General features: G+C 37.5%; 1 protein-coding gene across 4 annotated transcripts; it reads left to right on the top strand.

Annotated features, from left to right (window-relative positions):
• The first annotated feature begins 41,686 nt into the window (after nucleotides 1–41,686).
• On the top strand, nucleotides 41,687–121,584 carry TTC21B (tetratricopeptide repeat domain 21B). 4 transcript variants are annotated; one of them, XM_055380250.2, is made up of 30 exons: nucleotides 41,687–42,189; nucleotides 46,131–46,260; nucleotides 46,351–46,461; nucleotides 50,161–50,327; nucleotides 52,508–52,630; nucleotides 54,666–54,823; nucleotides 62,769–62,853; nucleotides 63,970–64,068; nucleotides 65,450–65,642; nucleotides 66,074–66,171; nucleotides 66,494–66,694; nucleotides 70,872–71,001; nucleotides 76,085–76,242; nucleotides 78,042–78,266; nucleotides 80,088–80,326; nucleotides 81,903–81,975; nucleotides 82,937–83,047; nucleotides 84,102–84,240; nucleotides 87,788–87,894; nucleotides 93,654–93,842; nucleotides 95,696–95,806; nucleotides 96,811–96,892; nucleotides 99,180–99,305; nucleotides 104,593–104,743; nucleotides 104,944–105,105; nucleotides 107,106–107,301; nucleotides 111,576–111,800; nucleotides 114,801–114,921; nucleotides 119,341–119,408; nucleotides 120,743–121,584. In XM_055380250.2, the coding sequence occupies exons 1-30, from the start codon at nucleotides 42,169–42,171 to the stop codon at nucleotides 120,818–120,820; spliced, it is 4,077 nt and encodes a 1,358-aa protein (XP_055236225.1). In that variant the 5' UTR covers nucleotides 41,687–42,168; the 3' UTR covers nucleotides 120,821–121,584. The 4 variants fall into 4 exon arrangements, with proteins under 4 accessions (XP_055236225.1, XP_004032773.2, XP_063551025.1 ...); XM_004032725.4 differs by lacking the exon at nucleotides 99,180–99,305; XM_063694955.1 differs by lacking the exons at nucleotides 99,180–99,305; nucleotides 119,341–119,408; nucleotides 120,743–121,584 and having other exon boundaries at nucleotides 114,801–119,322.
• Nucleotides 121,585–144,179: the final 22,595 nt, after the last annotated feature.

The following is a 144,179-nucleotide window of genomic DNA, read 5'->3' as shown; positions in this document are numbered from 1 at the left end:
TCTACCTTCAAAATTAGATCTACTGTTGGTAATTAATTCAATGTATACTGGTTTTTTAACTACTATTCTCATTTCCTAGCAGTAATCTTCCTGAAAAGTCACAGAAATGATTACATTCCTTGTTCTTCATAATAATCACTGTTTAATTAAAATAAGAATATTTTAGAAAAGATCTGCGGCATAGTGGTTAAGACCCCAGTATTTGATGCTAAACAGATCTGATTTGGATAACAGAAGGTGGCACTTTGCTGTTTAAGCTGGGGACCAGACACTGTGGGTATAAATAGTAATTCCAAACACAGCTCCACAGAGCAGCACCCTTATGACAAGGTTTTCATGTGTCTATAGTTAAGCCAGAAAATTAAGAATAATGCCATAAATATTTATAAAGCTGAACATATCCAAGTTAAAGACCTTTATCCTGAAATTGTGTCTTTTAGATTATTTTCTAAAGACTAATACCATTTAATGTTTAAATATTCTTTTGAAATGATGGTGAGAATACGTGATAATGGGTTATTGGTTTTAATATTTTATTTAGCCAAGTGGAAAACTGGCAACCTGGTGTCGGTCCTCCCATTTGTATTTTACTGGTGCATGAAATCCAAAAGTCTAGTAACCATTGGGACAGACAACTCTACTGCATAAGTTTGTATGTTTGTATATCTGTATCACAAAGCCCAGACACTCGAACTATATAAACTTGTTGCACTAAAGACAGCAAATACGTCTGGTAATTGCATATTCTTCATGTGTGCACTGGAATTTCTTATTATATAAGAAAATAAATGTGTTTCTAAACCACCATGAATTGGGTACAGCTGATAGTACTATTCTTCCTGGCACATGGAAATATCCCACTGAGGTTGTCAATCAATATTGATTTAATCAGTGTGGCAGCAAAGGCACTAGAGGAGGAAAATACTCTAGACAATCAAGTATAGATGGGAAAATTGCATCACCAAGAAATTCTTAAAATCACAAGTGGATAATTTGCAATATCAATTGATTTTACTCAACTGCTTGAGTCCTTTATCATTCCGTTAGAACACTCCTCATATTTGCAGATAACTCAGCCCCTCACCTCAGCAACAAACAAGAGGACATCATTATAAACTTCCTCAATTTCTTTCCTATCCAGTGAAAAATACCTAAGTCCCTTTTCCCTTCCCTTTTCCTTCCCTTCCCTTCCATTCTCTTCCTTTTTCCTTCCTTTTTCTTACTTTACCTCCCCCTCCTACCTTTCCCTTTCTCCCTTCCTCCCTCTCTCCCTTCCTTCCTCTCTCCCTCTCCTTCCTTCCTTCCTTCAATCCGTACTTTTATATCTTTTCAGAGATCAATTTTTCCCATTCATTTCTACATTCTCAGATACCTTGCTCCATGACTTGTTCTACTTCTCTTCTATCTTTATTCTTTCCCTCTTGACTGATCCTTTTTGTCTGCCTTTGCATTTTCAAAATCAGTTTTTCTAATCTTAAAAAATAACTTTGCTCAACCCTGATGCATCTTTATTCACTGTGTCATTATCTCATTATTTTTAAAGGTTAGTTTCTAAAGCCAGGGCTCTATACTCACTACCTTCACTCTTGGTTAAAATTAAAAGAAATATAGGTCCCAGTGATATTTATGGGAAAATTTGACTGTGAATAATCTTGTTGATATAAACACTTTGGGTTTTCAAAATGTTATGCTAGCTGTTAACTTTTCCAGTAACATTATGAGGGAAGGGCTGGAAAATACAAAAGGTAGATACAGGAACCGAGAACATCACCCCTATGGAGCCAAGCTGTACATACTCTGTCTCTGGTTATCATAAATACATCTCCTATATTCAATGCTTGCTTAGAAAGGCATGATGTCCACGGAGCAATTCAATTGTTCACTGTGATGGGGTTTTTTTGTTTTCTCCTCATGGAATGCAACTTTTATTTATGAGAATATGGAGACCAGAAAGTCCCTAAAATAAATTTGTAAAAAAAAAATTTTAAGGATAAATTCATCATGAAAAAAGTATTGTTATAGAAAGTTTAATTTTTCCCCTAAGTTGCTATGAACTGACTACCCCTGTGTTAATTAAACTTGCCATTATGCATGTGTATATTTTGTTGGAAACCATTGAGATACAAGTCTTATTTTTCTTCTTCAAGCTGTTTGAAATAAATTGTGACTCGAACAAATTCAAATACCAGCCCAATGCTGAATCTTATTCTTCCAGAGCACCTTCTCTCTCTCCTTCATGGTCTCAAACCTGGCTCCTACTTTTACCACTCTAAATTAGCTAAATTTGATCTTTATTCAGGCTTCATCGTATCTGGCAGATTTTTAGAATTCAATGGTGATGATGATCATCACCTCCTCCCTCTTTAAATTGCATCTTACTGTGTCTTCCATAAAACTAGAGTACCTTAGGCCTCTTAGTGTATCTTTGATTCTTTTTCTTTTCTTTCTTTCTTCTTTTTTGTGTTGTTGTTGTTGTTGAGATGTAGTCTCACTCTGTCGCCAGGCAGTGGCACAACCTCCTCTCACTGCGACCTCCACCTCCCTGGTTCAAGCGATTCCCCTGCCTCAGCCTCCTGAGTAGCTGGGACTACAGGTTCACGCCACCACACCCAGCTAATTTTTTGTATTTTTTAATAGAAACGGGGTTTCACCATTTTGGCCAGGATGGTCTCGATCTCCTGACCTCGTGATCCACCCACCCCGCCTCCCAAACTACTGGGATTACAGGCGTTAAGTCACTGCGCCTGGCCTGTATCTTTGATTCTTTGCCTTTACTCTCTATCAATATTTTCTCTCCTTTTAGATTTGTACTGCAGCAGCAGCCTTTGTGCTGAGTTGGTGCTGCATCTCCACACGTCTGTTGGACTTTTGTACTTGCGTATTCAGCTATCATCTTCAACTTAATATGTCCAAAACTAGTCCCTTTATAGTCTATCCCTATCAGCCATCAACAAAACTAGCCAGAAGTCAACCAGCTTTCCCCATATCTGTTATTGTTCAAGTTATCTTTCTAATTCGGCAAAAGAAATAAGTACAATTACAGGATATATTGAAGAACAAATGAGTAATGCTATGTGAGGATACAGGGAAAGGTTATATAATAGGAAAACTTTTTTTTTTTTTTTTTTTTTTTGAAACAGTTTCCCTCTGTCACCCAGGCTGGAGTGCAGTGGCGCAATCTCGGGTCACTGCAGCTTCCACTCCCCGGGTTCAAGCGATTCTCCTGCCTCAGTCTCCCAAGTAGCTGGGATTACAGGCGCCCACAACCGCACCTGGCCAATTTTTGTGTTTTTGGTGGAGACGGGGTTTCACCATGTAGGCCAGGTGGCCTCGAACTCCTGACCTCAAGTAATCCGCCCGCCTTGGCCCCCCAAAGTGCTGGGATTACAGGCATAAGCCACCACGCCGAGCCTATAATGGGATAACTTCTGATCTGGGTTTTGAAGAATAAGGGGGGTAGGACAGCCAGGACAGCAAAAATATCAGACCAATGGCCAAAACCACAGGTTCTAGAGTCATATTGCCTGGATTCAAATATCAGCTATACTGATATTACAAAAGTTTCTTAGCCTCTCATTGCCTCAATTTCATCATCTGTAAAAATGGTAATAATAATTCTTATGAGGACTAAATGAGTTAACGGAACTAAAGCTTTCAGATCAACAGTTCCAGGCATATAATTACTACATAAGTCTTTGTTCTAATGATGACAATCAAAGACACATATGAAAATGAGAAACACAAGGACAGTTCAGAGCATTTTTAAGAGTTCACTGTTGCTAATGTGAAAAAGGAGCAATGACAGTGACTGAGAGACAAGCAGGACTCAGATGATAAAGGGCTTTAAATGCAGGGTGGGGGCCTTGGCGATGAAGACCCATTTAGAAATTTGTAAAAGAAGCAAAAGTCGGTGAGAGTAGATTTTGACTTCAAGACAAAGGAAACATTCAATGTGAATTTTATAATTGTTTTGTCTAATTCTAGGAAAAATGACATTGGTAAAAAAATAATAAATGTTGGTGAGGTACAGTGAAAAGGAAAGGCTTATACACTGTTGGTGGGAAAGTAAATTAGTACAATTTATGTACTATTTATGTACCATTTATGTTTCCTCTTTGGAAAACAGTATGGAGATTTCTCAAAGAACTAAAAGAGATCTAACATTCTATCTAGCAATCCCCCTACTGGGTATCTACTTAAAGGAAAATAAGTTATTATATCAAAAAGACACTGTATTTGCAGGTTTATCACAGCCCAGTTCACAATTGCAAAGATATGGAATCTACATAAGTGTCCATCAACTGCTAAGAGTGGATAAAGAAAATCAGGGGTGTCCAAGGTAGACAATACAGTCATGGGTTCTTAGTTTCTATTTCTGATTGGGTCAGTAAAGCCCCTTGCTCATCTCCCTCTTCTGCTTATCACTAGGGACAGAAACTAAAAGTCATGGCTTCAGGTTGCTAAAGTCTAAAACAAAACAAAACAGAACAACAAGAACAATAAAGTTAGGCGGGACAAGCTTGAAGACTAAACAGTAGTTATTTATGGCAGAATACTACTCAGCCATAAAAATGAATGAAACATGTTTTGCAGCAACTAGGATGGAACTGGTCATTATCCTAAGCGAAGTAACTCAGGAATAGAAAACCAAATACCATATGTTCTCCCTTACAAGTGGGAGCTAAGCCATGGGTATGCAAAGCCATAAAGAGTGTTATAATGGACACTGGAGATTCAGAAGTAGGGAGGGGGAGAGGGAGATGAGGAATAAAAAATCACCTATTGGGTACAGTGTACACTATTCATCTCTACATCACTACACTAAAAGCTCAGACTTCACCACTATACAGTTCACCCATGCAACAACAACAAAAAAACCTTGTACCACTAAAGCAATGGAAATAATAAATAAATAAAATAAATAACAGCAACTGCTGAAAACAAAAAGACAAAAGAAACAGAAATCAGGGACAAAGTTTAGGAAGCTACTGGGAAAACACAAACAATGATGAGACATAAGCCTTGAATATCTTCTTTCTTTCTACCCAGTGAAAGCAAGCCCATTCTTCAGGATTCGGAGACAGCTTCTTTGTTTCTTATTACTGGAAAAGAATTTTTTCTCCTATGAATCTCTGTGGGATTCATTCAAAAGTGTCAGGGTTTGGACATGTACCCAGATACTCAAACCCAAACACTTTTGAGAGTGAAAGAGGACAATATTAATAATCGTGCTAAAACAGGCACAATCCAGGACTCTTATAAGGCACAGTCCAGGACTCTTACAGGCACATCAGGACAGAGGGTTACTAATCCACCATTATGTGTATTTGGGAATGTAGGTTTCTCCCTTTTATCACCCTTACTTCTACGCTGCCACAAGAAAATATATACCATCTGCCTGATAGGCAGAAATGAACTTCTATAGTGCTTGGCATACACAAAATGATGAGTAAGTATTTAGTAAATGAGCAATTGAATTAAATTTTAGTATTGCTTTAGTTTTTTTTTAAGTTTTTACGCCTCTAAAATCTTTTTTCTTTACTTATACAGAATATCAGAGGGCTTCCATTATATAGAAGATACATAAAAGAATAAGATATCACAAAACTTACAAATGAAAGTTGACCTTGGTATATAACAGTAATATTGGATACATATGACTCATATTTAAAAGAGCATATGTTACATGCATAAGAGTGCATACCATACCTGTTACCTATAAAGAAATAGTCACAGATGTAGATAAGTATAGATATGTTTATACACAAATATTTTCAAGAAACAAGTACATAAATTGATTTTAAACTCTTCAGAATTTAAGGGTTATATAGTACTCACCTCATTTTTTGTTAGGGTAAAATTATTGAGCTTGCCATTTTAAATCTGCTTATTCTTATCTTCTAAAAGGAAGTAGTGCTACTGGACCTTGTTTTCTCTTCAACATTACTTGGCCTGATTTCTATCTGCATTATTAATGTTCATCTTTCATCAAGGATGATGAAGAAATGTCTTGTTCAGCAGTATTTCTTGCAGACATGGAAAAGAAAAATTTCTAAAGGCAAACAAATTGTGCCTTTGATCAGACTTAGTCATAAGTGCAGCCATTTGCCCTACCTAAGGGAAACGTCTATTGAGTTATACTGATTGATAACCTGAGACAGGTGAAATGCTAGAGCAAAATGTAGTAACCATAAGATTGTGAATGTATAAATATGTAAGAAGGTGGATAATAGGATTTATGGGGAATGGTTAAAGTATCTAGGAATATTTCTCTCAGAGAAGAGAATGAGGAATGACATTATTACGGCAGAGCTTCTTCTATTTATTATATGTTATGATTTGCTAGAATAAAATTCATTAGGCATTAATAGTATTAAATTTAGTATGAAACTAGTCAGGTTCGTCTTAGAATTTTATGACATTCCCTTTTCACAGTAATGTAGACTTTTTTATAGCATGCACCTTAAAACTCTTCCAGCCTCCTTCACCCATTACCCAGTTCCAACACTGCTTCCACATTTTTAGGTATTTATTATAACAGCACTCCCACTTTTTGGTATCAATTTCTGCCTTAGTTCATTCAGATTGCTACGACAAATACCATAGACTGGGTGGCTTAAAAACAACAGAAATTTATTTCTCAAAGTTCTGGAGGCTGGAAGTACATGATCAAGGCCACAGGAGATTTGATGTCTCGAGAAGGCCTATTTCCTTGTTTGTAGACAATGGTCTTCTTACTGAGTCCGCACATGACAGAAGGAGTGAGGGAGATGTCTGGGAACTTTTATAGGGACACTAATCTTAGTCATGAGGGCTCTGCTATCATACCTAATCACCTCCCTAAGATCCACCCTCAGATACCATCATATGGGAGGTTAGGATTTCAATATATGAATTCGGGGGAGATATAAACATTCAGTCTATAGAATATGGCAAATGCTATTAGCAATAAACATTCAGCCTATAGCATATGGCAAACACTATTAGCATATTTGATGTTACTCAATTCTTTCTTATCATTTGAATTAATAAATAAAAAACATTAATTATCTCTGAACAATTATAGTTAAAAGAAGTTAATCTTATTAAGCAGTAGAGGTTTTATTTTAAAACATTCAAAGAGATTGCAAAAGATATTTCTGAAATAGAAATTAGTCTTGATTGTTGTAACAAAACAAGACTATGAAATTTACATAGTAGGAAATGAGAAGCCCAAAGATAAACACTACTAAAACTTAGTTCATATTTTTTCATGAGTTGTAAGTATATGTAAAACTAGATCAAAAACATTTACTTAATTTTTCAAACTTCCTAAGCTACTGTTTCTCAATCACTCTTTCAGAAAACCAGAAATACTGTTAGTCTAATAAAATTGCTAAGACCTTGAGCTAATTATTTAACTTTGTTGAACACTGAATTCTCATTTACAAAATGAAGAATTTGAAAGATAAAATCTTTCACGGGCCATTTTTGTTTTGAAACATTATTTTTCAGAGAGTAAAAACGATTTCTAGTGGCATAAAACAATTATCATAACTAACATAGTGAATCAAGTAAACCTCATTAATTTTATAGACTTTTAAGACAATATACAAAGGGTTTCTCCTGACAAGGTATAACTTCCGTCTATGCAGTGATTTTGGTATTATAACTATGAGAGGAAAAAGGATACCAATATTATAGAAGAGCATCCAATTCTTAGGAATTTGTGGAAGATGATAGGAACCTGGAAAGGTGATTTTCCTCTACTCTGCCCTTCAAGGCTGTGCGTATGTCATCAGGAAGCTCACGTTTCAGCCTCTAATTAAACTCTAAAATAGGATCTAACTCTAGATTATCCTGACAAATATAGACTCCTTGATACTGTCTGAATAACAATTTGGAAATAAATTACTGAATTTTAAGGCCTGCCATATTCAAGTACACATCTTTTTTCTTTATATATAATAGCTGTACCTATTTTAATCATACATGTAACAATTTGCTACACTCATATAACCAAATCAGGATAACTGAGATACCCTTCATCTTAAATGTTTACCTTTCTTTATTCTAGGGCATTCAAATTATTTCTTTTTAGCTGTTTTAAAATATGCATTCTATTAATGTTAACTATAGTCAACCTACTGATCTATTGAACATCAGGTCTTATTTCTTCTATCTAATAGTACATATGGACTCATGAATCAACCTCTCTTCATTCCCTACTTCCCTCTACACTTCTAGCATCTGGTAACCACCAATCTACTCCCTACCCCATGAGACCCACTTTTTCAACTCCCACATATGAGTAAGAACATGCAATATTTCTTTCTGTTCTTTGCTCATTTCACTTAGTATGATGATCTCCAGATCCATTTTCTTTATCCATTCATCTGTCGACAGAGACTTAGGTTGATTCCATACTTTGGCTATTGTGAATAGTGCTGAAATAAACAGGGTTGCAGATATTTTTTGATACATTTATTTCCTTTCTTTTGGATATATACTCAATGGTGGTATCAATGAATCATATGGTAGTTCCACTTGTAGTTTCTTCAAGAACTTCCATCCTGTTTTCCATAATGGCTATACTGATTTACATTCCCACCAATGGTATAAAAGGTTCTTTCTCCACTTCTCACCAGCATCTATTATTCCCTATCTTTTTTATAAAAGCCATTCTAACAGGCATGTGCCATGGTGGTTTGCTGCACCCATCAACCCATCATCTAGGTTTTAAGCCCCACGTGCCTTAGGTATTTGTCCTAATGCTCTCCCTCCCCTTGTTCCCAACCCCCCAACAGGCCCCGGTGTGTGAGGTTCCCCTCCCTGATAAGTGGGAGTTCTCATTGTTCAACTCCCACTTATCAGTGAGAACATGTGGTGGTTGGTCTTCTGTTCCTGTGTTAATTTGCTGAGAATGATGGTTTCCAGCTTCATCCATGTCCCTGCAAAGGACATGAACTCATTCTTTTTTATGGCTATATAGTATTCCATGGAGTTTATGTGCCATATTTTCTTTATCCAGTCTATCATTGATGGACATTTGGGTTGGTTCCAAGTCTTTGCTATTGTGAATAGTGCTGCAATAAACATATGTGTGCATGTGTCTTTATACTAGAATGATTTATAATCCTTTGGGTATATACCCAGTCATGGGATTTCTGGGTCAAATGGTATTTCTGGTTCTAGATCCTTGAGGAATCACCACACTGTCTTCCACAACGCTTGAACCAATTTACACTCCCACCAACAGTGTAAAAGCATTCCTATTTCTCCACATCCTCTCCAGCATCTGTTGTTTCCTGACTTTTTAATGATTGCCATTCTAACTGGTGTGAGATGGTATCTCATTGTGGTTTTGATTTGCACTTCTCTAATGACCAGTGATGATGAGCTTTTATGTTTGTTGGCCACATAAATGTCTTCTTTCAAGAAGTGTCTGTTCATATACTTCGCCCACCTTTTCATGGGGTTGTTTTTTTCTTGTAAATTTGTTTAAGTTCTTAGTAGATTCTGGATATTACACCTTTGTAAGATGTATAGATTGAATTTTCTCCCATTCTGTAGGTTGCTTGTTCACTATAATGACAGTTTCTTTTACTGTGCAGAAGCTCTTTAGTTTAATTAGATACTATTTGTCAATTTTGGCTTTTGTTGCCATTGCTTTTGGTGTTTTAGTCATGAAGTCTTTGTCCATGCCTATGTCCTGAATGGTATTGCCTAGGTTTTCTTCTAGGGTTTTTATGGTTTTAGGATTTATGTTGAAATCTCTAATCCATCTCTAGTTAATTTTTGTACAAGTTGTAAGGAAGGGATCTGGTTTCAGTTTTCTGCATATGGCTAGCCAGTTTTCCCAGCATCACTGATTAAATAGGGAATCCTTTCCCCATTGCTGGTTTCTGTCAGGTTTGTCAAAGATTAGATGGCTGTAGATGTGTGGTGTTTCTGAGGGCTCTGTTCTGTTCCACTGGTCTATATTTCTGTTTTGTTTTCAGTACCATGCAGTTTTGGTTACTGTAGCCTTGTAGTATAGTTTGAATTCAGGTAGCATGATGCCTCCAGCTTTGTTCTTTTTGCTTAGGATTGTCCTGGCTATATGGGCTCTTTTTTGGTTCCATGTGAAATTTAAAGTAGTTTTTTCTAGTTCTATGAAGAAAATCAATCGTAGCTTGATGGGAATAGCATTGTAACTATAAATCACTTTGGGCAGTATGACCATTTCATGATACTGATTCTTCCTAGCCATCAGTATAGAATGTTTTTCCAGTTTTTTTGAGCCCTCTCTTATTTCCTTGAGCAGTGGTTTGTAGTTCTCCTTGAAGAGGTTTTTCACGTCCCTTGTAATATGTATTCCTAGGTATTTTATTTTCTTTGTAGCAGTTGTGAATGGGAGTTCACTCATGATTTGGCTCTCTGTCTTGTCTATTATTGGTGTATAGGAATGCTTGTGATTTTTGCACATTGATTTTGTATCCTGAAACTTTGCTGAAGTTGTTTATCAGCTTAAGGAGTCCTTGGGCTGAGAAGATGGGGTTTTCTAAATATATAATCATGTCATCTGCAAACAGAGACGATTTGACTTCCTCTCTTCCTATTTGAATACCCTTTATTTCTTTCTCTTGCCTGATAGCCATGGCCAGAAATTCAATACTACGGTGAATAGGGGTGGTAAGATAGGGCATCCTTGTCTTGTGCTGGTTTTTTTTTTTAATTATACTTTAAGTTTTAGGGTACATGTGCACATTGTGCAGGTTAGTTACATATGTATACATGTGCCATGCTGGTGTGCTGCACCCACTAACTTGTCATCTAGCATTAGGTATATCTCCCGATGCTATCCCTCCCCCGTCCCCCCACCCCACAACAGTCCCCAGAGTGTGATATTCCCCTTCCTGTGTCCATGTGACCTCATTGTTCAATTCCCACCTATGAGTGAGAATATGTGGTGTTTGGTTTTTTGTTCTTGCGATAGTTTACTGAGAATGATGATTTCCAATTTCATCCATGTCCCTACAAAGGACATGAACTCATCATTTTTTATGGCTGCATAGTATTCCATGGTGTATATGTGCCACATTTTCTTAATCCAGTCTATCATTGTTGGACATTTGGGTTGGTTCCAAGTCTTTGCTATTGTGAATAATGCCGCAATAAACATACATGTGCATGTGTCTTTATAGCAGCATGATTTATAGTCCTTTGGGTATATACCCAGTAATGGGATGGCTGGGTCAAATGGTATTTCTAGTTCTAGATCCCTGAGGAATCGCCACACTGACTTCCACAATGGTTGAACTAGTTTACAGTCCCACCAACAGTGTAAAAGTGTTCCTATTTCTCCACATCCTCTCCAGCACCTGTTGTTTCCTGACTTTTTAATGATTGCCATTCTAACTGGTGTGAGATGGTATCTCATTGTGGTTTTGATTTGCATTTCTCTGATGGCCAGTGATGATGAGCATTTTTTCATGTGTTTTTTGGCTGCATAAATGTCTTCTTTTGAGAAGTGTCTGTTCATGTCCTTCGCCCACTTTTTGATGGGGTTGTTTGTTTTTTTCTTGTAAATTTGTTTGAGTTCATTGTAGATTCTGGATATTAGCCCTTTGTCAGATAAGTAGGTTGCAAAAATTTTCTCCCATTTTGTAGGTTGCCTGTTCACTCTGATGGTAGTTTCTTTTGCTGTGCAGAAGCTCTTTAGTTTAATTAGATCGCATTTGTCAATTTTGGCTTTTGTTGCCATTGCTTTTGGTGTTTTAGACATGAAGTCCTTGCCCATGCCTATGTCCTGAATGGTAATGCCCAGGTTTTCTTCTAGGGTTTTTATGATTTTAGGTCTAACGTTTAAGTCTTTAATCCATCTTGAATTGATCTTTGTATAAGGTGTAAGGAAGGGATCCAGTTTCAGCTTTCTACATATGGCTAGCCAGTTTTCCCAGCACCATTTATTAAATAGGGAATCCTTTCCCCATTGCTTGTTTTTCTCAGGTTTGTCAAAGATCAGATAGTTGTAGATATGCGGCGTTATTTCTGAGGGCTCTGTTCTGTTCCTTTGATCTATATCTCTGTTTTGGTACCAGTACCATGCTGTTTTTGTTACTGTAGCCTTGTAGTATAGTTTGAAGTCAGGTAGTGTGACGCCTCCAGCTTTGTTCTTTTGGCTTAGGATTGACTTAGCGATGCGGGCTCTTTTTTGGTTCCATATGAACTTTAAAGTAGTTTTTTCCAATTCTGTGAAGAAAGTCATTGGTAGCTTGATGGGGATGGCATTGAATCTGTAAATTACCTTGGGTAGTATGGCCATTTTCACGATATTGATTCTTCCTACCCATGAGCATGAAATGTTCTTCCATTTGTTTTTATCCTCTTTTATTTCCTTGAGCAGTGGCTTGTAGTTCTCCTTGAAGAGGTCCTTCACATCCCTTGTAAGTTGGATTCCTAGGTATTTTATTCCCTTTGAAGCAATTGTGAATGGGAGTTCACTCATGATTTGGCTCTCTGTTTGTCTGTTGTTGGTGTATAAGAATGCTTGTGATTTTTGTACATTGATTTTGTATCCTGAGACTTTGCTGAAGTTGCCCATCAGCTTAAGGAGATTTTGGGCTGAGACAATGGGGTTTTCTAGATATACAATCATGTCGTCTGCAAACAGGGACAATTTGACTTCCTCTTTTCCTAACTGAATACCCTTTATTTCCTTCTCCTGCCTAATTGCCCTGGCCAGAACTTCCAACACTATGTTGAATAGGAGTGGTGAGAAAGGGCATCCCTGTCTTGTGCCCGTTTTCAAAGGGAATGCTTCCAGTTTTTGCCCATTCAGTATGATATTGGCTGTGGGTTTGTCATAGACAGCTCTTATTATTTTGAAATACGTCCCATCAATACCTAATTTATTGAGAGTTTTTAGCATGAAGGGTTGTTGAATTTTGTCAAAGGCTTTTTCTGCATCTATTGAGATAATCATGTGGTTTTTGTCTTTGGCTCTGTTTATATGCTGGATTACATTTATTGATTTCTGTATGTTGAACCAGCCTTGCATCCCAGGGATGAAGCCCACTTGATCATGGTGGATAACCTTTTTGATGTGCTGCTGGATTCGTTTTGCCAGTATTTTATTGAGGATTTTTGCATCAATGTTCATCAAGGATATTGGTCTAAAATTCTCTTTTTTGGTTGTGTCTCTGCCTGGCTTTGGTATCAGAATGATGCTGGCCTCATAAAATGAGTTAGGGAGGATTCCCTCTTTTTCTCTTGATTGGAATAGTTTCAGAAGGAATGGTACCAGTTCCTCCTTGTACCTCTGGTAGAATTCAGCTGTGAATCCATCTGGTCCTGGACTCTTTTTGGTTGGTAAGCTATTGATTATTGCCACAATTTCAGCTCCTGTTATTGGTCTATTCAGAGATTCAACTTCTTCCTGGTTTAGTCTTGGGAGAGTGTATGTATCCAGGAATTTATCCATTTCTTCTAGATTTTCTAATTTATTTGTGTAGAGGTGTTTGTAGTATTCTCTGATGGTAGTTTGTATTTCTGTGGGATCGGTGGTGATATCCCCTTTATCATTTTTTATTGTGTCTATTTGATTCTTCTCTCTTTTTTTCTTTATTAGTCTTGCTAGCGGTCTATCAATTTTGTTGATCCTTTCAAAAAACCAGCTCCTGGATTCATTAATTTTTTGAAGGGCTTTTTGTGTCTCTATTTCCTTCAGTTCTGCTCTGATTTTAGTTATTTCTTGCCTTCTGCTAGCTTTTGAATGTGTTTGCTCTTGCTTTTCTAGTTCTTTTAATTATGATGTTAGGGTGTCAATTTTGGATCTTTCCTGCTTTCTCTTGTGGGCATTTAGTGCTATAAATTTCCCTCTACACACTGCTTTGAATGCGCCCCAGAGATTCTGGTATGCTGTGTCTTTGTTCTCGTTGGTTTCAAACAACATCTTTATTTCTGCCTTCATTTCGTTATGTACCCAGTAGTCATTCAGGAGCACGTTGTTCAGTTTCCATGTAGTTGAGTGGTTTTGGGTGAGATTCTTAATCCTGAGTTCTAGTTTGATTGCACTGTGGTCTGAGAGATAGTTTGTTATAATTTCTGTTCTTTTACATTTGCTGAGGAGAGCTTTACTTCCCAGTATGTGGTCAAGTTTGGAATAGGTGTGGTGTGGTGCTGAAAAAAATGTATATTCTGTTGATTTGGGGTGGAGAGTTCTGTAGATGTCTATTAGGTCCGCTTGGTGCAGAGCTGAGTTCAATTCCTGGGTATCTTTGTTGACTTTCTGTCTCGTTGATCTGTCTAATGTTGAGAGTGGGGTGTTAAAGTCTCCCATTATTAATGTGTGGGAGTCTAAGTCTCTTTGTAGGTCACTCAGGACTTGCTTTATGAATCTGGGGGCTCCTGTATTGGGTGCATATATATTTAGGATACTTAGCTCTTCTTGTTGAATTGATGCCTTTACCATTATGTAATGGCCTTCTTTGTCTCTTTTGATCTTTGTTGGTTTAAAGTCTGTTTTATCAGAGACTAGGATTGCAACCCCTGCCTTTTTTTGTTTTCCATTTGCTTGGTAGATCTTCCTCCATCCTTTTATTTTGAGCCTATGTGTGTCTCTGCACGTGAGATGGGTTTCCTGAATACAGTACACTGATGGGTCTTCACTCTTTATCCAATTTGCCAGTCTATGTCTTTTAATTGCAGCATTTAGTCCATTTACATTTAAAGTTAATATTGTTATGTGTGAATTTGATCCTGTCATTATGATGTTAGCTGGTTATTTTGCTCGTTAGTTGATGCAGTTTCTTCCTAGTCTCGATGGTCTTTACATTTTGGCATGATTTTGCAGCAGCTGGTACCGGTTGTTCCTTTCCATGTTTAGTGCTTCCTTCAGGAGCTCTTGTGAGGCAGGCCTGGTGGTGACAAAATCTCTCAGCATTTGCTTGTCTGTAAAGTATTTTATTTCTCCTTCACTTATGAAGCTTAGTTTGGCTGGATATGAAATTCTGGGTTGAAAATTCTTTTCTTTAAGAATGTTGAATATTGGCCCCCACTCTCTTCTGGCTTGTATGGTTTCTGCCGAGAGATCCGCTGTTAGTCTGATGGGCTTCCCTTTGAGGGTAACCCGACCTTTCTCTCTGGCTAACCTTAACATTTTTTCCTTCATTTCAACTTTGGTGAATCTGACAATTATGTGTCTTGGAGTTGCTCTTCTCGATGAGTATCTTTGTGGCGTTCTCTGTATTTCCTGAATCTGAACGTTGGCCTGCCTTGCTAGATTGGGGAAGTTCTCCTGGATAATATCCTGCAGAGTGTTTTTCAACTTGGTTCCATTCTCCCCATCACTTTCAGGTACACCAATCAGATGTAGATTTGGTCTTTTCACATAGTCCCATATTTCTTGGAGGCTTTGCTCATTTCTTTTTATTCTTTTTTCTCTAAACTTCCCTTCTCGCTTCATTTCATTCATTTCATCTTCCATTGCTGATACCCTTTCTTCCAGTTGATCGCATCGGCTCCTGAGGCTTCTGCATTCTTCACGTAGTTCTCGAGCCTTGGTTTTCAGCTCCATCAGCTCCTTTAAGCACTTCTCTGTATTGGTTATTCTAGTTATACATTCTTCTAAATTTTTTTCAAAGTTTTCAACTTCTTTGCCTTTGGATTGAATGTCCTCCCGTAGCTCAGAGTAATTTGATCGTCTGAAGCCTTCCTCTCTCAACTCATCAAAGTCATTCTCCATCCAGCTTTGTTCCGTTGCTGGTGAGGAACTGCGTTCCTTTGGAGGAGGAGAGGTGCTCTGCTTTTTAGAGTTTCCAGTTTTTCTGTTCTGTCTTTTCCCCATCTTTGTGGTTTTATCTACTTTTGGTCTTTGATGATGGTGATGTCCAGATGGGTTTTTGGTGTGGATGTCCTTTCTGTTTGTTAGTTTTCCTTCTAACAGACAGGACCCTCAGCTGCAGGTCTGTTGGAGTACCCTGCCGTGTGAGGTGTCAGTGTGCCCCTGCCAGGCGGTGCCTCCCAGTTAGGCTGCTTGGGGGTCAGGGGTCAGGGACCCACTTGAGGAGGCAGTCTGCCCGTTCTCAGATCTCCAGCTGCGTGCTGGGAGAACCACTGCTCTCTTCAAAGCTGTCAGACAGGGACATTTAAGTCTGCAGAGGTTACTGCTGTCTTTTTGTTTGTCTGTGCCCTGCCCCCAGAGGTGGAGCCTATAGAGGCAGGCAGGCTTCCTTGAGCTGTGGTGGGCTCCACCCAGTTCGAGCTTCCCAGCTGCTTTGTTTACCTAAGCAAGCCTGGGCAATGGCGGGCCCCCCTCCCCCAGCCTCGCTGCCGCCTTGCAGTTTGATCTCAGACTGCTGTGCTAGCAATCAGCGAGACTCCGTGGGCGTAGGACCCTGCGAGCCAGGTGCGGGATATAATCTCGTGGTGCGCCGTTTTTTAAGCCCGTCGGAAAAGAGCAGTATTCGGGTGGGAGTGATCCGATTTTCCAGGTGCCGTCAGTCACCCCTTTCTTTGACTCAGAAAGGGAACTCCCTGACCCCTTGAGCTTCCCGAGTGAGGCAATGCCTCACCCTGCTTCGGCTCGCGCACGGTGCGCGCATCCACTGACCTGCGCCCACTGTCTGGCACTCCCTAGTGAGATGAACCCGGGACCTCAGATGGAAATGCAGAAATCACCCATCTTCTGCGTCACTCATGCTGGGAGCTGTAGACCGGAGCTGTTCCTATTCGGCCATCTTGGCTCCTCCCCAGACCTTTTGTGCTTGTTTTCAAAGGGAATGTTTTCAGCTTTTGCCCATTCAGTATGATATTGGCTATGAAGGTTTTTCATAAATAGCTCTTATTATTTTGAGATACGTTCCATCAATAGCTAGTTTATTGTTTTTAGCATAAAGCGGTGTTGAATTTTATCAAAGGCCTTTTCTGCATCTATTGAGATAATCATGTGGTTTTTGTCATTGGTTCTGTTTATATGATGGATTACGTTTATTGATTTGCGTATGTTGAACCAGCCTTGTATCCCAGGGATGAAGCCGACTTGATCGTGGCAGATAAGCTTTTTGATGTGCTGCTGGATTCGGTTTGCCAGTATTTTATCAAGGATTTTCACACTGATGTTCATAAGGGATATTGCCTGAAATTTTCTTTTTTTGTTGTGTCTCTGCCAGGTTGGTATCAGGATGATGCTGGCCTCATAAAATGAATTAGGGAGGAGTCCTTCTTTTTCTATTGTTTGGAATACTTTCAGAAGGAATGGTACCAGCTTCTCTTAGTACCTCTGGTAGAATTTGGCTGGGAATCAATCTGGTCCTTGGCTTTTTTTTTTTTTTTTTTTTTTTGGTTGGTAGGCTATTAATTACTGCCTCAATTTCAGAATTTGTTATTGGTCTATTCAGGGATTCATTCAACGTCTTCCCGGTTTAGTCTTGGGAGGGTATATGTGTCTAGGAACTTATCCATTTCTTCTAGATTTTCTAGTTTATTTGCGTAGAGGTGTTTATAGTATTCTCTGATGGTAGTCTGTATTTCTGTGGGATCAGCGGTGATATCCCCTTTATCAATTTTTATTGTGACTATTTGATTCTTCTCTCTTTTCTTCTTTATTAGTCTGGCTAATGGCCTATTTTGTTAATCTTTTCAAAAAACTACCTCCTGGATTCACTGATGTTTTTTGAAGGGTTTTTTGTGTCTTTATCTCCTTCAGTTCTGCTCTGATCTTAGTTATTTCTTGTCTTCTGCTGGCTTTTTAATTTGTTTGGTCTTGCTTCTCTAGTTCTTTTAAGTGTGATGTTAGGGTGTCGATTTTAGATCTTTTCCACTTTCTGATGTGCTATAAATTTAGTGCTATATTTATATTTATATATATTATGTATATCTATATTTATATATTTAATGTGCTATAAATTTCACTCTTAACACTGTTTTAGCTGTGTCCCAGAGATTCTGGTACATTGTCTTTGTTTTCATTGGTTTCAAAGAATTTATTTATTTCTGCTTTAATTTTGTTATTTACCCAGTAGTCATCCAGGAGCAGGCTGTTCCGTTTCCATGTAGTTGTGCCGTTGTGAGTGAGTTTCTTAATCCTGATGTCTAATTTGATTGCAATGCAGTCTGAGAAACACTTCGTTATGATTTCCGTTTTTTGCATTTGCTGAGAGTGTTTTACCTCCAACTATGTGGTCTATTTTAGAATAAGTGCCATGTGCTGGGAAGAATGTATAATCCATTGATTTGGGGTGGAAAGTTCTGTAGATGTCTATTAGGTCCACTTGGTCCAGATATGAGTTCAAGTCCTGAATATAGTTGTTAATTTCCTGTCTTGTTGATCTGTCTAATATTGATAGTGGGCTGTTAAAGTCTCTCGCTATTATTGTTTGGGGGTCTAAGTCTCTTTGTAGATCTCTGAGAACTTGTTTTATGAATCTGGGTGCTCCTGTATTGGGTGAATATACATTTAGGATAGTTAGCTCTTCTTGTTGCATTGATCTCTTTACCATTATGTAACGCTCTTGTCTTTTTTGATCTTCGTTGGTTTAAAGTCTGTTTTATCAGAGACTAGGACTGCAACCCCTGCTTTTTTTTTTTTCTTTCCATTTGCTTGGTAAATATTCCTCCATCCCTTTATTTTGAGCCTATGTGTGTCTTTGCAAGTGAGATGGGTCTCCTGATGCACGTGAGATGGGTCAAGACAGATGGGCCTTGACTCTATCCAAATTGCCTATCCGTGTCCTTTAATTGGGCCATTTAGCCCATTTACATTTAAGGTTAATATTGTTATGTGTAAATTTAATCGTGTCATCATGATGCTATCTGTTTATTTTGCATATTTGTTCGTGCAGTTTCTTCATAGTGTTGTTGGTTTTTATATTTTGGTATGTTTTTCCAGTGGCTGGTACCGGTTTTCCCTTTCCATATTTAGTGCTTCCTTCAGGAGCTCTTGTAAGGCAGGCCTGGTGGTGACAAAATCTCTCAGCATTTGCTTGTCTGTAAGTGATTTTATTTCTCCTTCACTTATGAAGCTTAGTTTGGCTGGATATGAAATTCTGGGTTGAAAATTCTTTTAAGAATGTTGAATATTGGCCCCCACTCTCTTCTGGCTTGTACGGTTTCTGCAGAGAGATTCGCTGTTACTCTGATGGGCTTCCCTTTGGAGGTAACCTGACCTTTTTCTCTAGCTGCCCTTAACGTTATTTCCTTCATTTCAACCTTGGAGAATCTGACAATTATGTATCTTGGGGTTTCTCTTCTTGAGGAGTATCTTAGTGGTGTTCTGTGTATTTCCTGAATTTGAATGTTGGCCTGTCTTGTTAGGTTGGGGACGTTCTCCTGGACGATATCTTGAAGTGTGTTTTCCAAGTTGGTTCCATTCTCCCTGTCACTTTCAGGTACACTAATCAGTCGTAGGTTTGGTCTTTTCACATAGTCCCATATTCCTTGGAGGCTCTGTTCACTTCTTTCCATTGTTTTTTCTCTAATCTTGTCTTCACGCTTTATTTCATAAAGTTGATCTTCCATCTCTGATATCTTTTCTTCCACTTGATCAATTTGGCTATTGACACTTGTGTATGCTTCAAGAAGTTCTCATGCTGTTTTTCAACTCCATCAGGTCATTTATGTTCTTCTCTAAACCGGTTATTCTAGTTTAGCAGTTCCTGTAACCTTTTATCAAGGTTCTCAGCTTCCTTGCATTGGGTTAGAACATGCTCCTTTAGCTCCGAGTAGTTTCTTATTACCCACCTTCTGAAGCCTACTTCTGTCAACTTGTCAAATTCATTCTCCATCCAGTTTTGTGTCCTCACTGGAGAGGAGTTGTGATCATTTGGAGGAGAAGAGGTGTTCTGGTTTTGGGAATTTCCAGCATTTTGGGGCTGGTTTTTCCTCATCTAGTGGATTTATCTACCTTTGATCTTTGGTGCTGATCTTTTTTTTTTTTTTTTTTTTTTTGATGTTGATGTTATTGCTTTCTGATTGTTAGTTTTCCTTTTAACAGTCAGGCCCGTCTTCTACAGGTCTGCTGGAGTTTGCTGGAGGTCCACTCCAGACCCTGTTTGCCTGGGTATCACCGGTAGAGGCTGCAGAACAGCAAAGATTGCTGCCTGCTCCTTCCTCTGGAAGCTTCATCCCAGAGAGAGGGGCACCTGCCTGATGCCAACAGGACCTATCCTGTATGAAGTGTCTGTCAACCCCTCCTGGGAGGTCCCTCTCAATCAGGAGCCACAGGGGTCAGGGACCCACTTGAGGAGGCAGTCTGTCCCTTAGCAGAGCTTGAGCACTGTGCTGGGAGATCTGCTGTTCTCTTCAGAGCCAGCAGGCAGGAATGTGTAAGCCTGCTGAAGCTGTGCCCACAGCCATTCCTTCCCCTAGGTGCCTTGTCCCAGGGAGATAGGAGTTTTATCTATAAGCTCCTGACTGAGGCTGCTGCCTTTCTTTCAGAGATTCATTCCCTGCCCAATGAGGAGGAATCTAGACAGGCAGTTTGGCCCCAGGCACTTTGCTGCGCTGTAGTGAGTTTCATACAGTCTGAACTTCCCACAGTGCGAACTTCCCAGTGGCTTCTTTAACAGTGTGAGGGGAAAACTGCCTACACAAGCCTCAGTAATGACAGACGTCCCTGCCACCACCAAGCTCTATCATCCCAGGTCAACTATAGACTGCTGTGCTGGCAGTGAGAGCTGGGCTCCATGGGAGTGGGACCCGCTGAGTGAGACCACTTGGCTCCCTAGCTTCAGCCCCCTTTCCAGGGGAGTGAACAGTCCTATCATGCTGGAGTTCCAGGTGCCACTGGGGTATGAAAAAAAAACTCCTGCAGCTAGCTCAGTGTCTGCCTAAACAGCTGCCCAGTTTTGTGCTTGAAACCCCGGGCCCTGGTGGTGTAGGCACACAAGGGAATATCCTGGTCTCTGGGTTGCAAAAACCAATGGAAAAGCATAGTATCTGGGCTGGATAGTACAGTCCCTCAGGGCTTCCCTTGGCTACTAGAAGGAGTTCCCCGGCCCCTTGCCCTTCCCAGGTGAGGCGATGTCCCACCCTGCTTCTGCTCTCCCTCCATGGGCTGCACCCCACTGTCTAACCAGTCCCAGTGAGATGAACTGGGTACCTCAGTTGGAAATGCAGAAATCAACCGCCTTCTGTGTTGGTCTCGCCAGGAGCTGCAGACTGGAGCTGTTCCTATTCGGCCATCATGCCAGCTACCCTGTGTAATATTCTCTATCTTGCTTTTCATTTTTTTTTTCCTTGTGATTTCATATAGCCTGTCTTTTAGTTCACTGATTCTTTCCTCTGCTTAATCCATTCAGCTGTTGAGAGCCTGCAGTGAATTTTTCAGCTCAGCAGATATATTTCTCAGTTCCAAGATTTCTGCTGGCGTTTTTTTTTATTTCAACCTCCATGTTTAATTTCTCTGATAAATTTCTGAGTTCCCTTTCTGTGTTATCTTAGATACCAGTGAGTTTCCTTAAAACTATTATTTTGAAGTCTTGGTCAGGTATTTGATGTACTGTCATCTCATTAAGGTCAATCAGCGGTTCTTTACATTGTCCATTTGTGTTGTTCATGGTTTCCTGTTTCCTGTTGTTTCTTGTGGATGTATATTTACGTCTTTGCATTAAAGGATTATTGTAGTCTTCTCTGTCTGGCTTGTTTTGGTTTTAATTGGGGATGGGATGTTAACTTAGAGATTCTTCTTAAATTACCTGTTCAATATCTTATACTTTTTTCTCACTTGGTCACTTCTTCCTTTCAGGACTAGATGGCACCTTAAACTCAGGTTTGCCTTTGCACTAGCAAACAATCAGAGCACTGCCCATCTGCAATGGGAGATTTGAAAGGGGGTATCCTGGTCGTATAAAAAGGCTGGCTGGGGATTTGTGCTCAGGGGACCTGTGACATGTACCTCCTACAGCATGGTGCTGGTGAGCAGCCACTGTAATTTGGCATCTCCTTCGGCCTAAGTACAGAGTAGAGTTTCAAGCACTAAGAATGGTAGTTCCACCTTCTCTCCTTGTCTCTGGCTGTTCTCTCCATCCAGACACTCACAATATTTGCTGTGGATTGAGGCATGAATAGATCTCCTGCCAGGGAACCCAAGATGGTAGGAAAGCTGGTTGTTCATCTTGATCTCACCTTATCCAGTGCAGAAACTGTGAATCAAGGGACATTTTCTGCAAATTGGTGCGGGGCAGATATTAGGAAGGGGCATTTCGGATATGAAAATTTGATTCTCTTACGATCTGCTCAGAAATTTTTTACTTCTGTATGTCCTCCGGAACTGATTTATCCTCACATTTGAATTTATGGAAGTCACTGGTGAAATCTCAGGGCTGTATATTTCTTTTGGTTTGTGGGGTGGGGGGAATGAAGAGTGAAGGAAACCTGTGTCTACACAAACATTTTGGAACAGGAAGTCTCCCAGGTACACACCTTGAGAGGTTTTCCTATACCAATATTTTGGGGACTAGGCTCTGTCTAAACCTAAGCTAATTTAGTCTCAGAAGCAGTTCTGTTTTTTGATCTTGCACATCATTGCTGTGCCCCATCCACTGTACACCTTCTCTTTAACTATATAGAAACTATAACCTTGTATAATGCTCTATAGCACTATTGCCATCTAAAAATAGAATAATTGCACACATTCTTCTTATGCCAGATAAAGGCCACCTATCAGTACATCCAGACTGTTCTTTGTGTTCATTATAATATTCTCATGGTGAAGTAAGTTTGATCAATAAATAGTCTTAATACTATATTTTTAAAGTTTTACTAAAGCAGTGGCTTTCAAAGTGTGGTCCCCAGACCAACAGCAACAGCATCACATGGGAACTTGTTAAAAATTTATATTTTTGTCTCCTTCCCAGCATCTCCACTGAATTAGAACCTCTACAGGTAGGGGTCCAGCAGTCTGTGTTTTAACAAGTCTTTCAAGTGATTTTTTTAAATGTTCATTATCTTTATTATTTTATTTAATTTTTAACTTGACATATAAAATTATGTGTATTTACCATGTACGACATATTGTTTTCAAGTGTATATACATTGTGGAATTAATAGATCTAGTAATTAACATATGCATTACCTCACATACTTTTCATTTTTGTCGTGAGAACAATTTATTCTACAACAAGGTAACTGTAGTTAACAGTAAATCATAGTCTTGAAAAATGCTAAGAGACTAGATGAAATGTCCTCCAAGTCATTCTGATGTATGCTCATCATGTTTGAGAACCACTGCTTCAAAATCTTCTTTGTCTTTTGTATGAGGGAACAATGTCCCCCAGTGGCCACAAATATGTACATTACCTTTTTATGTAAATACGTTTGTACACTGTGTTGAAAATAATTTCCAAAGATAACTTTTATTATGTTTTTAAGTGGGCTTGAAACTCAGTTGCCAAATTTCTTCTCTTTATTCATGATTAAATCCCAAACGGACACTAGACTGCCTAGAAACTAATTCTTACTCAGTATCATGATATCTTTCTCTCTAGAAATCAACCATATCCACAGGCTTACTTGGTGTATTAGTTCACTTTCACACTGCTGATAAAGAAATACCTGAAACTGGGAACAAAAAGAGGTTTGATTGGACTTACAGTTCCACATGGCTGAGGAGGCCTTAGAATCATGGTGGGAGGTGAAAGGCACTTCTTACATGGTGGTGGAAAGAGAAAAATGAGGAAGAAGCAAAAGCAAAGCCCCCTGATAAACCCATCAGATCTTGTGAGATTTATTCACTATCACGAGAATAGCACAGGAAACACTGGCCCCCATGATTCAATTACCTCCCCCTGGGTCCCTCCCAAAACATGAGAGAATTCTGCAGATAAAATTCAAGTTCAGATTTGGGTGGGGACACAGCCAAACCATATCTTTCTACCCCTGGCCCATCAGATCTCATGTCCTCACATTTCAAAACCAATTATGCCTTCCCAACAGTCCCCCAAAGTCTTAACTCATTTCAGCATTAACTCAAAAGTCCACAATCCAAAGTCTCGTCTGAGACAAGGCAAATCCCTTCCACCTATGAGCCTGTAAAATCAAAAGCAAGTTAGTTACTTCCTAGATACAATGGGAGTACAGGTATTGGGTAAATACAGCCATTCCAAATAAGAGAGACTGGCCAAAAGAAGGGGGTTACAGGGCCCAAGCAAGGCCGAAATCCAGCCGGGCAGTCAAATTTTAAAGCTCCAAATGATCTCCTTTAACTCTAGGTCTCATATCCAGGTCACGCTGATTCAAGAGGTGGGTTCCCATGGCCTTGGGTAGCTCTGTCCCTGTGGCTTTGCAGGGTACAGCCTCCCTCCCGGCTGCTGTCATGGGCTGGTGTTGAGTGTCTGTGGCTTTTCCAGGTTCATGGTGCAAGCTGTTGGTGGATCTAACATTCCAGGGTCTGGATGACAGTGGCTCTCTTCTCACACCTTCACTAGGCAGTGCCCCAGTAGGAACTCTGTGTGGGGCCTACGACCCCACATTTCCCTTCTGCATTGCTCTGGCAGAGGTTCTCCATGAGAGCCCTGCCCCTGCAGCAAACTTTTGCCTGGGTATCCAGGTATTTCCATGCATCTTCTGAAATCTAAGCAGAGGTTCCCAAACCTCAATTCTTGACTTCTGTGTAGCCGCAGACTCAACACCACATGGAAGCTGCCAAGGATTGGGGCTTCTAACCACTGTAGCCATAGCCTGAGCTCTACATTGACCCCTTTCAGCCATGGCTGGAATGGTTGGGACACAGGGCTCCAAGTCCCTAGGCTGCACACATATGGGGACCCTGGGCCCGGCCCACAAAACCACTTTTTCCTCCTGGACCTCCAGGCCTCTGATGAGAGGGGCTGCTGTGAAGGTCTCTGCTATGGCCTGGAGACATTTTCCCCGTGGTCTTGGGGATTAACATTAGGCTCCTGGCTACTTATGCAAATTTCTACAGCTGGCTTGAATTTCTTCTCAGAAAATGGGTTTTTCTTTTCTACTGCATTCGTCAGGCTACAACTTTTATGCTCTGTTTCCCTTTTAAAATGAAATGCTTTTAACAGCACTGAAGTTACCTTTTGAATGCTTTGCTGATTAGAAGTTTCTTCTTCCAGATACCCTAAATCATCTCTCTCAAGTTCAAAGTTCCGCAAATCTCTAGGGCAGGGGCAAAATGCCACCAATCTCTTTGCTGAAACATAACAAGAGTCATCTTTGCTTCAGTTCCCAAGAAGTTTCTCATCTCCATCTGAGACCACCCCTGGACCTTATTGTCCATGTTGCCGTCAGGTTTTTGGTCAATGCCATTCAACAAGTCTTTAGGGAGTTCCAAACTTCCCCACATTTTCCCGTCTTCTTCTGAGCCTTCCAAACTGTTCCAACCTCTGCCTGTTACCCAGTTGCAAAGTCACTTCCACATTTTTGGGTATCTTTTCAGCTGCACCTCACTCTACTAGTACCAATTTACTGTATTAGTCCGTTTTCACACTGCTGATAAAGACATACCCAAAACTGGGAACAAAAAGAGATTTAATTGGACTTACAGTTCCACATGGCTGGGGAGGCCTCAGAATCATGGCAGGAGGTGAAAGGTACTTCTTACATGGTGGCAGCAAGAGAAAAATGAGGAAGAAGCAGAAGCAGAAATCCCTGATGCTCACGCCTGTAGTCCCAGCACTTTGGGAGGCTGAGGTGGGCGGATCACAAGGTCAGGAGATTGAGACCATCCTGGCTAACACGGTGAGACCCCGTCTCTTTCTTTAAAACTCTTTCTTTAAAACTACAAAAAAATCAGCCAGGTATGGTGGCAGATGCCTGTAGTCCCAGCTGCTCCGGAGGCTGAGGCAGGAGAATGGCATGAACCCCGGAGGCGGAGCTTGCAGTGAGCCCAGATCACGCCACTGCACTCCAGCCTGGGCGACAGAGTGAGACTCCGTCTCAAAAAAAAAAAAAAGGAAAAAAAAAAAAGAAATCCCAGATGAATCCATCAAATCCTCTGAGACTTATTCACTATCACGAGAATAGCATAGGAAAGACTGGCCTCCATGATTCAATTATCTCACCCTGGGTCCCTCTCACAACACAGGGGAATTCTGGGAGATACAATTCAAGTTGAGATTTGGGTGGGGACACAGCCAAGCCATATCACTCAGTGCTCAGAAAATGGGATAAATTTCTTGACCTTTCCTTCTATTAGAGCCTCTAGTGGACTCCCTACTGCCAAATTAAAGTGGACCCTTGAGGTTTGTGTCCTAGATTCAGCTCTCCTGGGCATACCACACAACCATTTATCTGAGATTTTGTCTTCTCTGGGTGCACTGCTACAGACGAGCAGCTGGATCCCTAAAAATTACAGGACCTATCAGCTTTTACCCCTTTCCCAGTTGTGGAAACTGCTCCTCCCTCTCTTGCTTCAGAAGTACTCCTCTATCTTTTCCTGCCCTCCAAGAAACGCAGATTTATTTCTTTAACAAATTTAGTCTTTTATAAAAGACCTAAATGTCTTTTAAAGTGGTGTCCAGTAGAACTTCCTAAGAGGATAAAAATGCTATATACCTATATTGTCCAATTCAGCAACCACTAGCCACATGTGCCCACTGAGCATTTAAAATGTGGGTAGTGCAACAAATCAGTTTTTAATTACATCTAATTTTAATGTAAATTTAAACAGCCTCATGTGACCAGTGGCTACCTTATTGGGCTGCACAGTTTTAAAGCACAGCAGGCTTTTTCTTTTATCCTACTGTAAAAATACAAATAGCCTGGCTATCTACTTGAAACAGAGAATGAAAAATATAAAGAGCAATACAAAATAGCATTTCTAAAATGTCATCCGGTGATGAGCATGAGGCATTCGTTATACTCTGCTTCAATTTTTCTGTATGTTTGAATATTCTCAAAATAAACATTTGGGGAAAGAAACATACTGCCACAAATTAAAGCACAGCTATAAATAAATTTCTGAAGAGGGATCCTGAGGCGTGAGCTCCAGCTGTTTTCATTTTGCTAATTCCGACAAGTGGATGGGCTGATTAGGAAGGCCCAGTGTATGAGAAAGCAACAGTTGGATAAAAAGCAAGAGCCTGGGCAGGGCGCGGTGGCTCACGCCTGTAATCCCAGCATTTTGGGAGGCCGAGGCGGGCAGATCACGAGGTCAGGAGATTGAGACCATCCTGGCTAACATGGTGAAACTCCGTCTCCACTAAAAATACAAAAAAAAATTAGCCAGGCGTGGTGGCGGGCACCTGTAGTCCCAGCTAGTCGGGAGGCTGAGGCAGGAGAATGGCGTGAACCCGGGAGGCGGAGCTTGCAGTGAGCAGAGATCGCACCACTGCACTCCAGCCTGAGCGATGGAGCCAGACTCCATCTCAAAAAAAAAAAAGCAAGAGCCTGGACACCATGGAGGGGGGCGGGGGGCGGGGCGTAACAAATAACCCTTCTCAGCTGGTAGGAGGAAACATAACCTCTGCCTCCAAGCATTACTCTGAGTGGAAGGGATTCTCTTCCTGAGAAAGATGGAGTCTGGATGCTGTCATGAGGACAGAGGAATGCTGCATCAGTGTGAAGTGATACTTGGATGAGCTTCTGGCCTCTTTTCTTATATAAACAGATGTCTTAACTGGCGGAAGAAGAAGTATCTAGGGCAAGCGAGTTGAAACAACAAGCTGATCAGATGCAGGAAGGGTGGCACACTGTGCCACCCCAAAATATACCACTTTGGCATAGTATTATTACTGAGCTAACGAATTTGAAAAGCAGTAGATGCAAAAGGGCATGGTAGTCTCCCCTTTTCTTCCTGAAAACAGGAGATTAAAAACTTTCATGTGAACGATGTCCTCCTTGTACCCAGAGAAAAGCAGCATTCTTCAGCAGGGAGTGATAGCCAAGAGAATTCAGTATAAACAGACCTTTGAAAAATAGTTCTTATCTTCCATTTAGCCTCTCCACATAAGTTAATTACTATTCTATAATTGTCTCCCTTTGTTAAACCTCATATAAAAGCATTTAGCTTTTGCTACTTCTTGGGGTCTTCATTTGCTTATGAAGGCTCCCATGTCACATGAAACTTATATTAAACACTTTGCATGCTTCTCTCTTGTTAATGTCTTACACTAAATTCATTCTCAGGATCAGCCAAAGTACCTAAGAGGGTAGAGGTAAAGTTTTTACTCTCCTACAGTTAATTCAGTGAAGCAGCGGCATTATGTATTGGCTACTAATAAACAGATGCTGAAATGGATGCAGGGAAGAGAGAAACCAATGAAAAAGTCAGGGAAAGGAAGATCAGTGAGAAAAATCAGATACAATGTATCCAAAGAAGGTCACATATAGAGCATTAACAGAATCCACAACCTCCATTCTACTGAAGTCTCTGTCTACTCCTTTATTGTTGCAGAGGAAACATTTGGCATTAGCATGTGTTTCCTCTAAAGAGTTTGATGACTACTGGGAAACACTGCTATAAACAAAGTTATCAAGAATCAAATATCAATACCCTATTTTTTCTCAAACTTAAGACAAAAATTAGAATGGAGCATTGGTTTTCTCACATTCAAAAGGAATATGTCGTGAATTTGACATTGGATAAGATTTTTCAGATGTGAATTTGGACTTCAGACAGTAAAATCTAAAATATTGTACTGTTTATCTGAATGTCACACCAGGCAGAGGGAGGAGTTATCACTATTTCTTATTCTTATTCTATCAATTAGAAAAAATGATTATTTAAAGAAGTAGAAGGAAAAACAGATGGCATCTTGTCTGAAGACATTTTGTATATCACAGTTGTAAACACTTAAATAATTCATTATTTCTATTTCGAAAGAACAGACTCTTAAATGTATCTTTCTGTGTCTTCTCTCTCCTACTTTTGCTTAGATAAAATGTCAATATCTAGCCAAGAAAATCAAGAAAAAAATAACTCTCCTGGTAAGTTGCCGTCATGATATTTGAGTAGAAACATTCCCAACATCTGATAATGCAGGTAAGCAGGAAGTAAATGTATGGCTATCAGAAATTCTTAGTCATCAGGTATGTGAGCTGCTGGAGTGTTTTTAAAGAAAAACAAAGTATCATACAATAGTCTAAAAGAAGTCAATTGAAGAAATTCAGTCAAAGAATTTCCTGGACTGTAACAAATGAGGTGAATTTCGCTTAAACCCTAAAGCTCGGCAGAGACCACACACCTTAGGCTCTTGATGACTGCAGCTTTGAAAACAGTTATTAAACCTGTCATAACTTGTAATTTATTGTAATTTACTCATTCCCTTTGTTAAGATCTGTTTAATGTTTATTTACCTTTATTAGACTTTAAGCTCCAGGATGGTAGGTACAAAAAATTTGTTCTCTGCCATAGGAACTCATTAATTGTTTAATGAATAAATGAACAAATGATTAAACAATACATTGTTAGAACTCAGATTACATCCCCAAGTTTCATCATAGTGAGTGCCACTTAGCAAAGGAACTGTAAACAGCAAATGACTGACCATTATCTTCTTCTCCATAATTTAAATGAATAAATTTAAAGAATTTTAAAGGGATAGATTATGACAAGCATCTTATTTTTTTCATTAGCAGCTACTATACTTCATAACACTATTCAAAAATGTAATACATTTGTACTATTTTATTTGCAAAATAAAAGAGCCATATATGGTATATGCTAGGATCCCAACCTCAGAGTGGTCAGATGGCTTGCCCCATACTTAAACAGCTGGTTAAGAAGCTTTCCTATGTCTGTGCTATGAAGCTTTCCTGTAAATGTGTGTGAACTTTTACATAGGGCTTTTCAATTTTTGAAATACTTTCATATACTATCATTTAGTCTAAACATTGACAAAGCACATATTACAATTCCTATGTCCAATTATCCATTACACATATATAAACTAAAGCAGAGAAAAGTTAATGACTTGACTTCCAGTAATAAAATGGCTGCATAGAAGCAAGATGGCTTTAGTCACCCGTCTCCCACAGAAAATAAAAAACAAACATACAGTGCCCAGAACTCAAATATGAAGATGAGACAGTTCCTGGAGCCACCAAGAAGTGAAAAAAAATATAGAAGGTAACAAAATCAGACTTCCACATCTCTGATGCTCCTCCCTCCATTCTGCCCAGTACCAAACAAATGGAAAAATTTTCCCCAACTCATAGTTTCCACACTAGAAAAAGTGAGACTGAGATACACAACCAGTTCTCCACCATGCTGGGTTCCCAGGCAAAAGATCTGTCCCTGCCTTAACCAGTGGGAAGCATCCCAAGTGCCTGAAGGGAGAAATATCTCTGAGGACAGGTAAAGACACAGGGGAGGCAGGACTACCATCTCAGCCCTGGAAACTGCTCTGTAATGCAAAGGAAACACCAAATCAAAGTAGCCGCTCAGTAGGACCACACTATAGGAGGTTTGTTCCACAGGTCTCCTGGGCACAAAGCCCTATTCAGCCTACCCATACTGCCAGGATATCCCCTTTGGTGCCTCCTCTATTTGGAAAGGAAGCACTGAGATTGTTTAGTAGAGTCAAGGCAAACCTGGGCTTAACGTGCCAAAGGCAGCTGAAAAGGAGGCAGTAGCCTAGTGGTAAAGAACCTTTAAGCAAATATATCCAATAAAAACCCAAACAAGCCAGACAAAGAAGACTGAAATAAATAATAAATCATTCAATGCAAAGACATAGATGTACATCCACAAAAAACAACAGCAAAGAGGGAACCATGATTTCCCCAAAGCAAGGAACCTAACAACATAGTGATAATGTGAGCTCTCTGACCAACAATTTAAAATAGCCTCTTGAAGAAAGCTCAATGATCTCCAAGTTAACACAGAAAAGGAGCTCAGAAATTTATCAGATAAATTAAACACAGAGATTAGAATAATTTTTTAAAAATAAAACAGAAATATCGAAACTGTGAAATATATTTGCTGAATGTCAAAATTCATTAGAGGCTGTCAACAGCAGAATGGATCAAGCAGGGGAAAGAATCTGTAATCTTGAAGACAGGCTGCGGGATAATGCAGTCAGAAGAATAAAAAAAAAAGAATGAAAAGCATGAAGAACACTTACAAGATATAGAATATTACCTGAAAAAGTAAAATCTAAGAATTATTGGTGTTCAAGAGTGAATGGAGCAAGAGCAAGAAGTAGAAAGCTTATTTAAAGAAATAATAACAGATAACTTCACAAAACTTCAAAAGAAACATTTGGGTATAGGAAGGTCAGAGAACACCAAACAGATCTGACCCAAATAACACTACCCCAAGGAATATAATAATCAGATTCTCAAAGGTGAAGGACAAAGTGAGAATTCTAAAAGCAGCAAGAGAAAAGAAGTAAATAACTTATAAAGGATCCCCAATTCCTTTGGCAACAGATTGTTTTTTCAATGGAAATGACACAGGAAAGGAAAGAGTGCACCAACATTTTCAGAGTGTTGAAAGAAAAAAACTGTCATTCAAGAACACTTTAATTAGCAAAGTTATCTTTCAAATATGAAGGAGAGATAAAGTCTTCCCCAAACAAGAGCTAAGAGAATTGACCACCACCAGACCCATTTTTAAAGAAATGCTAAAGGGAGTTCTATAATCTGAAAGGAAAACAACAAAAAAATTGAAGATATAAAACCTACCAGTAAAATGAAGCACATAGACAAACCCAGATTACTGTAATACTGCATGGTGTGCAATTCACTGATTCCTCTAACACAAAACCCAAAAGAAAAATCTATCAAAAGCAGTAATAGCTACAGCAACTTGTTAAGAGAGAGAGATAATATAAGAATATGTAAATTGAGACGATTAAAAGTCAAAAAGTGGGGGAATAGGGTTAAAGTGTAGATTTTTTTTTATTTCTTTCTATCCTATTCTTTTTGATGTAAGTAAGGTAAGTTGTCTTCTCTTTAAAATAACTTACATCTATGTTTTTTGCAAGTCTCATGATAACCACAATGCAAAAACCAATAATTCACTAAATATGAAAATCAATGAATTAAAGCATTCTACCAGAGAAAAATTACTTAACCACAAAGGAAGAAAGTAAGAAGGGAGGAAAGGAAGAATGAGTTATGAAACAACCAGAAAACAAGCAACAAAATGTCAGTAGTCTTTACTTATTAACAGCATTCAATGTAAATGGACTCAATTCTCTAATTAAAAGACATACAGTGGCTGAATAAACAGCCAAGACCCAACTATGTGCTGCCTATAGAAAAAAACACTTCACCTATAAATATACTGCCTGAAAATGAAGAGATGGAAAAAGATATTACATGCAATTGGAAACCAAAGAAAAAGCAGGAGTGGCTACACTTATATGAGATAAAATAGCCTACGTATCAAAGACTGTAAAAGGAGACAAAAGGTCACTATATAATGATAAAGGAGTCAAGTCAGCAAGAAAATATAACAATTATAAATATCTGTGCACCAAACACTGGAACATCCAAGTATATTCAGCAAACATTAATAGATCTTAAGGGAGAGATAGATTGTAATACAATAATAGTAGGGGACTTTATCACCCCACTCTTAAAAATGAAGACATCATTAAGAGAGAAAATCAAAAAGGAAATAACGGAGATAAACTACATACTGAAAGGCCTAACTAACATTTACAGAACATTTCATCCAACTGCTACAGAATAACATTGTTTCTTCTCATTAATACATAGAACATTCACCAGAATAAACAATATCTTAAGTCACAAAACAGGTTCCAACCAATTCAAATTGTAGAAACAACGAAGCCTGATAGCTTGTGCCTGTAGTCCTAGTTACTTAGGAGGCCAAAGCAGAAGAAGAGAATTGGTTGAGCCCAGGAATTCGAGGTAACAGTGAACTACAATTGCATGATTGTACTCCAGCCTGGGTGGCAGAGTGAGACCTTGTCTCCAAAATAAATAAATAAATAAAATAAAACAAAATGTAGAAATTCTATGAAGTATCTTTTCTGACCACAGTAGAATAAAAGTAGAAATCAATTAGAGAACCTCAGAAGCTTCATGAAATTACACAGCATGGAAATTAAACAGCATGCTCCAGAACAAACAATGGGTAAATGTAGAAATTAAGAAGAAAATTAGAAAATTTATTGAAATAAATGAAAATGGAAATATAACATACCAAAATCTATGGAATACAGCAAAAGCAGCTCTAAGAGGGAAATTTACCACAATAAATGTCTACATCAGAAAAGTAGAGAGACTTCAAATAAACAAACTAATGATGCACCACAAGAAACAAGGAAAGCAAGAACAAATCAAACCCAAAATTAGTTGACAAAAAGAAATAATAAGGACCAGAGCAGGAAAAAATACAATTCAGACTATAAAAACATAAAGAAGATCAACAAAATGAAAAGTTTTTTTTTAAAAGATAAAAATCCAATAAACCTTTAGCTAGACTAGAAAAAAAAGAGAAAAACCTAAATAAATAAAAAATGAAAAATGGAACATAACAACTGAAACCACAGAAATACAAGGAATCATTACAGACTGTCATGAAGAACTATACGCCAACCTATTGGAAAATTTAAAAGAAATAGATAAATTCCTGGACACATACAACCTAGTAAGATTAAACTATGAAGAAATACAAAACTTCAACAAACCAGTATCGAGTAATGAGATAAAAGCCATAATGAAACGTCTCTCATCAAAGAAAAACCTAGGGCCTGATGGCTTCACTGCTGAATGCTACCAAACATTTAAAGAAAATGTAATATCAATTTTACTCAAACTCTTCAAAAAAAATTGACGACGAGGGAATACTGTGGAACTCATTCTACAAGGCCAGCATTATACTGCTACCAAAAGCAAGAAGGATACAACAAAAAAAGAAAAACATAGGATAATATCACTGATGAACATAGAGGCAAACATCCTCAGCAGTATAGTAGTAAACTGAATTTAACCACACATTAAAAGGACCATTCACCATAATCAACTGGGATTTGCCCCAGGGATCCAAGTATGATTCAACATATGCAAACACGATACATCCCATTAACTCGATCAAGAACAAAATCCATGTGATCACTTCAACAGATGCAAAAAAAGGCATTGGACTAAAAATAGAAAAAATTAGCCGGGCGTGGTGGTGGGCACCTGTAATCCTAGCTACTCAGGAGGCTGAGACAGGAGAATCGCTTGAACCCGGGAGGCCGAGGTTGCAGTGAGCCAAGATCGTGCCACTGCACTCCAGCCTGGGCGACAGGGTGAGACTCTGCCTCAGAAAAAAAAAAAAAAAAAAAAAAATCGACATCTCTTTATGATAAAAACCCTCAACAAATTGGGTATGGAAGGAACATTCCTCAAAATCATAAAGGCCATATATGACAAATCCACGGCTAACACTGTTCTGAAAAGGGAAAAATTGAAGGCCTTTCCTCTAAGATTTAAAATAAGACACGGATGCCTACTTTTTTGGGGGGGGGACAGAGTCTTGCTCTGTCGCCCAGGCTGGAATGCAGGGGCACTATCTCGGCTCACTCCAAGCTCCACCTCCCGGGTTCACACCATTCTCCTACCTCAGCCTCCCAAGTAGCTGGGACTACAGGCGCCCGCTACCACGCCTGGCTAATTTTTTGTATTTTTAGTAGAGGCGGGGTTTCACCGTGTTAGCCAGGATGGTCTCGATCTTCTGACCTCATGATCCGCCCACCTCAGCCTCCCAAAGTGCTGGGATTACACGCGTGAACCACCGCGCCCAGCCAGATGCCTACTTTCACCACTTTAACATAATACTGGAACTCCTGGCTAGAGCAATTAGGCAAGATAAAGAAATAAAGGGCATCCATATTTAAAAGGAAGAGTCAAATTAGCCCTGAACACAGATGATATGATCTTAAATTTAGAAAATCCTGGACTCCATCAAAAAAACTGTTAGAACTGACAAATGAATTCAGTAAAGTTGCAAGATACAAAATCAATACACAAAAATCAGTAGCATTTATATATGCCAACAGCAAACAATATGAAAAGGAAATCAAGAAGCAATCACATTTACAATAGCTAAAAAAACATAAAATACCTAGAAGTCAATTTAACCAAAGATGTGAAAGATCTTCATAAGGAAAATGGTAAAACGCTGATGAACGAAACTGGAGAGGACACACAAATAAATGGAAGGATATTCCATGCTCATAGATTGGAAGAATAATATTGTTAAAATGGCAATCCTATTCAAAGCAATTTACAGATTCAATGCAATCCTTATCAAAATAAGAATAAAATTCTTCATAGAAATTGAAAAAAATAATCTTAAAACTTATCTAGAACCACAAAAGACCCCTAATAGACAAAACAATCCTGAACAAAAAGAACAAAGCTAGAAGCATCACATTATCTCACTTCAAAATTTATGACAAAGCTATAGTACCAAAACAGCATTGTGTGGGCATAGACCATACAATGTGTACAGGACAGACACATAGACCAATGGACCAGAACAAAGAACCCAGATGTAAAGCCATGCCTTTACAGTCAACCTATTTTTGACAAAGGCTCCAAGAACACCATGGGGAAAGGATAGTCTCTTCAATAAAGGGTGCTGGGAAAACTGTGTAACCGAATGTAGAAGAATGAAACTAGGCCCCAAATTCCCACCATATACAAAAATCAAATCAAAATAGAGACTTTAAGACCTGAAACTTTGAAACTACTAGAAGAAAACATTGAGGAAATGCTCCAGGACATTGATACAGGAAAAAATTGTATGTGTCAGACCTCAACAGCATAGGCAATCAAAGCAAAAACAGATAAATGGGATTACATCAAGCTAAATAGCCTCTGGACAGCAAAGGAAACAATCATCACAGTGAAGAGATAACCCATAGAATAGGAGAAAATATTTATAAGCTCTCCATCTGAGAAGAGATTAAAAACCAGAATACATAAGGAGCTCAAACCACTCAATAGGAAAAAAATATATGATTTAAAAATGAACATAAGATCTCAACACACTTTTCTCAAAAGAAGACATACACATGCCTAACAGGGATAGGAAAATTGCTCATCAATAATAATCAGAGAAATGAAAATCAAAACTATAATGAGATATCATCTCACACCGGTTAAAATGGCTTTTGATCAACAAGACAGTCAATAACGGATGCTGGTGAGGATGTGGAGACAGGGGAACCCTCATACACTGTTGGTGGAAATATAAATTAGTACAGCCATTATGGATAACAGGATGGAGCTTCCTCAAGAAATTAAAAATAGAACTACCATATGATCCACCAATTCCATGGAGTATATATTCAAGAGAAAGAAAATCAGTATACTGAAAAAGATCTGCACTTCCATGTTTATTGCAACACTATTCACAAGAGCCAAAATATGGAATCAACCTAAGTGCCCATCAGTGAATGAATGGATAAAGAAAATTTAGTATATATACACGATGTGATATTGTTCAGCCACAACAATGAAGTCTTGTCATTTACAGCAACACGGATGGATTTGGACGTCAGTATATTAAAGTGAAATAAGCCAAGCACAGAAAGACAAATATTGTGTGTTCTCACTGACATGTCGGAGCTAAAAAATCAATCTCATGAAAATAGGGAGTAGACTGGTAGTTGCCAGAGGACATGAAGGGTATGGAAGTAGCAGAAAGAAGAGAAATTGATTAATGTGTATAAACATATAGTTGACAAAAGAAATAAGACCTAGTGTGAGACAGATCAGTAGGGTAAGTTTACAATATTCTTTTGTGCTTTTCAAAATAGTTAGAATAATTTGAATGTTTCTAGCATAAAGGACATATAATTAAAGTGATGAGATCCCAAGCACACTGATTAGATCTTTATAAAGTATGAATCTATATTATCACATGTAACTGAAATAATAAATATCTATTATGCATCAATAAAATACATTTTTTTTTTTAGACAGAGTCTCACTCTGTTGCCCAGGCTAAAGTGCAGTGGTGTGATTTCAGCTCACTGCAACCTCCACCTCCCAGGTTCAAGTGATTCTCCTGCCTCAGCCTCTGGAGGAGCTGGGATTACATGCACCTGCCACCACGCCCAGCAAATTTTGTATTTTTAGTAGAGATGGGGTTTCACCATGTTGGCCAGGCTGTTCTCGAACTCCTGACCTCAAGTGATCTGCCCACCTCACCCTCCCAAAGTGCTGAGATTACAGGCATGAGTCACTGTGTCCAGCCTAAAGTAATTTCTTTTAAAAAAGTTAATGACTTACCCAAAGTTGTGAAGTTATTGAGGGACAGAACTCTAACAACTCAGCAATTCTGATTTCAGTTAACCTAACTGTTCCATGGTGTTGCCTCTGAGACTGAATTATGTGCTAGTTAGTTTGGATTTCATACATTTTTAACTTCTATATATAATTTCAATTTTATAGTAATAATGTTAAAAGAACACTTTGAGACAAATTTAGCAGAGTTTATTTGAGCAAAAAAATGATTCATGAATTGGGCAGCACTTGGAACCAGTCAAGGTTCAGAGAGGTCTACCCAGCAACTTCTTTAGGTAGTATCTACAGACAGAAAAAGGAAGGCACATACAGAAACAGCCTGATTGGTTATAGTTTGGTATTTGCCTTATTAGAACATGTCGGAGCAGTTTGCGACTTGTTATTGGCTGATATGATTGGCCAAAACTTGGCTGTTTAAAAAACATACTCTTAGTTACATTTCAGTCTGTTTACGTATAGCTTATGGTGCAGTATGTATGAAGGTTTCTTTAGGCCAAATTTAATTTAATTTAACAAGCCTTAAAAAGAAAGAAAAGGCAAACACTCTTCTTATTCACAATTGTTGTGCAGGCTAGATTGGATGGTGGAAAACTATTGGTCTTAGCTTTGGGCTTCATCTTACTCTTCCATAAAATGAAACTGTTCAAGCTGCTAACATTATTTTCACCTCCCAAATTTAATGATGACATATACTTACCTCTGTTTTATTTTTAGTGTATTTACTTTTACTTTGTTTGTTACCAAAACTCCCTAGTTTTCCTAAGTGTTTTTCTTTAATTTGAATATATAAAATAATACAGCTACACGTGGATCAGTATAAGAATTGGAGGAGGAGCAAATCAAACACAGATATGACTAAAAAAACTATCAGTGCTGTAAAACTTTCTAAATACTTATGTGATCAATACTGTACTCTGGAGTAGTTGGGAGTACAAGTGATTATAGGTAACAGTAATTCCGTACGTACCATACCCCTAATAGTGCTCTGTACTTTAAGTATTATTTAGTCTTTCTCAACAATTTTCTGAGGTGTTAGTCTGATATTACAGCTGAAGTACACAGAGAAGTTAAATAACTTTTTCCAACTGAATAGCTAGTGAATAGTAGTATTAATGAGAGGTGACAACCTGCTAGCAGCACTCACTCGCTCTTGGCGTCTCCTCGGCCTCGGCGTCCACTCTGGCAGTGCTTGAGGAGCCCTTCAGCCCGCCGCTGCACTGTGGGAGCCTGTCTCTGGGCTGGCCAAGGCCAGAGCCGGCTCCCTCTGCTTGCGGGGAGGTGTGGAGGAAGAGGCGCGGGCGGGAACCGGGGCTGCGCTTGGCGCTGGCGGGCCCGCGCGAGTTCCAGGTGGGCGCGGGCTCCGCCCGCCCCGCACTTGGAGCAGCGGGTCGGCACCGCTGGCCCGAGGCAGTGAGGGGCTTAGCACCCGAGCCAGCAGCTGCGGAGAGTGCACCGGATCCCCCAGCACTGCCAGCCTGCCCCTGCTGCGCTCGAATTCTCACGCGGCCTCAGCCGCCTCCCGCGCGGCAGGGCTCGGGACCTGCAGCCCGTCATGCCATGCGTGAGCCCTCCCCTCTCCCGGTGGACTCGTGCGCAGCCCGAGCTTCCTCCAAGGGCGCCGCCCCCTGCTCCACGGCGCCCCGTCCCATCCACTGCCCAAAGGCTGAGGAGTGCGGGCGCGTGGCGCGGGACTGGCGGGCAGCTCCGCTGCAGTCTCGGCTGGCCGGGAACCACTAGGTGAAGCCAGCTGGGCTCCTGAGTCAGGTGGGGACTTGGAGAACTTTTATGTCTAGCTAAAGGTTTGTAAATGCACCAGTCAGCACTCTGTGTCTAGCTCAAGGTTTGTAAACGCACCAGTCAGCATCCTGTGTCTTGCTCAAGGTTTGTAAAGGTACCAATCAGTGCTCTGTGTCTAGCTAATCTGGTGGGGACTTGAAGAACTTTTGTGTCTAGCTAAAGGATTGTAAATTTACCAATCAGCACTCTGTGTCTAGCTCAAGGTTTGTAAACACACCAATCAGCACCCTGTCAAAACGGACCAATCAGCTCTCTGTAGAACAGCCCAATTAGCTCTCTGTAAAGCAGACCAATCAGTAGGATGTGGGTGGGGCTGGATAAGGGAATAAATGCAGGCCACCTGAGCTGGCAGGGGCACTCTACTGGGGTCCTCTTCCACTCTGTGGAAGGTTTGTTCTTTTGCTGTTTGCAATAAATCTTGTTGCTGCTCACTCTTTGGGTCTGCGTGCGTTTATGAACTGTGACACTCACCGCGAGGGTCCGCGGCTTTATTCTTGAAGTCAGCAAGACCAAGAACCCACCAATTCTGGACACATTAAGGTCTGAACGCCAATGAAGTATTTCTGGAGATGAAGATGTTAACTGCTACATTATATTATCTAGCTTTATAGTGCACATCATCTGGTAGAGAACATTAAACAAAAATGCACTATAACTATAATACAAGGACTATGCAAGTGTAGTAAGTCTTATAGAGCAGGGGTCCCCAATCTGAGGACTGCAAACCAGTGCTACACAGCAGGATGGGGTATACAGCAGGACGGGGTACACCGCAGGAGGTGAGCTGCGGGGCAGGAAAGGGAGCATTACCCCAAGCTCCACCTCCTTGTCAGATCAGCGAGGCATTAAATTCTCATATGAATGCAAACCCCATTATAAACTGTGCATGTGAAGGATCTAGGCTGCATGCTCCTTAGACAAGAATCTGATGATCTGAGGTGGAATAGTTTCATCCCGAAACCATCTCCTCTACCCCTGTCCATGGAAAATTTATCTTCTGTGAATTGTCTTCCACCAAACTGGTCCCTGGTGCCAAAATGATTGGGGACCACTGCTATAGAGCCCTACGTGTTTAATGGAAACTATTGGTTATACAATGCCTATTATGTGTCAGGAAGTTTTAATATGTCTGTAAGGCATTTAGTTTCTTTAGTAAATAAGGAAAATGAGGCTTAGGGAAATTACTTCCCCAAGTCACAAAAGTAGCTAGCGTAATAGGAGCTCCACCTCAGATGCAGAAGAGGGTATTCTTGCCACTACACTGTGATATTTTTATACCCATCCAGTTATGGTGATCCTTAAAGACTTCATGAAATTTGAAATGAACTCAGAAGAAGGAGATTTTCTCAGGTGAAGAAAGAGCTCAAAACAAAGTAGGGGAAAGCATTACCAGAAGAAGGAATATTTGTCCCACTGAGCGGAATAAAGGCTCCTTGAAGGGGAGGTAGAAGATAAGGCTTGAAAAGACGATGAGGTGAAGGGTCATGGATATCAGACTCAAAAGTTTGTAGCTAGTAAAAGTGAGCAGATAAAAATGTTACTGCTAAGGAACACATCGATTTTTCAGGAAAGACAAGAGTTTTTCCTGGCCTGAGATCCAAAATAAATTTCTTACATGAGATCTAATCAGGGCACAGGGCACACCAAGTCACCGTGAGTGTCAAAGCAAATCTCAGAGTACTTTTAATCCAACAAACATTTATGAAACATCAGGCTTGGTGTTTTGTGCTAAATAATTCAACCTTAGAACAGAATTCAGTGAAGAGAATACGAGGCTAAATTAATATGACTTTGAAGATCTCCAAAAGGTAGGTTGATCATCTGTTCTGTTAACCATGATCCTGAGATATTTCCTTACAGATGAACTTTTCTCTTATAACCAAAGGTTTACAGTTCAAGATTATACACTTCATTGAGCACCCTGGTCCTGTGGTATTCTTTGCTGTATACCAAGTGCGGATTAATCCGCAGCTTTGAAAATCAAACAGATATCACCAGTTGTTCATCACCACAGACATTTAGCTGGACTATGAATATTGGAAAGAAAAAAAAGTTGCTCGTGAAAATATGTGGTGAATTCCTTTAAAGAGAAACCAGTGAGAAATATTGCTTCACCTTAAAGCCTAGGATAGTAGCTACCTTTTTTCTCAAGACTGTCCTTACATAACCTATTGGCATGGGGAAAAAGTCAATGTTTATAAACTCCTTAAGAAACTTAAAATCTGGAAAAGGCAACTACGTATTATGTCAACTAAAGTAAGATAATTAACACTAGGATCAAAATTTGGAATCCACGTGAAAGATTCTGCAAAGATCACTTAAATCTCAGACCTTATGCACTATTTTAAATATTTATTTAAGCAGAAATAGAAAATCTTAGTCTATTATATTTCCATTTAATTTCCTGGACTTAAGAAATCTGTGTGACTGAGTTGCCTAATGGATGCAAACATAAAAATTTGCATTGGGATTCATTTTATTCTCAGTTTAAAATCAGTAGTATCATTTGAAAACAAGACACTAATTTTCTGGAAGTTTAATTTATTTGTCCCTCTTATTATCGGGGCTGGTAAAAACGGGCTAATTGAACACACATTCTAACAAAGATTGCAGCAACGCCTGCAAAGACCGGCCCAAGCGCACCGCATTTCTGTTAAGAACGTGTGATTTTTTTTTTTCTGCGCCACCTTGTGGCCGTAAAACAACTTGCCCACGTGAAAGTTGACCGCTTTTTCCCGCGCCGGCAGAGCCTTGCTGAGAGCCGCACTGCGGGAATCGGCCTCCAGACAAACGTGCAGAAAATGGTGTCTTCCTTTACAACCAGTGACAGGAAACAGACTTCCCCTTCTTCATACTCCGTTTCCTTTATTCCTTAATTCCATTTCCTCGGCCCGCCCACCCACTGTCCTCAGACAGCCGTTTCCCAGTGTGACCTCCTTTTCCAGCTGCACTATCCGGCGGAGGCCCTTTTCCCAGCCCGGACCCTCCCGGACGGCCCTCGCAGCCCTCCCTCCGGGTCCCCGCCGCGCCTGCTCCATTACAGCACGATCCCCGCCACACAGGCCCGCCCCTCCCTCCGACAGCCAATGGCGGCGCGACCCCGCCCCTCCCGCTGGGTCACGGGGCGCCAGCGCCCCGGGAGGCTGGGGGAGCTGAATTCTGCGTCTTCCTTTAGGCTGCGGCGAGACAATCCCCAGAGCCCCGCGGCCCGGCCTCGGGGCAGCCATGGACTCGCAGGAATTGAAGGTGAGCGGGTGAGCGGGTGAACGGGTGAACGGGTGAGCGGGCGAGCGGGCGGGCGGGCGGGCGGAGTTCCTTTGCGGCCTTTTGGCCCGGGGGCGCGGAGGGAGCTCGGGTGGCTTCGCTAGGCTGCTGTTTCCCTGCGGTGCCCCGGCTGCTCGGGTTGCAGGGTGGGCCTGCAGCCTCTGCTCACGGCCGGTCTCCGCGGGCCCTGCTGGGGAAGCCCAGGTCTGGGCAGCCCGCCCGCTCGGTGTTTCTGAATTGCTGGTCCCCATGCTGTTGGTTGTGTTTACTTTTGTATCATGTTTACTAGGAAAGCTTGGGTTACCTATGACACTGCGCCTCCGGGTGCGATTTTTAAGGACTTAAGGCAAACTAGTGTCAGCTCCCACACTGGACAGTAAAAAGAGCCCAGAAAGATTATATGAAACCCATTAAAGACGTAAGACTTAAAAGTGGAGGGGTCGTTATTTTAGGGTGATGGTCTTCTCTGTTTATCACTGACTCATTCATTCAGCAAATATTAATGACGGTCAACTTAAGAAAGGCTGATATAAAACAGTTAAAGACATGAGGCTTGAAAATAAAATAACTTTTCGGATGTTGGTCTTCTCTATTCATTTGTTCACTGAATCACTCGTTCAGCAAATATTTATGAAAGGTTACTGTATGTCCATTAGAAGCTGGAGATAGCAGTGAGTAAAACTGAACAGTTTCTGCCTTCTCAGATTTTACAGGCTAATTAATGCTGGGGAAAAACCCTAATTCAGTTGACTCAACAAATATTTATTGAATGCCTCCTATGTGTCTAGCACTGTTCTAAGCACTGAAATAATAAAACCAAGAAAAACTCTTCCAATCTTGGAGCTTACATTTGAGTAGGAGGAGTCAGACAAGTAGGGAAATGAAATGTGTATTCTGTGAGATGGTAATAAGTGGATGGAGGACAATTTGGCGGTGTGGGAGGTTAGGGAATGCTGAAATGTCTTGTTTTTCTGCCTGAAGTTTTACATTATCCTCTGTTCTAGCTATCCCCCTATATCCTTACATTTTTTTATTCCCTTAAATGTATTATTTGCACTGCCACGCAAATGAACTTTTTAATAAAAACACTTTAATGTAAAAATGGGCCTCCTCATTACTTAGACTTAAGGTTCAAGTCCAAGTACTTAATATGAGGCTTTTCACCCCACCTTCGTCTCCAACCTCATCATCCAATACTCTCTGTCTCACTTAAGCCTCCAGAGCAGGGAATGGCAAACTTTCTCAACAAAGGGCCAGATAGTACACATTTTAGACTTTATGGACCATATGGTCTATCACATCTAATTGGCCATTGTTCAAAACAGCCATAGACAATACTTAAATGAGCATGGCTGTGTTTCAATAAAACTTTATTTATGAACACTGAAATTTGACTTTCATGTAATTTTCACGTTATGAAATATTTCTTTTTTTTCCTTGACAGCTGGAAAATATAAAAACCATTCTTAGTTCACTGGCTGTACAGCCAGCCAGCCAGATATGGCCCACAGACTGTGGTTTGCCGAACCCTGCTCTAGAGTATGGACTGGCTTTTAGTCATCTTCATCACCACTGCCATCCCAATGTACCATTGATGATTTGTTATCTGTGTTGTTGCAGTTGCTCTTCCTAACTCCTATACCTTCCTCAAGAATCATGAAAAGGAAATAGGAAGAGTGTGTATGTGTGTGGAGGGAGAATGAGGGGTTTGCAATTCAAGAGTCAGCTCTGAAATCCTCCCCAATAATCTTTCCCTTGATTTTAGTCATCCATCCTCCCCTCACACCACATTCCGTTTTCAATGCTGTCAAAATGTTGCTATCCCACATTCCCAAAGGAGTTTATAAGCTCTTTTCTTACATTTACTACATTATATTTCAGTTAGTCTTCAGATTACAGTCTCATCTGAAAAATGTAGGTTTTTCGGGGGGACAGGAACCATGTCTTACTCATTTTTCTATTCATAATACCTAGCCCAGTGCCTGGGTACTAGTAGGCAGTCAGTAAATGTTTTGGATTGAACAACCTAACCTGAACCAAGGCAGTAGCATTAGGTATGTTTAGTGGGAGGTAGACTAGAGAAATAGAAGAACCTACTAAGTGGTTAGACTTAGAGAGACTGGGCAAATAGGAAGGGAGGATTCATGAGTAGCAGGGTAGCAGGTGGAAAATGGAAATATGAATCTGGAACATAGACAAGAGGTCTTGGCGCAGGACACATTTTTTTATTCCATTAACATGGGATGCAGAGGAACTTATTTTTTTCAGAATAGAACTCTTATACTATGATATCTTAATTAATTCTCACAGTGACCTGTACATTTGCATTACTAACTGCATTTTATAAATGAGTAGACTGAGGCATTGCAAGAAGGACCAGAGATTCTTTTTGCCTTTAAATTCGTGTCCTTTTTATGGTGCTATGCCACTGCCTTTCAGGAGGATTATAGATGCTTAGTGATAGTGTGCAGAAGTCAAGTAAGGTATTAAACGTGTCCTTAGTTGTGGCAAAGTAAGAAGTCATTCTGCAACTTTAGGGAATGGAGTATTGGAGGAAAACTGCGCTTCACTGAAGTGTGTTGTGGGGGTCTGGAGATGGGGTATGGAGCACACTTTTAAGAAACATGGCTAAAAAGGAGGTTAGGGAGCAGTGATCACAAGGAGGGAGGCAGAGTAAAATTACAGAGAACAGTCGCCTAACTGATCTGGAGAAGTACATGGACTATAGCCCTCCAGAAGCAAGAGACTATATAAAACAGAGCTGTCGGACGGGCGTGGTGGCTCACGCCTGTAATCTCAGCACTTTGGGAGGCCCAGGTGGGCGGATCACTTGAAGTCAAGAGTTCAAGACCAGCCTGGCCAACATGGGGAGCCCCATCTCTACTTAAAAATACAAAAATTAGCCAGGTGCGGTGGTGTGTGCCTATAGTCCCAGATCGGGAGGCTGAGGCAGTAGAATCGCTTAAACCTAGGGGGCAGAGATTGCAGTGAGCAGAGATTGTGCCACTGCACTCCAGCCTGAGTGACAGAATCTCAAAAACAAAACAAAACAAGACAAACAAACCAGAGCTGTCTAGACACCCTTAGATTTCAATCCTGTCACTTAGTCACCTGTATTTCTCACTGCTACTGAACAAGCTGTAGAGTCCAGGTAGGTAGGTATGGGGTGGCCCAAACTGCTTTCTGGTGAATCAGGTGTATCCTAGTGATGGCGGGAAAGTGTGGTTTCTGTCTTTGATGAGGTTAGCAACCAAGCCTTAGACATAATCGTAGGAAAAATTGTAGACAGCACAGGCCCATTTTTTATTCAGAAGTTAGTAGGTCCTGATAGTAGTTTTGTCTTGTATATGGAAATAATATAACTTTGGAAAAAGCTTAAAGACAACCATTTTCATTGAAAAATAGTTTATTTATTCTTAACTGACAATTTATTTGTTGCAGAACTCAAAGCCGAGTAAGATAACATTTGATGATATGTTGAATAATTAAATTTGTCATTACTTTGTAATGCTGTAATAAAATACTGGATATTTTAAAAAGAAGATTTTTTTTTAAAGAAACCTATGGTCTGGCAATGGAAGCCTCTTGTCTTTTTTTTTTTTTTTTTTTTTTTAGTTCCTGTTTATTGTCTGCCTTTCTGTTTTCTAAAACGTTCAAGAATTTCTGTGCTGTTAACAAAAACTTAGGAAAAATAATTTAAATTATTAGAAAACATTGAATTATTTCAGTAATTTTATGATCATTCAGTTCTGCAATCCTTAGCATTGAGTTCTAGCCATTAACAGTATTTTAAGAAACTTGGAAGAAAAAAGTCACATTGCCTGAATTTTACATTATTCTAGATGTTAGATTATTATCTGCTTCTTAGAGTATTTCAGAGCACCAGAATTCCTTTATAACATTTTTTCATTATTTCCATTTAGACTTTGATTAATTACTATTGTCAAGAGAGATATTTCCATCATGTGTTACTGGTTGCCAGTGAAGGAATTAAGAGGTATGGAAGTGATCCAGTCTTCAGGTTTTATCATGCCTATGGCACATTAATGGAAGGTACGTGTTAATCATTAAACATGTTCCATCAGTTTTAAATTCTTGCTTTGCACTAAGAACAGTTTTTCATATCATAATCTTGATTTTCAGGTAAAACTCAAGAAGCTCTTCGAGAATTTGAGGCTATTAAAAATAAACAAGAGGTGTCACTTTGTTCTCTACTTGCACTGATATATGCCCATAAAATGAGTCCTAATCCAGGTATGGTATTTAAATACAATGCTTAGGACATTTTTTCCTATTCAGTTTATTTTGATTTTTATCAGTTACCAAGTCATTCAGTCTGATCACACTATATTATGTATTTTCTGTAGGTACAATTTATACATATGTTTATCTTCCTGACAAGGGTGTAAATTCATCAGGCACAAGAAATGTGTCTTATACTATTTTCGTGTTCCTTATATCCTCTGGCAGAGGTTTCATTAGTACATAGAGATTTTTTTAGATAAAAGGGAATGTATATTAGTAATTGTTATACAAAAAAAGGACAGCCAAAGAAACAGGTACCGTATATATACATAAATTGCCCTGCAGCAGCCAAGTTCACAACTTTTGTGCAAATATACAGCCAATGCAGTTTATTTCTGTATATTAAGCTTATTGAGAGCCTTAAAACCCTTTATGAGGGCTAGCTCTTGGGAGATATTCAGCAAGTTTTTATGCAGTAGTAGGTTGACTAGATTCTGACTAGATTATAGAAGGAAATTTATACATAAACCAGCAATTATAGTTGTGTAAACTGGCAGGCGCAGTGGCTCAAGCCAGTAATCCCAGCAACTTGAGAGACTGAGGTGAAGGATTACTTGAGCCCAGGAGTTCGAGGCCAGCCTGGGCAGCATAGTTAGACCTCCATCTCTAAAAAAACAGAAATAAAAAATAAAGTTATGTGAACTGTCTTAATGTATAGTTAATGGCGAAGGCAGAAGAGTATCCAAATTGTATGTAATAAAGAAGAAGTAGTGTTATATTCTTCCATATATATATATCCAGTAACAGCTAATAGGATTGTAAATATAGATTGTAAATATAGATTGTAAATATAGATTACATAATAAACAAAGGTCACAGACTGGTTCCTTGAATATTAGACGAGACTTTTTTCTAAAGCCAAGTATGACATACCTCCTTCATACATATGCAAATCAATACAAAGTTATTTAAAACATGTAAATATGTGCTTAATTTCTTCAAGAAACTGTGCCTAATACAGTTACAAGCTACCAAAGAATTGTAATAAGTGGTTCATGTCATCAAGCTGGTAATCTAGTGGAGAAAACAAAATGTAAAAAACACAAAGATTAAATTCCAATGTTTCTATTAAATAATACAAAATGAAACAAATGAGTTTATAATTAATTGAAGTTGGTATGCACTATTCAGCTGTAAGAGTAGGCTGAGAAGGCTTTTGAAATTTTGGAACTTAATCTGATCTTTGAAGGACTGGTAGAATTTGAATATGAAGAGTATTGGCCAGAGAGGAGAAATGGATGGGCAAATACATGGAAGTGGTTCAGGATTAGGCTCTTCTGTGGATCCCCTTTCTCCGTACTCCAGTGGGAGTGTGTTTAGCTAGAGCAGAAAATTTTCATGGGAGAGCTGTAGTTAGTATAGATTAAAGAAATTAGTACAAAATAATTTATTATTAGAATCAAGTTTTTATTTAATTGGTTATTCTTACCAGTGTTGATTCTGTTGGATACTGTGATTTGCAGGACACTGAAATGACAGAATCAGAAATACTGTTCAGAGGAACCTGAGTGCTAACTCTGCTTTGCACCAAGGATGATGCTGAATGGACTTGAGCTCTAGTAGGGGCCCAGATGTCTGTAAATACTGCCGAGGAAAGTCCTAGATTGTTAGTATACATTCCTTCCAGGATGCTGATGTAAACCCTGCTTATAAAAAGGCTGAGCTCTTTCAACAGCTTTGTGCAGACGGTGTTAGAGCTGATTGATACCTCATTAGGGACGTGATGGAAATCTGAGTAGGAAAGATTTCCTGTACAATGCCTGCTTCTGCCTGGTGGTTGTTTTTTTTGTTTGTTTGTTTTCTTATTTCTGTTTCTGTATCATGGCTGTTTAATGAACACTTCTGAAGGGGTTGTAGGGGTGGGGAGTGGGGAGAGGAGAAAAGGATCTTCTTGCTAAGCAATCTGTAGACTTACAGAAACAGTTTTGTTTCCTTAACTCATTAGATTGTACCTTGTTAATTTCACATTTAAATTTGTATCATTAGAGTTGAAAAGAAGAGTCACATACCTTTCTCTTGGTAGCCATTCCAGAAAGAGAACTGTTGGAATCACAGGCCGCAACTTACATTTCTTCTTCCTCATTGCATGGCTGATTCTGATTCTGATTCCATCCAGGGTTTGGGTGTAATTGACTTCTGTGTCCTAAGCAGATACTAATATATATATATATATATGGGGGAGGGGAGAGAGAGAGAGAGTGTATAGACTTAATGTAAATGAATAGAGTTATCTATTTAAGGGAGCAGTCAGTATTAAACTATAACAGCAATTATGCCATCTTTTTACTGACCCATAACAGTAGCTGGCATGTTTATATATTTTAGAATTGTATTTAAGAATTATTAATACTTTGAGTACCAGTACTGGACCTGTTCCTAATAATTGTGGTTAGAACCATTATACATTTTTACAAGTCTTATTATTAAAAAATATTAGTATATACAGCCTTTCTATTTTGGGAATGATGTAAACTCTATAGCTATATTGTGCATTACAGTGATCCTTAACCATATACCTCCTCTGTTGCCCAGGCTGGAGTGCAGTGGTGCAATCTAGGCTCACTGCAACCTCTGCCTCCTGGGTTCAAGCAATTCTCCCTGCCTCAGCCTCCCAAGTAGCTGGGATTACAGGCACCCACCACCGCGCCCATCTATTTTTGTTTTTTATTTTTAGATGGAGTTTCTCCATGTTGGCCAGGCTGGTCTCAAACTCTTGACCTCAGGTGATCCACCCACCTCGGCCTCCCAAAGTGCTGGGATTACAGGTGTAAGCCACCATGTCTGGCCATATACAGCTTTTTTACCAAGTTTCAGGAACTGAATTTGAAATTTTATTTAATTCTAATTAATTTACTTTTTAAACTTAAAAATGATACTTGATTCAGTTATTAGAAAACTTATTTAGGAATAACTTGAGTCTAGAAATCTGCTTTTCAGCCGTAAGTTTTATGAAAACTACAAATCAAGTATTTTTAAATAAAATTTAACTTTTTGTTTTTGTTTTTGAGTCGGTGTCTTGCTCTGTCACCCAGGCTGGAGTGCAATGGCGCAATCTCTGCTCACTGCAAGCTCCGCCTCCCGAGTTCACGCCATTCTCCTGCCTCAGCCTCCCCAGCAGCTGGGACTACAGGTGCACGCTATCACGCCCGGCTAATTTTTTTTTTTTTTTTTTTGTATCTTTAGTAGAGACAGGGTTTCACCGTGCTAGCCAGGATGGTCTCGATCTCCTGACCTCGTGATCCGCCCGCCTTGGCCTCCCAAAGTGCTGGGATTGCAGGCGTGAACCACTGCGCCCAGCCAAAATTTAGCATCTTAATTGTGATGTGCTGTTATTATGAAATACCAGATTTCACAGTTAGTAAGGAAAAAGCATGCAAAATATCTCATTAATTTTTATGTCAATGATGCATTGAAATTATATCTTAGATATATTGGGCTAAATAAAACATTAAGATTAATTTTAATTGTTTCTATTTCTTTGATAGTGCTACTAGAAAATTTTAAGTTACATATATGGCTTGCATTTTATTTCTATTAGACAGTACCACTATAGAGAGAAGTAAATTTTTTGCCTTGTTAATTATCTGACCTATTATAAATACCTGATCCAGAATTTAATTTTTATTTAATATCATTTTCCCCTACCAGATAGAGAAGCTATTCTGGAATCAGATGCCAGAGTGAAGGAACAACGTAAAGGAGCTGGAGAGAAAGCCTTATACCATGCAGGCTTATTTTTATGGCACATTGGTCGCCATGATAAAGCAAGGGAATATATTGACAGAATGATCAAAATATCAGATGGTAGTAAACAGGTAGCCATTTTTCTGAGTTTAAAATAATAACATTAAAAAATGCTTATGTTATTAATATATCCAGTAGTATCTGTGGTTTAGCTCTTTATTATTGTTCACTCTGTTGCCACTTTGTAAATAACAGCTTTATTTTAACCCATTTATGGTTATCAATGTGGTTAATAGTGTATTGTAGAATAGGAATTCTCTAAGGTTAGTTTTATGCTACTGAGTCTTCAAAGATCCCTGCCTGGTTCCTTCTCTCTGTTTTTCTCTTTCTTTTTCTCTACCTTTTTTTCCTTCCCTCCATATTTTGTCCTTTCCTTTCTCCCTCTCTCCTTATTGAACAGCTCTAGATACAAGGCACCATTATTTGTACTGTTAATAATGCAAAGGAAAATAATACATAAACTTTGCTTTCATGAATGAATGACCCAGTAGTGCATAGAGCACATCCCCAGCTAATACTGTGAGAAAAATGATAGATGATATGAGAGATATGTGATTAAAGTATGCAAGAAAATAATAGCTAACATTTATTGCTTGCTTACTTTGTGCTAGGCACTGTTTTAAATTAAGGAGAGATCACACGCTTAAGTGTTAAGAGAATGTGAAAGAATTTTTTTGAAGGAACTAGCATTTGAGCTAAAACCTGAAAGATGGATACAATTTCAACAGGCAAAGATTATGGGGAAGGGAAGTAGGTACTCCCAAGGTGAGAAATAATAGATGGAAATGAGACATGTTACTTGAGAGTACACTAAGATACTCATATTTGATGGAACACAGGATACGTTGATAACGAGAAGGGAAGAAAAGCTTGGAGAGGTAACTTGAGACAAATTGAAGGATCTTGACTGCTAGTTAAAAATATTTGTATCTGATTGACATGCATTGAGAGGCTATTGAAGACTTTTAACTATGGTAGTGATTTTATTAGAGTGCAAATCCAGAAGATTAATTAGACAGTGGTTTCTTGGATGAAGTGGCTTGAGAATAAACTGAAATGCAGCGAAAAGAAAAAGATAGTACTTCCTTGCAGAAGGTTTTGAGGCAGTACACTAAAATATTGTACAGTGAATACAAAGTTCAAAATTTTTAAATACCCACGGGACCTGTGAACTAATAATAGTTTAGAAAGATAACAAGTTGTCACGTATTAGGATGTCTTTGAGGCTTTAAGCCTAAAAAAATTAGAGACCAGTTAGCATAAATAGAAAATACATTGGCATAAGAAACTAATCTTAAAGGGAAGTGATCTATTTGTCTTAAGACATGCTGTATTTCTGGTACTGGCAGAACAGTAAGATGGAGATAGCAGATGAATTTCTGGAAAAAGAAAAATTTAGAAGAGGTTTTCGCCTAGAAATATAGGTTGGGAATCATCCACACAGAGACAATAGTTAAAACCATTCAATGATGGCACTGATTAGCACATAGCATTGGTTAAGATCCTTATTTGTATTTTCAGGTGAAATACAGGGAGGTAAATATAGTCTTAGTTAAAGGTTTATAAATTTGTCAGTTAACCTAGATTTTTTTAATAGAAAAAGCACATTTCACAGTTTTTTATTTGACCTTAAAGAGAAAAATACCAGTTTTCATCTTGTTTTCAATCCCATATGTCTTACAACCCATCGGCCCACTAACATGTGTAGAGATAAATATCCATGAGTTCTTCAGTTTATAATTTCTCAGGCCATCCACCTGTCATTTGAAATTCAATGGACTAATCAAAGAGGTTAAGAAGATTGTTGCCAGATTATCTGAATCTTTAAGATATGTGAAGCAAGGCTTCTTCTGTTATTTCATCTTAGTTCATTTAGACCGTTTGTCCAAAAAGAGACAACAAATTCTCATCTATATATTGAATTTCATGTTTAAGTGTTATTAATCGTCAATTACTAGCATAGTCTCAGAGAAAATAATGGTTTTAACACTAATGGAATATTTGATAAGCTTCTTAATTTTAATATTGAGCTTAATAGTAATGTTAAAGGCTGAAATTTGTAGTATAGTTCCCAAGACACTAGGTTGGCAAGGGTTCAAAAGTGATTTCACTAACAGAATTTTATTGTTCATAACATATTTGATAGAGTCCTTTTTGTTATTAATTGCCAGAAAAATGACATTAGGCTCTTTCATTAACATTTATTTCTTTCATTTCTAAAAAAGTAAAAATAGAATTATTCATTTTACAGGGACACGTTTTGAAAGCATGGCTTGATATTACAAGAGGAAAAGAGCCTTACACTAAAAAAGCACTGAAGTATTTTGAAGAGGGACTCCAAGATGGGAATGATACTTTTGCTCTGCTGGGTAAGGTGAGTTGGAGTTAGGGTAAATAAATCATGTTTCAAAATATATTCATAATATATTTGAAACCTGACAAAACCAAGTAGCTCAAAAAAGTTGATAATTTTCATGATACTGTTGTCAGCTCACAGCTGTAAGGTGGACTGGCATTTGTGTAGGACAATGAGCAATACACTAGAGAAATGTATTCCCTGCCAAAGTTCCTGAATCCTGGATCAGCTGTAACTGTTAATTGTTGTTGTTGTTTTGGTTCACACATTCTTTCCTCAGCATTTATTATGTGTCTTATGTATGTGAGGCATCCCTCAAGATACTAGAAACCCTCAGCAAGAGAAAACCTCTTGTTTTTATGGAGCTTATATCCTACTGATGGAGGAAGACAATAAACAAAATAAGTAAGTTATATGGTATATTAGAAGGTGATAAGTATAATGGAAAATACAGCTGGAAAAGCTAGGGCATGAACTTCCAGTTTTACATGAAGTGGTCGGAGAAAGTGACATTTGAGCAAACACATTTATGGAGGTGAGGGTTAAAGCCCTGCAGGCATCTGGGGAAAGTATTTCAAATAGAGGAGATGATGAGTTCAGGTACCCTAAGGTGTATTCAGGGCTAGCAAGGAGGCCAAAGTGGGTTGAGTAAAGAGAACAGCAGTGAAGGCCTGAGGAAGAAAGGTGGGATGGGGGTGAGGAGGAGTGGTGGGCCTGGCCTGTTCTGTAAGGCCTTTGGCTTCTACCTTCAATTAGAGAGACAGGCAGCCAATACAAAGTTTTGAGCAGAGAAATAACATGATCGGACATAACATTTTGAGGGATGAGCAATTGAAGGAGTCATTAGAACTTACTGATGGGTGGAAATATTTAAGTAGGACCCTTTCTTCAATCCCCATTGATGCTATCTAAATGCCTTAATGTTTTTTTTGACTCAGCAAAAAGAAATTATATGTTGGGAACAAGTCTGTTAGATAAGCAGTAATTTGGAGGGATAAAAAAGAAGGGGAGAGGATTCATGTCTTGACTTTTGTTAATGTCTCCACATCACTTTTCCTGTCACTTTGTGTGGACAGTAAGCCTGTTGAACATCTTGTGTTCAGGCTCACTACCCTCAAGTTTTACCTGATAGCACTGCTGAAGAAATTGGCCGTATACTTTTCTTGATCATTTTCCTTCTCTTAAAGAAAAGCTAGTTGATAAAAATTTGCCTCATCATCTCTTTTTAATGTACTAACTATATTTATAGCTTTATTTTTTCTATGAGATATATGAACATAGTAAAACTTTTTTTCAGAAAATACAATAACATCTGAATGAGAAAATGAGCATCACCATTGGAAATAACCAGTTAAACTATTATATATAATATCTCCTCATGTCAGTAAATCTACGTCTACAAATTTATATCATCATTTTTAATGATTACTTAACATTTTATTAAATTAGATATACTATAATTTTCTCCTGTAGGTACATTTGGGATTATTTTATACATAAACAATTCTGCCATAAATATCATCTATATACTTCCTTGTGGTCTTGTCCAATTATTTCCGTCAGATAATTCATAGAAGTGAAAAATGTTGAAGTAGAGGGATTTGTTTGAACTGTATTTTGCTTGTTCTTTAAAATCATATATTCTTTAACCTGAAAATAATTTCTTAAAAAAGATGCAAAATTTCTAAAATTTCTTAAAATTTTAGATGCTACTTGAAAATTTCCTGGAAACATTTTAATCTAAAAAGATAATTTTCCTGTTTTAAATGGAAACATTATTTTATGGTATTTCCGAGAACATTTTAAAAAATTTTATCCTTTAATCATGTTTTTCAGCCATTTAAAAGTAAATTTTAAAACACAATAGCTTATATAACGTATTTGTATTATTCTGTGATGTTTTAAAATTTTGTTTTGACAAAAACTTAAAAAGTGATAACTGCTCCTCACAGAAAAGTAAGTATTAAACGCTCATACTCTGCCTGCTCTGCGTTATGAGAACTTTGATACGAAAGATCACAGTTTGGATATCACTTTTTTTCCCTTCCATTAGGCACAATGCCTTGAGATGCGCCAGAATTATTCAGGTGCCCTGGAGACTGTGAACCAGATAATCGTGAACTTTCCGAGCTTCCTTCCTGCTTTTGTTAAGAAAATGAAATTACAACTAGCCTTGCAGGATTGGGACCAGACAGTTGAGACAGCACAAAGGTTAAGTAATAAAAGATGACACAAGTCTCTTTGGATTTGGTTATAATTTTGAGAAAAAGCGACATCTATGTGAATTTTTTTCATAAGAGTTTTTAAATTTGATTTTTTTCAAACAGCGTGGAACCGAGGAAATACTTAAAATCATACTGCTTTTAAACATTGAATTTATTGATTTACATAAATATTTGATTCCTGGTTTAAGACAGACACTCTTTAGGCAAACAGGCCAATATCCCTGTGGTCATGAAGCTTATATTTAAGTGAAAGGAACCATATACTAAGCACACCAAATAAATTTATAGTGTAGTATGTTAGAAAGTATAAGTGCTATGGGGAAAAGATAAACCAAGAAAGAGATGGGGAGTGTTGAGGGGTTCAATCTTATGGGATGGTCATGGAAGGCTGAGACCTTTGAGCCATCTTCTAAAGAAGGTAAGGGAGTAAGCCATGCAGATATTTGAGAGAAGACTTTGCATAAAGAAGGAAAAGCAAATGCAGAGTCCCCGAGGTGGGAGCACATGTCATATGTTTGAGGAGTGGGAAGGAGTAAGAGAGGTGAGTAAGGTGTGAGGTCTGAGACAAAGGGTGGGAGTGAGCCCATGCTAGATGGTGAAGGGTCTTGTCAGCCATATAAGGATTTGGGGTTTTCTTCTGAAGCATGAGGTTACTGGAGGGTTTTGAGCAGTGGAGTGCCATCATCTAAATTCTGTTTTAAAAGAATCACTCTGCCATGTGCAAAACAGACTGTGGGCGAGCAGGCAAAGGCAGAAGCAGGGAGAACCTTTTGAAAGCTGTTGCCATCATTGAGAAATGGTCGGGGCAGGCCCAGTATAGTTGTGGTGGAAGTGCTTTGAGAAGTGATTGGAATCTGGACCTGTAGCATTTTGTTTAGGAGTAAGAGAAAGAATAGTTTAAGGTGATTCCAAGGTTTTGGACCTGAACTACCAGAATAACAACAACAATGATGATAATGAACTGTTGTGAAGTGTTCAGAATGCCTGGCTCATAGGAAGTGCTATTTATTCCTGGGGTAACCCTAAGAGGAAGGTACTATTAGTATTTCTGTTTTACAACTGAAGGGACTAAGGTACAAACAGGTTAAGAAGTTTCTCCAGAGCCACACAGTTACTTAGTGGTGGAGTCAGGATTCAAATCCAGAGCACTCTAGTCCCAGAGTCTGTGCTCTTACCCACTACTTGTACTAGAGGATAGAGTTTGCTTCAGCTGGACAGGGTGATTATGGAAAAAGAAGGTTTCAGGGCAGGTAAGGAGTTTAGCTTTCAACATTGTAAGTTGGAAATGCCTATGAGAAGTCAAAGTAGAGATGGATGTATGGGCAGGCAGCTGGATGTCTGAATCTGGAGTTCTTGTGAGAGGTCTAGGCTATAGCTAGTATTTTGGAGTCACTGACACATAGGTATGATTTATGTGTCAGTGACTTTAAAGCCATGAGATCAAGAATAAATACATTTGAGTCACAGATCAATACTTTCTAACAGATGAATTCATGTCACTTAATACTGAAATTACAGAAAAGTAAATTTCATAGGTAATACAAATATACCTTTAAAATCAGAAAGTCTTAATAGAACTTCTCATGCAAACAATAGGCAAGATACTTTCAAGATACAAATGAAGTATAAATTGCATAGAAAGTCACCTTTACTTCAGTTTGGATTAAGGTTTATAGTCTTAGAATCTTGAGAATAAGTGACTTGCAAGCATGTCTAACTTTTATTCATATCTGACAAAATATTAATGGCTATCTCAGGGCCGAACATCTTGGTAACATCTTTGCTAAGATCGTCTATCATTTATTATGGAGAATTTCAGATTTATGTAAAAGCAGACAGAAAAACATCATGAGGTACTCTTTATCTCTTTCCTGCCCCTAGCTACCGTCACCACATGACTAAACTCCCGTTTGCTTCTTGGCTTTAATTTTCAGTTTGAAGCAAATTCAAAACTCTGCATCATTTCATTTGTAAATATCATAAGATGTGTTGAAAAAATAGGATAATTCTTTTCCCTCTACAACATAATGACAATATCATTATCACATATAAAAAATTAAAAATAGCTTTTTAATATCAATTATCCAATGTTCAAATTACCAATAGTCTCAAATATTGTGTTTTTTAAATAAATTATTTTTTAATCAGGATCCAAATAAGTCCACATATTGTGATTGGTTTATATCTTTAAAGTCTCTAGGCTCTCTCCCTGTCTCTGTGAGTTCTTTCTCACTCTTTCTTTCTCTCTCCCTTCCTTTCTCCTTCCCCTCTTCCCTCTCCCTTCCTCCTTCCTGCCTTTTCTATTTCCCTGTTTCCCTTCTCTTTTTCTTCTTGCCATTTTTTTAAGTTGAAGAAACCAGTGTTTTGTCCTGTAGCATTTTCCATTATCTAGATTTTGTTGTTTGTCTGCCATGGTGTAGTACAACTTGTTGCTTTATCCTCTGTATCCTCTGTAAGTTGGTAGTTGGATCTAGAGGTTTGGTTAAATTCACATTCAATTTTGTTGTTTTGGCAATTACTTCATGAGTGGTACTATTGTCTTTCATCACAGTGACAGAATGTCTGCTTGTCTGTCTCTTTTCGTGATATCAGCAGTTATTCATGCTCAATAACTAGGTGCTTGATTCATAAGGATTATAGTAGGGTTACATTTGAATTCTGTCATTCTTTCTTTGTTTCTTAGCTAGCATACCTATAAAGAAAAACTTCTCATCTCCTGGTTAGTTACTGAGTGGTATGGTTCATATAAGAAAAGTAGGATAAGATGCTGAAGTCTTTTCCGTTATTTCCAGGTTTAAAAAAAAAATGCCAAGAATTCCTTAGCATCCTTCATTGGTAATTGATTAGTGGCTCAGGTTTGTTTGTTTTACATACCATGGATTTAGATGAGTGCTTCTGGACATTTCAGTCATTATAATTGCACAGTCTTTTCTCTGACTATTAGGAGCTTCTTCAAGTTGTTCTTAAGTCCTTTTGACATGATCCTAGTAGTCTTTGATAGTTACTTTGCTATTTGGTACGACAAGCTGTCCAAGCTCATTTTGTGTAGTACTTCCCCAGGTAGGTATCAGTCATTTGTCCAGGGCATCTAATCTCTTTTAGTGTGAAATGATATTTGAAGGCCACAATTTGGGTACTAGTAATTTTTTGATGTATATATCTTTCAAGATTTTTTTTCTAGGCACTGTGTGTGTGTGTGTGTGTGTGTGTATGGTTTCTATATATTTTAAAAATATGTATATTTTGAGGGTGTTTTAAAAATAATAAATAGACTCATAATGTACTTTTAAACTTGTTTTTCTCTTTAAGAGGGTATTTCATAGATATCATTTTATACCTATTCACATAGATACACCAAACTGTTTTTTTAATAGACAGTATTTTTAGGGTAGTTTTAGGTTCACAGCAAAATTAAACAGAAGGTACAGAGATTTCCCATATATTCCTTGCCTCCACACATAGATAGTCTGCCCAGTTATCAATATCTCCCACCAGAGTGGTACATTTGTTACAGTGGATGAACTTACACCATAGTCGCCCAAAGTTCGTCATTTATATTACAGTTCACTTTTGGTGTTGTACATTCTAGTGGTTTGGACAAATGTGTAATCACATGTATCCACCATTATAGTATCATACAGAATATTTCTACTGCCCTAAAAATTATCTTTATTGTGTATCCGCTATATATCCCTCCATCTCCCCGACTCTTTGCAACCACTGCTCTTTTTACTGCCTTTATAGTTTTGCCTCTTCCAGAATGTCCTGTAATATGGAATAATACAAGATGTAGCCTTTTCAGCTTGGCTTCTTTCATTTAGTATTATGCATTTAACTTTCTTCCATGTCTTTTCATGACTTGATACCTCATTTATTTTTAGTACTGAATAATATTTCATTGTTTCGATGTACCACAGTTTTATCCATTGAAGGACATCTTGATTGCTTCCAAATTGTGGCATTTATGAATAAAGCTACTATAACCTTGTGCAGGTTTTTGTATGGACATCAGTTTTCAACTGCTTTGGATCAAATGCCAAGGAACATAATTCCTGAATCATATGGTAGGAGTATATTTAGTTTTCTAAGAAACTGCCAAACTGTCTTCCAAAAATGTTATACCATATTATATTCCCACCAGCAATGAGTGAGAGTTTCTCTTGCTTTAAAACATCTTCATCAGCATTTGATGTTGCCAGTGTTCTGGATTTTGGCCATTCTAATAGGTTTGTAGTGGTATCTCATTGTTATTTTAATTTTAATTTGCGTTTCCCTGATGACATGATGTGGAGCATTTTTAAATATGCTTATTTGCAGTCTGTGTATCTTGCTTGTTATGTGTCTGTTAAGGTCTTTGGCCCATCTTTTAATTGATTGATTGTTTTCTTATTGTTGGGTTTGAAGAGTTCTCTGTATATTTTGTAAAACAGTCCTTTATCAGATATATCTATATCTGATAAATATTTTCTCCCAGTCTGTGGCTTGTCGTTCACAGAGCAGAAATTTTTAATTTTAATGAAGTCCAGCTTATCAACTCTTTCTTTCATGAATTATGCCTTTTGTGTATTATCTAAAATGTCATCATCAAACCATAGGCCATCAGATTTTCTCCTGTATTATCTTCTAGGAATTGTATAGTTTTATGTTTTACATTTAGCTCTGTGATCTATTTCAGATTAATTTTTGTGAAGAAGGTGAGGTCTGTATCTATATTCATTTTTTCCATGTGGATGTCCAGTTTTTCCAGTGCCATTTATTGAAAAGAGTGTCTTTTCCCCACTGCATTGTCCTTGCTCTTTTGTCAAAGATCAGTTTACTATCTATGTGGGTCTATTTCTGTGATTTCTACCCTGTTCCATTGACCTGTTTGTTCTTTCACCAATACCACACTACTCTCTTGATTACTGAAGCTTTATAGTAAGTCTTGAGGTCAACTAATGTCAGACCTCTAACTTTGCTCTTTTCCTTCAATAGTATGTTGCTATTCTGGGTTTTTTTGCTAATCTGTATAAACTTTAGGATGAGTTTGTCAATATCCTCAAAATAACTTGCTGGGATTTTGATTGGGATTGCATTGAGTTAGTTTACAGATCAAATTGGGAAGAACTAACATCTTATATTGTCTTTGCATCCATGACGTGGAATATCTCTCCGTTTATTTGGTTTTTCCTTGATTTCTTTTGTCAGAATTTAAAAATTTTCCTCATAGAGATCTTGCACATATTTTGTTAGATTTATATGTACCTAAGTATTTTACTTTAAGGAGTGCTAATGTAAATGTTATTGTGTTTTTAATTTCAAATACCACTTATTCATTGCTAGTGCATAGGAAAGCAATTGATATTATATATTAACCTCATATCCTACAATCTTGCTATAATCGCTTGTTGATTCCAGCAGTTTTTTTAATTGATTCTTTTAGATTTTCTACATAGATGTTCATGTCATCTGTAAACATCTATTTATTTCTTCCTTTCCCTAATCATTTTAAAACTGAGTAGCATTCTACGAATTGAAAATGCAAATAATTTATTTAATCTCTCCGCATTGGTATGTACCTAAGCAGTTTCCTATTTTTCACTGTTCAGTATAGTGCACTGTACACACATGCATACACACATACCTCTTTGAACACATGTAGGACTATATCTGCAGAGAAGTTTCCCAAAGGAGAGATTGTTGAATCCAAGATACTGTATTTGTTAGAGTAGGCTAAGCTCCTACAAAAACAGATCTAAACATATAATGATTCAGTGTAATAGAAGAATGTTTCCCCATATGTAACTGTTTTGGGTAAATGTTAGAAGTGATCAGGCAGCTTTGCTCCACACTGTTTTTAACGGACCTAGACGCTTTCCATCTTGCAGTCCTGCCATCTCCTAAGACCTCATAACACTTGGCAGAAAGGGAAAGATAATGTAGAGAAGTCATTCCACTTTTTATAAAAGCCCAGGCCCAGAAATGGCATATGTTACTTTATTTCACGTTGACCACCTCTGAATGCAAAGATATCTAGGAAGTGTTGGCTAGCCACATGCCCAAGCAAATAAGGAGAGAATGAGTTTGAGGAGACAAATTGTAGTCTCTCCCTCAAGTATATAAATTTAAAATTTTGATAGGCACTGCCAAATTGCTCTCCTAGGAAATTGTACTAATTTACACTCCTACTAGTAGTCTATTGAATGTTCCCTTACCTTATCCTCACCAATTCTGGCCATTTTCAGTGCGTGTATTTTTTTTTTCAAGCAATCTGAAAGAGGGGTATCTCATTTTTATTTTCATTTCTTTTATTGAGTTGAGATTGAGCAATTTTTCATATGCTAAAAGCTCTTGTTTTTCTTTGGTATATAACTGGTTCTAAATATGCTTTTTTTTTTTAAGTGAGCCTATTCTCTCCTCAGTTTTCGATGGACTCTGATAATTTTTATCACAAGTTCTCCATCATGTTTCGTTTCTTTTCTTTTCTTTCTTTCTTTTTTTTTTTTTTTTGAGACAGAGTCTTGCTCCGTTGCCCAGACTGGAGTGCAATGGCGCGATCTTGACTCCCTGCAACCTCTGCCTCCCGGGTTCAAGTGATTCTCATGCCTCAGCCTCCTGAGTAGCTTGGATTACTGGCACCCACCGCCACGCCCTGCTAATTTTTTGTATTTTTAGTAGAGACGGGGTTTCTCCATGTTTCTCTTATAACAGTTTTGTTGGCTCTTTTTTTTGCTCTTGACTGTTATAATCAATTTACAAAATAATAAAAAAGAAGCCATAGAAGATTTTGGTTTGAATTGCATTAAATTTGTAGTCATTTGTGGGGAAAAAAAATTTTCTTTCCCAAAAATGACCATTATTATATCAGGCAGCTATTGGTGTATAGCAAACAACCACAAATGTTAGGACATATAATAATAAGTATTCTTTACTCACATTTTTGTGGGTCATCGAGGGTCTGCTGATCTCAGGCAAGGCTTGGCTGGGGCCGTGCTTCAGTTCAGATGCAGCTGGGTGAATGTGGCACATCATTGCAGTTTGGACTCTTGTCACCTCCAATAGTGTTTCCCCCAGACTCACAACAAGTAGCAGCCGCTACCCAGAGGAAATTCTTCTTGTACTGATAGCAGGTGCCAGAGAACAAGCAGAAATATGCAGTGCCTCTAAAATTTAGGCTGGTACACTGCTATTCCTGCCCACATTCCATTGGCCAATATAAGAAAAATGTCCAAGTCCCTAGTCAAGAAGCAGTAGGGTGCACTCCAACTTTTGCAGTTAGTTACATGGCAGAAGACACATACTCAGGGAGGGTTGAAAAACTGGAACCAGTAATTGTGATATGTACCACATCATCCATGATAAGAGAAGTCTGGGGCGTTACCTTTTTGGTTCAGTTCTTTTTAAAAATGTCCCTGAGTACAGTTTCATAGGAATTTTATAGCTTTTGCATGTTTCTTAAGTTTATGCCTGTTACGTTTTTCTTTTTGGTTTTTGTTCCATTTATTAATAGGATTTTTTAATGTAATATTTTCTCATTTGTTTTTATCACGTAGGAATCTGTTGTGAATAACAGTAGTAGGTATTGTAATGTTTGACCCTGGTTTGCATTCCTGGAATTCCTGTAATAAGTCAGCCTGGTTAAGGTGAATTATTCTTTTACTATACTGTTGTATATAGTTAGCTAATACTTTATTTAGGATTGCCACAAGATTTAATGAGACTAGTGTAATCTATTCATATCTTTTAAAAACATATTAAAAGTTAAACTCCAGAGACTTTTACTTGTTTAAATAATAAAGTTGATAATTTTCACAAAGCAGATGACATTTTACTAGTGAAAATTACTTATTTGAACAGTGGAATAGTGAGGCAAGCAAACCAACTTTTCATGCCCTCGAATAAAAGAAAATATATAAATTTATTTTGACATTAACTAAATTGTTTTCCTGCAGGTTGCTGCTCCAAGATAGCCAAAATGTGGAAGCACTGAGAATGCAGGCACTCTACTATGTGTGTAGAGAGGGGGATATAGAGAAGGTAAGTGGCATTGTATTATTTAAGTTTCCTATATTAAAAAATATATTTCATTACACATACACACCCATGTGTGCATGTGCATATACATTAAAGCCTTGAAGTTCTCTTTTAAAATATACGTCATGGTAGTTTTTAGTTGATTACTAGAGTATACCTTAACAAAGAGGTCAGCTTCTGAAATCTATTGGTAAAGCAAAAATACTATACAGTTAATATTACCCTTGAAAATCCCTTAAATCATTAATTATAGTATATATGGCTTTCTGTATGAAACTCCTGTGTAGTAATATATATGATTAATGTAACTAGACATGTAACGTAACTAGTGATACTAGATATGAAAAAGTATGTATGCAAAATGTAATTTATAGTATATTTACAATTTAACTGAATTTGCAAAAATTAAATGGGCTTAGGATAAAATCCCATTGTACCTCATAATAAAGCAAATCTGTTTCTGTAGTAGTGAACACATTGACTGTAGATTGGATCATGGAGTGCCAAACTCTAATCTGAAGGAAATAATATTAGTATAACATGTAGTAGATTTGCATTGTGTTTAGTGTGGTTAAATTGGTTAATGTGACAGTGCCTGATAGATACTTCAGTAAATGCTAGGAGTATCTTAGTAGGGGTAAATCTTCAGTAAATTTTCCAGGCATTGAAATTACTTATACTAAGTACTGTAATGATTTTTCTAGTCTAGAAAATATTTTGAATATAAACCAGTCTGTATAGGCAATTGAAGGGCTGATCTCATATACTTGTAAATACATTATCATTCGTATCTCATTTGTGTCATGAGTTAACTATTGAAGGCGGAGCTGGGCATGTACAGTTAATGGAATATTATGGGTGTCTTCGCCTATCCAAAGGTTTCCATTCAATAACAAGTATTAAAGAAACACATTCTAAAACACATTTATAATTATTGAGTTTGTTAGAATCTTAAATATGTTTTATAACATATAATCATCCATTGAAGGAGGAGGAATTTATAAAAGCAAAGGTCTTTTAAAATACTAGTAGGGTTATGCTTTGTTAGTGTGTATGTGCATGTATTATGTTGTTTTTACTTAGTATATTTTAAGTTAATACCAGTTCCTTTTGTTTTAGGCTTCCACCAAGCTGGAAAACTTGGGAAATGCATTGGATGCCATGGAACCACAGAATGCTCAACTTTTCTATAACATTACACTCGCCTTCAGCAGAACTGTGAGAGTGCCTACCATGTACCAGAGCTCTGTTATCTATAGTAGAGGACATAAAATAAGTGGAAAAGGTGGAAGCAGGGAAGAGCATATGGCCTAGAGTGCAAATATGTATTTAAATATATGATATACTCCTAGGAAAGGCAGTTTAGAGGAGGTGTGGTTTCCAACTATAAGAAGCCCTGATGGAGGCTTCATGGAGGAAATGCCACTTACTGATCTTTTAAGCATAGCGAAGTGCCTTCCAGACAAAGGAAATAGAAGGTGTTTTATTTTCATCAGAGTATAAGATTTATGACCAGGATTGCTCTTAGCTTTTGTTTTTTAAAACTATTTTTAAGAAGTTTTAAAGTGTATAAAAGACCATTTTGGTGGAGGAAATGGTTAGTATCTTATTTTTTAAAAAACAACAAGAAAGAAATGTTTTTATTAGAAGCTCCCAGTAAAAGAAAGGTAATCAAGAATGAAATAGAAAAATACAGTAGAATCTCGAAATCAATACAAGGAATGAGAATATTGAAAAGTTCATTAAACTAAGAAGGTTAAGATAATTAGCAAGCATAAAGTTGAAAGAAAAAAGGATTATTAATTGTTAAATGACATGAATATACTGAATTTTCTTATTTAAAAACAAAGATATCAGATTGTGTAAACTTTAGAGGAAGAAAACTCCATGCTATAACGAAAGTTTGAATTAAGGAGGTATTTACCTTTTTTGCTTACCGTAGTGCTAGACACATTATTTCAATTAGTTTTTTACTAAGCTTATAAAATTATATAAGTTCAAACATTTGAATAAATATTTTACTCTTAAAGTTTGTTGTCTTGAAAAATTATGTACTTATTCTAACAACACTGCTATTTCTTGAAATTTTTTTCAAGAAGATTCTAAGGCATGAGCTTTTAAAATATTCTCACTGATGGCATAGCTAGTGTTTAGGGGGAAAACAGATCCTAGTCCTAGTTTTTTATTCAATAAGAAAAAACATACATATATTATACACACACACACACACACACACCCATGTAACCATAAAATAATGGTTTTCTTGTTTAATCTGTAAAACAGTCATGAGACAGCTTGGAAAAGGAGTTCAAAAAATATGTTTTTGCAGTGACATCATTAGAAGTGTACTTTTCATACTATTTATTTTGTAAAAGCATTATATTCATTAGGATATTAAGTTCTGATAGAATATAAACTCTTTCTTGATGCATTGTCTAGATAATAGGAGAGTTTTATTTTTCCTTAATTATTAATTTTTTTCTTTTTCATCACTCCTGTGAAGTACAAATAATATATATATTTAGAAAAAATAATCCTTTAGTCTCAGTAGAAATGTTAGACTTTGAAATCTTACATCATTTTTTTTTTTTCTTTTTAGTGTGGACGTAGTCAACTTATTCTTCAAAAAATTCAAACGTTACTTGAGAGAGCTTTTAGTTTAAACCCTCAGCAATCAGAATTTGCTACAGAACTTGGATACCAAATGATTTTACAAGGAAGAGTTAAAGAGGCACTGAAGTGGTATAAGACCGCCATGACACTTGATGAGACTAGTGTGTCTGCCCTAGTTGGTATGACAACTGTTTTCATAAATATTTATAATATAGATACAAGTAGCAATTGCTTTTAACTTGCCATTAGAAAAGAACACATGGATTTTGTGGTTTTCTAAACTTAAATTGTTCTCTACTACCCACACTCGAAAAAGTCATGTCTTTAAAAATAAAATTTTTAATTCACAAATAATATCTTGAGAGAATAGATTTTTATAACGTGGTTCCTATAAATTATGAATTCTTCAGTAAATGATTTTATAAGGTCCAAGGCTACCCATTTTATTTTCTTTCACTCTTCATTTTCTTTCTTTCTGTTGTTTTTAATCTAAAACATTGAAGTATTGTGATGGGGGAAAGCGTGTTTTATTAATGTTGTTATGTTAGCTTGAAGAGTGCATCCCTGAATTGGTGTGGACTTTGACTGTCTTTCTGCTGTTTGATTTTAGGATTTATCCAATGTCAGTTGATAGAAGGGCAATTACAGGATGCAGATCAGCAGCTAGAATTTTTAAATGAAATCCAGCAGTCCATTGGAAAATCTGCGGTACAGTATTTTATTTTATCAGATGGTAGATGCTAGCTGTTTATAAAATATGAAATTATTATTCAGTCTTATTGATTGTTTTGTAATGGCTGTAAAGCACTAGTGTACACTAATTTTAATATGTAATTGCATTTATTAATTTACCTCCATTCAAAACTAAACTTTATTCTTCTGAATGATTCTAAAAGTCTATTCAAGCTAATACTTGAGTTTGAACAAATAATTGCATATCAGTAGCACATTATATGCATTTGAAATCTAAGTGGAAATAAATGGCTTTATAACTAAATGGAATAATTTATGAAAACTACTTATTTTCTAGGAATTAATCTATTTACATGCAGTTCTTGCCATGAAGAAAAATAAACGACAAGAAGAAGTTATTAATTTGTTAAATGATGTCCTGGACACTCACTTTTCACAATTAGAAGGTTTGCCTCTTGGCATACAGTATTTTGAAAAGCTAAATCCTGATTTCTTGTTAGAAATTGTTATGGAGTATCTGAGCTTCTGTCCAATGCAGGTAAGTAATTATGGGACTTACTTTCAAGGATGCATTTACTTGATGTTTTATGAAAGAACTTAAAAGTTTTCTTTGATGCATTAGACTATATCGGCATCTTAAAATGGTATTTGTACCTATGTTAGTTGAAATCGCTTTTAATCAGACTGTTTTTTAGTAATGACTGCTGTCAACTACTGAAAGTATTGGTTTGCAAATATTCATTTGTATTTCATAAAATCTTAAAATCTTCAGTTTAAAGAAATATTAAAAGGCATCTAATTCAGACACCTACCTTATATTTGCTACCAGTCTGTAACATCACTGTCAATGCCTATCCCATGTCTGGACACACTAAAATGAAGTTCTTGTCGTATAACTATGATTGTTAGCCTGTGTTTCCTGTGTTAAGTCAAACTCTGCTTTTGGTTAAAAAAAAAAAAAAGAAAGAAAGGACCATTTACTGGTCCTCTTTCTGCTCCCTAGATTGACATAGAGCAAGTCCAGTTGCTTAGAGCGAGGATCATTCCTCATTCATTAAACAGACCTTCAGATATTGGCAATTAGTTTTCACGTTCCACTAAACAACTCCAGGTTTCCAGCCATTTATGTTTTATATGAAATAGTTTTGAGAATTCTGTGTGTGAATCTGATGATATTCTTTATTTTGTCTGTGCCTCTCATTAAGTTTACTATTCCAAACGTGGATTTGACCTGCAAGAACTAGAGTAGACCTTTTCCTCCCTTATTCTGGAAGTCCATCCAACTTTCTTTTTATAAATCACATTACATTAATGACCTCTGTTGAATTAACAGTTAATTAAAGACTTTCAGTCTCTTACTTGTTGTACCTTTGGACTCAAATGTAGGACTCTACATTGTAGGACTCTACATTTATTCCTGTGAAATTTTATCTTTTCAGATTCATCTCATAATTCCATGTTATCATATTCCTTGTGGATCATGATTGTCACCTATTTTAGATGGATCTTTATTGTCATCTGTCATCTGCTTTATCTAGCTCTGAGATAACTATTACTATAATGTTCTTTTCCAAGCATTAACAGTTTTGAGTAGAATTGAAGATGAAACCCTATGTTGTACTACCAGAGATTTCTTTCCAAATTGATGTGGATTTATTAGTCAGCACTCTTATTACAGATAGTAAGCAGATACAGACATCCTAACTTTATTATATTCAGCTCACATTCAGCACAGGGATATCAGAGCAGGCACTATCAAGCATTCCATTGCTGAAAGCAAACTTCTTAGCATTCTCCCTGATCTATACCTTCAGTAACTGTGTTAACATGGGAAATAAGGAAAATGACCTTCCCTTAGGGAACCCATACAGCCTTTTTGATTATCATGTCCTTTTTTAGGCTTTCATTACTATTTATTTTTTAAACTTAAACCCTCATAGAATTGTACCTGGGATTGACCTCAGACTCCCCAGTCATAATCCATTTTCCCTTGCTTGGAAGTTGGAATACATTTTTTTCAGTATTAATCTAGTATTCAGGATTCATTCTACAAATGTACAAATGTTTATAGAGTACCTAGCACTCTACTTAGAGCTGGGGAAATACCCATGTAAAACAAACTACATTCCTTTCCCCTGAAGCATGTATTCCAGCAGGAGGAGACAGATAATATCATTAAGTCAATTGTATACTATGTTTAGAAAATGACAGGAGAAAATAATAGAGCATGGTGGGGTGATGGCGATTTTAGATACAGTCTAAAATGAGGTCAGGATAGGCCTCATGAAGAGGGTAAGATCTGAACAAAAACTTGAAAATAGGATATATATATATCCTATTTTATATTTTATATATATATCTACTAGGAGAGATATATATATATATCTACTAGGAGATATATATATAGGATATATATATATATATATATGGGAGTTTATATATATACTCCATATATACATATGGGAGTTTATTAAAGAATATTAACTCATACGATCACAGTGTCCCACAATAGGCTGTCTGTAAGCCGAGGAGCAAAGAAGCCAGTCCGAGTCCCAAAGCTGAAGAACTTGGAGTCCAATGTTCAAGGGCAGGAAGCATCCAGCATGGGAGAAAGATGTAGACTGGGAAGCTAAGCGTGTCTAGTCTTTTCACATTTTTCTCCCTGCTTTATATTCCAGCCATGCTGGCAGCTGATTAGACAGTGCCCACCCAAATTAAGGGTGGGTCTGCCTTTCTCAGCCTCTTGACTCAAACGTTAATCTCCTTTGGCGACATCCTCACAGACACACGCAGGATCAAGACTTTGCATCCTTCAATACAATCAGGTTGACAGTATTAACCATCACAGAACATGTGAAAATATGGTAGAGTGTTTCAGACAATGGGAGCAGCTGCTGCAGAAGCCCAAAGGGACACGAGGAGACAAATGTGGCTGGGGCAGGGTGAGGAGGAGGAGAGTAGTCAGAGATGAGGTCATCCCACAGGAGACCAGCCCAGGTAGGGCCATAGCAGTTCTTATAACTCCTTTGGCCTTAATTCTGAGTACAATGGGGTACAATGGGGAGTCACCAAAAGGCTTCCAGCATGATCCAAGTCAACATTTTAACTCAATGTTTTAATGGATTTCTCTATCAGATGTGCTGAGAATAAACTGTAGATAGAACAAGAAATAATGCATTAAGTGGTAGTTGGGCATCTAGTTCAAATAGACATCCTATTTTCCTTTACCAGCATGATAGAAAGTAATCAGCATATGTGATACTGTTTTCATAGGGAAATATCAGAAAGGCAGAATTGTCTCTTTAGCTCTGTTCCTACTTCTTTGACCGTTTTATAGACATAATTTTGAATTTTAATTGAACAAATGATGTCTTAAAGATTGTCTGCATAACTATTTTTTCTATGATTGCACATTGAAATTGTTTGCAGTGAAAATGATGGTTGTTCTCAATAACTCATTCTTAGCAGGTGACAAAGAACATTATCATAACCTCACCATCACTTACACTTTCACTATTTTTACTTAGGCTGAAAAAAACAGATATTTTTAAACTGTTTGCTCTGTATCTATTACCGTGCAAAGAAGCATAAAAATCTTATCTTCAAGACACATAAAAACCCGTAGGCCTATAAAAGAAGCAAAACTAAATATGAAACTACCAGTAGAACTGTATGGGTATTATACAGTGCTAAATTTTATTATATAGATTATATATGAATAAAGAAGTTGAAGTATTCTAGGCAATAATAGTCATATTCTGATTATCTTTTTGAGCGTATATATTGTGTGTGTCAACATAAGTAAGTTGTAGCACTTTCTTATTGGTAATAATGGCTTATTATAGGAGTAATTTTCCATAAGAGGGCACAGTCCAATTGAAGAGCTTTATGTGTCAGGGGGCGTGGGGTGGAGAGGATCATCCTTACATAAAGAAACAGCCTTAGTAAGGCAAAGCAGGAGGAATGAACATTTTATATTTAAATTCTGATATCACATTACTAAATTGTGGTTGGATGACCATTGGATAAAAGTTGGTTGGGTAGACAGCCATTATAAGAATAAGAAACAGTGAAAAGAATAAAGCAGTGTTCTAGTATCACTTTAATTATCATACTCATTATTAATTGAAAGGAAAACTTTGAGGGTCTAAAACATGCCGGGATGAAGCGTGGGGAATGTAAAGGTATGAGACATTTAGTTTAGCATAGTGAGTGTTCTACCTTCTGTTTACCACTGGGGGAAATCTGAATTCTTTAAAAAACTGGTTTACAATACTCTAGGGGATAATGAAAGTAATTGAATTGAGCAAATCACAAGGCAAATCTAGAATTCGAACACTTACTGCCTTGACTCTGTCAGTTCTAGCAAGAAACTGTATCTCTCAGTTATCTTTCCTTTAACAGATATATTTCTCTGATAAAACTTTTGAATAGATATACCCACTTGATATGTTATCCATTTAGTAATTGTATAATAGTTTCATAATTATTTTGCTGAACAAGAGCCATTATTTGCATTGTCTGTTCATAGATCCCAGGGAAATAAATTAGTATTAGTTGAGTCATAATAAAGGTATTACAAAATAAGTTAAATCAAAGAAATTTTAGAAAAATGTATATAGCTTGGTTAGTTATACTAAAATTAATATATGTTTATTTTTAGGTAAATATTATTTTTACACTTATAAAATGATCTGCTGATTTGTTTTGTTTAGCCTGCAAGTCCTGGGCAACCTCTTTGTCCACTTCTCAGGCGTTGCATCTCAGTCCTGGAGACTGTAGTAAGAACTGTTCCAGGTCTTCTGCAAACAGTCTTCCTAATAGCAAAAGTGAAATATTTGTCAGGTAGGGTATACCTTAAAAACTTTTAACCTTTTTATTCTGATGTTGATAAAAACAAGCGTAAATAAATTAAGCACTGTGTATATATAGAGAATAGTCACATAAAATGTACATTTTATATATGCATAGATAAGTAATTTTAATCCAAAATAGAATTGCATAACTTACTCTTTAATCCTTTAAAAATTACTGTAAACTTGTGTGGCTTAAGCGAATTGCTGGGAAAATGCAGTTATACCACTTTAAAAAAAAGTCTGTCAGAAATTACTGGAGACTAGCAATAAGAATTTACAGTCATTAATCCATGGTTGTGTTCTTACTGGTATAACCAAATGCAACATTTGCCAGATTTCAGGCCCTAATGAAAAGTACTGAGTAATTCCTGTTTAGTTTCTGTGAATTGTTATGGATAGCTTAAAATAAAAACAATCCGGTTATAACCTTAGTTTTCTAAGGCACAGACAAATGCCTGACTTTACACATAAAAATAGACCATCATGGCTGGGTGTGGTGGCTCACACCTGTAATCCCAACACATTGGGAGGCCAAAGCGAGCAGATTACTTGAGCCTCGGAGTTCAAGACCAGCCTGGACAACATGGAGAAACCTCATCTCTACAAAAAAATACAAAAATTAGCTGGGCTTGGTGGCATGTGCCTGTAGCCCCAGTTACTCAGGAGACTGAAGTGGGAGGATCACCTGAGCCCAGGGAGGTTGAGGCTGCATTGAGCCAGGATCACGCCACTGCACTCCAGCGTCAGTGATGGGAGTGAGACCCTGTCTCATTAAACAAACAAACAAACAAAAAAAACCAGCTGGGCGTGGTGGCTCATGCCTGTAATCCCAGCACTTTGGGAGGCCCAGACAGGTGGATCACGAGGTCAGGAGATCGAGACCATCCTGGCTAACATGGTGAAACCCTGTCTCTACTAAAAACACAAGAAATTAGCCAGGCATGGTGGCAGGCGCCTATAGTCCCAGCTACTCGGGAGGCTGAGGCAGGAGAATGGCGTGAACCCGGGAGGTGGAGCTTGCAGTGAGCAGATCGTGCCACTGCACTCCAGCCTGGGTGACAGAGTGAGACTCTGTCTCGAAAAAAAAAAAAAAAGACCATCATATTATGCTTGTCTGTATGTACCTTTGCCAACTGAATGCTATAAAAGTAAATAACGTTTGTAAAACTGTTAAGAGCAGAAACCAACTTAAAGGTATTTTCATGAATAGTTATTTCCTGTAATATAATGGAGTGATGAGATGTCTTTACTGCTTCCTTGGACCTCTGTTTTCTTTATTTTTTGTATTTTTTATTTCAATTTTTTATTTGTATTGGGTACAAATAGTTTTTGGATACATGGATGAATTGTATAATGCTGAAGTCTGGAATTTTAGTGTATCCATCACGTGAGTAGTGTACATTGTACCCAATATGAAGCTTTCTATCCCACACCCTCTTCCCGTCCTCCCTCTTCTAAGTCTCCAAAGTCCACTATATCACTCTGTTTGCCTTTATACTCATAGCTTAGCTACTACTTACAAGTGAGAACATACAGTATTTGGTTTTCCATTCCTCAGTTACTTCATTTAGATTAATGGCCTCTAGTTCCATCCAGGTTGCTAGAAAACATGTTATTTCATTATTTTTTTACAGCTGAGTAGTGTTCTGTGGTGTATATATAGACCACATTTTATTTGTCCACTCATCGGTTGATGGACACTTATGTTGGTTCCATGTCTTTGCAATTATGAATTGTACTGCAAGAAACATACACATGCAGGTGACTTTTTGATATAATGATTTCTTTTCCTTTGGGTAGATATCCAGTAGTGGGATTTCTGGATTGAATGGTAAATCTACTTTTAGTTCTTTGAGAAATCTTCATACTATTTTCCAAAGAGGTTGTCCTAATTTACATTCTCACTAGCAATGTATAAGTGTTCCCTTTGACCACATCCATGCCAACGTCTTTTTTTTTTTTTTTTTTTTGACTTTTTAATAGTGGCTATTCTGGCTGTGGTAAGGTGGTACCTAACTATAGTTTTAATTTACATTTCCCTGATGATCAGTGACTTTGAGCATTTTTTTAAAATGTTTATGGGCCATTTGTATATCTTCTTTAGATAAATGTCTAGTCATGTCATTTGCCCACTTTTTAATGAGATTTTTTTTTCTTGATGATTTGTTTGGATTCCCTATAGATTGTGGAAATTATGGACTTCTGTTTTAACTGTTAAAAAAAATCTAGCTGATGTCAGAGGGTTGTTTTACCTCTAAAATATTTCAGTTGTAAGAAGTGACACTAATACTTTCTGATTGAATTGTACTATTAAGCCACATGATATTTCAGCTTTTCTCCTAATTGGAAGGGGTATCGCCTACTAAATAATTAGACTGGGACTTTGATTCCTATAATTTATTAAGTATTTATATTGTGAAAATTTATATGTCATAATCTAGTAATACTTAATTGTTAAAGTCTCTAGTCATGAAAATTTCTTATATTAATCCCATTTTTAAGAATAACAGCCTACATAAGAATGATACAATGGACTTTGGGGACTCAGGGGAAAGGGTGGGAGGAGAGTGAGGGAGGGATAAAAGACTATGTACATTGGGTACAGTGCTTGGGTGATGAGTGCACCAGAATTTCAGAAATCACCACTAAATAACTTATTCATGTAACCAAACACCGCCTGTTCCCCAAAAACCTATTGAAATAAAAAAAAAGAATAAGAAAATTTCTAGTAACCAAAAAAAAAAAAAAAAAAGGAAGAGCAGCCTTAACTCATGTGAAATACTGCTAGCATGTGTCTAAGTAGTAGTGTTTTTGCTAAATTGCCAACTGCAATGACTTCTGACACCAACTAGTTGGAGTTGGGCCAAACATCAAAGGTTAAGGGCACAGTCCCCCATAAAACTGCCCTGACTTCAGACACCAGCCACAGATTTGGGCACTCCTAGAGCCTCCTGTGCTTTTGACTAGCTGCAAATTTGGAGGTCCCTCAGTTTCATTAATTTACTAGAATGAATCACAGAATTCAAGAAAGCACTAGACTTGAAATTACAGTTTTATTTTAGCAACAGGATACTAACCCAAATCAGCAACAGGGAGAGATGCACAGGGTGAGGTCTGATAGGGTCCCAGATGTAAAGCTTCCGTTGTCCTCTCCCCATGGAGTCAGGAGACATCACCGTCCTGACATGTCGATGTGTGACAATCAGAGTATTAGCAACCAGGGAAGCTCACCAAGGTTTGGTGTCCCTAGCTTTTATTGGGATTTCATTAAGTAGGCATGGATTAAATCATTGGCCATATGATTGAATTCAATCTCCAGTCCCCCACCAACTGATAATGTGGCTCTAAGCACCAACCCTCTAATCACAGTGTTGGTCTTTCTGGCACAGCCAGCCCCCATTCCAAGTCATATCTTTAGCATAAACTATCCAGGGGCACACCATGATTCTCTTCATTAGGATAAACTATCAGAGTCCATAATGAATAACACAGAAATCCCTAACATGAGGGAAATTTGAAGAGTTAGAGTCTCCTTCCAGGAACCCAAGACAAACGTCAGCCAAATGCTTTATTACACAGAATTCTGACAAAGACAGACAGGACTGAAATGTCTTTCAGTTTCACTCAAGGGAAGTTGGACTGCTCTTAGAAAGAATGTGATGTTGGTGTTGATCTCTGGTGACAGGGTCTATTTTCCTCAAAAGTAATGACCCACTTCTCATTTTTAAATATTTAGTATCCTTCAAAATATTTTAAATATTTAGTATCCTACCCTACATATCCATCTCCTCACCCTTAAAAGAAACAAAGATTCTCATTTCTGTTACTCATACGGTACTCATTTTCTTCATTCTCTTAGTTGCAAACCCTAATTCTCTATGCACTTTCTCCTGTTAGTACAACCTATTTCTTCAAATTATCGCCTTAATCCTTCTCCTTGCTAAAAGAATTTTCACACGAATTTATTATGCCTAACTTTTCCTTTTTGTACCTGTGCAGTTTTGAGTGTTGGATTGTATCACAATAAGTTAAGAATCTAACCTTGTTAATTATGCTTGACGGTTGATTGCTAAACTTTGATGCCATGTTTAGTAAGTCATTATGCTATCTCAGCCAGTTAGTTTTCTATTAATCTGTCTCTGAGAAGAACATTTTCAGTCTCAGTGCATGTCTGTTACCAGTAAGTTAAGCCTTATTTTGTTGACTGAGGCATCAGATGAGTTTGAGGGGCATAAATGAACAGAAAATCATTTAGGCTGTCTTCTTCCCACATTCTCCTAGCAAGGTTGAATGGGGAGTTAGCCTACTTACATCTTCTTAAGGCCCATTTATGAGGTGACTTAAGTGCAGATCAGTGCGGGTTACATCATGAGAAACTTCTAAGACTTAGAATCAATGCAGTGTTTTCCTCTGAAGAGCCTCTTCTTACCGCATCTATCAGCCCAAGGTCAATTCCTCAATTCCTGTCACTTTAATCTTGATTATTTCCTTCTATTTTAAGACTCCGAGATATATAACTGGCATTATTTCCATTGGTATTTAAAGGTATTTTAAATCTATAACTCATATTTCTGAATCTCTGAAGTATATCCTTAGGCCTTTTTTGTTATTTTATGTATAGTAGTAATAGAATTTTTGACCAAGAATGATTACTAGACTGATATCCTCTTTGTTAACATAAGTGACACAACAAAATTCTAGCTATTCAAACGTTTTTGTTCTACATAATTTATTTTAATGAAATTATAAATAAAACCTTTTTTTGACAAGGAAAATAAAGGTCCATTTATTGGCCTCTCAGTAACACCAGTGCTTGGCTCTCATCCTTTCCTGCTTTCCCTGGCTTGTTCGTTAGGATCAAGAACTTGCCTGACTTGCAGGTGTATTCATTCATGTAGACTAGAAGGAAGCTAACTAGTGCAGATGGAATTAAACCATGGCCTATGAACAGCAAACTTTAAGTTTACAAACATTAGGGCTATCCGTAAACTAAACACTCTTCTTCCTCTTCCCTCTCAGATCTCCATTTCTTAATCATTTGAATTATAACAATGCATTGTTTTTCTTATTAGGTGATATTGAAGCAGCTTTCAATAACCTTCAGCATTGCTTAGAACACAATCCCTCTTATGCCGATGCTCATCTGCTGCTAGCTCAGGTTTACTTGTCTCAAGAAAAAGTCAAATTGTGTTCTCAGTCTCTTGAACTTTGTCTGAGCTATGATTTTAAGGTAAGTATTCCAGACTGAAGTGGATAAGACATATCACCCTCCTTGAAAGCTTACATATTCAAGTATTTTGTGTTTTAGCCTGTAGTATTTTGCTGACAGTTGCATTTTTAATGGAAAAAAAAAAATGGAACTCACAAGCAGTAGGAGGAAAAATTGAGGCAATTCAGGTAAAAAACTATGTGGACTTGGTGACAAAAATCCTGAGGTTAATGTCTGGTCTTTCACTTCTCTCTGAGCCTCAGTTTTCTTTTCTGTAAAACTCATTTACTAATACTCTGCTGTTACAATGAGAATTAAATGCAATAATGAAGGTATATAAAAATGATGATCCTTATGTCAAATATTTTTATGTATAAAGATAATAATTGTCTGTTTATTTCTTAGACCTTAGTTTTTAATAACTTCTTTTTAGATTCATTGTGAAAGAACATCTTGTCATTTTGAAAGTAATTTTGTGGTTTGAGGATATAAAAACACAGTACATTTCTATCCAAGATATTATGTGTTATATCCAGTATCCCCTCAACGTTAGGGAAAATCCTAGGTTCAGTTGCTTCCTGAACTACCTCAAGTCATGGAGGAGCTCTGAAAACTTTTGTTTTGCTTCACAGGGTCATGAACCCTGTTAAGAGAGAACCCTTCAGTGAATTAGAGAATCCTAATTAAGATTTGCAGAAGGCCGGGCGTGGTGGCTCACGCCTGTAATCCCAGCACTTTGGGAGGCCGAGGTGGGCAGATCACAAGGTCAGGAGATCGAGACCATCCTGGCTAACACAGTGAAAACCCGTCGCTACTAAAAATACAAAAAAAGTAGCCAGGCGTGGTGGCAGGTGCCTGTAGTCCCAGCTACTCGGGAGACTGAGGCAGGAGAATGGCGTGAACCTGGGAGGCAGCGCTTGCAGTGAGCTGAGATCACGCCACTGCTCTCCAGCCTGGGCGACGGAGCGAGACTCCATCTCAAAAAAAAAAAAAAATTTGCAGAAAATATCACCTGCTTCTTATGATAGTGGTTTTCAAGACTAATGGTATGTCAGAGCCTCAGTGCTGGTGCCCCACCTCTACTGAGTCAAAATCTCTGAGGAAGGAGCACAAGCGTGAGTCTCACACGAAGCTCTGTAAGCAAATGTGCAGGCTGCCTAAGGTTGAGAACCTCAGCATCAGGAGGATTATAGACTTCCTAATTGCTAGGTGGCTGCCACGTCACCTCGTTCTGAGTCCTCTCCTTCCCTTTGACTTCTTTTTCCCACCTCATTTTTATCATTCTCTTATGTTTTCTGTATATACTGTTGATAGCCAATGTAAAGATGGAAGCTTCAGAACTACATATTTAGGAGTAGTGTCAAAGGGGAAGGTCAATGTTTGATTAAAATGTCCTGAAACTTTTAATCTTCAAATTAAAAAAATAAAGGGGAGAAACAGTGTTTCTAGAAATCTAATAACTTCATATCAGTTGTAGAAGTGCCAGATAAAGAAATTCCTTTCCTGAAAATTCAAATAATCTCTTAGAATGTATTTGCTAGCCTTATAAAGCTTGTTTGCACTTTCTCTTCTGTCACAGTAGAAATATGTAATCAACCTCTTTGTCATCTCAAAGGATGCAGGGAGAAGCAATTTTCCTGAATCCGATTTAATGTGATACATAATCAGAGGGTTAATAAGAGGGCAGAGATAGACCTCATGCATACAATCAAAGATGGACTGTTCTCAGTGATCTCATTATTTTAATGTTTGATGGATTGTAAATTATGCGTTGATGTTGTAAGCACTCCAAGGAAATATTATTAAATATTATTCTTCAGGTGAGAGACTATCCTTTATATCATTTGATAAAAGCTCAGTCACAAAAGAAAATGGGAGAAATAGCAGACGCAATTAAAACACTGCATATGGCAATGAGTTTACCAGGAATGAAAAGAATTGGAGCTTCCACAAAATCAAAAGACAGAAAAACTGAAGTTGATAGAAGCCATCGTTTATCGATCTTTCTTGAATTGATAGATGTTCACCGCTTAAATGGAGAGCAGGTAGGTCAAGTTTTAATTTAAGGGCTCAGATGTGAACTTTCTTATTCTAACATATATATTAGTAGAAAATGAAAAGCTGCCCAGGCATGGTGGCTCACACCTGTAATCCCAGCACTTTGGGAGGCCGAGGCATATGGATCATCTGAGGTCAGGAGTTCGAGACCAGCCTGGCCAATATGGTGAAACCCTGTCTCTACTAAAAATACAAAAAAATTAGCTGGATGTGGTAGTGCGCACCTGTAGTTCCAGCTGCTCGGGAGGCTGAGGCAGGAGAATCGCTTGAACCTAGGAGGCGGAGGTTGCAGTGAGCCGAGATGACGCCACTGCACTCCAGCCTGGGTGACAGAATGAGACTCCATCTCAGAAAAAAAAAAAAAAAAAAAAATGAAAAGCTAAATGTATTCCCTTGACCAGGTGGTAAACTTTAGAAAAATTTAATTTTCATTACCTTGCACTAAAAATAAACTTCCCGTAAGCCCCTGAAAGTTAAACATAATTTGCTCCTGGTTGACCTTAAGTATCAGTGTGCTCATGTTGGCTACAATGGAACATAATAACATGATGTACAACTCTCTTGGTTACCATGAATGTAATAATATAATGCAGTTATAATCCTATGAATCTCTAGGATTCACACTAGAGGAAACACACATTTATGCACACTCCAGAACTACTGAAATAAAAAGAAAGTACCAACCTGAAATTCTAGTAGATGAGGAGACAAAACACTTGATGAATACAGCTTTGGTAAACTCATAGGAATATTATAAAGTCAGATATTTTTAAAAATAATAATATATACGATAAGATAGAAAGTAATTCTGGGAGAATTACAACTTTGTAGAAAATGAGGAACTCAAAGTCATTTGTATCCGTTGTTTTAGGTTGCAGCACTTGCTAATCACTTATTTTTCATATTTTAATGAAAATTAAGAAGGCTGTATTTCTAAATATTTGCCAAATCACAAAGAATTTCCATTTATTTACTGTATTTTTTAGTGATAAGGTCTCGCTCTGTCTCCTCGGCTGGCATCCAGTGATACAATCATAGCTCACTGCAACCTGAAACTCCTGGGTCCAAGAGATTTTACCATCTCAGCCTCTCAAGTAGCTGGGCCATGCCCAGCTAGTTTTTAAAATATTTTGTAGAGGGTCTCCCTATGTTATGCAGGATGGTCTCAAACTACTGGACTCAAGTGATCCACCCAGCTCGGCCTCCCAAAGTGCTGGGATTACAGGTGTGAGAGAATTTCTGTTTTACTAGTTAACTTAAAGTACGTTTAACAAGTAAGGCCAATTATACCCTATATAGTTGATTCTGAGGTACACTTAAATTACATTTTAACATTTCTGGAATTCTTATAATCTCTGAAGTTGAGATGACTCTTAAATGACATTTTAGATTCATCAAGGTACACATTTGGAAATGAGGTAGAATATTCACCCAAAGTGTAACAACAGTGTTCGGGTGGAGGGAATAATCTGCCACTTAATGAAGAGCCAGTGTGTACAGCTCTTCATTATTCAATGCTGGGTGCTTAGTAAGTGCTCATTAATATAGTAGCAGTGACCCTCTGTAGCAGCTGCTGTTGTCCTAGTTGTGAAAACATTTATCTAGCTAACAGTATTTACAGGCTCATCTGATTTTGGTCATGGGTTTAGTTTTAAATTTTTGAGGTTTCGGAAAATTCTATCAATTTATTTCATAAATATTATAAATGTACTAGCATTTATTCATTCTGCATTATGAGAAAATCTCCCTTTCTAGTGTTATTTGTTCACTATTTTGGAAGAATGATTATTTTAATTTCATCTTTACAGCATGAGGCAACCAAAGTTTTACAAGATGCCATCCATGAGTTTTCTGGAACATCTGAAGAAGTGCGGGTTACCATTGCTAATGCAGACCTTGCTCTAGCCCAAGGAGATACTGAGCGGGCTTTAAGCATCCTTCAAAATGTTACAGCCGAACAGCCTTATTTTATAGAGGCCAGAGAAAAAATGGCAGATATTTATCTGAAGCACAGAAAAGATAAAATGTTATATATCACTTGTTTTAGGTAAGTAATTGTCTTAACCCATTATATTTTGATACATTTAGCCACTAATATTAATTCCCAATTTTTTTTTTAACTTTCTTTCAACTGCTTCACAAATACTTTACAGATCGTTTTCTGAATGTGGTCCTGATTCCTTCTACCACCAACTGCAATCACTCTAACCAAGTTGTTTGCTCTCCCTAAAACATAATTATGATTCCTTCAAACTGGCTTGCTGTAGTTTCTCAGCTCTCCTTATCAAATATTATTTTTAGACCCTAGATCTTCCTGTTTGAGAAGGGAGATTGTACCCTGTGTTCTCATAACTTAAGAGCATCATGTAATGTAACAGTAATATAGGGGATAGGCAGGCGTATTTATTAGTCGATATAGTGGTTGTAGGAAAAAAAAAGTTATTTTAGTATGTACCATGCTAACGTGTGGATTACAGATATTTCTTGGTGAAAGAGCATGACCTTAAAAGTATGTCACACTGATGCCCTTATGAGTTGTTGGGATACACAACACACACGCGCACACGCACACACACACACACACAACACACACACACACACACACACACACACACACACACACACAGATTGCTCTTCCTCTTCTCCCCAAACAGAAGGGTAAACATAGAAGCATACACTCTATGTAAGAGAAAATTAACGTTTTTAGCTCTTGAGATCATAGTAAACTGTTGATGAAGTAATTCAGTATTGGCTCATCTATATTATATCAAACTCAAAAAGCTGCTCAGATTCTTTTAAGCGCTGAGTGATTCAGAGAAACTGAGCAGCACCGCATGTTTAGACAGATGGACTGGAGTTCCTAGATTGTATTTTCTAAGGTATTTCCAGAAGATTATCACTGTCATCTCTAATGATATGAAAATAATTCAAAATAGGGTTGATTTATTTTTGATGTACTATAATGTAATAGTTAAAAGTATAGGTTTTGTTTCAGGAAGATCTGACACATCAGCTGCAACTCTTAACATCATCTGTAAAACTGGGATAATAATTCTCAAGAGTTTTTGGACCGGTTAGATGAAAGACTTAACACCACATTATTATTTCAATAACTTTGGTAATTTGACCTTTAGTAGTCTACATTTTCAGGTCAAATGTAAGCAACAAATACTGAAATAGAAGATTTTGTATTTTTTTAAGGTAATTTATTTCAGCATATAATTTATGCCATGAGTATCAGAGCTCAAGATGCATAGGAGGACAGTAAAATTTTATTCTCCCATCATTTTTTTGGTACCTTCACTCCCACATCATTTCAGAAGTAAACATAGCAAAATGTGTAGGTCCAAATAAGGAGAACCTAGATATTTACTATCTATCTGAACTCAGTTACCTGCATTTCAGAAAATGGAAAGATTCAGTGACAAAAATAGCTGATCTAGCATAAACAATTTGGGTGTGGGTATGCATGAGGTTTTTATAATATTACACTGTTGGGTGTATAGAGATACTCTGAAGGCTACTGGCTAACTAAAATAAGGGAGCTTATTTTTTATTTTATTTTATTTTTGGAAGAAGATATCTGTATTCAATATGCTAAGTAATGTTGGTCTGATTTCCAGAGAAATTGCTGAAAGAATGGCTAACCCTCGGTCTTTTCTTCTCCTTGGTGATGCATACATGAATATTCTAGAGGTAAAATTTCTGATGTTACTGAACTGCATTTTTAAAAAATTATTTGTGATGAGTACAACTTCCTATTAAAAGGAATGTTTTTTAAAATAATCTTTAATATTTGAAGATCCAGCCATCACAGTAAAAGGGAGATATCCATTTTAAAGGATAAATAAAATAAAAGGGAGATATCAATTTTTAAAAATTGATTTTATTTTTAAAGTTGAGATCCAGTAATTCAGCACTATTGTTATTTGAAATAGAGATGAGGCCAGGCACGGTGGTTCATGCCTGTAATCCCAGCACTTTGGGAGGCCAAGGCTGGTGGATCACTTGAGATCAAGAGTTCAAGACCAGCCTGGCCAACATGGTGAAACCCCGTCTCTGCAAAAAATACAAAAAATTAGCCCTGCCTGTAGTCCCAGCTATTGGGAAGGCTGAGGCAGGAGAATTACTTGAACCTGGGAGGTGGAGTTTGCAGTGAGCCAAGATTGCGCCACTGCACTCCAGCCTGGGTGACAGAGCAAAACTCCATCTCAGAAAAAAAAAAAAAAGGTAGAGTTGATACCAGAGGTATGTTAGGAGTCTTCTTCTTTATACAGAAGGATAAAGGGAGCAAGGGAGCTACAGACTAAGGTGGTGTTTTCTTCAAAGGGAACCAATCCTTCAGCCCTCTATAACTGGCAGTTTAATGACTTCTGGAAATGAAAAGTCAAGATGGTGTCTCTTAGTCCACATATTGTTATTTATATAGACAAGAGCACAGTTAATATGGGTAGAATTATCCTAATAAATTATACCTACCCATACCTGCTTTTCTCATTTATCACCTTTTTGAAATTCTTAAAGTTCCTGTGCTTTAATATACGCCAAGTCTTATGTAATATTCCAAATGTAGAGATTAATTATAGAACTGTTGCCCTTTAATGGGACCCAGTTATGCTATTTTTTATTGCTTATTTTTTGTGTCTGGCAATATTAGCCTGAAGAAGCCATAGTAGCATATGAGCAAGCATTAAATCAGAACCCGAAAGATGGAACATTGGCAAGCAAAATGGGCAAAGCACTTATCAAAACTCATAACTACTCAATGGTAAGTACTTTATTGTTTGAAATATGTCTATTGCATCAAATTTATCACACCCTGTCCTCGAGAAGCTTCAGCGAGCACCATTTGCATCTTTAATGGTTGTAAACTCCAAATCTGTATTTATGAACTGGGATTTGTGTTAAAGGCCTTCTTAGATTTATCAGATTCTTCATTGCTTCATTTCGTGATGATTATTTGGACCCTAGACCTTGCTTCATCTTGCAGCTAGAATCCTTGCTACCAAATCAATTACCTTAAAGTTGCTATTCTTACACCTCTTTCATTATGTAACAAAACATGATAAATGTTCTTTCTGTTGCACCAATTTTTGCAAGCTATGTGTTTTGAGTTCATTTTTTTTTCCAGTAAGGGAAACAGATTTTTCTTGAACTGTTATATTCTTGCCCTATTCCTGGTAATTGTTGACCATATGTACAACAGCTAGCAAAATGTATGCCTTTGATAAGGTTCACTGGCCTCATAAAACCTGTAAAAAATATTCTTTGCCAAGTACCGTTCTTTATCTACTCGTCATAAGAAATGTTAGTTCTTGGCCAGGTGTGGTGGCTCACGCCTGTAATCCTAACACTTTGGGAGGCCAAGACGGGTGGATCACTTGAGTTCAGGAGTTTGAAACCAGCCTGGCCAACATGGTGAAACCCCATCTCTACGAAAAAATACAAAAAATTAGCTGGGCATGGTGGTGGGCTCCTGTAATCCCAGCTACTTGGGAGGCTGAGGCAGGAGAATTGCTTGAACTTGGGAGGCAGAGGTTGCAGTGAGCTGAGATTGCATCACTGCACTCCAGCCTGGGTGATGGAGTGAGACTGTGACTCAAAAAAAAAAAAAAAAAAAAAAAAGAAATGTTAGTTGTTTCATGTGATGATCTATTCTCTGAGAAGTATGGCATACTTAATTGACAGGCAGGTGTATGCCTACAATTCTTCCTGGTTATTTCTAGTTATACCAATGCTTTAAGTCTGTAATGTGTTAAATAGCTCTGCTTGAATGCCATTCTCATTGCCTTGTTCCCTTAAATGGAATGAATTTTGTTTAGGCAATCACTTACTATGAAGCTGCTCTGAAAACTGGACAAAAGAATTATCTTTGCTATGACCTGGCTGAGCTCTTATTAAAGTTGAAATGGTATGACAAAGCAGAAAAAGTTCTTCAACATGCTCTGGCTCATGAACCTGGTATGAAAGTCTTTCTGGTTTGAAAAAAGTCTGATAACTCTGATCCATTTTATTTTTATATTGCATAAATATGTATTCGTATTCTCAATATTTTATTTGTGGTTGGTTATATAAATACATGCGTATTTTTTCTTTTATCAGAATGCCACTCTACTAAAATGTGATATTTTGAAATCTAGTAGCAGATTTATGAAACAGTTAATTGTGTTATAGAAATATAGCTTACTTTCCAAAATAATATAGTTATCTTTAAATTACAGCTATCTCATATTTAAACACATTAGCATTTTTGTAATCTTTACTTTTTTAAAAAGTAGCATGCTTCTTTTTTAAAATTCAAGCTCTATGAAAGAATATAATGCATAAGTCATCTGTTTCTCCTATGAATTCCATTTGCCTTGTTCTCAAATTATCTCCCTAGTGGCTTATAATTTAATATATATTCTATATATGTGTGTGTATATATAAGTGTAATGTGATTTTCCTGTGCGAAACTGTTAGTCTTCCTTTTCTGCAATTTTTTCCACATACGTGTCCCAGATAGTTTGATGTCAGTACATCATGCATTTAATTTGCATTTCTTTGATGAGTGATAAAGTTAGGTATTATTTTGTTTATATATCTTATTTTCTTCTAGGTAATTTTATTCATATTATTCTATCTACAGGCATCATAATGTTCCATAACACCAATAAATTACTTTTCTTGAAATTATTGGATGTTTAGTTTGCTTTCCATTATTTTGATATTATAATCCATGTTCCAATGAATATCACTGTATCATTCCTTAGTGTACATTTGCATATATTTCTTAGAGTAGGGTGCTGAGCTGAAGATTTTGTGCATGTAAAATTTGTTTGGGTACTATCAAATTACCTTCTTTCAAGTTTGTAAAAATTTACTTTTTTAAGATCTTTTTTTTTTTTTTTTGAGACAGAGTCTCACTCTGTTGCCCAGGCTGGAGTGCGATGGCACGATCTCAGCTCACTGCAAGCTCCGCTGCCCGAACTCACACCATTCTCCTGCCTCAGCCTCCCTAGTAGCTGGGACTACAGGCGCCTGCCACCACGCCCGGCTAATTTTTTGTATTTTTAGTAGAGACGAGTTTTCACCATGTTAGCCAGGACAGTCTCGATCTCCTGACCTTGTGATCTGCCTGCCTCGGCCTCCCAAAGTGCTGGGATTACAGGCGTGAGCCACCGCGCCTGGCCTAAGATCTTTATTTTTAAATAAAATCTAGTGGTTGGCCATTGCCAGAATTTAAAGATTACAGAAGTGAATAAAAGTTGTGTCCTCTCCCACTCTCCAGAGAAAACCATATTTAACAACTTGTGTATCATGATATTCAGTCTCCCTGCCCCCATCTTTTTCTCTCATATATACACAATTATTATACCTACCACTTTTTACTATCTAAATGGATTATAGTACACCTATAATTCTGCAGTATGCATTTTTCATTTAATAACTTCTTTCCTTGTTAGAAATATAGCTCTTCTTTATTTTTTAGCATATGTAGAGTATTCCACTGTATGTTAATATCATAATTGATTTGATGAGTCTCATATTGGAATAGACATTTAGCTTGGGAAATAGTTGGAAGCAGTACTGAGATAAAATCCTTGTTTATATACATATACCTCTCTGTACTTCCTAGAATTGAATCTTGCCCCATTGTTCTTTCTTAAGGCTAAAAACTTCCTGACATTATGTCGTGTTAGTCATGAAAAATAAACATTTTAATTTACATTTCTTTGATGAGTGATAAGGTTAGGTATTATTTTGTTTATATATCTTATTTTCTTCTAGGAATTTTTAATTTATATTCTTTGTCTTTAATCCTTTACCTAATGTTCATGTTGTAGATATTTTCTCCCGGGCTGTCTTTTCTTCATCAGATTTGTTTATTGTATCTTTGATCAAGTAGAATATTTAATGGTCATATATCTGCTTTTCATGTCTTTTTTTGGCTTCTGAATTTCTTGTCACTCTCTAAAAGACCTTCCCTAATCCTAACGTTATGAAAGTATTTCCATATATTTTTGTCATTTATATTGTTTTCATTTTTATATTGAGAACTTTAATCCATGTACTTTATTCCACATACAAGTTTTACTATATAGTTTCCAAAATGGATAGCCAATTTTATTTTCATGCCATTTATGGAACTGGCTCCTTTATTTTATAATAAACTCCTTCATACACATTACTCTGATTATAGGAATCTTTGTTTTATTCCATTGTGTATGTTTCTTTTCTTTTGCCAACAACATGTTTAGTGTAGCTTTAAAATACATTTGAACACATGATGAGAGAAGCCCATTGTAAGTTTTCTGATATTTTCAAAATGATCTTTTGGTTTAGCTTTAATGACATTGGTGCTTAAATTCTTCTAATTATAAATGTATTTATTGTATGAAGTGTTATTAGTTCCATAAAAATATATGCATGGATTTGTCAGATCTTCTTTTGAAACACTTGAAAGGCCTAAATGTGGATATACATTTTGAAAAGTTTGTAGGGGGAGAGACATTCAAGTATCATATGTTTTAGTTACAATGCGTATATTATATTTATGTAACATAAATGCTTTCATTTAATATTTGCTGAGCATACCCATGACATACTTAGATGCCTTCATATACGTTTCATACATTATCTCATCAGGACTCATATTAATCTTTGAGGCAAATATAATCATACCCATTTTAAATTTTGCAATCTGAAACTCAGTTTTATTGATGTGTCCAGGACTACCTAGTTGGTAAAATGGCATGGCGTGTCATGAACTGTGCACTTGACAAATGGTGGAGGAAACATTTTTGTTAATTATCTAGGGTTCTTTTATTGTTCTTAGACACAAAACATTTGGCATTAACCAAATATTTAAATAGAACTTACCACGTACCAGAGTTTGTTTTCACTACTTTGCATATTTTAACTTATTTAGTAACTTATTAGGTTTTAAAATCTTGCATCCACCCTGTGAGGTAGTTACTATCATTTTTCCTATTTTACAGATGAGAGGGAATTACAGAATGGTTAAGTACCTTGCTCAAAATTAAAGGGCTAGTAAGTGGTAAAGCCTAGATTTGAAACCAGACTGTTCAACATCAAAGTCAGTGCTCTTAACAACTGTACTTTATTGCTTATCAAATATCTATGATTTTTAAAAGAGCAGTTATCTTCTTAATTGCATATAGCAACTACTCTATCTTCTAATGACTTAAGTAAACAAATTTTTATACACTTAAGAATAAAAATGGAAATTATTGTGGTGTTAAATTGTTATCTCCTAATATATGTCTAAGAAAAGCCTCTAGTTGTTAACCAGTTCTTTAACTTTTCATCCAGCCAGTTTTTATCCTAAATCTTTTCTTTTTTTTTTAATTTGGCCATTCTTCAGGCAACTGATAGAGAAAATTTTAACCATATTCACTATTTTTCAAAATCATTTTTTCTAGAGACCAGTTTTAAAAATTCTGGAAAAATATAAACATTTATTTAAGATGAATAATTTTTTGCATTACATTTCATTCTTTCATAGTAAATGAACTGTCAGCTCTCATGGAGGATGGACGTTGTCAAGTTCTTCTAGCAAAAGTTTATAGTAAAATGGAAAGACTTGGTGATGCGATCACTGCATTACAACAGGTAAACACATTTGTCTGTGAGTGTGGTCATGAGGTAGGAGATGGATGCAGAAGGAAATATGCCATGTATAAGAGGAAAGCAATCTCTTTTGGCCAAACAGCTACAGAAAATATGTCAAAATCAAAATACTTATTGAATGCTTATGAATTATACATTTTAAATATACTATTACTACTATTACAACAATTTGGGAAGGTTGGAATTTTTTAATCCCATTTTATAGCTGAGGAGACTTGACTGAATAACTTGTGTGAAGTCATATGAATAGTGTCATAATCAGGATTTGAACTTAGTGCTTTCTTCCTCCATTTATTTAGATCTTCTTTTTTCTCTTAATATTTTGTGGTTCTCAGTGTAGAGGTTTTACACAGATTTCCTTAGGTATGTTCCCAAGTGGTTGATGTTTTTTTAATGATGATTCAGTTTCTGATTTGCTAACAACTTCTTTATAAGTGACTTGAATTATTATCAAATATACTATCTGCATCTATCAAGATGATCATATGTCTTTCCTCCTGTTTTCCTTTTCAAATGTGGTATATTAAATTGATTTATTTTCAAATGTTAAAACACCTTATATCTCTGAAATAAATGTCACTTTGATATAATTTTTAAAAAGATATTGCTGGAATTTAAAGATGTTTTATAATATTTTGTTCAGGATTTCTGCATCTGTGTTCAACAAATTGATGCTAATTCTTTTTTTCTTTTCTTTTTTTTTTTTTTGAGACGGAGTTTTGCTCTTGTTGCCCAGGCTGGAGTGTAATGGCGTGATCTCAGCTCACTGCAACCTCTGCCTCCCAGGTTGAAGCGATTCTGTTGTCTCAGCCTCCTGAGTTGCTGGGATTACAGATGCTCACCACCATGCCCAGCTAATTTTTGTGTTTTTCGTATTTTTAGCAGAGACAGGGTTTCACCATGTTGGTCAGGCTGGTCTCAAACTCCTGACCTCAGGTGATTCCCCCTGCCACGGCCTTCCAACGTGCTGGGATTACAGGCGTGAGCCACCGCACCCGGCTGCTAATTCTTTGATGTTTGGAATAATTCAGTGTTGCAGACCTTGAGACCTCTTTGAAGGAAAGTTTTTAATAGATTTCAGACTGATCATTTTCAAATTGTTTCTTATATCAATTTGGAATTTTTTAAGTACTCAGTTTATTGTTAAATTTATTAACATAAACTTGTTTATTATATCTTTTCTTTTGAATGTCTACAAATGCAGTGAAAAAGGTCCCTTTTACAAACCTGATATTAGTAATTTTTTCTTCTTTAATAATCAGTTATGCTAGGGGTTATCTTATTAATATTTTCAAAGGGTCAACTTTTGCCTTTTCTGGCTTCATTAAATGTTTTAACCTCATAATTAATTTATTCTACACTCTTTGGGTTTGGTTTACTGATTTTTTTTTTTTTTTTTTTAGCCTCTTGAAACAGTATGTTAGGTAATGGATTTTGAGCTTTTGTTATTTTCCTATTCATTTGAAGCAGTAAATTTCTCTCTCAACACTGGTTTATCAGCATTCCACAAGTTTATTATTATTTAGTGTAAAACATTTCCTCATTTTCACTTTGATTGCTTCTTGGACCGGTGGGTTATTTAAAAGTGTAACATTGAATTTTTATGGAGTTCTGATTTGCTTGTTATCTTTTTGATACTGACTTCTAGTACACTTCTGCTGTGCCAAGACATACTTTGAATGATTCAATCCTTTGCAATTTGTTGAAGCTTGCTTTACATCCTACATTATAATCAATTTTGGTAAAGGTTCCATGTGGACTTGAAATAATGTGTTTCTAACATTACTGTAACCACAATTACTTTTGCACCAACCTAATAAATACTTAGTTCAACCGTATGTCAATTAGGTCAGGTTTGTTGACTGATTTCTGTACATCTTCCCTGTTCTTAGTGTTTGGTCGTTATTTGTTTGTTTGCTTGGTTTTGGTCTATTTGTATGAGAGGGGTGTTAAAGTCTTTCAGTGTAATTGTGGATTTCTTTTTTTTCCATTTAGTTCTATGTATTTTTGCTTCATTTATTTAGAAGATACATTATTGAATGATCCAGATTTAGAATGACAATATCTTCCTGGTGAATTAAGTTATTTAAAATAATAAAATGGCCTTCTTCATTTCTAGTAATGCTTCTTGCTTTAAAATCTCCTTTGTCTTGTGTTAATATAGCTAACTCCAGTTTCCTTTTAGTACTTGCATGGTATATCTCCTGCATTCTTTTACTTTCAATTTTACGTGTCCTTATGTTTAAGATCTGTCAGCATACAATTTTTTTCTTGACAATCTAAATCTATTATAGTTTTTTTAACATTTAATATAATTATGAATTATATTTGGATTTGGATTTGCCATCTTACAATCTGTTTTTTTCTAAATTTTCTGGACTTTCATCTGAGTTAAATTATTCTTATTCCACTTTCCCCTCTATTGTGTTATTTATACCTCCTTTTATTATTTTTCAGTGTTAGCTACAACACACATTTCTTCTTATCCAAATTCTATTATTCTATCTTTGCCTTTTCTATTATTGTTGTCATGCATTTTAAATTAGTTGTTTGAAACTTTGTTTATAGGGAACACAATGTGATGTATTTTATTTCAGTATCAGACACTGGAAGATTTTTAGAGAAATCTTCTAGGTTCTCCATCTCATTTAAGCGATTTTGCCTATCTGCCCTATCTGTTATGTGTTGATTTTGCAGCTTACTTCTGAGAGGGATGATCTTACTTCCCAAGTTCCCTGGAGGCACTTTACTGTTCCCCAGATAGGATCCATAATATTGGTTTGTTTTGCAGTTGTCTAGTTTCTGGATATAAAAGTGAAATCATCACTTACCTTCTTAATACTTTATATTTTTTAAAAAGGACCCCCATTATTTTTATCTCATTCTGTTTATTCTGTGTCTGTAAGCTCCTGTGATATGTTGGAAGCAACAGGTCTGTGAGGTAAGCAAACAGTTTATGTATTACTGTGCTTATTTTCCCATAGAGAGTGTTTGTCCAAGATTATACAGCTGGTTACTAGAAGAGTTTGAAGTGGAATGCAGATGCCTCAGTCCTAACCCTTTGTGCTTTCCAGGATACTATACTAGTCACCTTTTGACTAGATTCCTGTGTACCCAGAAGAGTTCTGCATTCTGCAATTAATTTGTAGTGTTTTGGTTTTGAGATTTAACTGACAGGGGTGTGTGTATGTGTGTGTGCACGTGTGTGTGCATGCAATGTGCGTGCATACCCAAGTTTCAGTAGACCCAAAATTTTTTGTTCTAATTGTGAATGAATTGAGCTTGGATTATTAGATTTCTGTGATATCTATCTAAGTTTATGATATCATTAAAATATGTAATCTTAAACAATATTAATATCCTTAATTATTGGTACATTTTAGCTCTTATTTTCTGAATCACATGATAGAGAATTGCACCCAGCCCTAGGTTAGTTACCAGAAGCTACAAGGAAAGTGTAATCTTTGGTAAAGGTAGACTTTTAAAACATTTTAGAAATAAATTTAGCTTAGTTCACTCCTTTATGAATATCATTAGTCCCAGTCACCATGGTCCCATGAGCCCCTGTGTTATAAAAGCAGACATATGAAGCAACATCAAAAAACAGCATGCCATGGCTAGACAATGCCAGCACCCCAAACTGTAATCAATTTTGAGTTTATATGTTAGATCCCAGGGATTATTCATCTTTAATAAGGTTTGAAGAATTATAACATTCTTCCCACTAATGACATGCTGTATATTCTGAATGACAGAGACAAATCTTAAGATGCAATTCAAACAGAAACCTATAAGTGGAGTCAAAGTTTTTCATATTTTCTGTTCATTTATTCAGCAACCATTTATTGAGCTTAATTCTCCACATTATGTAACTTAGGGGTTCTGTCATAGTGTTTTTGCAAAGTTGCTAAACATTTTTGGCAATGACGGAAATGGTAAATTTAGGGAAATCTCAAGTCTTAGGAATTTTGCTTTCTAAACATTTCAGACTTTTCCAATAACTCCGCATTTCCGTAGCCCTCTCTGTCATCTTTTAGCTGACTCCATCGTTATTTCTTGCTTACGGTCCTGAAGTAGCCTCCTGATTGATCCCAGTCTCATTTCCCTCTAGTCAGTTCTTCACAGTGACACCAGGGTGATGGTTCCCAAAGGCAACCTGATCCTGTCATGCCAATGCCTATAAACGTGGCATAGTAGCTTCCCATGGGCTCTAGGATAAAATGTAGATTATTTAACAGGCTTACCTGTTGTATATTCTCAATATCTTTCCAGCCATTTTTTCTTCTAATTATTTGATCAGGCAGTGTATCCCTCATTCTCTTTCCTTCACATGTGATTCCTAATGCCTATGAGCCATTCCATCTCTTCATCCCATCTGTTTTTCCCCAACTCACCAGGGTGTAACTACTAACCATTCTTTAATTCTTACCTGACTTCCAAGACTGAGTTAGATTTTCTATTATGTACTCCCATGGCAACAGCATTTTCCACTTAACTTGTTGGAAAAGGGACAACTGTCCTCTGGGGGCTCTGTTGCCAATATTTGTTCCACTTTCTCTTTCATTTTCACTTTCTTTCTTACACTTGCAATCCAGAGTCCAGATGTAAAACAGTGTAGGGCCATAAGTGATGGGACATCTCTAACAAAATTCTTGGAGGCTGCTGCCTGGAAACTTGTGTCCTTGGGATGGTACCCTTACCCCTGAGGTGCTAGGGATGGGCCCCAGGGTCTTTCCCTGCTTTCTACTTTCCTAATGGCTAAGTGATGTCAGAGGACAACATCTTGATGTGTAGAGGTACAAGAATTCAGGGATGCAAGGATGCCTTCCTGCAAGACAGAGATCATCCTATCTAAACCAATTGTTTTCAGGTTTTTTACTAGGAGCACATGCATGAATGTGTATATATGTGTATAGCTATGCAAAAACATGAACAGATGTATGCATGTGTATAATCCAGAACACACAGAGGTACATATACTGACATACTGAAACACATATTAATATAACCAAAATAAAAATTTCATGAGACAGTATTAATGTTAACCACATGCTGTATACTTATATTTTTCTTTCATTTGCAAAAGAATGCTGTTATGACTGTCTAAACCTCTGGCTTGAGAAAAAAAAAAGAAAACCTGTTTCAAAGCAATTGTTAGCTAACATTTTGACAAGACTCCCCAGAAGGGTGTCTTGTGTGTAGCATAATATATTGCATGTGGTAGGCATTTACTATTTGTTAAATGAATGCATTCACTAGTGAATCATTATGTGTAGCTAAAACATAAATTTTATTTTTGAAGACCTAAAACGTGTGAGTTCTTACCATTTATTAAAGGAAGATCTCAATGTTCCAGAAACCAGATGGATGGGTGGAAAGGCTGATATTCTTCCAATATAACAATCTACTCTACATTCTTACTCTGAGGAAGGCCCCACCTCTTTGTATTTGTTTCACGGTTGTATTTCCTCCTTAGTGAACTTCCTATACACATGTTGTAACAGTGGGAAAAGACTCAGTAATTCCATAAGTTTTTTGTTGGAAAGATACATGTGTGCTGGCTCATTTGCAAACAAGTGCATGCTTGAGATCTCAATAAGACATTTTCTTTGGATCAGGCTTTGTTAGATCAAGGGTTCATAATGTTTAAATAAATCTGTAAAATTATGCTGTGTGTGAGTTATGGAGAATTTAATTTCCTTTTTTTTTTTTTAATTCCCTTTTATGCTGATTTTTTCTAGGCTCGAGAATTACAAGCTCGGGTACTAAAACGTGTTCAGATGGAACAGCCAGATGCAGTTCCTGCACAGAAACATTTAGCAGCTGAAATTTGTGCAGAGATTGCAAAACATTCTGTTGCTCAGCGAGACTATGAAAAAGCAATTAAGTTTTATAGAGAGGCTCTGGTTCACTGCGAAACGGATAGTAAGGTCAGTACCTTTATAAAATTTTAAATACCTTTTATTCCAGATGTCTTCCAATTTCCTCAGATGTAAAATTTTTACCAGCTTATTTTAAAAGAAGATGTAGGCAGGGTGCAGTGGCTGATGCCTATAATCCCAGCCCTTTGGGAGGCCAAGGCATGTGGATCATCTGAGGTCAGGAGTTTGAGACCAGCCTGACCAACATGGGGAAACCTTGTCTTTACTGAAAATACAAAAATTAGCCAGCGTGGTGGGGGGGCGCCTCCTGTAATCCCAGCTACTTGGGAGGCTGAGGCAGGAGAATTGCTTGAACCTGGGAGGCGGAGAGGTTGCAGTGACCCAAGATCGCGCCACTGCACTCCAGCCTGGGCAACAGAGCGGGACTCCATCTCAAAAAATAAAATAAAAAAATAGAAACAAGATTTTAAAAGAAATGTAACAAAAATACAAGTTAAAAGATTAATATTATTCCTCAAAAACTTTCAAAATCTTACATGATGCCTTACATTAAGAATATTAGAGTTTAAGGCTGGATGCAGTGGCTCATACCTGTAATCCCAGCACTTTGAGAGGCCAAGGCAGGCAGATCACTTGAGTCCAGAAGTTCAAGACCAGCCTAGGCAGCATGGGTAAACCCCAGTCTACTAAAAAATACAAAAATTAGCCAGGCATGGTGGCATATACCTGTAGTCCCAGCTCCTCGGGGTGCTGAGGCAGGAGGATCACCTGAGCCCAGAAGGTCAAGGCTGCAGTTAACCATGATGATGCCACTGTACTACAGCCTGGGTAACAAAGCAATACCCTGTCTCAAAAAAAAAAAAGAAAAGAAAAAAGAACATTACAATTATTTAAAAACTATAATGGAACACGTAATATAAAGCAACCTGCAAATTGTTTTAATATTTATGTTTTTAATTATCAAAATAATTTAAATAATTTTCAAATTTATTGTATCAATTTAGTTTAATTTATCAAAATAAATTAATTTTAAAATAATTTAAAATAATTTCTCAATCACAAATACCTGGATTTAGGTAATTCAGTTCCTTTTACTAAACAGCTGTTGTACACTCTGTATTTCAATTGGTGTTTAGTACTAAGGATGCAAAAATGGCTAGGCTCAATCTATGACCTCATATAGCACAGTGGGAGAATAAATGTAAAGATAATTTTGGTGTAGCACATTTACATACATGACTGATTATATAAAAAGTTTTTACTCTGTCAAGATCTGAGAGGATTTGGAGAGATTATTAATTTTTGAAAATAATTAATGGCTAAACACTTAAGTAAGTGATCATGTACAAAAGACAACTATCCTCTAGAATTTAATAACTAGTTTGAACATTTTTATTAATATAATTTTTTCAGATAAAGGGCAAAAACAACCTTTAGCAAGGCATAACCAAACAGATACCTTTTTCAGTGGTGGCTAAAGGAGTTGGAATCCTACTTTTAAATCTGAGGCATACCTTAGAGATTATCTGCTTGAAGCTTTTTATTTTACAAATGAGAAAGCAGGTTAAGGGAGGTAGAAGGGACCTGACTTGGCCCCGTTATGGGACTATAATCCAGTCTCCTGGTTTTAAGACCAGTGTTCTTTTCACAATGCATTATGTCTCTCTACTTTTGAAGTGAGTTACTACCTGTTTCTCTGGTTTTTTTTTCTAGTGTAAGAGAAAATAGAGATGGGTATACATACTGTTGTTGTTGTTTTTTTTTTTTTTTTTGTCTATTATACTTGGCATTTTTATTGCAATGACTTTTGGTCAACTAAAGTTTAATCTGTACCCACGTATTTTCCTCATTGACTTTTTATTCTATACAGTGTCTGATGAATCTAGCCCTTTGCTCTACAGATTATGTTGGAACTGGCACGATTATACCTGGCACAAGATGACCCTGATTCCTGCCTGCGGCAGTGTGCTCTACTGCTTCAGAGTGACCAGGATAATGAAGCTGCTACCATGGTCAGTCCAAGGAACTTCAGTACAATAAAAGCACTTGTGTTTTATAAGTTTTAAATTTTACCCCATGGAACTACTACTAGATGATGAGGCATGGCTCATGTTGGCTTTTGGAAGAAATAACATTTTTCTAACATTACTACATTTTACCAATAAAGACCCAGAATCATTAGGATTTTATTTATAAGAAAGATAAACCTAGGTCAGGCTTTTACATGCCCTTTAGGGGTCTAGTTATTTTTTATTTATGCCTAAGGGGATGCTTGGTCAGGTGGAGTTCATGTGGTAACACTATAATTTGCTAAGAACTAACTTTTAAGTACTTAGGAATGCTGGACAAATTTAAGAGTTTGGGTGGAATTTTTGGAGTTACAGGGGAAAAAAAACAACTTCATATTATCAGTCTAAGACAGTCTGTTTTGAATAGACTTTTTTATTTTTTCTTATTTTTACGTGGGCTAAAATATTTGTTAGCTTTGCAGACAGCTACACGGATGACATTTTGTGAGGTTTATTTAAAGTTATTGTGGTTAAAAAGAAATATATGAAATCTGCATTTTTAAACACATAATAAGAAAAATGTCAGTAGGTCTTGCTCATTTTTAATTTTTCAAAATAGTTATGATTTAAATTTTGTTTTGTTTTTGAATCATCTCATTATTATTTTAGTCAGGTCCAGTGAGGTATCTTTTCTACAACAGCACATAGAGTGTGCAATTCCTTTCAAATTTCTGTTTTTAAAACAATTGCTAGAAACATATTTTTTGCTAAAAATACAATTTTGCAAGCAGAGCAATCTGTTTCACATCCTTGATTATCTTCTGTTACACTGATCTGCAAGTTATTCTGCACAAGGTGGGCTTGAATCTTAAATGCCTCCTTTTTATAAAATGCTGCCCCCTCCTCATGTTTATCATCTATATTTTTCTAGTGCTAAATCTTGATTGGAAGAATATGTTGTGTAAAATACATGGCAATATTTTTAGAACCAACTTTTATCTTTATAGATGATGGCTGATCTCATGTTCAGAAAACAAGACTATGAACAAGCAGTGTTTCATTTACAGCAGCTTTTAGAACGTAAGCCAGGTAAATACCTACTGATTGTATTTTCTGAGTGCAGTCACCCCTCCCTTTCTCCTTTTTTCTTCTGTTTAGTGGTTATGCCCTCGGGCAAACTCCGTCCCTAGTTGAATTAGACTGTCTGCTTATTCCACACATGGGCTTAAGTAGCTGAAATGGCTATAAGGAAATTGCAACACTGTTGACTGGTCTCACTTTAAATTATGAGCACAAACCTGGTAATCCTACTGTATTCCAAGAATGAATTCATTGATTCTAACTACTTTTCCCACTTTCTCCTGTCTCCTCAGACCTCCATCACCCTTGCCCCGTTTCTTGCCCACAGTTAAAAGCCTTGCCACCTACTTCACTAAGAGAATATTTGTACCTGGAAGAGAACTTGTCCATTCTTTGTCACCAAATTTACCCACCCCTCAGCCTTTGTCCTCCCCAGGCCTGTGATCCTGCCTGTGGCCAGCTTCTCACCTAAAAAAGGGCTTCACTCTTACAGTTCTCTCTCTTGAATTATCATTTTTTTTCTAATCAGCATGTAACTGTGCTGTGACATCTTCCTGCTGTAAATAAATCAGTCAATAAAAATCAACTCTTAACTCTCATCCCCTCCCAATTACTATGCCCTTCCTCAGTTCTTCTCGACAACAAATTTTCTGTGAAGGATTTTCAAACATGCTGTGTTCACTTTGTCTCATCCACTGCTGCACCCCAGGGAAGTCACTTCTGCAATGTGGTCGGTGACCCCCATACTGCCAGATCAGATTCAGTTCTCAGTTCTCTGCCGACTTGACCTGTCATCATATTTGGCACAGTTTATCCCCCTCCACAATGAAAGACTTTCTTCATTTGTCTCTGAGATCCTAAACTCACTCAGTTCTTCTTTTGCCCCATTGCCTGCTGTTTCAGTCTCCTTTGTTGGAGTTCTCTTCTCTGTATGACATTTAAATATTAGAACACTTGTAGCTTCAGTTCCTGAACCTCCTTTCTTTTTATATATTCACCCCGTAGGTGACTTTGTCCAGGTGCATGGCTTTATATCCCATGTATGTGCAGATGTGTCCTAAACACTTATCTGCAGCCCTTACTCATGTACACCTCTGCCTCTTTGCATTCCCACTCAGATGTCTAGGAGTATCTCAAGCTTAACATGTCCAAAATAGAACACCTGAACTTTCCCTCGCCTCTAAGTTTGCTCCACCCCCACCTCTCACCTCAGTGACTGGCATCACTGCTCACTGTTGTGCCGGCCCAGACCTCACAGTTAACCTTTGTCTCATCTTTCTCTCATATATCACCTCCAGTCTATCAGCAAATCCTTGTTAGTGCTACATTCAAAGTATACCTAGAATGCCATCACTTCTTACCACCTCTGTTACTGCCACCCTGGTCTAAGGCATTGCCATCTTCCACATAGATTATTGCAGCATCGTCATAACTCATCTGTGTTTCCATCCCTAGCCTATGAAGAATTTAGAAATACTGTCATTGAAAATGGCAGAGATACCCCTGAAAATTCTAGGCTAAACATCACGGTTTTTAATTTTCTCTCTGTAAAAGAAATGAAAAGTACACTGTGTAGGGACTGGTATGGCGGTTCCACAGTATCATCAGGAAACCAGAGCCTTCTCTCTTTTTGTTCTACGTCGTTACCCTGACTTGCCTGAGAATCACCTCATGGTTCAAGATGACCACCGCAGTGCTGGGCATTGATGTTCCAGGGCCCAGGTGGGGAAGGTGGGTGCAGAGCTGGGCAAAAGGGCTTCCCAACCAGCAAATCATCGTTTTATTAAAAACAAAACAAACAAACAAACAAAAAAACCCTTAGTAGTATCACCTCCGTGGCTGCAAAAGAAGGTGAGAAATGTTATCTTTTAGCTGAATCTAATACCCTGTAGAATAAAATCAGAATTCTGATAGTAAAGAAGAAAGGGACAACAGAAACTAGGTAGGCAAAAGCCCAAGCCAGTTACAGCTTTGAGCCTTTTTGTTTGCTGTTTCTACTTCCCGGAATATGCTGCTCCCAGAGGTCTATCTGGCTGCTGCCTCATTTTCTTTTGTGCCTTTGCTCTGGTGCTGCTTCTTCCTTAGAATGCCCTTCCCTCACTGGCCTACATCAAGTAGCACCACTTTTCGCTCTCTGTCCCTTTATCCTGTTTTCTGTTCAGTTGAGTTTTTGGGGTTTGGCTTTAGGATTTTTGGGTTTTGTGTAGCCCTTGTGAAACAAAAGCAAAAAACTACAAATCATAGAATGGAAGCATCAAGTGACCAGAAACGTTGTCCTTCACTGCTGTGTTTCCAGAATTTAGAAGAATATCTGGCCTAGTTAGTACTCAACAAATACTGGATGGAAAGAAGAGTGAGGGAGAAAAGGAAGAAAGGGAAGCAGGGATGGAGGGACGAGAGGAAAGAGAAAAAGAAGAAAGAGGTGGGAACTGTTTGACTAATACATGACTGTATGTTACTACCTGTGTTACTAAAAAGAGTTTGAAATGGCAGAGGAAGTCCTAGAGCTGTGTTTCAGTTCTTCTAAACCCCACCACCTTCATCTCAGGCTGATGCCCTAGGCAGTCAGAGCTGCCTGGTTAGAGCCTCAGAGACACAGAGGTGGCAATCCTTCAAGCAGGGCAACTCAAAGAACTAGATATGCTCTGCAGGCTACCTCTAGTAATGCTTTTAATGAAAAGATGTTTGAATTTAGAGAACATCAGTTTGTATTTAGAAATAAAATATCCCCAGCGAGCACAAAAATTGAAAGGAGAAAATATGGTCTGTTTTTTACAGTAATATCAACACTTTATTATTTTTACTATTTGAGTTTTTTAATTAAATAAATTAAATTTATTTAATTTTGGGACTACCACAGGCAATTTCATTTGTTTTTTGCCCTGTCTATTCCAGAGTATACTCAGATGTTATTTAAAAGAATGCTGTGAATTGCTTGACCATCTCACCTCTTCCACTCACTCTGAGTCCAAAATATGGGCTCATCTTGCCACCCACATTGCCCAAACCTACTTTTATTTTCTTCAGGCCTGTGTCATTTTTTCCCCTGCCATTTCTACCTTGTGTTCCACACTGTTTTCTCTTATTCCTCTTCTCTAAACTACCATTTAAAAGTAATATACATAATATATTCATTCTATCTCAAGCTGTTCCCATTTCACAGTCTTTCCCTTTGAGACAATGATCTAACTTTATTTCTTTAAAAAACAGACTTCTTCCACTGTGAATATTTTTAAGTCATTAAAAGTATTATAGTTTTCTAAGATTTGAAGAATCTCACACATTATAGTTTTCTAAGATTTGAAGAAGTCTTCATGTGTCTTGTGGGTTTTGTTTCACGTAAGTTTCTGTTGCTTGGCAGCAGCCTTTTTCCCGAAAAAATTGGCTTAGTAGACTGGCTGCTTTGGACTGTTTGTAAACAAATATAAAAGCAATTTTTTATAAATGCAATATAAGGATCTTGTACTCCAGCAACACCAAATGACATACAACCATGCTTCCAAGTCTTTGCTTGGGTTTTTTCCTTTTGCCTAAAATGAACTTTAGCTTCCTTATCCCTTTTCTCTTTCCAAACACATAATCTAAAATATATCCCTCTTGGGGGAAAATAAAAAAGTAAATCTGCATCCCACTACCACCACCTACATTAAAAAATGTCTTATGTGGTGCTGGGTAGCATGACCAACCATCCTAGATTTGCCTCGGAGCGAAGGGTTTTCCTGGATGCAGGACTTCCCATGCTAACAGAAAGTCACAGGCAAACTGTGATGAGTTGGTAACCCTAATCCTCGGTTACTTTGTCCATACATCTTTATTACTTATAGTATTTTACTAAAAATATTTATGTGCATATTTGTGTTCTTTATTACACTGTAGACTCCTCGAGTTCAGGGATCACACCATATTCCCAATATCAGACAAAATGCCATGCACATGGATGTGGCAACATAGATGTTTATTGGTTGAATGGATCAGTGAATGACTGTAAAACACCAAGTCAATTAAAAATACAGCAGAAGAATCGCTTGAACCTGGGAGGTGGAGGTTGCAGTGAGCCAAGATCACACCACTGCACTCCAGCCTCGGTGACAGAGTGAGACTTGGTCTCAAAAACAACCACAAAATTTTAAGTAAATTTTTATTGTCTATGTGATATTTTTAATCTTAAGAGTTTTTAATCTTGTGTTGTATGCTTTATTCTTACTAGTACCTTACATACTTATCCACAGATCTATTTTGTTGGAATTACTCTAAAACATGCATCTCCATTCATTTTATGTGTACATTATTGGTTATCCTCAGTAACACATCTTGTACTTTAGATTAAGGCTCTATTTTAGCTTATTTCAGAAATGTACCGTACAAATTTGACCTAATTTAAGTAGTTGAAAAATTCCTCTTCTAGATCTAAGTACTGCTCTCATGACAGATTGCCCCTTTTCTCTCTCAGAATCTCCAGATCGCCTTGAGCTTTCCCCTTCCTTCATACTAACTAATTGGTTAACATGTCTCCTCAGTTCTGTTTGCTTGATAGCTAGCTAACACATCCAGTCTGTCGTATCCTAACCCACTGCTCTAATGAAGACCCTTATCACCTCTCATCTGAACTAGTGCAGATTCCCAACTCATCTTCCAGCTTCTAGGTTCTGGCTGCTCCAGGTCATCATAGGACTAGCATATCGGTTCTAAAAATCAAAACCTACCCTTTGCTTAAAATTTAAGTTAGTGCTTCAGGATAAAGTCTAAAACCATAGCATTATTTTAATAATAATATGGCCACAAATTATTTGGCCATTTATATTTCTTATCCTTCTTCCTCCACTTTAATAATATCAAAGTTACCAACACTCCCCACACTGTTCTCTGCTTCCCTCTTGGCGCATGCCTTCTGCTACTTGGAATGCCTTTGTCCGTCTAGTAAGATCTTCCTCCTATCCTTGAGGCTGCTCAAAGGTCAACTCCTATGTGAAATTTCCCAACTCCTCCAGGCAGAGTTAAGAATCCTGTGCTTTGTAATACCATACCATAGCACTGCATGCTTGCCACATCTCATCACCCTATAACTATTTTGGTATCTTCCTACTATTCATCAGTAAAGATGGACCAGCTAAGTTTTTTAGAAGGTAATATACATTTTAGTTTTTAATAGATTTCTTAAGTGCAGAAATTTGCCTTCTGTCAAATGTCATGGTTAACCAAAGACAAGTGAATGTAATTTAATCTGTCACTGGTAATTATAACTTGAACTAATAATGAATACACTTCAATAGTATATAAGAAGTATTCAAGAAATTGCCTTCCCAATGTTGATAATACTAGCAGTATCATGCAAAAAAAATTTAATCCGAAATTTTAACCTTTAGTTCTTGCTTAATCCAATATAGCTTCCAGATGTTGTGGCTTTATTATGGGGTAGTTACTCTATTTCTTATCAACATTTTTGGAAGTATAAATATTATTAATAACATTAGTAATTTATAAATATTTTTCATGCCTTTATTTCTGTAGCACTCCTACAGTCAATATTATAATCCTATTTTAAGAAAATAAGTATATTGGACTCAAAGAATTTGAGTAATTTGCTTGAATTCACATAGCTAAAGGACAAGACCAATATTTGAATTGTCTTTTTCTGAAACCATATTCTTATTGTGCCCTTTTTAGTGATGCTAAAAGGTGTGATGAACAAAATCTCTGGACCCAAGATTGTGTGTCAAGGGGACAAATGATACTATCAGCCTGTATTAATTTGACATCCTGTAATTAAGTAGATGAAGTGTTTCCAAAAGTTTTTTTTAAAGAATATTTTGTATTGTGGTGAAACATACATAACACAAAATTCATCATCTTAACCATTTTTAAGTGTACTGTTCAGTGGCATTAAATGCATTCACATTGTTGTGTAAGTCATCACCATTATCCATCTCCAAAACGTTTTTGCCATTCCAAACTGAAGTCTGTACACCAGTTCCTCGTTCCTCATTCCTCTTCCCGGAGCCCCTGGCAACCATCATTCTACTTTCTGTGTTGATGAATTTATTCTAGGCACCTCATGTAAGCTGTATCACACAGCATTTGTCCTTTTGTGTCTGGCATATTTCACTTGGTACAATGTCTTCACAGTTCATCCATGTTGTAGTGTATGTCAAAATTTTCTTTTTTATGGCAGACATACAATATACAATATTCCTTTATATGTACATACTACATTTTGATTATCTATTCAAACACAATGGACATGTGGGCTCTTTCCACTTTTTCTGTCTATTGTGAAGGTTGCTGCTATGAATGTTGGTGTACGAATACCCGTTTGAGTCTCTGCTTTTAATCTTTTGGGTATATACTCAGGAAAGTTGCTGAATTACATGGTGTCATCTCTTTTCAAATAGCAAAATAGAGTCAAGGATAAATAGCTTTAAAACAAGCTTTTTTGTTTGTGTGTTTTAATTCTAGAAATTCAACCTAAGAACATGTTCAGAATAGCTTATTTAAGGGTTTTTACAAGTCCCCTACAAATCCCTAGTCCTGTGCTAACTGAAACTTGAGCACACAAACATCTAAAAGACACCACTATAAAGAAATAAATAATGTGAATCATCAGTAAGTAGGCCCTTACGCAACCATTAAAAATCATGTTTTAGAAGATTGTTTAATGACAATTGGGAAATGTTTACTGTTTAATGTTCATCAAAATCAACATTAAAACCAATCAAAACCGATCAAAATCAAAACCCCAATGTGACTCCAGTTTTGTATATATTTAAATAAATATCTATTTTGTATGAATGTAAACAAAGAAATACATATCTTTGCTTACATTTATATATAGGTTGGTTTTCAAATATGAAAGAAAGCACACCAAAATGTGCTAATCTTTAGCTGGAAATATGGTGATTTTTTTTTCTTTGTACTTTTTATATATATTTTCCTTATTTTCTGTAGTGTCTATACATTATTTTTACAATCCTAAAAAAGATTTATTAAATTATTCTCAAAGCTTAGTTTGTTACTGATAAGAGAGAACTAGATAGAATTGGAAGAAGGCTTTCTAGGAACCTCCCAGGAAATTATACCTGAGATCAAAGGAATGAATGAATGAATGAATGAATGAATGAATGAATGAATTTTTTTTAGAAGAAGGTGAAACAGGATTAAATTATGGGGACTAATATGCTAAAGTTCTAGTATGGTAAGCTAGCATATGGTATGTTAGCTACATGTACATATCAAAGAGAGACTGGAGAAAAATTTTATTGCCCACCCCGTACATTATTTGTCAATTGTACTGTTCCCACACCCTTCCTAGCAACAGTATGTAGGAGAGGGGTTCTCAGAGACCGACAGTGAACTTGTTCTGTGCAATTAAATCGGTATTCCTGAACTTCACAGTTGAAAGTCTAGATTACCTAGGTAGGGGCTGTTTCTCTAAGGTTTTGGTCCCCCAAACAATAGAAAAGTTACAAGAAATATGCGTTTTTCTAGATATGCCTATGTAGACACTGTGACCAGCCTAGCCCAAACTGTATTATTTAGTAGATCATCTAGTTGGCCATACAGCCTCTATAGGGAATTATACCCTGAGGCATTTTTTGTTTATATTTAAAATGTACTTTATATGAAGTAAATTATACTCTAATGAAGTAGAATTATAACCAACAAAAGAAACAGTATAAAATGGTGCCCATATCTGAAGTATTATTTGTTTCTAGATAATTATATGACATTATCTCGTTTGATTGATCTCCTAAGAAGATGTGGAAAACTCGAGGATGTCCCAAGATTTTTCTCAATGGCTGAGAAACGTAACTCCAGAGCAAAATTGGAACCAGGATTTCAGTATTGTAAAGGACTGTATCTTTGGTAAATCTATTTACAAATAAATGCTACATGATTTTTTTTTCTCATTGTAAATCAAGTAGAATAAGCTTTTCTTTTTGTAGTAAAAAAAAAATGTACATTTCAAAATAATTCAACAGTTTTATTTACCAGACAGATTATAAACTAATATAAATTTTGTAGTCAGTGATTGAAATAAATAATTCTTTTAAACATCTAACAAGGTACACTGGAGAACCAAATGATGCCCTTCGACATTTTAATAAAGCTCGGAAAGATCGTGACTGGGGCCAAAATGCCCTTTATAATATGATAGAAATCTGTTTGAATCCAGATAATGAAACTGTTGGAGGTGAAGTATTTGAAAACCTGGATGGAGACCTGGGGTGAGTTATTTGACATACTATCCTTTTTAAAAAAACACTTGCTGGAGATAATAAACAGGGATGCTATACAAAAGAACTAAATTTAGGATAGCAATAATGAAAGGTCAGATGAATAAATTAAATAAATAGGCATTTCATTGCCTGTTTCAGAGAATAGTTATTTTAGCAAATTGAATAGTTATTCAATAGGATAGTTATTGCTAACGTAACTATTCTGTGAAACAGGCATGAAATGCTTTTAGGTTTCCTAAATAATAATAGACATGCTATGAAGACACTCCCCTAATTGTAGAATTTGACAACTATAGCAAAAATTATCCACACAATAATAGTAACTACTTAACAAATGGTAGTTATTTTCCAGACCCTGTCCTCTATACTTTCTACGCACTATCTCATTTGTTTTCTACAACAGTATTGCAGAATAAGCTGAGTCAACTTGTTTAATGTGATAGTAATGATGGAGGCAAGATTTAGACTGAGTCCTGACTGCTGTTAGTGTGGTATACTGCTAGTCAGTGGTTATTTATCAACCTGCATTAGTAGCTTGTCCTCTCTTCTGACTCAGGCAAGGCGTGTGGGGAATGTATTAGGACATAAAGGGAATATAAGAGGTAGTTCCTGCCTTCAGGAGTGTTTAATTAAGAGGCAAGACAATACCTGAAACCTTTCAATCTGCAACTAAACATAAATGGATTTAAATAGATATTAAGTATTGTCAGAGTTTATTAGGAATCATAGCAGTGCATAGTATTCAGGAGAAGATGCATGGAGGAGCTGGAGAAAATTAGCGGTAGATTGCCAAGAGATTTTAACAACAGATTTTAAGGCTTGGATTACCGAGACCAGTTAGAGCAGGGAAGTGGCATGTTTATGGTTGTTTTAGGAAGGTTGAGGTAACATTACTGTTATGGAACTATAAGCTATTCAAGTGGAAATCTTCTTCAGGCAATTCAAAATACAAAACTAAAACTCAGAGAGGTCACAGCTAGGGATAGAGATTTGGGAGACATCTGCAGAGTGCATAGTTGGAACTCCATGAATGGTCTCTTTGTGAGTGGTAGAATGAAGTAACAAAAATCTGAGAACTAAATGTTAAGCTTGCTAACATTTGAGGGGTCTGGAGGAGGAAGGAAGGTCAGAAAAGGGCAATCAGCATGGTGAAAAGAGAATTAAAGCTGTGTAGTGTTACAGAAGCCAAGGGAGAAGAACTTTGAAATGGTAGTCAACAGCGTGACATGTTTAGGCAAGATAAGCCTAAGGCCTGAGAAGAAGACCAGTGGCTTTAGTGATTGGACTTTGAGTGTTTAATTTCCTTTTATTAATTGATTTATGTATATTTATGTGCATGGGTTTGTGTGTATAAAATAAGAAAATTGCTATTAAATATTCAAATTGCACTTGAAATTACTGTTTGACACATATATAATTTCTGAGAGTCTGATAGGCAATGTGGTGAAGAGAACAGAGTAGATTTTATATGTCTGATAAGCTTAGATTCAGGTCCTAGGTTTACCACTTATTAGTTGTGTGACCTTTAGAAAATTACTTTACCTGTTCAAGCCTCAGTTTTCCTGTGTGTAAAATGGATTAAACATAGAATGAAGTAATACAGTATTTGTCACTTTTTTCCTTTCCTTTCACTTTTTGAATAGATATATGTTAATTTTCTGATTCTACTTATAGTTTTATATTTGCTGGAATGCACACATTTACAACATGTAGATATTATCCGACTTTTGTCTTCATTCTAGAGGAAATTAATGCTTAATGGTGTTTTATTGAGTCCATATTAATTTTGTTTAAAATGCATTGTAACTGTGCTTCACTTTGTATTAGAAGAGAATGAGTGACATTCTTTACAAAATATTACTTTTAAATGAGTGACAAAAAGAGTATTAAAGAGTGCCCAGAGCTTTTGTGTACAAAAGCTGATTCTAATCTCAATGAATTGTATCATGAGTAAGAAACAGAAGTGATTTATTTTTAATTACATACAGTAATTCAACTGAGAAGCAAGAATCTGTGCAATTGGCAGTAAGAACAGCAGAAAAACTTCTTAAGGAACTAAAACCTCAGACTGTTCAGGGTCACGTACAGCTTCGCATAATGGAAAACTATTGCTTAATGGCTACCAAACAGAAATCTAATGTTGAACTAGCATTAAATACCTTCACTGAAATAGCAGCATCTGAGGTTAGTGGATTTCCTTTTTCAGCTTCATATGTTATCTTTATTTGGTAGTATAGAAACATATATTTTGATTAGTTGTTTATTTTCTGAAGATTGACTTAATTACTTAACTTTTATTAAAAATTAGGTATATAGTTGGGCATACACAATGTCCCCTTCTTGGCGGAAGAGACGATGTTACTGTTTTGTTGTGTTGTTGATATATTTCTCTCTACTGGAATGTTAAATTCTAGAGAAACGGAATTCTTCAAAAGTATATAAGTTAATTATCAAGGGAGCCACTTTATCCCCTGGAGAATTTCTGTGTTGTAGATGTAGCCAAGATTAACTTACTAAGTGGAAATAAACACCTGGCTGCCCTGATATCTTACTTCTTCACTTACATGAACTTGGAATTTTTCCAGCTATATAGCTACATGAGATCAATACTGATAGCTTATAATTTAGTCATACAAAGAATGATATTCTTTAGCAACACTGAAATAACCTCCTGCAATCTTTTCATATTTGTTATTTTCATAGTATTATTTTACAAAATCAGAGGCTTTCTTCTCTTTTCACTGTGCTCGAATCCACCTTTTTTCCTTTTTTTTTGAGTCGGAGTTTTGCTCTTGTCGCCCAGGCTGGAGTGCGATGGCGCGATCTCAGCTCACTGCAACCTCTACCTCCCAGGTTCAGGCAATTCTCCTGCCTCAGCCTCCCAAGTATGTGGGATTATAAGCACCTGCCACCATGCCTGGCTGTTTTTTGTATTTTTAGTAGAGAAGGGGTTTTGCCATGTCGCCAGGCTGGTCTCAAACTCCTGACTCAGGTGATCCGTCTACCTCGGCCTCCTCCGCCTTTTTTCTTACTCTCTAGATACTGTTTTTCCTTCCCTCACACAGCACTTTATTTCTTCAATTGCTTGATATTAAGAAAGGAATTCTAGATACCCTCCCATCAGCAGTTGGTAATAGTTACTTCTAAGCATACTCATTGAATTTCATGTTTGTTCTTCCATTCAATGATGGAAGTGGCTGTAGGCCACTGGAAACTCATTTTATGTCTCTCAGAGAACATACAGAATTTTGCTGTGATTTCTTGTGATTCAGTAGTCACAGTGGCAGCAATAAACTACGCAAAGCCCTGGACAGTGATCTCTTTCCCCTCACCTTTTAGGGCCCTGGAGGAGATTGAGATGTCAGGGGTTTGGGAGACCTGCAACTCTTGTTGTGGCTTGGGTACAAGTATCCTAGATGGCAGCTTTATTACCACGCTTGGAATAAAACAGCAGGACAGCATGGCAGCAGCAACCCTCCAAAGCAAGGCGCTTCTGCAGACATTGAAGTAATGTGCTCAGGGGTCATGCTCTGTTGAATTGGCTTTGTGGAGCAGATGGATGACAGCTGCTGAATGAAGGCAGAGCAGAAGTAGGGCAATCATGTACATCTAAGAGAATCTCTAGGAACATGAGGAAGCGCAGTCTCATGTCAGGTGCCATAGCTACTGAATGCTGTGATGTGCTATTCTATCTCATAACAATGAGAAAGTTTATTTTGACTAAATCCGTTATCCCTACTGTGAAGTTTAAGAGAGAAAAAAAGCCAAAAGCAGTGAGTGATATTACAGCTATTTCCTAGAAGGACTATGCCTGCTTTCTGTTGATAAGACTGTGTTATTTTTTTTAATCATCCTTACGTATGTGGTTAGTAAAATACTATCTTCAGATCTGTTTACTAACCATATTATTCAAAAGATAATGATATATGAGCTGAAGTTTCATAAGCATCAAATTTTCTCACATTTTTTTTCTTTTAACTCCTAGGCTGCATGTATTCAATATAATGAATATTCATTAAGCAGCCAGCGAGTGCTAAGCATAGTGGGAAACACAAAGATAAATAATGTATGGTCCCGTTTTTCAAGTTTCTCATAGCCTACGGAAGACAAGACAAGCATACTGACTATGATGACTTAATACAAAGCAAAATGTGTTACATTCCATACTAGAATTGCAAATAAAAATGCTGTAGGAGACAGTATAAGGAGAGTTGGGAGACCCTTTTGTAAAGAAGGTATGATTTAAGAAAAAATAGGATTTAAGAAACAGGTATGATTGAAGAACCAAGATAAATTGCATTTTAACAGGCAGAAATGAAGACAATGTGTTTCAGAGGAAGAGGAAAATGTGAACAAAGTCAGGGAGGCAGAAAAACATAGGGTATGTTCACAATCCTATTTGTCATTCAGAGGGACCAAAAAAGAGGTATGTGACGAGAAATCATGGAAGAAATGCTGGAAGATACGTTAAGCCCAAGCTGAAGTGTTTCCAGTTGCTTTCATTGCATCACCTTGAACCATAAAGATGAGATGTTTATAATAACAGCTGTATTGTCCACATCCAAGTCTTGTCCTTTGCAATCTAAAGTTACTGCAATTTAGAGTTATTGAGAGACAGAAAGAGAAGCTGGCTGTAGGTCTTAGGATGTCTGCACCAGAAAAAAAGACCTAATGCAGGGATTAGAACTCAGGTTTGCTTTTAGAAACTGTTCTTCAGTTCACTCAGGAGTAATCAAGTTGTGAAGAACCGATACGTTCTAATCAAACTCAAAGTGTAAGAGAGGTTATTTTTAATTGTGTAGTGTAGAGGGAATGTGGGACCTTTTCATAGGACCCTCCTCCTCTTAGGCTGTGCTAGGACCTGGCTGACAAATACATAGCAGGCCTCTATTTTCTCTCCTCTCCTGGCCCACCTGAGGTGGGCTGGGGTGGGGAGAGGGTGAGGCTCAGTAATTGGTAACATCCCACACTTCTTCATAATCTACAACCAATTGGTTGGATTTGACACTCAAACCATTTTGCCACCCCTTACCTAGAGGAACAGATTATATCTTGGAAGCTTATTGATAGATACAGAATTTGAGGCAAGGAAGTTTTTATATTTCTAAAAGCTGTTTTTATAAAACCCTGATGTATTGCCCTTCTCTATTCCAGAGTTATTTCTTACTTCCAAAGATCAGTTGGACATTGAACATTTTACCACTCTCCTTTTGCAGTATTCCTTATGAGTTACCCAAATTTGCTATCTTATAGTATACTTTTATTATAGTAATGGTATCACCGTTCCTCAGTCACAATTTCTTACCCTTTGTTTTTGTTTTTATTTTGAGACAGTGTCTCATTCTGTCTTCCATGCTGGAGTGCAGTGGCACAATCATAACTCACTGTGGCCTTGAACTCCCAGTCTCAAGAGATCCTCCCACTTCAGCCTCCTGAATAGCTGGAACTACAGGGGCTGGCCACCACACTCAGCTAGTTTTTCTTTTTTATTTTCAGTTGATGCGGGGTCTCGCTATGCACTAGCCTCAGCCTCTCGAAGTGCTTTGATTACAGATGTGAGCTGCCCTCCTGGCCCCTTTATTTGTATGTTAAGCTGAGGCTTCTTTCTTTATAAAAGCATCATAATCCCTCTGCTGAAATTTAGGAAGCATCCTACCTTAATCAGGAACATACACATTATTGCTTATGAAAGTTAGTTGTCTGGATAGATCACTAATGGCCTCCATTTTATGAGTTCTCATTAACCTATTGGTTTCACAGAGTGACATTCTCTGACTTCAAACCCTATCCAAAAGAATATCATATAGATTGTTTTAGGAAGCTGCAGACTCCAAATCTAAAAGCATATTTTAAGGCATGAGTTTATTTCATATACTTTCCAAGTGGTGAATTAATTATATGCCTTATTTTTAACATTTCATTATTCAAACTTTATTGGGAGAAGAGGTTTTTGGATAAAAGGAGAAGGGAGGGGGAAAAAAAGCAATAGAAGTCATAATGGGTAAGGACCATCATCTGCAGGTAAATTATTGTTACTCGTCTTTGACAGGTGAAAGAACTAAGGAGCCTAAATGTTAAATCTGAAATACAAACTGCTCAATAAGGATTTTACTGAAATAGAGTTTTATTTTTTCTGTTTCTATACAAAACTAAAACATGACTGTTTGAATCCCATTAAAGATAAAGTCTCACTAATTCTTGGAATTGTGTGCATATGGCATCTGAATAGTTGTCATTATCTTCAATTATCTTGACCACACAGTGCTTGACCAAGTTTTCTTCATAGTAGCTTGAGGGTACTTGATGTGTTAAATAATGACCTGTAATCACAGTTATCTGTAATGGAGCTAGAAATAGAATCCACAAACTAGTTCTTATGTAGCAATTTCTGCTTTCTGTATGTTTTTGGGGCATTTATGTTTGTGCATCTTGTGGTCTAAAATTTTATTTTCTTATAGAAAGAGCATATCCCAGCACTCTTGGGAATGGCAACAGCTTATATGATCTTGAAACAGACTCCACGAGCCAGAAACCAGCTGAAGCGTATTGCGAAAATGAATTGGAATGCTATTGATGCTGAAGAGTTTGAGAAGAGTTGGCTGCTACTTGCTGATATTTACATTCAATCAGCAAAATATGACATGGCAGAAGAACTGTTAAAACGGTGCCTGCGTCATAATAGAGTAGGTGATTGAAGAGTAAAAAATAATTATTGACCTTTGTTGCATAAGCTTTCCATATAGATATTGTTGAGTGTTAGTCCATTTCCAAGGATTCCTGTGTGATTTTTGAAAATTAAATGTTTATTCTTACCACAATCAGGAAACAAGCATTAATAATAAGAAAAAAGCCATTTGTCCTTTAAAGTTTAAAAAAAAAAAGATTTATGCAATTTCAAGTTTCAGCTGTAGTGATGCCCTACTTAACGGAAAGTGTTTTTGGAATGTCAAATGCTTGCCTGTGATTATCCGTCTCATCCCAGAACTAATGAAAATTGCAGAAGAACATTAATTGCGGACGTCTGTCCCTCCCATTAAGAAATACTCTTGATGAATTTACTGCAGCTGCATGTCATTTTCTCGTTATTAGAATCTATTATGCATAATATATTTTGTGGGAGAAAATCTTTTCAGCTTTTAATTTCATTTGTTTAATAAAAATTCCTTATATTTAGGTATAAAATTGAATATTATAAAGTCCTTAGAATTTAAGGCTTTTTACTAACATTTTGATGTTTAATTACAAAAGATGTCATTATAACAGTTCTTTAAAGTTAAGATTTATTTTTTTGTTGAGAAATAATTGCACACAACTTAGAAATGATATTTATCTTCATATATTCATATCAATTCTTCAAAATCTTAATCACAGTAAATCTGTTTTATTCTCATTGAGCGAATTAGATTACAAATGGACCATTTATTTTTTAAAGAGCAATTGAGATTATCTAGTACTATTAAGATACTTTCCTAGGAACTTAAGAACCTGAAAGATCCAAGCATTTATCAATTTATGCACTATTCTAGACGATTCGTTACATAAATTTTATGTTAAATTGGCTTTGAAAAGCCGAATGCTCATTAATAGGCTTTGAAAATCTAAACTGCTGAATAGTTTACCCTTCTATATCTAGTCTAGGATTAACCAAGATTGCATGAGAATTTCAGTGCACATACAATTTCAGTTTTTCAGAACGCTGATAACAATACATTGCATGGTTGAACATGATGGCTGCTTTAGAAGCTTCATTCAGCCCTGCTGGTTGAATATGTTGATATTGAAAGCATGATATTTAAGAACTAAAGCTTAGGAAACTTGAATTACATAATTTAAAAAATGGAAGTCATCCATATCTGGGGCAGGAAATGTACAAGACGACACTAGACTGTCTTGCCATACCAGATGATGAAGGAAGCTATCCATGATGATTAGAGTTTGTGTGAAAGATCTAGGGGCCAACTTGAAGACACCTCCAGTAGCTGAAGTTGGGATGCTTTAAGTATCGATAAGAATGATAACTGCAATATATTGAAATACATAAAATCTGTTTAAATCCATGACTTCTCAAAGATCCAAAATAGAAAAAACAAAACAAGCAAAAAACCTAATTGGTAACCACTGCAGCATGCTAGTGAACTGACTGCTATTTCTAAAGCTTGCAAATAAATATCCTGCCTTTTCTGTACAGAATTGGTTAACCAAATAGTCAATGAGACGTTTCTCATCATAGACATGTTCCAGCTAATTAATGAAGAAAGACTGATAGGCTATCCCCATTTTTCAACCCTGATAAATTTATATATGGATGTAACATCACAAAAAGAGGGAGAATCAGACATTCTGTGCCTCCCAATAGAAGAACAGACATCTATGGCAGGGCTAGGGTTGGGATGAGACAAGTGAAACACTTAGTAATCAAGATAAATAATAATTTAATGCAGTTGTGCTGAGCTTTATTGGAGCCTGAATCAAAAGGGAATATGTGCATTCCTGTATTCATATTTTTATGTTTTTTTAAAAATGGGTAATTGGTAATGGTTTTAATGAAAATATTACTGGTGAGATTTCTTCCATTAAAGTGAGAAAAGTAAAATGATAAGAAATTAAGTTTAGGTATAAATAAAATGTTCAATCTTAAATGTAGTGATTTTTAATATATACTTTCAGATTTTTCAATATTTTTAAACTCATATTCTGGAAAAAAATTACAATTAAGAAATATACAAAAACATGCGTCCATGTTTTTACGCCTCAGTCTCCAGTGTGGCTTATCATAGCACTGATGTTTGAAGTAGATTCACCTCTCTCCTCCAGAATCAAAATTGAATCCAAACCTCTACATCTAATTACAACTTTCAGAAAATGTCAGTGACATAGGAATACATTATATAAACACCACAAGGATGCAGTCAATTAATCTGCGTTGTGAGAAACTCAGGGATAAATATTCTTGTTTCTATTACATTTAATTTCAAGAAAAGAGACACAGAGAGACAGACAGACATACTGAAGGGAAACCTCTAGATCAAAAGAGACTAGATCAAAACATTGACCAGTTACAATGTTTGGTCCTTATTTCAGTCCTCAATCTAACAAAAACAAATTATATTGAGACAATTAAAATTTAGACAGTACTGGATATTTGGTGCTATTAAGGAGTCATTAACATTTTAGGTATGATAAAATTGTGGTTCTGTTTAAATAACGTCTTTTTCTTTTACAGATGCACACTAACACATTTAGACTTAGTTGATACAATATCTGAGGATTTTTTCTGGTAATACAGAAGGGTAGGTTTGTGAGATAGAGGTGAAACAGTATTAGTCACAAAATAATTGTTGAAGATAAGGGTTCATGGAGTTCATTATGCTCTTATCTCTGTATTTGTATGTGTTTAAATTACTTATAATAGTGTACATGGGCTTGTGTAAAACACAAATGCCCTATTGTGTATTTCTGATTCTGTAAAGAAAATCCTGATTCTGCAGATATGTGATGGAGACTTGCCATCAGAATCATTTATTAAGTTCAGTAAAAAATTTGATTGCCTAGCCAAGGTTGAAAACCATTGTTTGATTTGTCATTTAAATGGGTTGATATGATCGACCTCTATAGTCACAAACATCCCATAAAATCTTAGTGATATCAAGTTTAATCTATTGATGTCTCCCATTTTTCTTCAGTCTTGCTGCAAAGCTTATGAATATATGGGATACATTATGGAAAAAGAGCAAGCATATACAGATGCTGCCTTGAACTATGAGATGGCATGGAAATACAGCAATCGGACAAATCCGGCAGTAGGTGAGTTTGGCAATCACCTAGATTTTTCACAGAAAAATTATGTTTTATTCATTAATTTTCATTTAAATGCATTTGATTTTTTTCAAAACAAAATAAACATTGAGTCAATTTTCATTGTCAACCTTTCTGAAAGGAGAATAAATTTTATATTCATAATATATTACTAGCTACTAATAGTTCAGTTTCCTGAGTTCCAAACTTGTCCTCAGTCACTTAGTGTACATCTAGTCTAATTCTGCCCCCTTCTCTTCCTTCTAAAAGAAGGTGCTATTTTAAAATTGGGAATGCCATGGAAAAAGATGTTTCCATTGCCAAGTAAGTTAGGAAAATATTGCATTAAATTGAATTACACAGGTTTCTTTACTTCTCAAAGCCTTTAAACACTAACGTATATTGCGATGGATATCACAGAGGGGCCATGTTTCCCACAATTATTTGACCATGGGACATTTTTTTTTTTCTCCTGAGCATCTAGAAACATCATCCAGTCCCAGTGTTTTGCAGGCTGTTAGTTTGGGTAATGCTAGTCTACAGTGTCCCTAACAGAGGTGGCATCAGAATATATGTCATGACCAACCTCTCTCCTCATACGAGGGAGCTCATCCTCATGTTTGTTTACTCTTTCTTTGTATTGGGTTGAAATATGCCTCCTTGAAACTGCCCAAGTTTTCCGGAGCAACTTACAGAATGCCTCCCTCTTACACATCATGACCCTTTAAATTGCAATCTTCAGTCCTGTGTCCTAGGACTTCTCTTCAAGCCATCTGCAGTTACTTGTCCATTCTTCCTAAGATTGGATTCCGAGTCTCTCATCTTCCTTGTTGCTGTCTCCTGGAAGCTCTAAAATAGTGTTTCCCAAACTGTGCTTTGGAACAGTTGGGGAGATTTTAATAATTATTTTTTTTTTTAATTAAAAAGAATGGAGTGTGAAGGTGGTAGATGCCATGGCCATGTAAGTTTGGAAAGTGATGTTTTATTTTTGCATGTCCCTCTGACCTGTTGTGCCATAAATGAACAACCTCTCAAATATGATTTGGCTGCTTATAAGTATAATTAAGCTATTTTTTTCTTTTGATTAGGCAATTTGTAGTTGTTAATTCAGCCTAAGATGGCATCAGTCTTTTCAGCAGCCATGTCACCGTGTGAATTCGATTTTGATTTGCAGTCAAATGAGTCACCCTCATACTAACTGCTGTTAGCTCGGGTCTTCCCTCATCTTTTAGTTTCCTGGAGTCTGTTCTCATACTATACTAGACTTGTGCAAAGCACAAGAACTAATGATTTTTATAGTATTTTTTATTCTAAGGTGTGATATATCTTTCAGAATAAAGTCATCTGGTAAAATGAAAAGTCCTTAAATATCCTTAAAATATTAATTTTGACACTTTATTCCACAGAAGGAATGCACATAGAAGTTAAATTATTTATATATTCCATTCCTTGGAAGACCTCAGCAAATAAAAGAGATTCCAAATGACTAGTTCTTTCATTGTGTCATCATTGTATTTTATAGATTATTTTATCAGTTCCTCCAGCTTTGCTTTGGTAATCATTTCTTTCTAAGGCTCTCCATTAATTCCTCAATTTCATCCTTAAGATTGTCATTGCATCTAACACCCTCAACGTGCCTGGCCAAATAAACAATGTATTTCACTTTTTCAGTTGTCAGAAAACCCTTAAAATCATGCTCATGGCCAGGCTCGGTGGCTCATGCCTGTAATCCCAACACTTTGGGAGGCCGAGGTGGGCAAATCACCTGAGGTCAGGAGTTCGAGACTAGCCTGGCCAACTTGGTGAAACTCCATCTCTACTAAAAATACAAAAATTAGCCGGGCATGGTGGCGGGCGCCTGTAATCCCAGCAACTCAGGAGACTGAGGCAGGAGAATTGCTTGAACCCGAGAGGTGGAGGTTGCAGTGAGCTGAGATCGCACCACTGCACTGCAGCCTGGTTGACAGAGTGAGACTCTGTCTCAAAAAAAAAAAAAAAAAAATCATGCTCATGCTCTTTCCATAGAATTCAGGGTTGAATATTGTCACTATAAGAGGCACCAGGATGAATGATGAATGGATAATTTGCTTGACTGCAGTAATCATTTATAAATAAATATATATATACACACACACATATATCTACACACCCACATCATTTTGTATATCTTAAATATACACGAGGAAAAAAAGAAACACACTAGGAACAACTGAGATCCAATGAGAGAAGAAACTATTCATGTTTCCCCCTTCATACCTATTCTCAGGTTATAGGACAGTCATTAGACTGTGTACAATGTTTGCATTCTCTCGCTGTCTCTCCTGATTGCATATAGTTGAGTTCTAATAAGTTTGGCAGGTGTAGTGCAGCTGCAGTGCACATTTTCTTTCCCCTTTTTAGGTCTTTATTTCCTCTGAAATTTTTGTACCAGGTCATGCATCGTTTCTTCCAGTGTTAAAATTCTGTGATTATAATATAGTGAATGTTTACATTAAAAAATGCTAATATTTTGTGGTATTCTAAGGTTTTAAAAACCATTTCACAAGTATTTTATATGATTTTTAAAATTATACTAAGAGTTAGAGGGAGGAGTTGTTATTCCTGTTTTAGCGATGAGGAAACCTGAAAATGACAGTTCAAGCCACTTGCATAAGATCCCAAAGCTAGTCAAGAAGCAACAAACCAAAACTGAAATCTTGACTAGTTCCCATGTAAGTATGTTTGGCATGACATCTTAAAAATTGCTTTACTTTTTGAATGTCACAAACCCTTTTAGTTCATTTTAGAATTTGTTAGTAATGACATTAAGTTTACCTCTCTGAAACTTCTTATTTATGTCTAAAATCTGAGATGTGAGATTCTGCCATAGGCCCTGCCCACGTGTGCCTGTGTGCATGTGTGTGTGTGTAGAGATATATATATACACACATATATAGACATACATATATATACACACACATATATAAACATACACATATATATGCAGTCATGTGTCGCTTAACAATGGAAATCTTCTGAGATATGCATCATTAGACAATTTCATCATTGTGTGAACATCTTAGAGTATACTTACACAAACCTAGGTGGTAGATCCTACTACACACCTGGGCTATCTGATATAGCCTATTGCTCCTAGGCTGCATACCTGTACAGCATGTTACTGTCATGAATGCTATAAGCAATGTGTGTATGTAAACATAGAAAAGGTACAGCAAAAATACAGTATTAAAATCTTTGGGACCACCATCATGTATATGGTCTGTTGTTAATGAAACATCATCATGCAGTGCCTGACTATATATAAAATAGTGTGAATTTTAGATCATTTCTATTTCTTTCTTTTTACTACCATCTGATAGTGTTAGCCAGTAATTCTTTTCAAACATTTAAAATTTTAAACATTTGTTTTAGTACTTTTATTAGAACCGAAGAGCACTATTCACATTTCTTATTTCATATTTTTAAGAGGTAGAGTGCGATATTTTTTATTACACATTATTTTACATTGCATTATATCTTGTTTACTGAGTGCACAGCTGCTGTTACTTTTCTTGTCTTCTTAGTTTTCTCATTTTTATAGCATGTTACAGGAGAACAACATCCATTAAGAGGAATGTGTTAAATATTCTTCTAATTGTTGATAATAGAAGTGTGGCATTTCACTATCAGTAATTGTGATAATTCTTACCAGTCATTGATGACTAATCTGCCTTCCTCTGTGTCGCTCTCCTATGTGCTCTGTCTTCTCGCCATACTCCAAGTTCATTAACTCCCTGTGTGTCCTGCCACTGGCCTTAATCCATGCAGTTTCCTCTGTCTGAGAGTGTCCTTGATTCCCACCCTAGCCTAGTTGATGCCTCATTTTTCAGATTTCAGACATCTCTTGATACCCTTCAGGTTCTTTATGGTAACTCACTTGGCCTGGATCTTTCTTTCATAACATTTATCTCAGTTTTGAAATTATTTACTCATGCAATTATTTTAAAATGTACTTTTTCTCCTAATAGAATGCAAACCTCATAACTGTAGGCATCAGTTTGCCTGTAAGTGCTAAATAAATCTGTACTGTATAAATGAACGGCTGTGTTGTCATTTACTGCCCTATGATGAGTTTTTACTATAACCTGAAATAAATGAGACTTTTCTAGTAAGTTATAGAAACCACACTTGTGGGATGGCAGCTTTCTAACCGATCAATGTATTCACTGTGGTCCTTTTTTTCAACTCCACTTTCTTTTCTTCTTACACTTCTTTTGTGTCACTCTGCCTTCTGTTATCACACAACTTCTCTGTATAGTGTAGTTTGGTTGTTCATTCACCGGCCTCCCTTACAATTCTCTAGTGAGTAAGCAAAGAAAGGAGGAGGCAAGGAAAAGTAATAGTAGCAGTGTACTCCATCATTCTGTTTTATGGTTTTTGTCTTAACAGGATACAAACTGGCATTTAATTACTTAAAAGCAAAAAGATATGTGGATTCAATTGACATATGTCACCAGGTAAACACTTAAATTTAGATTTCTTAAAATTTTTCAGATGCACAATTTCCTACTTTTTTAAATCTCCAGATGTATATGAATAGAAATAGAGGATACATTATTTTAGTTAAATGATTTATCAGTATGTTTAGGGAGATTATCAGTGTTCGAAATTTAGAAAATGATGTTCACCTAAATAAAAAACATGTTTTTACTTTGAGATCAAATAATAAAATGTTTATGTCAATTTAAAGACAAAGACCACTGAAGGGTACATATTAAACAATAAACCATAGAATATTTACATGTATGGAAAGGAGTAGGATTAAAGAGGTGGAGTAAAAGAGACTTTTACTTTAAAAAAAAAAAAAGACAAAGACCAGTGGGAGAAACATGTTAAATAAAATTTAGTCTTTAAGTTAGAAGATATTTGAAGACAGTATAGATTCTCCAGATCATTATTCTGATTAGAAGTTCTTGTGAATGTGTCTGAATCTGGTTATTAGAGAATTCAGATTGATCAATTAGAGATAAAAAGGAATTCTATTAGAAGTCATTCAATTACATTCTGTAATTCATCCCCTAGTAAATGATCACCTACTAAAATGACAAATATTTAAATTACAGTTTTAGAATTTGCAGAGTCTCTTTATATATACATTGTCCCATTGATATTCCATATAAGACATTCTGTTAAACATTGTAAGGACCTCCAAGAAAAGTTCATTAGAAAAGAATTTTGTAATGCCCCTTATCCCACACAGCGATCTGTTAGCATCATTACAGTAAATACTTGGCCTTAGTAATTGCTGTTGATTACTGAGTCTCTGTAAAGCAGTACTTCAGTCAGGTTAGGGTTGTGTGTTAATGTAAGGCTATATATTAGGATCATTTTTGGAGTTAAAAAAAAAAACTAGCGTCTCCCCACTCTTAGACTCAGTAGATCTAGAAATACGTATGTCTCAAGATCATTTCAGGTAAAGCTAATGTGTGCTGCTGTATAAAAGTCACCCTCTAAGGGTTTATCAAATATTATGAATGAAAAGCTAAATTACAAAAATATTTTAAATCATTGATACATAATTGTTTTATACAATTCATCTATTAGGTAAGCAGTTATATTTGTTATATTTTCTACATTTGATATTTACATTCTATTGTTCTCATCTAACTACCATTAATATAAAGGAGTCATCATGTTACATTTAAAATGCCACCATTAAAAAGTGTTATAGCTGTTGTAGTATTAGTACAAGGAAATCTTAACTGTAATGCTCATTTCTTGTAAGTTTTGTAACTCCGTAGTTTTTGATTATTAGTTACAAGTTTTTATGGGTTCTTTATTTGTTTTGCAGGTTCTTGAAGCACATCCAACTTATCCAAAAATCAGAAAGGATATACTTGATAAGGCCCGTGCGTCTTTAAGACCTTGAAAATAATTTTAACTTAGGTGTTGGTTTAACAGGAAATGAAAGAAATCTAACTTTCAGTTCTTCCTGTTCAAAACAGGTTTGAGCTCAGTGCTTTGTTATTAGAAGTATACCCTTTTTTCTCCAGCAGAGGTTGCTGCTGTACATCAAGAGAAGTACTATGTGAAATTGGTGTTTCCTAATGGAGTTTAATGAGAGCTGGTCTATTTGACTCTGTTTTGATTGGGTACAGATTTGGTGACTCTGTGGTAAAGACTATAATTATTTCTATAAAGAATATTTTGTTAAAATCTAGGTAATTAAATACCCTGTATCTTTTCTAAGGAATATTATTTCAGGAAATATATTTAAAATGCATTGTTCTCTTTTAAAGTGTTTTTGTTATATTCTTTTATTTATTTATTCATTTTTAAAGACAAGCCTTGATCTGCCACCCAGGCTGGAGTGCAGTGGCATGATCTTGGCTCACTGCAACCTCCGCCTACTGGGTTTACGCGATTCTCCTGCTTCAGCCTCCCAAGTAGCTGGGACTAAAGGCATGTGCCGTCACACCCGGCTAATTTTTTGTATTTTTAGTAGAGATGGGATTTCACCGTGTTAGCCAGGATGGGCTTGATCTCTTGACCTTGTGATCCACCTGCCTCGGCCTCCCAAAGTGCTGGGATTACAGGCATGAGCCACCGCACCCAGCCTGTTTTTGTTGTATTCTGTGTTGTTTCAAAAATTGGAATAAATCTCCCTGTAAATAACTCATGAAAAAGACAATATATATATTTTAAATATATATTTTAATAAAGGTTTTATAAATAGATGATTTATATTCCTCTTGGAACTCAAAAGATGTGGTAAGTTTTGCAAATCAGGGTAAGCTCCCCCTGCATTCTGTAATGTTAATGGGTGGTGGTATAGTACAGAAAATGTAACTTTCATTGAAAAATCTTTTTTAGAAAAGGGTAGAGTGTGTGTTTCCCTTTCCTTTCTTGAGCTCATTCTTCCTGCTTTCAAGGCCATTGTGGTCTTAAGAAATAATCAGGTCCTGAAACCTCAATTTAAATAGGTCCCTTATTAGGGATATTTAACCTTAGCCTAGAAGACTTGGTCTGCAGGTATAATTTCAGACACTGTAACATTTGATGGTAAAGGGTGACCAAATACTTTTGGTCAGCAGGGAGTCACAAAGCACACCATGTGAAGGCAACGGTTTACCCAGCTCTGTTTAACAGCACCCTGGCATAGAAGCTTTCACTCTCTTACACTAAATTTAACCTAATCGAAACTTAATCCTTAGCATTATTTTTAATTTCTCATCTACATCTTTTTCAGTTTTCTTTAAAATTGTAGTAAACACAGTCCTCAATTTTATTTGCATTTACAATAAACAGTATTTATAAGTCATTTGCTGCTTTTTATTAAATGTCCTGTGTTTGTTTTGAACTCCATTCTCTTGTTTCTGATCATTTCTCCCATTTTTCAAAATCCCTTTAATTTCAATTATGTTATAAAATTCCAATTATTCCTCTTTTCACTTAGCAAAACAGTTTTTTGTGGGGTTTTTTGTTGTTGTTGTTTTTTGAGACAGAGTCTCACTCTGTAGCCCAGGCTGGAGTGCAGTGGTGCGATCTTGGCCCACTGCAACCTCTACCTCCTGGGTTCAAGCAATTCTGCGTCAGCTTCCTGAGTAGCTGGGACTACAGGCACACGCCACCATGCCTGGCTAATTTTTGTATCTGTAGTAGAGATGGGGTTTCACCATGTTGGCTAGGCTGGTCTCGAACTTCTGGCCTCAAGTAATCTGGCCGCCTTGATTTCATAGAATGTTTAATAATAGAATTTATAAGTCACTTCATATATGTTAAAATACTTTTATATTCCTTACATTTGATCTTCACAAACCTAAAATGCCAGCATTATTATCCCTGTTTTACAAATCTGGAATCGTGAAACATTACCTCTTTTTCTTTAATTCAGGTGGAGAAATATCTTTCAGCCTGAGTGGACATTTTTAAGGACAATGCTATGGACTGAATGTTTGTGTCCCCCAAACTTCATATGTTGACATCCTAATCTTTAATGTGATAGTATTGGGAAGTGAAGCTTTAGGAAATAATTAGGTCATAAGGCTGAAGCCCTTGCGAGTGCGATTAGTGCCCTTAAAAAGAGGATCCCAGAGAGTTCTCTAGCTATCTTTCTACCATGTGAGGACACAATAAGAAGTCAGCTATTTGCAACCCAAAAGAGGGTCCTCACCAGAACCTGGTGGTGCTGGAACCGTGATCTCAGACTTCCAGCCTCCAGAACTGTGAGAAACAGATTTCTTTTGTTGATAAGCCCACCAGTTTATGATATTTTATTATTGCAGCCGGAGCTGACTCAGGCAGAAATCACATTAACAGAATGCCTTTAGTAGTTCCAGTGAACTTGCATCATGGGATGCTGGAATCATGGAAATTGGATAGAGAAATAGAGCATCTGTTCTCTCAGCAAGACATTTCCAAATCAGTTTTCCTATCTGTAAGAGGAGAGGAAGGTTTTGTTTTTGTTTCTTAAGCAGCCATTTATTTTGCACCTGCCATTTGTTAGATGCTATTTTAGGGACTTTCCTTACTTTATGTCTTTTAATTTTCAGTCAGCTATTAAGAGAAATAATATTCCCACTTTTCAGGTAAGAAAGATGAGACCTGGACTAAATGATTTGCCCAGGGTCACAGAGAAAAGTATCAGAACCTGAATTCCATACTGGCCCAGTCAACTTCAAAGCCTCTGCCTTATGTATTATATTAAGATGCCTTCTATAACTAAGAGATAATGTTTCTATAAGAAAAAGTGATCTTTTCTACATCTGGCTAGCAGAAGAAACTGGTGTATCACAGAGATAGCTAAATAATGAAGAACAAGATGGACTGAGTGGAATGAACAGCTGTTACAAATGTAGAAACTATTAAAGAGCAGTCTAATTGAGGAGCACTATAGTGTAGCAGTCAAGAGCATGGATCTGAAATCAGACCAGCCTGGATTTAAGTTTTGGCTCTACCATTACCTAGATGTTTCATCTTTCTCCAAGTTACACACTCTCAGCCTCAGTTTTCTCACCCATAAACAAGCATATAAGGATAATAACCTGCCTCAGGTTGTAAGGATTAAAGGGAACTTACATAAAACCTATAATGAATCTGACTCACTAGGCTCTTAATAGTAGCTCCTCTTATAAGCAGAACAGGGCCAAGTAGTAATTGCAACTGAGAAGAGAAAATGCAGTTCAAAGCAAGATTAAAAGGATGAGTAAAGTCCCCTAGAGAGCTCAGCCCTACAGGATTCGAGATTCTCGTTCATTCATACCTTCCCTCCTTCCTTCCCTTCTAATTTTTGTTCAACTACTTCCCTCTTTTCCTCTCTCTCTACCCACCAACCATTATGCTAGACTCCACATGCAGCGTCTCATTTTATCCACCTTGAGCTTGCTTTTGCCCTACTGTCCTCAGTGTAGAATTCTCTTCCTCCTGTCCCTCCCTTCACCCCCGCTTCCTGTCTCTGAGCTTCCTTCTCCAGGTTTGCTCCTTTCCATCAGGTATCACTTTATCACCACCTCCTCAAAGAGGCCGTGTTCATGTCCAGGCCCACAATCTCAAGTAGCCATCCTGTGATTCTGTATCATATCCTTTTTAAACTCTATGCAGCATTTACTACCTCTGATGTTTTTCTTCCTTAAGGATTTTATTGCCTTATGTGACAAGCCCAAGATCTGTGACAGTTGGAGCTCAAACTAGGCAGTCTTGATTCCAGACTGCTCTGAACTAGTGTTTGAACATGACATGTTAAATGAAAGTTTGGGGACATACACTCAGGATGGAAGCAGGGGGACACAACAGAAATGAAAGAATTTTCTGTAGATCTGGGATCTGGACACCTGCCCCATGTCATGGTAAGGACACAGTTGTAAGTTTAATGTACTTTTGACCTTAATTCAGCTAGTATGGTGAACTGGGTCCAAGAGGAAATATCTTTCTTCCCCAGAAGTCAAGAACCTAGAGCAAATCTGGAAGGCTTTTATGCATGGACAGCTGAGGAAGCAGGTTGAACTTTGCACTAGAGTAGAAGTAGATAATGGAATCACTATGGAAACCAAAAGACCAATTAAGAATCTGACAGGAGCTATCCTAGTTTGCGACTGGAGATGACAAGTGAATAGCTTTAAAATAGGATCATATAACAGCGTTCATGCTGACAGATTTTTTTAGATGCAAGGTTGGCAAAGGTGCAGGGAAACCACCGCATTCGGACCGCTGCTCGTCGAAGTGTAGCACAGCCTTCCTGAAGGGAATAACTTTAAACAGCAAAAAGCAAGTTTGAGAAGGCTGTTCTCTAAAAACAGCACAAAATAAGAGTCTTCTCGTTTAACCAAGTGATCCCACGTAGAGAAATTTATCACAGGAAATATTCCGAAATTTTCTCAAAGGTTTCCAATTTTAAAAATTGTAACTGAATTTTTTGCTGCTTTTGGTTATCAAAACATCCAACATGAGGTTGTCACATATGTAAGATTTGACCAATAATATAGTAGTAGGTAGTCATTGAAAACTATTTCAAGGATTTATTTATGTATGTAATTTTTTTTGGCTCATGCCTATAATCCCAACACTTTGGGAGGCCGAGGCAGGCGGATTGCCTGAGCTCAGGAGTTCGCAACCAGCCTGGGCAACACGGGGAACCTCATCTCTACTAAAATACAAAAAATTAGCTGGGCATGGTGGTGTGCGCCTGTAGTGCCAGCTACTCAGGAGGCTGAGGCAGGAGAATTGCTTGAACCTGGCAGGTGGAGGTTGCAGTGAACCGAGATCACGCCACTGCACTCCAGCCTGGGCAACAGTGAGACTCCGTCTAAAAAAAAAAAAAAAAAAAAAAAAAAAATTTGAAAGATTTTAACTGCTAAAATGCTCACAAAATAAGTGAATAAAGAGGAAAATGTAACTGTTCAAATAATAATATATCCATTTGCCAAAACTATAGATGCATATAAGAATACACAAAACTAGATGAAACCCAATTGTTAACATAGTTATATCTGAGTGATGAAATATTCATTTACCATTGTAAAAGTTAACTGGAATTAACATATTCTACAATAAAAAAAGTTTTTTGTTGTTTTTTCGAGAATAGCCTTCTCAAACTTGCTTTTTGATGTTTAAAGTTATTTTTCTGAACACAGACGAAGAGAAAAAGCTAAACAAAAGCTGACATTTCAACTCTCAATACCACACTTTACTATTAATTGTTAATGCAAAATGCAATCTATATTACTTCGATGGCCAGCGATAGAGATTCAGGAAGTGAAAGATAGAAAAAAAAGCCAGAAAGTAGTAGTAGGAGTGGTAACAGAAGTGGCACTAGAACGTAAGAGTTCCAGAGGGGATGTGTAAGAGCATAGTCCTGCAATTACATAAAGGATTGAGAGCAAACCCAGTCCTCTGTAATTTTAGTCCATTATTCCATTAACAGAGTTTTAATGATGATTCTACCAAATATAATAAATTAGAAACCAGTAGAAATATCTGAAATCCTGCAGAGCCTCCACGTGTGGTCGTGCAGTGTGTGCACTGCACAGAGTGACCCAGCCAAGGGCACAGGAGATGGAGGCAGAAATCCTCCAAGTCTTAGCACTCTGCAACTGCATCTCCATGCAGGAGGACTCCCTTTTCTAATTTGAATACAACTTTCTCATAGGCTATTGGAAGCCGTGCGAATGGAAGGAGAGGAACTAGAGTCAGTATAGAAAAGTGTTTAGAAATAAGGCTGAGGGTGAAGAGTGATGTGTCCATAAGGGTGTGAGAAGTCTGTCTTTTAAGGTAAGAGCTACTTGGGCATCTATGGAGAAAAAAAAAAGCCAGTAAATATTGAAGGTACAAGAAAGAGAGGAGGGGAAAACCTGAGTAGTAAAATGGTGGCATCCAGGGGGTGCACAATTTTTGCAAGGGGAGTGAAGGAACGAATGAACTGCAGAAAGACTCACTGATATAAAGGCGGCTTCAGGAGCCCTTATGCTAATTGGCTCCAGTAGTTTTATAATGAATAAAATAGTCTTTGAGCTAAGGGCAATACCACTCCTTCATATGCACAGGATCTTGGACCTCTGTTTTCTTTGGACTCTGAGGTATTTTTCACTTATTTCCAGGTTCCTGGTTGTGGTTGTTGGAATTCTGCCTGCCAGATTAGAGGGGAGTTACTGTAACATGATAAATCCCAGTTATGATAAAAAATGTGCTACCCACCTTCTAATGCTCCTCTTAAGAACCAGATGTTTTCTAGAAAAATGTTTCACTCTGCAATCTGCCTTACAGTGCACATCAATGAATCTGGCACAATGCCCATAAAAGCAATCTGATCCCATAAATGAGGGATGCGGAGTAATGAGCAGGTTCTAAATGTCTTACTTCCGAGTGGTATAACGTGAGACTCGATGGCAACCCTTAAACCAGGCTGCTTTCAAATAGTATGTATGTTACATTTATCTTCCTTCAAACAAATTCTTTTGGCAATGTAAAAGAAATCCTGTTTTTTTTTTTAAGGGAGTATTTTAAGAAGGTAATTACTATTTCCATTTTCACCAAAAGCAGCCTAGTTTTATTTTTAATGGGTAAATGATGTAAGAACCTTAAAAAACCACTTGAAACACAGAGGACAAAGCTGCAAAATGTTCAGTAGTATCCTCACTTATTTCGGGTCAGGGCAATAGGTCCTTTTTCACAGTTACAGATTAAACTTTCTTTGAAAAACACAGTAAGCTTAAGAACTTTGAGGAAAAAGAATGCACTAAAACGCTAAGCAGTTACAAAAATGCTCTTTTCATACAGTTTAAGTTTAATATGTGAAGTTGCTCTAGTAAATACATAAAAACTCCTCCCTTACATAGTTTCCTGGAGAATTTTTTTGTCCAATTTTTCACATTGACTTAAGTTACAAATTGCAGAGGATAGATTGAGGGGGACTCTGGGTGGGCACAAGTGCAGGATATTGAGAAATCGCAAGGGCAAAGTTAAAATGATTGAATGCGTACCATGTGAAGAGTCAAGGTGAGGAAACGGGACAAACGACATGTCTAGATCCTGATGTCACTTACTTGTGTTAAACACATGAATCTACTGCCTTTTATAAAATGCATGTGCTGGGTGGTTGTTTTTGTAGATTTTTTAAAATGCCCAATATTCATTATTCAAGTTTCTATAAGAATGATTTTGTTTCTACAAAAAGGGAACAATTTTTTAATTTTTTATTTGGAAAAAAATTAAATGTACAGAAAGTTGCATGAATAAGATTGCAAATACCATATATATTAAGGTAAACATTAAAATATTCCTAATATTTTAAACCATTTGCTTTATCATTTGTGCTTTCTGTGTGAGTATACGAATTTTATGTATACATTTACACTCACACGTATGTATACACACATATATACATATGATGTTTTTTTCTGAAGATTCTGAAGGTAAGTCACAAGCATTGTACACATCCCTGTACCCGTAAGTACTTCAGTGGTCTGTATTTCCTAAGAACATGGATACACTCCTATATAATCAAACTGTAGTTATCAACTTCAGTAAATTTAACATGGATTCCATACTTTAATCCACATCATTTACCACCAACTGATCCAATGAAGTCCTTTTTATCCTCCAGTCAAGATCCACTCTGGAATCAGATATTGTATTTACTTGTCTCTTTATTGTTGCTTAATCTGGAGCATATCCACAGCCTTTCTCTCTTTTACAATATAGACATTTTTTGAAGAAAATGTCCCTCACCCTCTTTTTTTTTGTAGTAGAATGTTCTTCATTTAGGGTTTGTCTGATATTTCATCATGATTCAATTTGAGCTAAACATCCCTGGCCATATGCTATATAAGTAGTATGTCCTCAGGGTATCAAATATGGAAGCTCACATATTTATCTGCCCTCACTTGTGAATTAATTTTGATTACTCCTTCAAATTTCTCCACTACATAGTTATATTTTTTCTTGCAACTAATAAGCAATCTGTGAGGAGACACTTGTAGATCAAATATCCTGCTCCTCTTCAAAACTTTCCACTGGATTGATCATGATTCTTGCCTAGTCCCATCTTTACTGTGAGGGTAATAAAGGCTCCACATGTACCCAGCAGTTAGTACTCAGCGTTTTACCATAAGCAGGAGCCCCGCCTTTGCTTATTTATTGTTTTTGCTTTTCATTTTTATCCATTATTTAATATAGGAGAGTAGGGGACTCTGGAGCTTAAACAAACTATCACATAGTGAGGACTGAGAGTTGAGCTTTATTTTTTTTCCTCCTGGATAAAATAATTTTATCCATTGTTTAGTATAGAAGGAGAGTAGGGGACTCTGGAGCTTAAACAAACTAGCACATGGCGAGGATTCAGATTTCAGCTTTTTGTTGTTAAAAATATTTAACATCATACAGTCTTGTGAAATTCTATTTTTTCAATATTTCATCATTCATCAATGTCTTTATTTTGGTGCTCAAATTATTTCAGATTTGTCCAGCAGGAGCCTCTTCAGGCTGGTTCCTGTGTCCTTGTGACATGCTCTCATTGTTCATTTTTCTTTTTTTTGAGCACTTTCTTACTTTCTATCATAACAAGGTGTCTCAGGCTCAACTTCTCATTTCCCTGCCTCAACCTTGGAATCACACGTTTCTCTGAGGAGCCCTGGTTCCTTTTATTGGGAATGGTGTTAGAGATGAGGATCCAAGTGCTAAGTCTGCTCGTTGCTACTAGGGTGTAATTGCTTCTAGATCCTTTCAGAAGATGGAAAACATATGCATGCCTACATACATATGCATATACAGACATATACTCATAGACACACATATAGACATACAGGTGTTTGCACGAATACTGTGCATACACACAGTCTCACATACACTGACATCTAGTTCTTATTTGTATGACCCTTTTCCGGAGTGTGGTCCTGGATCCTAACAACTTCAACCTATTTGTCCATTTCTTCAACCTTATAATCTACCTAAAATGGTTTCAGAATTGCTTCACCCAAACATTTATAACAAAAACAAGTCTACAAAATCTACAAAAACCAGTTCAGAATTTGTTTTCAGTCTCCCACCTCCCACAATGCCACCAACTTTGGTCGATTTTTAATTTATTGTTGATAAATTTAACAACCTATCCTAAAATGTTACCAGAACCATTTTCCAGTAGTATGATGTATTTTAAAAATCAAACTAGGCCAGGCACAGTGGTTCACCCCTGTAATCCCAGCACTTTGGGAGGCCGAGGCAGGTGGATCACCTGAGGTCAGGAGTTTGAGAGCAGACTGGCCAACATGGCAAAACCCCATCTCTACTAAAAATACAAAAATTAGCTTGGTGTGATGGTGGGCACCTGTAATCCCAGCTACTCAGGAGGCTGAGGCAGGAGAATCATTGCTTGAATCCGGGAGGTGGAGGTTGCAATGAGCCGAGATCGCGCCATTGCTCTCCAGCCTGGGCGACAAGAGCAAAACTTGTCTTAAAAAAAGAAAAAAAAAAAACCTAAATTATTTATTGCTGATAAGAGTGTGTGCTCTGTTTCATGGATCAGCTTTGCAATTTCCTTCCAAATATTCATCTACTTGCAGAATAAATGCCATCCCTTCCCACGCCAACCATATTGATGATATAGTGGCAGGAAGGAGAGTAGGGGACTCTGGAGCTTAAACAGACCATCACATGGTAGGGATTGAGAGTTGAGCTTTTTGTTAAAAATATGTTGTAGATCTACATTATTGTAAACTGATTTTTCTGTTTGACCTCAAGTATTTTCAGCACTTTTACTGTGATAGGTTAACTGTCAGCCATAAACATTTCTAAAGAAATAGGAAAATTTTCTTCCTATATTATTCAAAATACAAGTTTCTGGTTTATAGCAACTAATACTGTTTTTTCCCCTCAACCCGCCGTTTCCAACTGCTACCTTTTCTCATTGAGTCTTCACTTGAAAAAGTTAGATTTATATCCTCTATTCTTATATTTATATTTTATTTCTATTTTCTTGAGTCCTGCAGTCTCATAAAATCGTTTTGAATAGCAGAGCTGCAGAGCTGATGGGGAGGTCAGCTATGTTAATTCCACAGCGCCCCTGTCTTCGGTGTGAGGTTGCCTAGCAACCCATCTCTCAGGCCTCCTTTGTGGATGAGAGAAGAGAAAGCAATTCTTCTATACACTCTCAAGCCGAGATGATTTTTATAAAGTGAAAAACCTTTCGCAAAGGGTCTAACACAACCCCTGCTTCTCCTCCTCTGCCCACTGTACACTTCACGTATGATGAGAGAAATATCCCATCCTTTTAAGCTTTAGATCTGATACAGATACAAAGCGGAGCTAGATGCTGTATGGTCAAACAGTGAAAGTGACCTGTATCTGCATGTTAAATTGAGACACATTAATTAAACCACTCATCTTCCCTTTCCTCTTCTATGAAAGCATAGTTTCCCCTCAAGTTCTAAAAGCCAGTTATGTTAAATGAAACTGCAACTGCCTGCTGAGCATCAGTTACCATAGCGACGAGAGCCAGGAGTGGTGTTTTTCTCCTTAGGCACAGGATGACTGAAATGTGTTCAACCAGGGGATTCAAGCAGCCTGCTGACTAGAAACAGGCATCTGGGAAGAGCCTGCTCGGTTGCTTTTTCTCCACACTCATTTGAAAAAAATAACTAACCCCTCTGCTATTCCCTTTAAGCTGTTACCTTTTTAGAACCAAACTTCAGTGGGTGGCAGAAGTGCCCTACCTTAGGCATACAGGAGAAGGGGGAGCAATGATGCATGCCAGTGAAACCCACACGAACAGCTGAGAGAGCATGCGAACAGTGCAGAGAAGATGCACTGCCCTTTCAGATGTCTCTGAAAATACAGAGTACCACATGTATTTTCCACATTGTGAAAATACTTAGGTACATTTTTTTGAAACATTTATAATCCTATTACCTTATTTTCCAGGCAGATGATGTTATTCACAAGAATATTGTGGTTCCAATGGATAATAGTTTATGGAGGGTTGTTGTAAGTTAAAATAAGTATAAGGAAAAATGCTTTGTGCTATTCTCATTTGCCTCTAATTATGGCTGAGAAAAAAGAGGTAGGATAGCACAATGGGCTTTGGAGTCAAACAACCTGGGTTGACCTCCTCTGCCATTTAACAGTGTGATTTGGGGCAAGTTCCATAAGCTGTCTAGGTCTCACTTTCCTAATTTTTACAAAGAAAATAAAAAGAATATTGTTAACAGTGTGAAGTAAGAAAATATACATAAAGCACCTGATTCAAACACTGATGACTGTTATAATCAGTTTGGCTTAACTGACCACTCAGTACTAATTGAACACCTGGTACATGCCCATGCTTGATGTGAGAAGAGTACTGAGGTCCCAGCCAAAAAGAGGGCAGCCAAGTTTGGGGCCTGCAACTGCAGGTTATCTACCTTTCTGATGCTTCAGAAAGGTTTGGTATGTCATCCTCACCAATGTTCTATCCATAGTGACAGTGAATGATACTCCTTGTGGGTCTATCTTCATGGCCAGTTCACAGTGAAAACTCTTACTGCTGTTTCTTAACTAAATTTTGCTTTTCTACCTGAACTGTCATTACCAGCACCCTCAGTCATCACAGTCATTAGACTGGACATCTGCCTCCATGGAGAATATGTGAATACCTCTGAATGTACTTCCTGGAGGAGCTGCCAAACTATTTCCAGCAATGACAAAACATAGCATGTAAGTGAATTCCCAAAGTGCCTTCCCTGGGCATTCTTTTCTAGCAACAGTATACCTTCTGGTGACTTTCTAACAAAGCAATTACATAATTCCTGGAAAGCATGTACTTTTAAAATTTTAGATCATTGAATCTCATCCTTTCATTTTAGAGGTAAAAAGGGAGCTCAGGAACATTGATTAAATTGCCCAATTCATTTTTATATATGCATTTTTATATACATATGTATATATCCAAAAATAATATCATATAAATATATACATGTACCTACACACACATTCATATATAAATACACACATGTAAAGAGGAAGGAATCAGTTACACAAATACATAATTTTTTTTCAGGTTGTCTAAAAGTATGCTCCAAGTTCCCCCAAGCTAGAGACCATTATTATCAGTGATTGCTCTATAATTTGCAAGTAGCAGAAACCAACTTAGGATGGCCTGAGTTATATGTAACTCTTCAAGTTGGCACTGGAGCTGAAAGGTGGGAAGGAACTGGAACCAGGGACTGGAATGTGGGCAGGACTCTATGCCTTTCCTTTGATACTTTCTGCATGTTGGTGTTCACTCAACTATCCATCCAGATATTCACTGAAGACCTATTCTATGCCAGGCACTGTGCCAGGCAGAGGGAAAGCCCTCATATCGGGCAGACCTGGTCTTCTCCAGTAGATCTTGTGAAACTTATTGGCTCTCATTCTCTCTTGCCACTGCCATGTAAGTAGTAGCTTTTGCTTCCACCATGATTATGAGGCCTCCCCAGCCATGTGGAACTATGAGTTTGTTAAACCTCTTGTATTAGTCTATTTTCATGCTGATGATAAAAGACATATACCTGAGACTGGACAATTTACAGAAAAAAAAAGAAGTTTAGTGGGACTTACAGTTCTACTTGCCTGGGGAGGCCTCACAATCATGGTGGAAGCCAAGGAGGAGCAAGTCAAATCCTACATGGATGACAGCAGACAAAAAGAGAGAGCTTGTGCAGGAAATTCCTCCTTATAATACCGTCAGATATTATGATGCTTATTTGCTATCACAAGAACAGCACTCAGATATTATGAGACTTATTTGCTATCGCAAGAATAGCACCTGCCCCCATGATTCAATTACCTCCCACTGAGTTCCTCCTACAACACGTGGGAATTCAAGATGAGATTTGGGTGGGGACATACCCAAACCATATCACCTCTTTTTCTTCCCAGTCTCAGGTATGTCTTTAGCAGCAGCAGGAATACAGACTAATAAAGTAAATTGGAACCAATAGAGTGGGATGCTGCTGAAAAGATACCCGAAAACAGGGAAGCAACTTTGGAACTGGGTAACAGACAGAGGTTGGAACAGTTTGGAGGGCTCAAAAGAAGCCAGAACAATGTGGGAAAGTTTGGAACGCCCTAGAGACTTGTTGAATGGCTTTGCCCAAAATGCAGATAGCAATATGGACAATAAAGTCCAGGCTAAGGTGGTCTCAAATGGAGATGAGGAACTTGTTGGGAACTGTAGCAAAGGTGACTCTTGTTATGTTTTAGCAAAGTGGCTGGCAGCATTTTGCCCCGCCCTAGAGATTTGTGGAACTTTGAACTTGAGAGAGATGATTTAGGGAATCTGGTGGAAGAAATTTCTAAGCAGCAAAGCATTCAAGAGGTGACTTGGGTGCTGTTAAAGGCATTCAGTTTTATAAAGAAATCAGAGCATAAAAGTTCAGAAATTTGCAGCCTGACAAGGTGATAGAAAAGAAAATCCCATTTTCTGAGGAGAAATTTAAGCTGGCTGCAGAAGTTTGCATAAGTAACAAGGAGCTGAATGTGAATCATTGCCAAGACAATGGGGAAAATGTCTCCAGCGAATGTCAGTAGTCTTCAAGGTAGCCCCTCCCATCACAGGCCTGGAGGCCTAGGAGGGAAAAATGGTTTCACTGGCTGGGCCCAGTGTCCCTCTGCTGTGTGCAGTCTAAGGACTTAGCACCCTGTGTCCCAGCCACTCCAGCCATGACTACAAGGGGCCAAGGTAGAGCTCAGGCTGTGGCTTCAGAGGGTGCAAGCCCCAAGCCTTGGCAGCTTTCACGTGGTGTTGAGCCTGTGAGGGCACAGAAGTCAAGAACTGGGATTTGGGAACCTCCACCTAGATTTCAGAGGATGTATGGAAATGCCTGGATGTCCAGGAAGAAGTTTTGCTTCAGGGACAAACCTCACGGAGAACCTCTGCTAGGGTAGTGTGGAAGGCAAATGTGAGGTGGAAGCCCCCACACAGAGTCCCCACTAGGGTGCTGCCTAGTGGAGCTGTGAGAAAAGGGTCTCTATCTTCCAGACCCCAGAATGGAAGATCCACTGACAGCTTGCACTGTGCACCTGAAAAAGTCACAGGCACTCATTGCCAGCCCATGAAAGCAGCCAGAAAGGAGGCTGTACCCTGCAAAGCCACACTGGCAGAGCTGCCCAAGACCATGGGAACCCATTTCTTGCATCAGCATAACCTGGATGTGAGATAAGGAGTCAAAGCAGATTATTTTGGAGCTTTAAGATTTAACTGCCCTGCTGGATTTTGGACTTGCATGGGGCCTGTAGCTCCTTCGTTTTACCCAATTTCTCCCATTTGGAATGGCTGTATTTACCCAATGCCTGTATCTCCATTGTATCTAGCAAGCAACTAACTTGCTCTCAATTTTACAGGCTCATAGGCAGAAGGGACTTGCCTTGTCTCAGGTGAGACTTTGGACTGTAGACTTTTAAAAGAGTTAGTGCTGAAATGAGTTAAGACTTTGGGGGACTGTTGGGAAGGCATGATTGTTTTTGACATGTAAGGACATGAGATTTAGGAGGGGCAAGGGGCAGAGTGATATGGTTTGGCTGTGTCCCCACCCAAATATCATCTTGAATTCCCATGTGTTGTGGGAGGGACCCCATGGGAGGTAATTGAATCATGGGGGCAGGTGTTTTCCATGCTGTTCTCATGATAGTGAATACCTCTCACAAGATCTGATGGTTTTATAAGGGGGAGTTTCCCTGTGCAAGCTCTGTTGCCTGCTGCCATCCATGTAAGACGTGACTTGCTCCTCCTTAGCTTCCACCATGATTTTGAGGCCTCCCCAGCCATGTGGAACTGTGAGTCCATGAAACCTCTTTTTCTTTATAAATTATCCAATCTTGGGTATCTTTATTAGCAGCATGAAAATGGGCTAATACACTAGTTCTCACTTCTCACAGATGTTTCACTACTCCCATGTTGTAAGTTTGGCCACATGCAGAGAATGATGTGTAGTTTCTTAGTCCCCAACCCCCACCACCAATATGGCCAGGAAGGAGGCCACCAGGTGACACAGGTTACCCAGGCCCACATCTATGGATAAAAAGGTTGCTGGGCAGACAGCCTGAAGGCTCCACTACAACGTGTTATCTGATCCTTTTGCACTTCTCCCTCCACAGTATTTAGTCCAATTTTTTTTTAATTCACTCAAGTGCTAGCTTAGTTGAACACCTACATTTAAAAACCCACAACTTTTAGTTAAACAATGTAGAAAATTACGGACTTTCACTGAAAAAAGAAATTTGCAACATGGTACATTATTTGTTCAAAATCATAATTCTCCCATCTGTTTTATTTCTCCAAACGTCCAAGCAACCCAAACCAGGACAGTACCAAGGGCTGTACCACCCTAGTGGTACAACCACTAGATATCACCATGACTAAACTAAGAGTTCAGTCGGAACTGTGCTGCTGAGAGTATCAATGAGTTGACAGCTGCCCAGGCTTGCACTTTTCCAAATCACGGAAGAAGGAGCCATAAAGAGCCAGGCTCATCAAAATTGAGTATAAGCAATTCTCAAAGACCATGTTGATAAACAACAAGACCCTTGACCTTTATATTCCTTCTTTATGTGCTAGGTGGCCCTTATATTTACACATTTTTAAATTATTATATAAAAAGAGCCATTAACCATGGTCCCAGCTCATGTAAAAGATGGAGAGATGCTGGGAAGGTATCAAATCAGTTTGGCTCCAGTTAGCCCCAAGGATTTTTCATTAGGCCATGCTACTAAGTCTCTCTGACTTTAATCCCATTTTCTTGGGCTCACATATATCCTGGGGCATTGTGAGGTAAGAATAAGTCAGTCAGGAATCAAACAAAATTCAAAGAAATGGATAGGCATCATGATATGGTTTGGCTCTGTGTCCCCACCCAAATCTCATCTCAAATTATAATCCCCACATATCAAGGGAGGGACCTGTTGGGAGGTGATTGAATCATGGGGTGGTTTCCCCCAAGCTGTTCTTGTGATAGTGAGGGAGTTCTCACAATATCTGGTTGTTTGATAAGTGTCTGGCATTTCCCCTGCTTTCTTGCTCTCTCTCCTGCTGCCTTGTGAAGGAGGTAGCTTGCTTACCCTTTGCCTTCCACCATGATTGTAAATTTTGAAGGCCCCCTGGCCATGCAGAACTTTCAGTGAATTAAACCTCTTTTCACTATAAATTACCCAGTCTTTTGTATCTTTATAGCGATGTTATAACAGACTAATATTAATACATATCACTTCTTTAGGGAAGGCAGCAAACAAGATGCTAACTGTTGGAGTGAAATCCCCAGGAGATGCAGAAGGCAAGTGCAGCTAACTGAGGCCTCGGGGGCAGGAGATGCCCGTCAGGATGAGAGCTATGTCTTTCTCCAGTGATGACTCTGCTTCTATGAGGTCACCAGCAGTAGAACCATATCTTGCTGGCATACACTTGGGGTAAGAATATCATTGGCAAAGTTGCTTAAGATCCAATCTGCTTGACTATAACTACCTCCCCCTTCCTTGTTTCCTTCATCTTCCTACTCATATACACATGATACTTTCCTCTCCCTTTTTCTAGTTCATCCCCCTGGGAGAACCATTTTCTTGCCTAGAGTGAAACTCTACTCTCTTGTTTATGTTCAACATATTTTGTTGATGCTCCAAATTCTCTTGTTCTGGCTTCTATCCAAGGCATTTTGTCCTTTTCCTTACAACTAATGTAAAAAAGAAGAAATATCCTTGAACTTCAAACTTTTTTATAATAAACCTTAGTGATCCATCAGACCCAAATGTCTAATCAACAAAAAGAATTTAAAAACATTAACTTTTGCTCAAATACAAGAAGAGCTTAAACTGCAGACTCTTCTAGCACAGCAAGGAAAGAGAAACAACAGTACAGCTAGTTCCATATTAAAAAAATAGGAATGTTCATCTCCTTCCATAATTCAAAAAATACTACCGGAGAATCAGAAAAGTAAAAATTGTGCTTGTATAAAGAGTTCCTGGATTGTACTGGCTTCCTATATCAATCATTTCTCTCCTGCTTTCCTGTAGATGGCCCCGCCTCCTGGACTTCCATCTGTCGTCAGGAGAACATGACCATCTGGAGTCAGTACAGATCATCAATCCTTCCACATATACAAGTTCATTTTAAATTTTTAAAAATATAATACAACTGAGAAGTCTTCATTAAATTGTTCTGGTGGTCCTACCTGTTTTCTGTTAGGGATCCATTACATCTCAGAGCCACATGGGTGATGCCATAATGCCAGGGCTGAAACACTGCTTTAGGGGTCTGTTACTTTCCTATTGCTGCTATAAAAAATTACCACAAACCTTGAGGCTTCAAACATCACAAATTTATTTTCTTACACTTCTGGAGGTCAGATGTTCAAAATGGGTCTTAGAGCTAAGACCAAGGGGCAACAGAGCTCCCTTCCTTCTGCAAGCTGTAGGGAAGGCTCTGTTCCTTGACTTTTCTGGCTTCTAAGTCCTGCCAGCATTCTTTGTCTCATGATCACATCACTGTGACCTCTACTTCTGTCATCATGTTTCCTTCTCTAACTTTCCTGCCTCCCTCTCTCCCTAATAAGGACCCTTGTGATTATATTTGGGCCTACATGGATAATGCAGCATATGCTCAAGATCCCTAACTTAATCACATCTGCAAAGTTCCTTTTGCTATGTAAGTTAACACATTCACAGGTTTTAGGGATTAGGATGTGGACATCTTCAGTGGGGATGGGGGCATTATTCTGCTGACCACAGGGTCTGATATAATCGGAGGCCCACTTCCTAGAAATCAGAGAACCTGATTTCTAGTCCGCAATTAGGAAATTCAATTAGGATAGTGCATAGGGATTGCTGGTATCTCTGTTTTACCTTTGACTTATTAGACTGTAGCCACAAATTCTGGCCCCATCCTATAGAATGTTATAATGAGAAGCACTGGCTTTAAAGTCATACTAACTTGACTGGGATTTGTTTTTTGTTTGTTTGTTTGTTTGTTTTAGACAGGGTCTTGCTCTGTCACCCAGGGTGGGGTGCAGTGGCGTGATCATGGCTCACTGCAGCCTCGACCTCCCAGGCTCAAGTGATCCCCACACCTCAGCCCCACAAGTAGCTGGGACTACAGGCGTGCACCCACCACACCCAGCTAATTTTTTTATTGTTTGAAGAGATAGAGTCTCACTATGTTGCCCAGGCTGATCTTGAACTCCTGGGCTCCAACAGTCCTCCCACCTCAGCCTCCCAGTTCTGGGATTACCCTCATGAGCCACTGTGCCTGGTCTCACCTGGGTTTTCATCTCATAGGAGCTCTGAGAGCATGGGCAAGTTCCTCACCTTCTGTGAACTTCAGTTTTCACCTCTCTTCTCTGGGGAGGTCTTAGAGGAAACAGACTCAGAGACTCACCTGCAGGATACTCTTAGGAATAATGCTGGTAAGGGAGGGAGAAAAGCAGGATTGGACTGCAATAAAGTCACAAGGAAGGCTTCAGCTGATCCCCAAGGGACTATGTTGATGGGATGGCCTCCCATGGCCTCCCTTTAAGGCAAAGGAAACAGACATTGGTTTCCCCTGAGTCAATCTGCCAGGATTGGGACTACATAAGAAGAGTAAGATGCTTGCCTTGAGGACAAAATTTAGAGGGCGTCAAAAAGCTCAGTAGCCAAGATAAATAATATTTTAATGTATTATTATTTTTTAAACCTAAATTAATGCAAAAGTCAGCCTTTATTTAAAAATTTCAGTATTTTGTTCGGGGTGAACTTTTGCATTGGTTAGTATTTTTTAAATAACGCTTTAAAATAGAGAGTGTTTTGGGGAGCCATATTGGAGCCTCAGGCAAAGAGAAAAATCAGTCACATTGATTATATCTTTATTTAAAATTGTGATATTTTGATAATTACAGAACCTTTGCATTTTTTATTTTTAAAATATTACATTAAAATATTGTTTATTTTGATTACTGAGTTTTTGGCTCCTGCTTAAATTTAGCACTCAAGGCCAGTTTTTCACCCTAGTCCTGGTCCTGCATTGTACACAGGCTGCCCCACTCTCTCTTCAGGAGGAAATATAGTCTTAATCCAAGGCCAATGCTTGGAGAGGGGTTTAGCTATGAGCCATTAGCAGCCAATACTCCTGGCATCTGGGGAAATGAGTGCCTTGATTTTGAATAGGGGCATGGTGCCTACCATAGTATCCACTGTGATACTGTGATGTCTACATATAATGAGATTGTTTTGTCATATAGTCATTCACTCATTGGGATAGTAAGATTGTCATGAAGGACATAAAGACTTATGTGAGAGGAACTTCAAGAAGCCTGACTGGAGGCATCTGACACTTACCTCCTCCACAGACAAGAGCCAAAATAGCAAGTGCATAATCAAACTTCGAATAGAGCATCTAAGAGAGAATATTGGAATTCAACAGAGAAGGAACAGGAAGCACCTGAGGCATGGAAGGAGCAGGAAGGGAGGCAGTCAGCTCAGCTGGGATCAGCTGGGAGCTCATAAAGACTCCCTAGTTCAGGAAAAGGGTAAGCAGTAGATACCCACCTTTCCATATTCCCACCATAGACTTCTGATGCCCTAGCCATGGGAGACCCCATCACAGGCTCTGAGAATAGCATAGGGACCTGCCTGGAGATGACACAAAGGCATTGCTCTAGAGTGGGAGTTCATAATGGTCCAACACACCCACCAAGTCCTAAGCAGATTCACCATAGGGCCATTTTGAGAGCTTAGGACCCACTGGAGGTTGCATCCCGCCTTGGGGCCCAAGAGCCCCCGCACCTTCACGTCCCTGGAACCCCACCATTCTGTGTCCACCCAGAGAGCCGTAGCAGCAATAACACCAGTCAGACTCAGCAGAATGGCAGGGTCCCCAGCACTCCAGCACACACAGTGCCCTGTATGCCAGGTAAACGGTGGTGCAGCACCCTAGGGAGGCTCTCCCAGGACAAAGAAAGCCAAAGCACATACTCTCTACGGCCAGAGAACCACCTACCTGGGATAGCTACCACATATAATGACCCTGCCCCCAGCAGCAGGGCTGCTGCAATCACACTCTGAGGACAGACCCTCTTATCACCAGCCACAGCCACTATTGCTGCCACCAGAAGCCAAAACACATGTAGCTGGTCACGACTCCATCTACCAAGCAGCAGGGCTGCCATCACGCATTTGCACATTTCCTGAGAACTAGTTTTCCCTGCTGCTACTACAGCTGATATACCACTGCCACTGCCACTGGGGATTAAAGCATCCCTCCTCCCACACAGCCTAAGAACTGCCTGCCTGTGGCTATAGTTACTGTCAGAAACTCTGCCTCTACTCCAACAGCAGGACTGCAGCATACTTGGACATACCCTAATGGCAGGCTTTCCCTGCCTACCACCCCTGTTGTAGCAGACTCCCAAGCTCTCTACTGGGAGGCTGAGTGTCACTCCACTCTGCCCACCATAGCGAGGGCCTGATTACATTCCTGGGGTCCCTGGAAACAGGCCTACCTGGCCTGGCACTCCCCCCACTCCAGTGCCCTAGAACACTGTCTAGGGGCTTGTCTCACCCTGTCCACCACCACTGGCATCTGTGCAGTCCTCCTAGGGCTGCTACCACCACAGCAGCACCCACTGCATATACTACCTAGGGAACGAGGGACTGACGTACCCAGCTCATTGTAGATATCACTAACACCAATGTGTGTCACTTCAGAGCCCAAGGATTGTTTTGCCATTACTACTGCCATCACCCACATCACACATGCTATCCAGGGACCAAGGACCCACTCGACTGACTGACCCACCACTACCACTGCAGCACTTCAGCCATCTGTAGACCTAAGTATTGGCCTGTTTCAACCCACTAACACTGGTGACTTCATACGCCAACTGGGAACCCGAGGCCAGGCATGCTTGGTCTACTGCTGCCGTGACTGGAATCTGATGACTGGCCTACCTGTAATCCTCATCCTCAACAAAACCTCACCATAGCCTCCACTAACAACAACAACCTAAGCCACTGAGGAAATCACAGACACAACTGATGCTGTTTACAGCTGAATAAATCATATGGAGACTACACTACTGCATGCACCCAGAACCAAAGCTAGTGGAGACTACACTACTGCATGCACCCAGAACCAAAGCTAGTGTCCTACCCAACCAACAGCATAGATGTATCTTCAGGAAAAATCCCTTCCCTTGTAAAAGTCAATTCAAAAAAAAATTGGAAGAAGTGACTGTTACACCAGAGGTACAGTTATCAATGTAAAAACACAAGAAACCAATCCAGGCAACATAGCAAACCTTGTCTGTGCTAAAAATAAAAATAAAATGTTAGCCAGGAATGGCAGCACACTGCAGGCTATAGTCCTAAATATTTAGCAGGTTGAGGCAGGCTTGAGAGTAGGAACTTGAGTTCATAGTGAGCTATGATTGATAACACTGAAAATAATTGAAAGAAATCAGAAAAACAATTCAGGATGTGAGTGAGAAATTCACCAGAGATAGATATAATAAAAAAGAACAAACCAGAAGTCCTGGAAAGAAAGAATTCAATGAATGAAATTTTAAAAATTCATACAAGAGCTTCAACAATAGATCAAACAAAAGCAAAAATCTCAGAACCTGAAGACAAGTCTTTTGAAATTGCCCAGTCAGATTTTTTGAAAAGAAGAAAAGAGAATAAAAAAGAATGAACAAATCCTGTGACATAAGAACACAACACAACTAAATACATGAATTTTGGGTGTTCCAGAAGGTGAAGAGACCAAATCCATAGAAAACCTATTTAACAAAATAATAGCTGAAAACTTCCCAAGTCTAGCAAGAGATTTAGACATATAGATATGGGACGTTTATAATCCCTAAATAGATATAAGTCAAAAAAGTTATTCTCCAAGGCATATTAAGGTAAAAGTCAAAACCAAAGAGCATTATAAAAACAGCAAGAGAAAAGTGTTTAGTCACATATTAGGGAACCTCTATCAGACTAACTGGGGATTTTTAAAAATACATATAGCAAAAACATTACAGGTCAGGAGACAATAGAATGATATATTCAAAGTGATTAAAAAAAACTGTCAACCCAGAATACAATACCCAGCAAAGTTGTCCTTCATAAATGAAAGAAAATAAAATCTTTCCCAAACAAGCAGAAACTGAGGGAATTCATCACTGCTAGACCAGAGCTACAAGAAATGATCAAGGGCATTCTATACCTGGAAACAAAAGAATGATATCTACCATCATGAAAACACATGAAAGTATGAAACTCACTGGTAAAGCAAACCCACAAATAAGGAAGAGAAAGAACCCAAATGTTATCACTACAGAGAAACACCAAACCACAATGATAAACAACAAAAGAGAAAGAAAGAAAGGAAAAAAGAAAGGAAAAAGATAGAAAACAACCAGAAGATAATTAACAAAATGACAAGGATAAGTCCACACTTATCAATAATAACCTTGAATGTGAACAAATTAAATTTTCCACTTAAAATGTATAGACTAGCTAAATATAATAGATTTTTTTAAAACATGACTCAACTATATGCTACCTATAAGAAACTCATTTTACCTGTAAAGACATTTATAGACTAAAAGTAAAGGGATGGAAAAAGACATTCCATACAAATGGAAAACAAAAAAACAAGCAGAAGTAGCTATACTTATATCAATATCATATAAAACAGAATTTAACTCAAAAAACAGTAAAAATAGATAAAAAAGGTCATTAAAACACAATAAAGGGATCAATTCACCAAGAAGATTTAAAAATTCTAAATATATATCACCCAACATTGGTATATATAAATTAAATATTATTAGACCTAAAGGCAGAGATAGACTCCAATATAATAATAGTTTTAGACTTCAACACCCCATTATCAGCATTAGACAAATGATCTAGACAGGAATCAATAAAGAAACATTGGATTTAAATTGCAACTTAGACCAAATGGACCTAATCAACATCAACAGAACATTTTATTCAACAACAGTAGATACACGTTCTTCTCATCAGCACATGAGACATTCTCCAAAAAAGACCATAAGTTAGGCTACAAAACAAGTCCCAATAAATTCTTAAAAATTGAAATCATACTCAGCATCTTCTTAGACCATGGTGGAATAAAACTAGAAATCAATAACAAGAGGAACTTTGGAAACTGTACAAATATATGAAAATTAATATGCTGTCAGCAACCATTGGGTGAATGAAAAAATTAAGAAGGAAATTAAAAAAGAAATTTTTGAAACGAAAAATGGAAACACAACATACCAAAACCTGTGGGATATAGCAAAAGCAGTGCTAAGAGGGAAGTT

This window comes from Gorilla gorilla, chromosome 11 (genome assembly GCF_029281585.2).
Source record: "Gorilla gorilla gorilla isolate KB3781 chromosome 11, NHGRI_mGorGor1-v2.1_pri, whole genome shotgun sequence".
Taxonomy (NCBI): Eukaryota; Metazoa; Chordata; class Mammalia; order Primates; family Hominidae; genus Gorilla; species Gorilla gorilla.
The sequence above is the reverse complement of the archived record's forward strand: the minus strand, read 5'-3'. Positions and strand labels throughout refer to the sequence as shown.

What these genes read in the sequence shown, in the direction of transcription:
- TTC21B (XM_055380250.2), top strand. Translation starts at nt 42,169, where the DNA reads ATGGACTCGCAGGAATTGAAG. An exon ending in ACAGTTGAGACAGCACAAAG is followed by an intron (nt 54,824 to 62,768) that starts GTTAAGTAATAA and finishes GTTTTCCTGCAG; the next exon opens with GTTGCTGCTCCAAGATAGCC. An exon ending in TGAGCTTCTGTCCAATGCAG is followed by an intron (nt 66,695 to 70,871) that starts GTAAGTAATTAT and finishes TGTTTTGTTTAG; the next exon opens with CCTGCAAGTCCTGGGCAACC.